This window comes from Pelophylax lessonae (assembly GCF_965119305.1).
Source record: "Pelophylax lessonae genome assembly, chromosome: 11".
NCBI classification, from domain to species: domain Eukaryota; kingdom Metazoa; phylum Chordata; class Amphibia; order Anura; family Ranidae; genus Pelophylax; species Pelophylax lessonae.
The window spans coordinates 29,269,856-29,414,034 of NC_138778.1; the positions used below are offsets into that span (position 1 = coordinate 29,269,856).

The following is a 144,179-nucleotide window of genomic DNA, read 5'->3' on the forward strand; positions in this document are numbered from 1 at the left end:
TAAAAAATTTTGATTTTTACATTTTTTTGGGGGGGAATTTCATATAAAAAATGTGAAAAATATTGTTTTTTGCAAAATTGACGCTCTTTTTTTGTTTATAGCGCATGATCAAAAAATCGCACAGGTAATCAAATACCACCAAAAGAAAGCTCCTGTTTGTGGGAAAAAAAGGACGTCAAATTTGTTTAGGTACAGCGTCGCACGACCGTGCAATTGTCCGTTAAAGTCACGCAGTGCCGAATCGCAAAATAGGCCCTGGTCAGGAAGGGGGTAAAATCTTCCGGGGCTTAAGTGGTTAAAGAGCCAATTTCTTTTCATCATGAAAAAACAAAAATTTTTTTTTTTTTTTTTTTTTCTTTGTGTAGATGTGTGATCTGAGGTCTTTTTGACCCCAGATCTCACATTAAAGAGGTCCTGTCATGCTTGTTTCTATTACAAGTGATGTTTACATCCCTTGTAATAGTTATTCCTAAGTGATCAAAAAACTTTTTATTTTTTTAAGAAAAGTATAAAAAAAAGATAAAATAAAAATTAAAGCGCTCCGTCCCCATTAGCTCGCACACAGAAGTGAATGCACAAGTCGCGCCCACATATGTAAACAGTGTTAAAACCACACATGTGGTTTTAACACACATTCCAAAGTCCGCTGTTACATCAGGGTCTCCAAAGTCCCCCTGGTTGTGGGTACGCCGTAGGCGGCTGCCTAGTTCGCCTAGTGGTAGCATCAGCCCTGACTACAGGCTGCCTGAAAAAAACTACAGGAGGGGGCGGAGACAAGACCAGTTACCCTGCACAAGGCGAGAGAGCTGCAGTGACCGGTCTTAATTACAGGAAGCTCTCGCACAGGGATTACTGCGGATCTAGAAGAAAATTTTCAATATGTCATCTGCATTTGGGTTTTATCTTAAATTTAAGTAAAAATAAAAAAAAAAAATGCTATATATGCCTTTTCACATCTTTATATGAGAATTTTTATTTTTTTTTATTTTTCTATTTCTGCCAGGCTTGGCTTTCAGAGGTGCATGAATTTGCTCACAAGGATGTGGTGGTCATGCTGCTCGGCAACAAGGTATTTGTAACTTCCTGAACTGCTACGCTTCTCCGAATTGAGACACCCACTAGATGGTTTTGCATACGACGTGCAAATTATCTGTATCACTGTGCATCGGGTGCAGTAAGTTGTATGTGCAGATGACGCCGCCAAACAGTTGCTGCAGCTGCACGAATACAGATGTCCTGCTGTAGCCAGTTGCAGAAATGGAGCTCTGCTTTTGAGTTATTTCGTATACATTCACTAAAATTTGCACAACAATTATATTCCTTATTTTTTTATACTTTTCATTCTCTGCTAATTTTCTGATTGTTTAAAAAAAATGTATTTTCACACATTGAAAAGGATTATTTATTTTTTAATTTCAGATTCAGAATTTTACTTTCCTTTTCCCTCTCCTATTTAGTGTTTTTGCTTGTCTTTTAAAACCTATATTTTAAAACCAAAAACAAAAAAATGTAATATATTGCAGCTTAGGCAGAGCTCTGTTCTGTAGTATATAGTATATTGGCGCAAGTAGAGGTCTCAGAGTGGGCTAGTCCTGGGAACCCAGGGGGAAAAAGTTCAGGGGGTCCCAAGTTCAGGGGCTAGCTGTCCACTGTAGCAGCTGCCGGCGGGAGAGACAGAAGTGATCTCTGGGGGGGAGACAAGAGGAAAGAAGCGCAGCGCCTTCTAAGTGCAGCAAGACATTTAATATAGAGTAAAGCAAGTAGTACACTCACATTACACAGGTGAATAAGAGGCACATCAGCAAGAATAGTCAGTCATCTGGGGCATCACTGGAGCGTGTCCTGGTGGTGGAGGCAGGGGGTCCCGGTGAGAGAGGCAGGGGGGTTCCTCCGCATGCGATGGGGCGGCCTCGGTGGTATCAGGCCTGAAGAAGGAGTGCATGCTTCACAAACGCGTCGCCGTAAGCGTCCCGCATCACCGCCAGGAGTGACGTCAGGACCCACGAGTGCCGGCGTTCCACCAGCTGACGGGGACCCCAGGGACACCACCGAGGCCGCCCCATCGCATGCGGAGGAACCCCCCTGCCTCCACCACCAGGACCGGCTCCAGTGATGCCCCAGATGACTGACTATTCTTGCTGATGTGCCTCTTATTCACCTGTGTAATGTGAGTGTACTACTTGCTTTACTCTACATTAAATGTCTTGCTGCAGTTAGAAGACGTAGAGCTCTGTTCTGTGTCTCTGCTTGCCAATCAGTGGGTGCCAGCGGACATCCATTGGCCGCCACCTGCTGATTGGCTTGTGCTGTGTCCTTAGATGTTGTGGCTTCATTAATTTTCTTTTAAGCACTTTTTTTTTTTTTTCCCTATTTTGGCCTGAAGATTCTGTCAATAATTGACAAACAAACAATATTGGCGCAAGTGAGGGTTCAATGTGTTAACCCAAAAGTCTCTATAGGGCCACAATCAATGGTAATGGACAAGGGAAGTTTAAAAAGTCCATAGGAGTCCATCCATAATGAATGCTCACTGTAGTGGTAGGTGGTGTAAGAGTGAGAAGTGACTCTGGAGATGAACAAGGAGAAAGAAAGACACAAGCACCTTCTAAGTGCAGCATGTAAGAAAACTTTAATTGAGCACAGTAAAATAGCTACTCACAAAGGTAGCTATATAAAGGGCATGTAGCGCTGTATAAATGGTCATCGACCTCACAGTGCTGGGGGTCCCTAGTGGTGGTGTTCATGTAGTTCCATTGGCCAGGGGCTGCCTCGGCTTCCGCTACTCCCCACGCAATGAAAGGCAAAGTCCCGCTTTCGGGCTGGCCGTGACGTCACTTCCGGGTTGTGATGTTTAGACGTAAGGCGACACGTTTTCGGAGCATGTTCTCCTTCATTCCCTGCAATGCCTAAAGGAGCTCCAATCAGAGCCAGGAAACGTGATGCTGTCATCGCCATAGACCACGCCCTACATGTTTCGTCATACGTGACGTCTTCTGGGGGTTGGTCTAGACTTATACAGATTAGACAAAATCTTGTAGACAGAATTGTCTCGCAGCACAGACTCTAGATCCCCCACCTGCAATGTTGTGCAATGCCAAACTGAGAATTCTATGCATGGCGAAGCTGCAGATAACGAAAAACAAGTGAGAGTTAGGCAATTTAGATTTGGTTTTCAAAGCCTCAAACTGCTGGCGCTTGCCATTCTCAACAATATCTCCCACCGCACATTACCTTATTTAATTTGATTTTAACCTTTCACTGGATTTAAAAAAAAATATATATAAAAGTTTTTATACACTGTAATAGTTTCTTCTAACACTATGCCTTTTTCTCTGTGCACAGTGAGAGCTGCGGTCAGTAGGTTTATTTGTAACCAAACCTCACTATAATCACTATGATTAGCTCTTGTAATATCACATGATCAGAAACCATACGAATTGGTACCTGATCATGAGACCAACATCAGATCTAGTTTTCAGCTGGGATGTTAAGTAACATTTGCCTAGCAAGACTGTCTGTTTGAGAATGTGAAAGCCCGCCTCCAAGAAAACTACCGTAATTGCAGGGATTTTTCTGTCCCTAGATGCCCTCTGTCATTTAGTTTGAATGACACCTGGTGTGATTTAAAGTGGCTGTAAACCCTTACATATATACCCAGTGAAGTGACTGGCCTCAGGTGATGAAACCTATCGTCCTACATAAGTTGTACCTGTCCATCTACAGCCCTTCAAGGTTCCGAATTCATACAGCTTGCATGAATTTGCAGACTCTGGGTCGGTAGCTGAAGTTACACACCGCAGGGCTCAGTGTGGAGAGTTCTGAGAGCTGATTGGAGGAAAGCGATAAACCCCTCTTTACACAGTAACAGGGCTGAGGCTGCCAATCGCCTACTGTTCTCCCTCCCCTGTCACCTTTTCTCTTGGTGTCACGAAAACTTGTAAGAAGTGGCTCAGGCAGTTAAGCTCAATGAAGCAGCAGTCAGAAATGATACTTGGTGCTCTGGATTGAGACAAGTACTCACTATAGAAGGATATGCTTTGTTCATATTTCATGTCAGATTTACAACCACTTAAACCCAGAAAAAATGAGGACATCCTTCGGCGTATGAGGCATGTACACACTTCCTGAGAGGGCATCATTGATTTCTAGGTCTTGGAGATGATCTGTAAAGTAGGAGGACCTTGCATGTCACATGATCAGCACAAAGGTAAGTATTACACAAATATATACACACACAGGGGGCCTCCAAAGAGGAATGGAAAGCACTTGGTGATTGGGGAAGGGCAAGGGGCGTTGGATGGGCAGGATGAATACGGCAGAAGTGGGGCTTATTATATGCACATTGTGGCCATCAAGATGTTAGCTGACCGTTTCTTTTAGAGCAGGGATCCTCAAACGACGGCCCTCCAGCTGTTGCTGAACTACACATCCCATGAGGCATTGTAAAACTCTGACATGACTAGGCATGATGGAATCGTAGTTCCTGGACAGCTGGGGGGCAAAAGTTTGAAGACCCCTGCTTTAGAGCATGGGTGCTCAACCTGTGGCCCTCCAGCTGTTGCGGAACTAAAAGTCCCATGAGACATTGCAAGGCTGAGGCATGATGGGACTTGTAGTTCAGCAACATCTGGAGGCCCACAGGTTGAACACCCATGCTTTAGAGTCTTTGTAATGCTACAGATGCTACAGGCTTTTGTAACCTCTCGTTTCCAGAATGACATGACTGATAGAAGAGCTATCCGAACAGAAGAAGGAGAATCCCTGGCAAAGGTTAGGCATCACGTTCAGGACAGTAAGATTTCCTAATAGTTTCTGTCACCTAATCTAAAAATGTGTTTTTTTTTTTTTTTTTTTGTTCCCCCCCCCCCCCCCCCCCCATTTGGTTTATTCTAATCGTTTTTTGTTTTTTTTTTTGTTTTAATCTGCAGGAATATGGAATTCCCTTCATGGAGACTAGCGCTAAAACTGGTATAAATGTGGAACTGGCTTTTATGGCAGTAGCAAGGTAAGCAGTTTGGTACTGCCAAATGATAAGTCTGTTCATTTTAAAGGATCTCTCAACCCAAAACTCATTGGTGAGCTCTGGCGAGATCCTGGCTCCTCCTATCCTTACATGAACATGACAGATGGGAGGGGTAGAAACCATGCAGAGGTCTCACTGCTGGCAGGTTTAGGGTTCACAGACTCTTTAGTCACATAGCAATCGTAAAGGATTGCTTGGATCATTTTATTTGGTGTGATTTTACTTTTACTGTGGACATTTTAAACTTTTCCATTTTCTGATGAATGTGGCCACTACCCACTGTAGACCAAGTTGTAGACTTTTACATTCACTTTTGAATGTGGAATCCATATTTAAATTGGTCAAAACTTCTTTTTTTTTCTTCCAGTTTTGTAGAGTTGAAAAGAGTTGGAAACATCTGTTCTTGAATATAAAAAGTTTGAGCTTCTTCCATGTTAGAACAGTGAAAGATGTGTTAACGTACATCCCAGGTAAAGACAAACCTATTTACAGACCCAAGACTTCCATTCCCCCCCCCCCCCCATAAAAGCTTTGTTAAAGCGGAGTTCCGGGCACAAAATCTACCTAATCGATTTTGTGGCCATCCGCTTGCTATGCTTCACCTGAAAAGGAATTGGATAGTTAGGGTTATTTTTTTTTTTTTTTTTACTTACCTCGTAATTGTAGAAAGAAATACTCACCTTTTTTCACTTCCTCCCTCTGTGGCCGCGGCCCGCACCGTCACTTCCGGTTTGCAATGATTCCTGGGAGCTGAACGTCATCGCTCCCAGGAATCAATGCGACGGCACCGGCCCCGCTCGTCACTTCCGGTGCGACGCCGCATTCCCTGCTAAACAGCTTCTGGGCATGCCCAGAAGCTGTGGAGGAATGCGGCGCCGCACCGGAAGTGACGAGAGGGGCCGGTGAAGGCGCATTCTGGGAGAAGAAGACGCAGAAGAGGATCGCGCTGGCTTCAGCTGCCCACAACAGAGATGGCAACGCTGTGGAAGAAAGTGAGTATTTCTTCTTGCAGGTAAGTGCGAACCGGGACAGATCAGAGACTAGCCATTGTGGAATGTACTAGCCCTGACTGTCCCGGGGGTATGTTCATTGAAAAAATGTTTCTGTGTCCAGAACTCCGCTTAAAGAACACAGATACAATGTCCAGTCAAAGCTTTTCCAATATAGTAATTGTACATATAAATGGAAAAACATAGGAGTAATTGCCTGTTTGGAACACAGAGGCAGGAGACCATGTCGGCAATAGAAATAAACAAAATGAAGAAACTCAACAATTGGGTATGTCCAAGGTAGGAGAATAGTAAGATGCTTGTCCCTGACCATCAAAGAAAATACTGGAAAAATATGTTCCGAGAGTTATGCTAATTCCAATGTGTTACCTCACCAAGGGCCTTGATAACATGTGAAGGCCTCACCAAAAAATAAAAGATAATTTCAATAGGCACAATCTAGACATGCAGAACAAATTGGGGAGGAGGGGGGAGAACTTTTAAAAAAAAAAACGAAAGAACAAGGGGACAACTGAAGGGGAAGGATGCCCTGTCCCATCTAAACCATGGGCTCATACATAGGGCTGCAAATTGGAATCTACTAGAAATAGTGACATTAGGACCAGGCCTTTTTTTCTCAGAAAAAAGGTGCAGGATCTCAACCATGACCCCACCCAAACTGGTCAGAATTTCACTAACAGTGGGAGGGTCTGGGAGGGTCTTAAAGGGGCATCAAATACCAGGAGTGCCATTATGTACAGAGTGTAGAATTCGGAGGGGTTACACACAGAGTGCAGAGTTTAGAGGTGTGCTATGTGCAGAGTTTGGGAGTGTGCTATGTATACAGTGCAGAGTTCAGGGGTGTGCTATGTATACAGTGCAGAGTTCAGGGGTGTGCTATGTATACAGTGCAGAGTTCAGGGGTGTGCTATGTATACAGTGCAGAGTTCAGGGGTGTGCTATGTATACAGTGCAGAGTTCAGGGGTGTGCTATGTATACAGTGCAGAGTTCAGGGGTGCGCTACACACAGTGCAGAGTTCAGCTTTCTTCCACAGCTGCTTAGCTCTGCATCCCCCATTCACATCTCACTTTTACCTCTCTTCTTCTCTAGTACCTCCCCTCACACTGTAGATGGCTTCGCCTATATCACTTACACAGAGATCATCCAGTGGGGGTGTCGGCATCCGCACTGCACCCCAGGCACCGGCATCTCCTTTGTCCCCATTCTGCACTTGGAAAACACAGAAAGCCAGACCTCTGTGTTTACAAGTGATAGTGATGAGCAGGGAGCAGCGGGCCTAATGCCAAAGATGGTGGAAAGTTCCAGTTGAAAAAAAGCCCCTGATTAGGACAAAACTGAATCGCCTATAACTAAGCAAGTACCACATTTCTGCACTGCAAGATACAGGAAAAGACACATTTTTATCTAGGAATGAATTTGGTGTTTTATACGACACCTCTGCTGATGTTGGATTTATTAACTGTAATCTAGTACTGGGTGAACACCACGCCACCGCCACTTTTAAATGTGCACCATGGTATTCTCCACCCTGCCAACACAAATCTATCCTGGAGGTGGTTCTTTGGCATAATGTCACCTTCTGGAACCCTATTTAGTTTCTGGCCACTCACTGTGGCCCATAAGACTGTGGCCCATAAGACTGTATCTCAAGTCTTGCTCCTCTTAGCCCCTTTACCCCTTCAAGGACCAGACCTACGTCCATGCTGCTGATCATCCATTGGCACATTGGTGGCCATACATTGCCAAGATCTATTAGGTTACATACCTGCCCACGAACCACCCAGGAAGGCCAGAGAGAAAGTTAGGCTACGTCAACTCCAGAGCTAACTGAAGGGGAATTGCGTGAACTTACTTGACCCGCTCAGTTGCAATTTTTTGGTGTTATAATTAGCCATTTAGTGACGTATCTTCTGGTTTGTCCGTGCTATTTGAATACCTCTCCTTTCTATGCTTAGTAAAATTTCCTGCCAGCTGTGCTGTTGACATTGATACTGAGCAATGTTACACAAATGCAGGAAATAATGGGAAAGCGTAAGATAACGAAACCAGACTGTAGAGTGAGGTTCAAGATCAGACCCAGTTCTCAAGCAAGAGGTGTCAGCCATAAAGGTCATTGTATATCATTGTTTGAAACGAGACCTGTCTGTGGCCAGGTTTGCTTACACCTTAGGCCCACTAGTTTCTGTTCCCCCTGTCCTACCAATAAAGAGCCTCTAACCGTGGAACCTGTTGCCCTATTCTGCCAGCAGCTTGGTTCTAGCTGTACAGACTCAGTCAGCAGCTTAAAGAGGAACTAAACTGCATCTGAGCACCAAAAATTAAAAACGCTATTTAATTTATTGTTTATACGCAAATCAAACTCATCCATTCATATCCCCATGTTTTAGTTTGCAGAGATATCACTTTGCAAATCACCCCTCTAGCATTTTTGGTCGTGGCCATCTTGATTAAGGGCAGATTCATGTAGCACTTATTTCCTGGAATCAATCTGTCCTTAGCTCAAGCATGCAGGCAGGAGGGTGTGCTTAGCTGAGAAAACCCCTCCTGAAGACTCCTGGAGTTTGACATAATTTGCCGAGGCATTGAAACCAGGAAGTAACTGAAGTAATGTACAAAAAAAGTTTAAAATAGGAAAGTATATTTGCCCATCTATTTACTAATGCTAGCATTATAAGGATTACAAATAGTCAGTCTTGATAGAGTGAAGTTCCACTTTAATGTGTAGGTGGCTAGGTGCCCACTCCCCTTGGCAACCTTGCCCCTCTAGGCTGTGGCTTCTGATATCTATGCATAAGTCTTTCTATCTTTTGCATTACAATCAAGCCTATTCTGGAAAACCACCTCCAGACAAAGTAAATTGTAATTGGTTGTTGCTGGTCGAAACAGGTGCTTCTTATTTCAGACACCGCGGCCTACTGCATTTGACATTTCCACTGGACAGGTTAATACAATTCTGCATATAAAAGTTTCTATGGTCAAATGTTTGTTGACACTTGACCATCAAACCTACCAAATGGCCAAAAATGTGTGGACATCTCTCCAAAATGGCTGAGCTCAGGTGATTCCAATGATGGGTACTGTTAATGCTGCAACATACGAAAACATGTAAGACCAATGGGTGCTTCTAACTTTGAGGCAACAGTTTGGAGAAGGCTCTTTACTGTTCCAGCATGACTGTGCCGATGTGCAACAAAGCGAGCTTCATAAAAAAATGGGGGTTGATTCACTAAAGGCAAATATAATGTACACTGCAATGCAAGTGAGGGTAAGCTCAGCTGTTTTCTATCATCTAATCATGTACAAGAAAAAAGGTTTTCCTTTTTTTTTCCTTGCATGTGGTTGGGTGGTGTTTGCAAAATTAAGCCTAATGCCTCGTACACACGTAACGATTATCGGCCGACCGATCGGCCGTCTTTTGTCCAGTGTTGTTGTGTTGGTTGAAATGTGCTCTAGACTGCACACGAATTTTCTCGGCCAACAAAAACCAACTTCAGAAGTGATGTCATGTGCTGGTTTACTTTCCGTGTGTTTTTCTTCTCTGAGCATGCCCAGTCTTGCTCATCTGATTTTTCTCTGCCGAAATATGTACTGACTGACGGAAAATCGGCCGTTCTGTTGACGGCCAACAAAAATTTTATAACATGCACACCAGATTTTGTTCGGCCGAAATGTCGGAGTCGGTTGTTGAAAGCATCATATTAACAAGCCGAAAATCGGCCGATCGGACGTTGGCCGAAAATTCACGGCCAACTATCGATGCGTGTGTACGAGGCATAACATCCTTTACCAAGCTCTGGAGCAACTGCACTTGCAGTGCATAGTAGATTTGCCTTTATTAAATCAACCCCATGGCTGGAGTCTGGTGTGGAGGAACTCAAGTGGCCTGTGCAGAGCCCTGACCCTAACACCCTTGTATGAATTGGAAGGCCAATTTTAACATAGATGTTCTCATCCACCAACAGTACCTGACCTCACAATTATCCTTTTGCTTGAATAGACACATATTCCCACAGATGCTCTCCAAAATATGGTGGAAAGTCTTCCGGTAAGAGTCGAGGCTTTATAGCCAACAATGTGTGGGGTGGTGGAGGACGGGGAAACTTCATATTGGTAATCCTGATTTTGAAATGAATGTCTAACAATAGTTGTCCACCAATATATGCCATGTAGTATAAGCTTACTTAGGAAATTAGGTTCACTAGAGTTTCCCATTTTGGTTCTGCACAGGGAGCTGAAGCACAGATCCGGTCAGCAGGATGAGCCCAAATTCCAGATTCATGAGTACATTGAATCACAGAAGAAGAAAAGCAACTGTTGTGGATTGTTCTGATTGTTTGGGATATTGTTAAAGCTCGTCATCCTTGGGAAAATCCATGTTGGAGTTGTTTCTGTTCCCAAAAGCAGGATCCACCTTCAGTCATAGGTGGAAGAAACTGATTATTTCAAACTGCCAATGCTTGGCGGATGTCAGTGGTGGCCCCACTATGTGGATTTTACTCAGGACTTTTAAGAACCTCCTTGCCAGTTATATCTATTATGATTTGGTTTGAAAAAAATGTGATGTATTTTATGTGATGTAGGATCCATAGATTAAAGGGTCAGTCCATGCATCACTGACATTTCAGTTCTGGAGAGATGCTAGAAGGCTGAATCTCCTACAGTCCTTTTCTTATCTTTCAGGGACTCCAGCTATACTTCTGATTTTCCGGCTGCAACAATCTGTTGCTGCCATTAGCAGTATTGCTCTCCCTGTTTAATGTTTATTAGTTTCATATAATTCTGCCCATCGACATTTGCCCATAACTGAAATAAGTGTTGAATAGATTGATTCCTTTACCTGTTTTTTGTACCTGCTGATGTGGATGAAAGTCTGGGTGTTTGTAAAGCCTCGTACACACGCAACGATTGTTGGCCCGTGAATTTTCGGCCAACGTCCGATCGTCCGATTTTCGGCTTGTTAGTATGATGCTTCCGACAACCGAACAAAATCTGGTGTGCATGCTATAAAATTTTTGTTGGCCGTCAACACAACGGCCGATTTTCCGTCAGTCAGTACAGATTTCGGCAGACAAAAATCTGATGAGCAAGACTGGGCATGCTCAGAGAAGAAAAAAAACACGAAAAGTAAACCAGAACATGACATCACTTCTGGAGTTGGTTTTTGTTGGCTGATAAAATTTGTGTGCAGTCTAAATCACATTTCAGCCAACACAACAACACTGGACAAAAGACGGCCGATCGGTCGGGCCGATAATCGTTGCGTGTGTACGAGGCTTTAGGTAGTAAAGTATTGGATCAACTTCTGCTGTTAGAATAAAAATTTTCTGAGCTGGGTTGGAAATATTGTGCACATCATCCCATACAGCTTGGTGGGATGGAACTGTGCACATGGTGAAATATTTTAACAGTTTGGTCACTGGCTAATGGCCAAGTTAACTTATCAGGTGCTAGCTATTAGGACCTAAGACATCGGGCTTGCATTCATGCCAGAACTGCTTCCCCCCTATACAAGTCAATGGGTATGTAAAGAAGCTTGACGCAGGTTGACACTGCCTATCACACTGCTTTTTCATTTTAATCTGTGGCCTTGCAAAAAATAAAAATTGCTTATTGGGCAGCTGTATGAAGGATTGCTATAGGTCCCCTGCAGTGCCTCTTCCACCATCTCCTTGTAGGACCCAGCAATGTCATATTTTTCTTCCTCTCCTTCCAGTTCTTGGAAACTTTTTGCTGGAGAGTTGGTGACATCACATTACCAGGCAACAAATAGAAAACATTAGTAAATGAGGACTTGCACATGAATGCCGGTCCTCCAATGTTCACTACTGTTTATGGGATTTGCAAACACGTCAGTAACTGCAGTGAAAAGCTGCCAAGTCTTGTGAGAACGAGATGGAGACCAAGATGACCCATGACGCAGCCTATGGAGACCAAGATGACCCATGACGCAGCCTATGGAGACCAAGATGACCCATGACGCAGCTTATGGAGACCAAGATGACCCATGACGCAGCCTATGGAGACCAAGATGACCCATGACGCAGCCTATGGAGACCAAGATGACCCATGACGCAGCCTATGGAGACCAAGATGACCCATGACGCAGCCTATGGAGACCAAGATGACCCATGACGCAGCCTATGGAGACCAAGATGACCCATGACGCAGCCTATGGAGACCAAGATGACCCATGATGCAGCCTATGGAGACCAAGATGACCCATGATGAAGCCTAGGTCAAGCCAAGGAGAGTTGGGTCTGAGAATACCCAGTGACGGGTGCAGAGTTCAAATTTTATTTTAGGTTTTTGTTGCACACTTATGTATGGTTGTGACAAGACCAAATATAATTTTATGTGCAAGGTCTATGGTAAAGTAAGCCTGTCACAAGAGAAACATGGAAGCATTGCTGGCCTATTCTTATACAAATACTAGCTCCTTGGCTGTCAAGCTAACCCTCTTGCTTTAATACTCTGAGCAACAAACTGGAACAAGTATGCAGATGAGTCTTCCTGATTTGGCATCCTTTCAGGTCTTTAACTGTGGGGTTGGCATAATAGCCAGGCACCCAGCTTTTTCAGAAGGTAGCAATGGCAGCCCCCGTAGTTACCTTTATAACATGTTCACTTTAGGATTCTAGACATTTGTAGAGTTCTTTCTTTCTTTCTTTCTTTCTTTCTTTCTTTCTTTCTTTCTTTCTTTCTTTCTTTCTTTCTTTCTTTCTTTCTTTCTTTCTTTCTTTCTTTCTTTCTTTCTTTCTTTCTTTCTTTCTTTCTTTCTTTCTTTCTTTCTTTCTTTCTTTCTTTCTTTCTTCCTTCTTTTTATTTTTATTTTTTTTGTGGGGTCTTCCAAATCTGCCAGAAAGTCTAGTAACTATAAAGGAAATAGTCTACTGACTATAAAGGAAATCTTCAAGAGAAAATTGACTGGTGTTCCTTAGGAAAACACTGGCCAGATTCCGATTTTGAAAATAAGGGTTTTACTTGTTTTGTTGTTTTTTTTTTTTTTTTAGGTATAGGTGGACAGTTTATTTATGAGAGATCGGAAAACATGGACCAAAATATGGGAAAATAGTTACATAGGTGAGACTGGAGGTGTATGAACGCTTATTTTATCACCAAACATGTGGTTTACTGCTTGCTAGAAGAACCTTCTAATGCCAGCTTGTGGACAGGGAGTTGAATACAGGGCTGTCAGCTATTCACAATCACAAATGGTAATGATAGCCATATGCGCCTTGAATTTAGACCGATTCTTGAGTAATCAGGCCAATTGTTGAGGTGCAGGTGGCCTTATTGGCACTACTTAGCTTACCAAGTCAACTGAAAAATTGACTTCGCCAGATGGAAGATTTGCCGAACAGTGACTGCATCCCATCAGATTCAGTGACTGTGTGGGTATTCTGACAGCCACGGGTGCAGCAGTATTTGGCAGGGAAGTTTCCTCCATCCATGTTTAGTGTGGATGGAGGAATCCATTGAATTTTCTCCCTTTCAGCCCACGGCCTCCATAGTGCACTTTATCAGGCGCTTGCAGGCCTGTGAAACAACCTGTGCCAAAAAAATAACTTAACAAAGTTTTATTTGTGTGTGTGTGTGCGTTTGCCCTTTTCTAATATACCCTTTGGTTTTGTATAATGGTAATATGCTGCACAACAGTGCTTTGTTTACATTTGAAGTGATCCTTTTCTGTACTTTTCTGGTTTCACCCCGCACATCTGGGAGTTATTGGAGATGTTCCTACACTGAGCGATCTTCCAAGAACTATTATAGCCTTGTATTGCACACAGATTCTATATTGTGTGGGAAGCTAATATGAGTACAGCGAAAAAAAAGTCAGAAAAATTACCTATTTAAAAAAAGATGAGCAGTGATATGTAGTATGTTCCTGATGCCAATCGGAACACAATGATTGGCATGGGTTAAGACTCTGCTCTTTGCCTTAAAAGCCACAGGATGTGTTTTTCATTGATGTTTTTTGCTTTATTTTCAATAAAAAGGACGAAAAATAAACTTGATTTGCTTAACTTTATTTTTAAAGGTATTTTATTAGTCTTTAAATAAAGAACAATCCTCCAAAACAGTGTACATAGCATCTGGTCTGAGGTACCATTTAACAATAATAAAGACACAATCGTGTGTGTGTGTATATGTGTGTATGTATGTATGTATGTATGTGTATATATATGTATGTATGTGTGTATGTGTATATATATAATATATATAATGTGTGTATGTATGTGTGTGTATATATATATATATATATATATATATATATATATATATATATATATATATATATATATATATATATTATAATGTGTGTGTATATATAATCTCACAAAAAGGGAGTACATCCCTCACATTTTTGTAAATATTTTATTATATCTTTTCATGTGAAAACAATAAGGCTCGGTTCACACTAAGGCGGCACGACTCCTTACTACTTCGGGGGCGACTTGTGCATTCCCATGCACCACGACTTCGGAGCGACTTGCGTGGACTTCACATAACGGAAGTCTATGCAAGTCGCTCCGAGGTCGCCCTGAAGTAGTACAGGACTCTTTTTCTAAGTCGGAGCGACTTGAGTCTCTCCTATTAGAGCGGGTCCTGTAGCGGTCAATGGACCGCGAGGGAGCGCAACTTGTCAGGCTGACAAGTCGCGCTAGTGTGGACCGGCTCTAAAGAAATGACACCACTTTGCTACAATGTAAAGTAGTGAGTGTACAGCTTGTATAACAGTGCAAATATGCTGTCCCCTCAAAATACCTCAACACACAGCCATTACAACATAGGCAACAAAAGTGAGTACACCCCTAAGTTAAAATGTTCGAATTGGACCCAAACTGTCTATATTTTATGTGGCCAGTAATATTTTTTAGCACTGCCTTAACCCTCTTGGGCATGGAGTTCACCAGAGCTTCACAGGTTGCCACTGGAGTCCTCTTCCACTCCTCCATGATGACCCCACGGAGCTGGTGGATGTTAGAGACCTTGCGCGCCTCCAACCCAATGACAGGGGTTAGCCTGTCAGTGCTCAGACCATACGCCACACACTGCATCAAATTGGTCTGCATGGCTGTCGTCCCAGAGGGCAGCCTCTTCTAAAAATGATGCACAAGAAACCCTGCAAACAGTTTGCTGAAGACAAGCAGACTAAGGACATGGATTATTGGAACCATGTCCTGTGGTCTGATGAGACCAAGATAAACGTATTTTGGTTCAGATGGTGTCAAGCGTGTGTGGCGGCAACCAGGTGAGGAGTACAAAGACAAGTCTGTCTTGCCTACAGTCAAGCACGGTGGTGGGAGTGTCATGGTCTGGGGCTGCATGAGTGCTGCCAGCACTGAGGAGCTACAGTTCATTGAGGGAACCATGAATGCCAACATGTACTGTGACATACTGAAGCAGAGCATGATCCCCTCCCTTTGGAGACTGGGCCGCAGGGCAGTATTCCAACATAACCCCAACACACATCTCCAAGACAACCACTGCCTTGCTACAGAAGCTGAGGGTAAAGGTGATGGACTGACCAAGCATGTCTCCAGATCTAAACCCTATTGGGCATCCTCAAATGGAAGGGGGAGGAGCACAAGGTCTCTAACATCCACCAGCTCTGTGATATCATCATGGAGGAGTGGAAGAGGACTCCAGTGGCAACCTGTGAAGCTCTGGTGAACTTTATGCCCAAGAGGGTTAAGGCAGTGCTGGAAAATAACGGTGATTGTACAAAATATTGACACTTTGGGCCCAATTTGCACAATTTTTCTTAGGGTGTACTCACTTTTGTTGCCAGCGGTTTAGACATTAATGGCTGTGTTGAGTTTTTTTTTGAGAGGACAGCAAATTTACACTGTTATACAAGTTGTACACTCACTACTTTACATTGTAGCAAAGTGTCATTTCTTCAGTGTTGTCACATGAAAAGATATAATAAAATATTTACAAAAATGTGAGGAGTGCACTGACTTGTGAGATACTGTAGGTATATCAGTTTGCTACTGATTTTTCACCTTTATCATATGGATAGTGGCACTTGTGACTGGGCCCTGGAGTTCTGCCACTGAAGGGGGGCCCGCCCACCCGTCCGTTCTGCCGTGCAGGGCAGGCTGAGCTTAGCAGCACCATATCACTAGAGCATGGACTGCCGCCTATCCTCTCCAAAGAGAGAGAGAAGCCAATCTATGTATGGAAGCGGAGGTGGACACTGACAGTCAGCTGACACCAATAGAGTGAAAGGGGGAGGAGCTCTCCCGTCTGCAAGGAGACCCCGTGACACATCCCTGGAGGCACATGAAAACTGAGGGGGAATTGACTTGATGACCAAGTAAGTGAAAAACATCCAAATGTCAGTGCAACTGATCCCATCCTCCACCACCTCTGTCTCTTACTGATCACATCTCATCCAACCCCCCCCCCCCCCAGATCTAATACCCATCATCTCTACAACAGAGGTGATGGGGGATAGAGGTGGGGGGGGGGGAGGTGGCAGCCCCCTCACCACCACTGCCACGAATCCCACTCCCCTCACTGCCACTGGTGCGACCCCCCCCCCCTCACCACCAACGCTGCCACTAATCCAACCCCCCTCACTAGTGCCACCCCCCTCACAACCGCTGCTACTAATCCCAGCCCCCCACTACCAATGATACCACCACTGCCACTAATTACCCCCCTCACTATCACCACCACTGCCACTAATCCCACTGCCACTGGTGCCACCCCCCTCACCACTGCCACTAATCCTACCCCCTTCACCACTGCAACTAATCACCCCTCTCACCACCACCACTGCTGCCACATCACCCCTCTCACCACCACCACTGCGGCCACTAATCCCACTCCCTTCACCACAACCACCGCTGCCACTAATTACCCCCCCCCCACCACTGCTGCCACTAATCCCACTCCCTTCACCACCACCACCACTACTGATCCTACCCTCTTCACCACCACCACTGCTGCCACTGTACCCACCCCTTTTTCCCCACTACCATTGCCACTCATCCCAACACCACTGCTACTCATTTCATCCTACCTCTCCTGCCACTGTTCCTACCCCCCCTCACCGCCACCACCGCTGTCACTCGCCACCCCTCCTCACCACCACCACCGCTGCAACTGGTCACCCCTCCTCACCACTGCCACTGATCCCACCCCCTTCACCACCATCACCACTGCTGCCACTCATCCCACCCCCCCACCACCACTCATCCAATTCCATCCCCCCATCACTACCACCACAGCTGCGATTCATTCAAACCCCATGCTCCAGGGGGTCCATGCCTCACCCCTGTACACCTGGATAGGAGGGGCAGCATATAGAGGATCCAATCCCCTCTCCGCTGCAGGAATTCCTCCTATATGCCGCCCCTTCTATCCAGGTGTAATGGGGTGACGCATGGGGCTGGGTCGCCCCGGGGGGTCAGGGGGGCCCTTCATGATTTTTTGCATCGGGGGCCCTGAAGGTTTTAGTTATGCCTCTGGGTAGTATACAAAGATATTAAAAAGGAATAATACCTAGTGACCAATTTAGAATGATCTGTATCATACATTAAAGCTTCCAAGACTGAGGGCTGAAGTTGGACGCCCTGCAGCCAAAACTGGGCTGCCACTGTGTGCCTTATTTGTAGATAGGAGAAAAATGAGGTGTTGGGGACACCAAGTTCAGCCCTCAGGGTCGAAAATGATTTAAAGATCGCAGAGGAAAACAGCTGGTGAGCATACGTGAGTCCAACACAAAATCCCAGCGTTGCACGGCAGGTAGCTGAGCAAGCTCAGCCAAACCCTCATTAAACCACAAGGGGGCATTCAATGAAGTGCTTGACATTTCTTAATAGCAGCTATAGGCACCAAGATCTGGTACTTCTAAAGGTAGATGTTCAGATAGAGTGAAGAAGTGCATTTCTAATAGACTTTTATGACCTTTCTCTTACTTCTGTCCCAATGACTTACAAAGGATCTACTCCTCCTGTGATATTTGTGACACGAAGGTGCCATTCAGACCTGTGCATAGCACTGACGCACGCTAAAGCGCATGTTACTGTATTGCACAGCCAATAAATATAACAATAGAAGCTGATGGCTCCTTAGTGCTATGCATTGTGATCCACTACATTAAAAAAAAGGGGTTTTCCCACTTCTATGTGAAAAAGAAGCCCCACCACCTTTTTTTTTTTTTTTTTTTTAAATCGATAAAAGGGTGACCCTATCTATTAATTTACCAGCCTGGGACACAAGGCATACAGACTGGTATCAACATGGCAGGAAGGCAATGCAGCCCCTCCTCAGTAAGGAGAGAGGGGTCCCCCAAAATTAGTATCTGTCTTCAAGCATCAATGCTGTAGAGTGGCAGCCTCCTTATTCTATTCACTACCTAGATAAGGGGGGAACTCCTTTGCCATCTACCTACCCCTCGTGTACTGCTTATATAGAGAACTTTTGGAGTTGTATGCTGTTCATGGTGTGTGGGTAAGAAAAGAAGTGTATCTAAACCTAAAAACAAGAGTGTAATACATTGCGACTGTCTAGTCCTTAGATGCAGTGGCTTTTTTCTTTTTTTGTCATCTGTTGAACCTGCCAATAATACACTTCCTGTCCTAGAGTGACAATGCTTACTGTACTAGTGTTGTCCTCCCAGATAACATATATGCAAATTGGATGCGCTTTAGATTGTATCCAATTTGCATGACGTGAATGTGACCGGCTCTCAATGGAGCCGGTTCACACATCTGGGGTGGCCGTGGTTCGATTTAAAAAAGGGTCCTGTGCGATTTTGGGTCCAGTTCAGGTGCCAATTCAGGTATAAATTTGCCCCTGGATCGCACCTGAACCCGTGAACAGGAATGCATGGGACCCCGGCTTGCAAACTGTAGCCGCTCATATGTGGACCCGGCCTCAGTGTTAGGACTACAGAACACCTTTCCCTCTCCCCTTCTCTGTAAGGCCCCTTTCACATAGGGTAGAATATGATTGGATCAGCAGGGGATCTGTCCACGTCTCCGAGCAGAGTGGGCCGATTACAGATCAGTTAATGCAGAATAGACACTGACCAAGCCCCCTCTGATCTATGGACCCTCCATTCACCCCTAAGGACGATCCACTCTGCCTTTTTGTTTTTTTTTCTTTTTAGTGGACTGGATCCGATTGGAGGTGGTTAGTTGTAAACGGACACAAGTCAGTTTATATCTGCTTGTCCATAGGGTTGAATGGAGTGTGTATACACAGATACGCTAAACACCAAGAACAAAGTCCAGCATTAGCAGCGCTAATATTAAGTAACGATGGGATCTGAACAGTAATAAAATATCAGTCCCATATTAATAGTGTTAAAGTCCATAACACCAGGTGAACCATAAACGGTGGTTAGATAAAATGGGAGAGTGAGTCTGGCTGGAAAAGGACTTGAATGAAGACCATCACCACACCCCATGGAATCCCACTCCCTATGGTAGAAAACTCACCGCAACCAGTGTTCTATAATCTAGTCCTAGAAAGGAGGTGATTTTGTAGTCCAAAAAGAATGGTGGAAAGGCTGATAACATTGAGAATTCAGTGCACAGGAAGTTATAAGGAAAAAGAAATAGATGGTTATCTGATAAAGTAGATTTTGAACCATGACAGTATTCCTAATTCTGCTGTTCCATGCCATATGACGTGCTATTATAAATATTCCTTTCAGAGTTCCATCTTCTGTTATGATGGGTTGTAAATCTTTGATTATCTTTCTTATCCCTTCTAGTCCTGGATTATATGTGGTGACTAGAGGTACACGGTTATTTATTTTTTTTCTCTTTTGTATTGGACAAAAAAAAGTTGTTGGAATTGAATACCATATCTGCCAATATGCGGTGGGGGTGGGGGTGCTTATTGAATGAGGTGAAACTCTGCTGCGCGTCATTTGTACAAGCAAAAATGCTGTGTTTTTTATATATATATATATATATCTATATATATATATATATATATCCTGTTTCCCCCAAAATAAGCCCTACCCCGAAAATAAGACCTAGCTTGATTTTCAGGGATGGCTGCATTATAAGCCCTACCCTGAAAATTAGCCCTAGTTAAAGTCTTTGTAAAAACATGTAATCGATTTTGTAAAAAGATTATATAATGTGCAGTGTGTCTCTTTTTGTATTGTGGAAAATACCTTATTTATAGCACCGCTGGATGCTCACGTGACCTAATGGAGAGCTTCTCCTCTCCTTCCGGGTGACGTTAGGGACCCCTCCCTCTGCAGTGCTCAGAACAGGGCTGTCGGCCTCTCCCTCTGCAGTGCTCAGAGAAAGGCTGATGGCCTCTCCCTCTGCAGTATTTGGAGTGGGGAAGAAGAGCTCCGGCGTGTCACGTGAGCGCCCAGCGACGCTGTCAATAAGGTATTTTCTACAATAAAGTTACAAGAGGAGACACACCGCACATTATACAATCTTTTTACAAAATTGATTACATCATTTTACAATGACTTTAACTAAGGTTTATAAATAAGACATCCCCTGAAAATAAGCCCTAGCATGTTTTTTTAACTAAATTAATATAAAACCCGGTCTTATTTTCGGGGAAACACGGTATCTCTCTCTCTCTCTCTATATCTATCTATCTATATATAGATAGATAGATAGATAGATAGATAGATAGATAGATAGATAGATAGATAGATAGATAGATAGATAGATCGATCTATCTCTATTATCTATATCTATATATATTATATATCTAGTCGTTGGATCTGATTGGGTATTCTTTGCAAAGTGACATTTCACCACATTCCCCAACCTCTGTAAGGTAACCTAATTTGCCTGTAGTAAATCAACCTAACCTCCAGGCAAACCGAACAAGAATGCCTTCTTCTAGAAGCTGTTAGAAGCAGCTTGGGATCTGTGTTATAGATCTATTTTAACTTTACAGATCATCAAACAAGAGAAAGAAGACATGATATCCGGTTTCCTGAACTACAAAGGATCTTCTGACTACACTTCACATCCTCCTCATCCCATTTCTCCTACAGTCCCCATCCTGAATTCTCCTATAAATGCCTTTGGCTTCAGACCTACAACATTCAAAGTGGCCACACACAGGTGCCAAAGTTCAAAGTCTTGGATTCGTTCCTGGCAGTTGAAGAGTTTGAAAAGTTCATAAAATCCGTGCACAGAAAAAAAAAATGGAATATTGAGATTGTATTTTTTGATAATCAGCCCTTTAGCTGTTTTATTTCATTGAAGCCTCGTACACACGCACCGATTGTTGGCCGTGAATTTTCGGCTAACGTCCGATCGGCCGATTGTCGGCTTGTTAGTACAGGCATACCCCGTTTTAAGTACACTCACTTTACATACACTCGCGAGTACGGACACAGCCTGGTCAGCTTGGCATGGCACTACTCCCGGTTTTTAACTTTGGTGTCTATGGGAAATCTTGGTCAGTTTGACATGGCACTGCTCCCAAACCATAAGTGACAGGGATACCAAATGTAGGGAGCACCGAGAGGGGACCCAGGACTACAACATATCCTATTTGTGGCCAGCCAGCTTGCCAAGGTAATCTACCATGTCATAGTCCTGGATCCCCTTAACATGCTCCCCAAGCTTGGTGTCCTTGTCAGCAGTGCCATGTCAAGCAGACCAAGATTTCCTATGGATCTAGTGTATTTACATGCATTGAGAAATGAAAAAATGTATTGCTTCACTTTAAGTACATTTTCGTTTTACATACATGCCCTGGTCCCATTGTGTACTTAAAAGTGGGGTATGCCTGTATAATGCTTCCGACAACCGCCTGCGACTTTTCGGCTGAACAAAATCTGGTGTGCATGCTATAAAATTTTTGTTGGCCGTCAACAGAACGGCCGATTGTTCGTCAGTCAGTACAGATTTCGGCAGACAAAAATCAGATGAGCAAGACTGGGCATGCTCAGAGATGAAAAAACACACGGAAAGTTAACCATCACATGACATCACTTCTGAAGTTGGTTGTTGTTGGCCGAAAAAATTTGTGCGCAGTCTAGAGCACATTTCAACCAACACAACAACACTGGACAAAAGACGGCCGATCGGTCGGCCAACAATCGGTGCGTGTGTATGAGGCTTTAGGGTCTTCTTATTTGTGACCCTTTGCTTGTTCGGTTCGTTTTGTGCTACACCACTCCTGTTTTCTCCCCTTCAATATAGTTCTTGTTTTCATGACGCTGCTACAGTGAATAAGATCTTCATTCATGCCTCAGTGAGTACAATAGCCATAACCATCTGTGTTGTGTAACAATAAAAAGAAATAGATGGTTATCTGATAAAGTAGATTTTGAACCATTACATTATTCCTAATTCTGCTGTTCCATGCCATATGACGTGCTATTATAAAAACCAGGACTGCCAAAGGATCAGTTCTCAGGTCCTTGCTGTTCTCCTTGGTTTCTTTTCCTGTATCATTTTGTTTATGGTCTCCTTACGTGTGACATAATCTGTATTGTGTACTTGCATTACGTTTTTATAAATTTTTTCTTTGAATAAAATTTAACTTTTATATATGGTATTTGTCAATTCAGTCCATGAGGGGGCAACAAGGCCTATGGCCTTTCTTTTTTTCTATGAATTTATTTTTGGACATGACAAATCCTTATTTATCCCTTTGATCTGAACTCCAGCCTCTTGTCCTGCATCTCTGGAGGTCAGCAGGAGAAACCAAGGAGACTTTGGGGGAACCAAGAGATCAAAACTCCCAGAGTTCCACAAAAAATAGTTTGGTTTCCAGCAGTCTTCAGAAGACCATTTCTCATGAACAGATCGGAGGTCAACGACATGGGAAAATATTGCCAACCTTCTTGTTCACATAGGAACATTTTGAAGTGCTTTTGTAGAAGAGCTTCTCAACATGAGGATTCCCGTTGTATCCTACATTACCTGTTCACACCTGAGTGTTGTTTTACTTAGGGCCGGTGCTACCAGTAAGGCGACCTAGGCAGCTGCCTAGGGCGCAACTTAGAAGGGGGCGCCGGCGGAGCCTGCCAATCAGGAAGCGGGTCCTGAGACCCGTTTCCCAATTGGCCAAAGGAGAAGGCATCCTATTGGTGGAGGAGGAGGGAGGAGACGGCCGCTGAGAGGGGACATGGAGGAGACTGAGGGGGAAGCCATTGCTGCCTGTGAGACCGTAGGAACAAGGTAAGTGAACTGGCACCCGGGGGGTGGGGATATGGTGTGGACTGGACTCTGGAGTGATGGGGGGGTCCGTGGCCAGGTCCAACTGCTGCCCCCCCCCCCCCAAGCAATAGAGCACCAGCCGCCACTGGTTTTTAACCCCTTCAGCAACTTGGGATGGGGGGTGGGAGAGCATATGGGGGGCAGCAATTTTTATTTTGCCTAGGGCGGCAAAAATCCATGCACCAGCCCTGGGTTACTTGAAGCTTGTGCTTTGAAGCTCAAAAAGTACATGAGCTTCTATGGGCCAGATTTTCAAATTTTGGTCCCTTTAGACTTTAATAGGAGTGCCTAAAAATGCCCAAAATTGTGCCATTTCTTGCCTCTCCTACTCCTAGTACCTAGCTTTCCATTGACCAAAATAAAAACACTCAAGCCTGAAGACAGAAAAATGCATTCACTGATGCAAGTAAAAAAAAAAAAATAAAAAAAAATAGTCCAAAATGCTTTAAGAAGCTCAAGTGTGAACCATAAATTTAACCACTTCTGGCCCGGAAGGATTTGCCCCCTTAATGACCAGGCCATATTTTGAGATTCGGCACTGCATTACTTTAACCACTTTACCACCGGATTTTTTTTTTTTTTGCTGCTTTACGTCTAGGCCACTTTTTGCAACTTGGCACTGCGCGACTTTAACTGACAATTGCGCGGACATGCAACGCTGTACCCAAACAAAATTGACGTCCTTTTTTTCCCCACAAACAGAGCTTCCTTTTGGTGTTATTTGATCACCTGTGCGATTTTTATTTTTTGCGATATTAATAAAAAAAATTGCAAAAATTTTGCGAAACAATTTACATTTTCTACTTTGACAGTTAAAAAATATCCAATATATTCAATTTTTGTCATATATTTAGGCCAAAATGTATTTAGCTACATGTCTTTGACAAAAAAAATTCTCAATGAGCGTATTTTTAACCGCTTTAAGACCGGAAAATTTTACCCCATTCCTGACCAGGCCATATTTTGCGATTCGACACTGCGTTAATTTAACGGACAATTGTCCTGTTGTGCGACGCTTTACCCAAATGAAATTTATGACCTTTTTTTCCCCACAAATAGAGCTTTCTTTTGGTGGTATTTGATCACCTGTAAGTATTTTATTTTTTGCGCTATAAACAAAAAAAGAGCAACAATTCTGAACAAAAAAAAAAAACAAATTTTCACATCCTACTATATAACATTCCCAAAAAAAAAAAAAAAAAAATCCAAATTTTTTAAGATTTTAGGCCAATTTGTTTTCTGCTACATATTTTTGGTAAAAAAAAAAAATCACAATAAGTGTATTATGATTGGTTTGCGCAAAAGTTATCGCGTCTACTAACTACGGGAAAGATTTATGTCATTTTTATTGTTTTTTGTTTTTTTTTACTAGTAATGGCGGACGATCTGGGATTTTTTGTGGGACTGTGACATTGCGGCGGACAGATCGGACCCCTGACTGACATTTTTGACACTTTTGGGGGACCAGTGACATTACTACAGTAATTAGTGCTAAAAATATCCACTGTTACTGTAATAATGACACTGGCAGGCAAGGGGTTAACAGTGTGGGTAAAATTGCGGCGGGCGGTTGGCAAGTGGTTAAAGACACATAGCAAGCAAAATAATTTATGGAAAGAAAAAATGCTGCAAGCGTGCATGAAAAGTATTCAATTTTTTCTGTGATATTACCTGCAATTCTTGAAATGCCTCTTTAACGGTATGTGCTGCCTTAAGAAATGTTATTTATATGACAGAGTCTTCCTTAATAATCCCAATTTATATGACAGGGTTGCTGTAATCACATTCCCTGAGGTTCATATGACCACTAGAGGGAGAATGGATTTTATATAACCTACAATAATCCAAATACAGAACAGCAGGGAAGTAGTAATGTGAAAGTCACATCAAATATTCCTTTTAGGTAAACGTTAAAATAGTAACTAAAGCTGGTTACACATTATACAATATTTCATTAGATTTATCGAAACTGTATAATATGAGGTCAAACCTAAACAGTTTCAAATTGCATGCAATCAGGTGGACCCTTGTACTACATACACTATATTACCAAAAGTATTGGGACGCCTGCCTTTACACGCACATGAACTTTAATGGCTTCCCAGTCTTAGTCCGTAGGGTTCAACATTGAGTTGGCCCATCCTTTACAGCTATAACAGCTTCAACTCTTCTGGGAAGGCTGTCCACAAGGTTTAGGAGTGTGTCTATGGGAATATTTGACCATTCTTCCAGAAGCGCATTTGTGAGGTCAGGCACTGATGTTGGAGAGAAAGCCTAGCTGGCAATCTCCACTCTGATTCATCCCAAAGGTGTTCTGTTGGGTTGAGGTCAGGCCAGTCAAGTTCCTTCGCCCCCAAACTCGCTCATCCGTGTCTTTATGGACCTTACTTTGTGCACAAATAATTTGGTGGAGGGGGGATTATGGTGTGGGGTTGTTTTTCAGGGGTTGGGCTTGGCTCTTTAGTTCCTGTGAAGGGAACTCTTAAGGGGTCAGCATGCCTAGACATTTTGGACAATTTCATGCTCCTAGCTTTGTGGGAACAGTTTGGGGATGGCCCCTTCCTGTTCCAAATGACTGCTCATCAGTGCACAAAGCAAGGTCCATAGAGACATGGATGAGTGAGTTTGGGGTGGAGGAACTTGACTGGCCTGCACAGAGTCCTGGCCTCAACCCGATAGAACACCTTTGGGATGAATTCGTACGGAGACTGCGAGCTTCTCATCCAACATCAATGCCTGACCTCACAAATGCGCTTCTGGAAGAATGGTCAAACATTTCCATAGACACACTGCTAAACCTTGTGGACAGCCTTCCCAGAAGAGTTGAAGCTGTTAGAGCTGCAAAGGGTGGGCCAACTCAATATGGAACCCTACAAACTAAGACTGGGATGCCATTAAAGTTCATGTGAGTATAAAGGCAGGCGTCCCAATACTTTTGGCAATATAGTGTATGTTGCTTCTGGGTTCTTACTAGGTAGGGGAAATCAGTGCAATCAAGACCTCCCTTTTTTTTTTTTTCTTTGCTCATTTTTATTTTTGATAGTGTGGTTGAAGGTAAATCTAAAGGAAATTGAACAAAATAAAAATTGTATAATGTGGAGCCAGCTATAGATTGCTAAAAAACGCACAATAGTTTCCATTTAAATGGTGAGTAATCCTAAGGTAAAATTATCCTTCAAAAAAACACATCCACTAAAATATTTCAGAAAACACTTTGAAAAATCACTGCTGCTGGGGTGCCCCTGCCTCTATGGTCAGGCTGGTGTGGAAGAACTGTGTATGTGGGCCCTCCTGAACCTGGAAAGAAAAAAAAATCTTTGGGGCTATAGGAACATCCATTGTTACAGCTCTGTGCAAAGTGTGCACCTATTAGGTCAAGAGCTTACACACTAAATGGATGTTTGGATATTTCATTTAGTCTCCATCATTGAATTCTGAGACCAGAAAAAAAAAAATTAAAAACAGATTAATATTTATCAATGCTTTATTTTTTATATCGTGACAGAAGTTGATATTTTTTCCATTAAACATGACCTTGCATTTAAATCACAAAACAAGCTGCCTATGAATAATATAATAATATTAATTATAGTATTAATAATATAATATGAAATACAAAGCCCACAGGGCACTTTGTGAATTGGGCCTTATTTATTGAATTTATTTGTATTTGTATATTTGTGTATATATATATATATATATATATATATATATATATATATATATATATATAAAATCAATTTTGAGTATTTTATACTTACACAGAGCACTTTAATTGGAATTATTTATGAACTTTACATACATTTTTCCCTGCACTGGATTTTTTTTGGAGCACTTTGTGATTTGGGCTTGATTTATTTGAATATACATGACTTTGACTATTTTATACTCACACGAAATACTATAATTTAATTTATTTTTGAACTTTATATTTTATATATATTTTAGCACTAACATTTTCTGGATACTAGATTTATTGATGTTTTTTTTTTTTTTTTGTTCACATACATAGCACCACAGAGTAATCTTGAATTACTGTGATTTAGCAGGTGTTGTTCATTTAGATCAGTGTTTCTCCACCTTTTTTTCAGTCAAGGCACCATTTAAAAATTATGGCCAGTCTCGAGGCGCCCTTTAAAAAAATTATGGACAGTTTAAATTGGGCTTGATTTATTGAATTTATTTGTATATATATATATCATTTTGAGTATTTTATACTTACACGGAGCACTTTAATTGGAATTCTTTATGAACTTTATATAATTTTTTCCCTGCACTGGATTTTTTTTTGGAGCACTTTGTGATTTGGGCTTGATTTATTTGAATATACATGAATTTGACTATTTTATACTCACACTAAATACTTTAATTCAATTTATTTTTGAACTTTTATATTTTATATATATTTTAGCACTAACATTTTCTGGATACTAGATTTATTGATGTTTTTTTTTGTTCACATACATAGCACCACAGAGTAATCTTGAATTACTGTGATTTAGCAGGTGTTGTTCATTTAGATCAGTGTTTCTCAACCTTTTTTTCAGTCAAGGCACCATTTAAAAATTATGGACAGTCTGAAGGCACCCCATTCTAAAATGTAAAAGCTATTCTAATTGTTTTATATAATACAGCAACATCCACAAGTCCAAGTAGGACACCCAACGTTAGAGGTGATTTATTCTTCCAAAGCAAATTCTTCCAAAGCAAAGTACTGTCCCTATAAGGCCTGCTGTAAGATGACTTCTTGGGCCTCCTCTGATTACCAGCAGACAGTCACTTAGGGTACAGTTCACACATACATCCTTACTCCCGATGGCTCGTCACACAATAAGCAGTTCAGGGTGTTGTTTTTTAGTGTTTATTTTGGAACTTGGATGGGAGAAGGGAATAGTGGGATACTCCAACTGTAACTATTCTCATTGGATAAGGACAACTCTCACTTGGCCTCCCCAGGCTGCTTGTGGAAGCAGTCACACTGCTTTGACCATACTGCCACATGTATAGAAAGGGTTAAGTCTCCTTGCTCTTTCTCTCCAGCAATAGACTTGGTGAACTACATTCTCTTCAGGACACTCAATAGCACCCCTTTTACTGACACCCGTCCACTGACTCTTCTAGCTGCAGTGATTGCCCCCCCCCCCACAGGTCAGGCCCCTTGACACTGATCTCTACTCATTGTATTGCAGAATCACATCCTCCAGTGTCTCCCCCTTTCAGTCAGCTTCACAGGACCTCCAGGTTCAGTTCCTCTCTAGGCCCTCAGGTTGGCTAACTGAGGCCTCACGACCCCTCTACAGAGGAGGAGGCAGCTGCCCCCCTCCCTCCGGGACTCCAGCCGAAAGACCCCAAGAACATGTGCTCCTGGCTTTTATACAGTATCCCAGCATGCAACAAGGTACTTTCCTCTGCCAAATCACCAGGGCTGTATTAAACGCCTGTGCACTCATCTGTCAGGTTTCCTCCCACTGTCCAATATGCCTCCTTATTGGACCAGTGTGAAACACTCTGCAGACAGAACGAGTTGCACCTGAGAACCATGAGTAGACCTCACTAGCAGATCCTGCTCTCTGATAGGCAGAGAACAATATAGATTTACCTGCAGTCCTTCTGATAAGCAGACAGGACCCGAAACTATACTTTCTCTCTAGCACCTTCCTAGGAGGGTGCTACTCCTATAAATAATGCCATTATATAAGAATGTTTCTACTTGTGATCGACCGATATCGTTTTTTTTTTTTTTTTGCCGATACCGATATTTTGGTCATAGCATATCAGTATGGGCCAATATTTTCGTACATTTTTTTTTTTTTTTTTCACAGGTACTCTTATGGAGGGATCTGGGGGTCTAAAAGACCCCAAACTCCTCCTCTGCACTTAAAAGCATTCAAAACGCCAAGTTTGGCTGTTTTGAATGCTGTCATTTTTTTAAATTTGGCCCCGAGTACCCGGAAGTGATGTCATGACATCACTTCCGGGTCTTTACATGGAGACCCGATCAGAGCCAAATGCGGCTTTGATGGGGTCTTCTCTTCGGCGGTCATGCAGGCTGGTTGCCCGGGTCTCCTGGTGGGACGGGAGACCCAGGTGAGCCGCGGGAGGTGGCAGGGGGGGGGGTGTTCGTCCGGGTGGGCGTCCCCTCCCGTTCCTTGTAATGACAGCCGAGCGCCTTCTCACCTGCATTGGTTGTCAGTACAAGACAGCCAACCAATGGCTATGGATGCCGGTTCTGGGGTGATGCCTCTAGCTGCAGGAATCACTCCGGTACAAGCACTTTCCCGAAATATCGGCAATATCGGTAACCTCAGGGGCCCATTCTGATATATCGGGGAAAGTGCAGATCGGCCCCTGATATATCAGCTTTGCCGATAATCGGTTGATCCCTAGTTTCCACCCAGTTAAGGAAGGAGTTAAACCTTACAATCACATTTGGATATACGGTAAAACTGTATTTATTGTATACTTGCATGGTTATGAAAAAGTGGATTATGTTATGTATTCTAAGCAGCTTTAGGCCACATTCTCAGAGTATTATGTGCTACACTGAATGTTGAAACTAATGAATGCTTCAAAATACAAGCCCCCTGGTGATATATGCCTCTTGTTCTGGAAGGAGATGCCAACTTTCCTGTATTTGATATGTAAATATCTACTTCCAGTTCCAAAGTTGGGGTTTTCACACACACACCCTGCCTCCCTTAAAGTATTACTAAACCCACAACAGTAAAATCAGTCTGTATATGCTGTAAAGCATGCTTGTTATACTCACTGTGGAACCTAAGGGGTTAATCCTCTGCATTGTGTAAAAAGGCTTTTTGATCCCGTCTTCTCTGATTCTCTCCTTCCTTTACTGTCCACAAACCATCTCCTGATAGAACAGAGCATTAGGGGCAAGCTGCACATGCTCAGTTTGGTGTGTATTGCTAGAGAGTTTATTTTTTATTTTTGGGAGGGTGCATGTGATCAGCACAGAGCCAATCGGCACTGTCCAGACAGAGGGTCAGCGGTCATGCAGCCTCATAGGACAATGAGGGAAAAATGAAAACTCCTCCTACAAGCTTTAACCAGACACTGATAGATGTCTAAAGACTGCTATATACTGCTGATGAGAAAAGATATTTAGCAGCTTATAGTTACTAAAATAATTTCATTTCCATGTTCTTTGTACTGTGGGAGAGCAGATTTAGTGACTGCAGGCTCCTGGGTTTATGAACACTTTAGGTGGGCCTGAAGGTAGCCCAACCCTCCTTAAAGCCACAATGGATGCCAAGCACATAGAACAATGGCAGCAAATGCGTCCAGTGTGTCACCAGTATACATCATATGTCTTACATGCGTTGACCTTCCATGTGCTCCTTGCTGTGAAAGCCAGTTATAGGTGGGGGCAGGGGCCATTTTGTTTGTTATTGATGTATACTGGTGAGTGGACATACTGGATGCCTTTGCTGCCCTTGTGCTATGTGCTGGGCGCCCATTGTGCCCCTGTGCCTTTAAGGAGGGTTGGGCTACCTCCAGGCCTACCTTAGAATAGATGTGCCCCCACTGTGGAGACTCTCATAGATTTACAAGAGTTAGGACTGCAGGTAATACAGGGTGCCGTGAAGTGGCCCTGCAGTTTACGCATGCGTTCGTAAATGTGTGCTAACTAAACCCCCTGTTTTTAACACATACTGTTAGATTCTGTTAATTTGGTTGGTAAGCAGACTGGTTGATGAGTTGAGCTGGGAATTTTTCTGGTTTTTGTCTTGCACTTTTCAAGGGTGCCCTGACTGAAAAAGGTTGAGAAACACTGCATTAGTCTGATCAGTGTGTAGGTAGGTGTAGTTTGGCCTCCCAAGTTTAAAACATATCTCCTGCGCTCAAGTGGTGTATGATGGGGGAATAGAATATGTATAGGTGCTCAATGGTCTTTTGTTGGTATCACTTGTGGTCTTGCTGCCCTCTCAGGACCAAGGGTATCCAAAACACACTAAAAGACAACAATAAGAGAAAGGCAGCACCTTTCTGGCTCTGAGGAAGAGGGTTCGAAATGCGTCAGCCTAGCCTTAGCAGATCCATGCAGACATCTGCATGATATCCAGCACCGTGCAGTGCCTTGGCTACCTTGGAGATCTTGTGTTGATCATGTTTACATGTGTGCTATCTACAATTGTTTTGTGAGTATAATATACATTTTTTTTAAACATTTTTGTAAACCTTTTTAGTGGTAATGCACTAGGTCGGTGCGTCCTTCTCTTATTGTTGTCTTGTAGTTTGGCCTCCCTGCATAGGTGGCGCTGTCTGGCATTCGCCATGCAGAGAGTAGCAGAGGGCAAGGGGAACCCATGTTCTTCTAAGACCTCTGTAGGCATCACTGAGGGGGTAGCTGTCTGATTGTACGCTGCTGCCCTGGTTGACCTCTGTGGCCACCTTAAGGGTAGGAAATGCTAATAAATGGCACTCTCCCCTTTGTGTTGCTGCGCATGTGCAAAGTGGTTAGGTCAGTGATGGTAACCCACTGGCAAGCAGGGGAGGACTGGGTCAGGGAGCAGGGGGGCAATTGCCCCCTGGGCCGCTCTAATGTCCTGTAAAAAGGCTGCACCCCTTTTGCCACAGTCATGCCTAAAGGATTCCTGGTGGAGAAAAGTAAAAAGTCCCCGCCACTGACGTACTGAGTGCAGATTGAAGACAAGGACAGAGTGCAGGCCTCTCTCCCCAACATGGATGGTGTAAACTGTCTGAACAGAGGCTGGTTCCATGCCCCACTGGAGACTCTCCTCCCCTGGTCAGCCCCAACTGAGCTGTCCCAGCTCCCCCCAACTGCCCCCTGCTGGCCAGGTTGGGAACCCGGATTCAGCCGGTGAGTAGAGAGTACTTGGAGCAGGCCCTCAGCCTGGAATGGGGGTCAGGAGGAGGACGGGAAGAGGGAGACTGGGAGGGGGGCCGAGTAGCTGCACCATGGGCCTCTGGTTTGTACTTGCCCCCTGGGCCGAAAGTTGCCAGTCAGCCCCTGCTGGCAAGGGACAGTGTGTCTAGTGCAGGGAGATATTCCGTTGGTGGAGGGACAGTGTAGGGTCTGCTCTCCTGTGTCATCAGCTAGGAACCTCCCCACCTTCAGGTGCCTTATTGCCATACTGCTGTCCAGCCACCTCCTCTGTTTGCATTATTAGTATTTCGGCAGAGTTGTATAAAGTACTCGAAACCCATACTTGAGTAAAAGTACAAGTGCTCGATCAAAAAGTGACTTGAGTAGAAGTGGAAGTGCTCGATCAAAAAGTGACTTAAGTAGAAGTGGAAGTGCTCGATCAAAAAGTGACTTGAGTAGAAGTACTAAAGTATTCAACTTTTTTTGTACTTAAGTATTGCAAGTAGTTTTGCTACTCAAGTATTGAAAGTAAAAGTACCAGTAGTTTTTTTAAAAAAATTTGCTACTCAAGTACTGAAAGTAAAAGTACAAGTACTGTGTTATGTAGTTATTAAAGAAAGAAGTCAAAAGTTTATTAAAGTTAAAGTTATTAAAGTTAGTTATTAAAGAAAGAAGTCAAAAGTGCACATGACATTATACACATTTTTTTGAGCTTCATGAAACCTGCCATCTACTGTTCTGGCAGTGGTAATTTTTATAATTGTAACGAGTAACTATGCAGCACAAAAAAAAAAATATCGGAGTAGAAGTATTGAAATCATTGAAAAAATTTAGTGAAGTAAAAGTGGAAGTAGGAGAAAAAAATTCTACTCTAGGAAAGTACAGATACCGCATTTCGGTACTTAAGTACAGTAGTGAAGTAGTTCTACTTAGATACTATACATCTCTGTATTTCGGGAATCCTCTGCAACTCCTTGTAAGTGCTGCTCTGCCAGTGTGGCTTTGTTACATTACAGGGACTCTTACCACCTTGTCAAAGCTTTTCTGCTAAACATACGTTACCCCATTATCTGCTCTCTGTGTGCCTTCACTCCTCTCTGGGCACCTCACTCACAAGAGGGTTTTGAACAAGCCCAATAATTCTAATACAATGTACCTGGGATCGTTGGTGCAGGAGAAGAAGGTGGCATCCACCACCGAAATCCACAGCAAGACTGACCAGGCAACAATAACATTCACCTTGCATAAATGGTGCCTCTGGAAAAATGCTAACGTCTCCATCAAGACCAAAATTCACCTCTTCAGAATGCTGATCCTACCAACTCCCTGTAATGATCAGAAATGTGGACAAACCTGAAATGTGCTCAAACCTGAAATCATTTTTCTGAGTAGTTAAGGAAAGTGGAAAAATAGCATTGAACCTGTAAAGTTTTCTTATTGGTATTGCTAACCGTCCGGTTTATCCAGACAAAAAAATATTTTTCTCCCTATACCCAAGGCCTTTTGTAACCCTTGTCATGCCGGCCCTCCGTTTAGTGTCTTCTGGTTTTACTCTGGGCCTCTCTTTCTCACTGAAATAAATGCATTGTGATATCACTTGCTGATTGTTTATGTAGCCCAATAAATATTACAACACAATTGATGTAATCATTTTTTCTGCTCCAAGCTTCAATAAAAAAACAACTGAAAGAAAACAATAGCTGGACTGTGTACATGCACTGGTGTGCATTGAAACACATAGGTGCTGGTCCCCGCTAGAATTGCCCAATGGGAGGGTGCGGCCAAGAGGGAACGTCATATCCCGTATAAAAATCCAGATTTTGCTGCGCTAATTTAAGATCGCCCGACGTATGTTTCGTCATACGTTAGTGACGTCCCTGACGACGTCACTAACGTATGACGACATGTACGTCGGGCGTAGCCCCTGGTGGACGGACGCATGCGCAATCGGGAAGAACGGCGGCCATCTTTCGGGTTAGAAACTAGCACCACGCCGGCTTAAGCACACTGAGACGCTGCTGCCACTCTGAATTTGTGTAAGCCTCCTTTTTTTATCTCTAATAAATTACTTATGAAGCATAATACGCTATGAGGATGTCCCTTTATGTCTTCGAGATAACTAAGATTGGCAGGTGACATATCAGGTTCCAGTGAGAAGGAAGAAGATTGTGTTCCAGATCCTCAGTTTATTATCTGCTGTTTTGCCTCTTAAGACCCATCCAGGTCTATTGGTCTGGTAAGGGCATATCAGATTTTTTCCGGAGGTGGATTCACTTTTTACTTCTCCTCACTATCAAGCTCGCTGGTGTGTTGCTTTAGTTAGTTTTTGATGGACTGTTCATACTGTCTTTTACTATTAGCGCTACACCCCCACCCCTATTGTCATATCACGTATGGTGGAGGTGCCTGAAAGCTTGTAGATTCTTGATCCGTGTCTACAATTTTAATTATTCACTCAAAGGAACAAGCACTCCTTGGATACCCTGTTTTTGGAGCCCCGAGACTCACCCAACGCCTAATTTCTTTCATTCTTATAGAAGACAGAATAACGTTTGCAAGATCTTGGAAATCCCCGATGCTATCTTTTGACCTCTTAAAGAACAAATTGTCCTAGATAATGGTAAATGAGCGCCTCTCTGCCATCCTGCAGGACAAATTTCCCTGATTCAAAAAAACTTGGGACCCCTGGATAACCTATCTGACGGGGACAGCCTCGTCCGATCTGAGGCTAACCACTTAGTGCCCCAGGAGAGGCTCGCTGTCTCGTTTCCCTTTCTTCATCCCTTTCTCCTTTCTTTTCTTCCTGCTTTCCTCTTTTTCCTACTTATTAAGCCTTTTTGTAGTTTGGGGAGTCATGTGGGACCACTGGTCAACTGCCATTGGTCCCACTCCCCGTTTGCGGGCTGTGTATTCAAAACACAAAGACTAGCTACCATGATGGATTCATGGCTGAGGTGACCCCTCATCTTAGATGAGAGCGCCCCCCCCCCCAGTCATGCTGTTCCTTTTCAGAGGATGCATCTTCTGTTCTTCGGAATTATAGTCATAGACCAAACTTGTGTTATACCGGTCCCGTGACCAATGATGTATGTCACTAATGTTATCATGTACTGGTGCTCTTCTATACCAGGGGTCTAAAACTGGTGACCCTCAAGCTGTTGCAGAACTACAATTCCCATGAGGCATTGCAAGGCTGACAGCTACAAGCATGACTCCCATAGGCAGAGGCATGAGGAGACTTGTACTCCCGCAACAGCTGGAGGGCCGCCAGTTTGAGACCCCTGTTCTATACTGTATTGTATGGTTTTATATCTGTATGGTTTACAACCTTAATAAAAACGATTGGAAAAGAAACACATAGGTGCTCGTTCCTGCCAAAGTGTTATAATATATTATGATGCATTTTTCAGGCAAAATTTGCAAGTATCCTATAAACATTCAAATAAACCATGCATATCACAAAACTCACAATGTGCAGATAAGATAAATCTTACATGAAATGTAATAAAAAAATGTTAAATAAACAATATAAAGTCACAATTTTCGAAGTGAAACTTCAAAGAGCTTCCTGAAGAAGACCAATCAGGTTGAAATGCGTAGGAGCTTTGGTCATGTGAGTGTGACGCAACTTTTGCTGACGTCATTACAGGCAGTGACCTGCAGCCAACTTCTGGTATCGGAATGAGCGATGGCCATCATCGCCTTCACACACACGTTGCTGTAAATACCAGATGCCGGGTTATAGGGGATGGCAGCAAGTGAGTGCAATTCTGAATACGTCATTCTTATTAATAAACATTCCAGAACGGTTTTACGCTATAAACCTCTTTCCCTGTCACCCTTCCCTTTAAAGCGATATTGTCAAAGTATAGCAGGCAAACAGCTGTGGAACACAAGTGGTAAAAATCAACTAGGGGACAGCCCCATAAGTGCTATTGACCATACTAGAGATAGTTGTTTAGATTGATATGGTGAGTGTGAGTCCATGTAGGGCACAAAAAAGCACTGTGGAGTGGAGCACCTTGTTATGTCCACAGTGCTGTTTTTAATGTTGGGCAAACATTTTCTTGGGCCCCACACCATGCAATTTCTCTCTCCACCTCTAAAACATTCAAGAAATGGCAGATAATCTCAAAATCAGTTTACTGCAGCAGATCAGGCAGCGACTGCAATTAGTTGTCAGAGGTTACAGCTTATCATTACCGCTCACAGACTGGTTGCTAGAGGTTACAGCACACATTACGGCTCACTGATTGGTTGCTAGAGATTACAGCACACATTACGGCTCACTGATTGGTTGCTAGAGGTTACAGCACACATTATGGCTCACTGATTGGTTGCTAGAGGTAACGGCACATAATTTCCATGTGTTCTCTCTGTCCAAGATGTGCACCTCAGTGTCCTCAGTATGTCCCTGTCTTGACCTGTTCTTGGGCAATCAGCATCTACACCTTCCTTGGTAATAGTATTACGGTGTCTGTGCTACCTCTGTGGATATAAAGAACTGAAGAACTGGCTCGGAGAAGCTATGAAATGTTTTCAACATTACAGCACAAATCCAGTTAAATGTGACCAACTATTACTAGATATACCATGATCTGGATAAATGAGAATCTTCACAAGGTATACTTTTTGGCAAAAGTCATATATTCATCATGAGTGTACCTTTTCCAGTATCAGTGGCTCTGCAGATGTCATATTCTAAGGCAGGGCTTCTCAACCAGGGTTGATCTATTTACAGTGGCGGAACTACCAGGGTCTCAAAGATCGCACTTGCGACCCAGCCCTGGTGTTCTGTCACCGTTGGAGGGGGGGGGGGGGTAGCTCAGTGTTGCATAAGCAGGCATTTTCCTGGATAATATGGATAAATGAAAATCTTCACATAGCGGATAAAAGGTATACTTTCTGGCAAAAGTCATATATTCATCATGAGTGTACCTTTTCCAGTATCAGTGGCCCTGCAGATGTCATATTCTAAGGCAGGGCTTCTCAACCAAGGTTGATCTATTTACCGTGGCGGAACTACCAGGGTCTCAAAGGTCGCACCTGCGACCCCGCCCTTGTGTTCTGCAACCGTTGGGGGGGGGGGGGGGGGGTAACACAGTGTTGCCAAAGCAGGCACTTTTCTCCTATCAGTGCTCCTAAAAAAACCTCCTTGTTCCTGGCAACACTTTAGAAGGAAAAAAAAACTTCTCTGCGACTGTGACTCCAACTCTGAACTGCGCATTCCGAGTTTTGGAGTCATCTGATTAGAGAGCTGCCAAGCTCAGGCTCGGATCAGGCAATGGGGTGTGGCTTAATTTCACATGCTCCGCCGCACGAGTAGGGACCTGTGCTCATGAGTTCTCTGATTAGCTGCCTTTGGAACTGCCCATGTGCAATTTCAAGTCGCAGGGAAAGATTTTTTTTCTAAATTTTTTTTACCACCAGCCGCTTGCGTCCAGGCCAGAAGGTGTGTAAAAGGGAGTACTAACCTTGGGGGCACTCTGGAGGAGAAGGACGACATAAGGGGACACTAAATTAGAGGGCACTCTGGAGGAGCAGGACATAAGAGGGGACTAACTTTGGGGGCACTCTGGAGGAGAAAGGGGGTCATAAGGGGGCACTCTCACTTTAGTACTCGCATTACTAAGGGGCACTTTGCAGAATGTAAGGAGGCACTCTAGAGATGAAAGAGGGAATTCTGGAGGTACTATGTTATTATCTCCAGAGTGCCCCTTTATATCCTCCAGAGTGCCCCCTTAGTACAGTATTTGTAAGAGGGCACTCTGGAGGAGCAGGACATAAGGGGGGACTAACTTTGGGGGCACTCTGGAGGAGAAAGGGGGTCATAAGGGGCACTCTAACTTTAGTACTCACATTACTAAGGGGCACTTTGCAGAATGTAAGGAGGCACTCTAGAGATGAAAGAGGGAATTCTGGAGGTACTATGTTATTATCTCCAGAGTGCCCCTTTATATCCTCCAGAGTGCCCCCTTAGTACAGTATTTGTAAGGGGGCACTCTGGAGCACTAAGGGGGGCACTCCAGAGGAGGATGTAAGGGGCACTCTGGAGGCATTGGAAAGGATGTAAGGGGGCATTCTGGAGGTAAAAACTTAATATCTCCAAAGTGCCCCCTTACATTCCCCAGAGTGCCTTCTTCCTGCAAAGTGCCCCTTACTAACATGGAACTATGGTGTGCAGTGTATATTGCAGGCTCATATTCTGTACAATCCCCCTTTAGCACTGGTCATGCCCACTGTTCGCCGCAGCACACGTTTCCCAGGGTGCCCCATGTCTTTTGTAATCATGCTCACATTTTGTCATGCTGTTTTGACTGGGGGTGGGGGGGGGGGGCTTCACTGGGGCCCTGAAGGTTCTAGTTATGGCTGTGTCTTTTTAGCTATCTGTAAGGAAGTATTTCTTCCAATAACCACAAGTGAAAGGACAATTCTTCCCCTCTGACCAGTGCTTTAAGTTGGCCGGTATGCACTGGTACCGCCACTTCCAAATATGGCTCTTGAGCATACCGCCACCTCTCTGTGCGCCTTAGCATACCAGTACGCTCATTTTGGACATCTGCGCCCTCAATTGCCCCCCCCCCAAGAATATTTCCCACTCCAGAGCCAGACCAGTCACCACCAGTGAGTCCCCCTGCTCCGGAGTCCCAGCCCAGGCCAGGGGGGGGGGGGTGCTCTGTGGGGACACTGATGTGAAAATTTATAGGCTATAATAGAGTACCGGCACCTCTTTTGGGCCACTTAAAGCACTGCCTCTGACCATCACACTAATGTATCATGAGCTGTAGATAGGGTAATTTTTAGCAAGAGTTCCCTGGGATCCGAAAGTTATTTTAAGGGTTCCTCTGTGTCGAGAAGTTTGAGAAAAGCTGCTCTAAGGTGTTCAGTAAATTATTTTAACATAGTGAACTATTAAAACCATGCAGATGGTTATTTGAGTTATTTAAATTATCTAGGTCATTTATGGCCCGTAGTTCTGGATCCTTCTGCATTCGGCACAGCACGGTGTCTATGCTCCCTCCCAGCATTCCATGGATACCTTAAGCTTCTCATTAATCCGAGGAGCAAAGTCCCACTGCTGATTCCACTAATTACTCACTAATATAAACAGCAGCCCTTCTGTTAGTTCCTTGTCTCTTCATTCCTAAGTGATGAGACAGCTCTTTGTCCTCTGCCCGACTTTTGTCCATTTGCATTATAATGTCCATACTTCCCAACCTTCCGAGATGGGAAAATGCTTATAGCGCCATCATTTTATGCACAGGACATCTCCCTTGCAATAATCATGCTATAATTTTTCAGATCAGTTTTTGTACTCTGCAGTGGTCACCATCACTTAAGTCAAGAGACAATGGGGTGGATTGACTAAAGGAAAATAGACTGTGCACTTTACAAGTGCAGATGCACCTCTGCAAGTGCAGTTGCTTCAAAGCTTAGTAAATGAGGTAAAGCTTCACTTTATAAAGAATGCTTGCACATGATTCGAATATCATGGTCAGTGGAACTTTCCCTCATTTACAAAGCACTGGAGCCACGGGCTGACTACCAACTTTCGGCCCAGGGGGCCAGTACAAAACAGAGGCCCATGGTGCAGCGTCTCTGTCCTCCTCTCAGTCTCCCTCTTCCTTGCCTTCTTCTGACCCTCATTCCAGGCTGAAGCTCCGCTCTAGGTACTCTCTACTCACTGGCCGAATATGGGTTCCCAACCTGGCTACCAGTGGGGGGGGGGGGGGGGTTGGGGGGAGCTGGGACAGCTTGGTTGGGGGGGTTGCCAGGGGAGGGGAGTCTCCAGTGTGACATAGAACTGGCCTCTGCTCAAACACGATTTACACCATCCATGCTGGGGGGGGGGGGGGGTGCTGCGCTCTGTCCTTGTCTTCATCCAGCTCTCAGTAGGTCAGCGGTGGGGACTTTTTACTTCTCGTCAAGGGGAATCCTTTAGGCGTTACTGTGGCAGAAGCTGTGCAGCCTTTTTACGGGGCATCAGAGTGGCCCGGGGGGCAATTGCCCCCCTGCCCCCTGGCCCAGTCCTCCCCTGACTGGAGTAATTGCACTTGCAGAGGTGCAACTGCACTTGCAAAGTGCACAGTCTATAGTAAATCTACCGCTATGGGTTCCATCTGGACCTTTTCACAAGTATGACAAAATATTAAAGTGCATTCAAAGCCAATTTTTTCTTTTTTTTTGTATAGGGTAAGCAGGGGTTAGAACCTCTTTTTTTATTTCAATCTGTGTCACTATTGGGGAGGTTTACTTCTCTGTTTGCTCTGGTGACCATTGTCACCAGCACTAAAAGTAGGGTATTTGTTTCAGGGACAACTGTCTAAAAGAGGATCTCTCCTATTTTGGAGATGTCTTTTCTAACTTCTAGATGAACTGGAAGAAAAAAGGAAAAGGAATTTAACCCTCCTCCCCTTGTTAATTTAGCTTCTAACCCCTCTCACTCTTTTCACTGGTTTATGCCCAGTGAATCCACCGTTGTCCTGCTGTGAACCAAAAAAATGTTTCTTCTTTTTGCAACCTGAAAGAGAAACACATAATCAGCTAGTATGCATTGCATACTAGCTCATTATGAAATACTTACCTTAGAACGAGCCCCCGCCGTGCCGTCCGCTTACCTGTATGACAGACGACATGTCCAGTCGCCCGTCTTCCGGGATCGCGGCATCTGGCCATCTGATTGGTTTAAATAAAAAATTAACAATTGCCCCCCAGGGCAGTACCCGGGTCCCCATACACTTATGGCAATAACTTGCATATAAGCCTTTAAAATTAGGACTTTTATTTCTTTATCTCTTTATTAGAGTTTGCATGTTCGCTAGAACTTTTTCCCCGTTCGAGATGTTTTTGTGCGAATTGAACAGGGTGGTGTTCGCCCCATCCCTAGTCCAGAGGCGTACCTAGAACCTTTAGGGTCCTGGTGCAAGAATAAACATAAAGCCCCCCCCCCCCTGCAGTGGCAGAATGGCAGGGTCCTGTTGTAGGTGCAACCTTTGCAACCCTGGAAGTTCCACCACTGGAGTCAGTAGTTTTTCGCTTTTGTTATTTCTAACAGCAGCCCTGTCACTTGAGCCGGCTGGGTCTTCTGGGTTCTGCAACCGGACCCCTGCCAGATCTGTCCTCCTAAAGCTACTATCATTAATCTGATGCCTCCTGAGATATCTGTTGCAGATATCCAAAGAAGCAGCTGGTATAGAAAAAGCACCCTTCTTGCCTAGGTTAGAACAATGGCAGGTGGTGAGCCATAGCAAAAAATAATTTTGAAAAAGGGGACTAAACATAAAAAAAAGACATTTAAGGTTGCAGAGGGAAATGGGAAGGTTGCAGACATGTAAAGTGTTTTTTAGGAGTAGAGGTCTGCTTTAAACACTTTAGCCCTGGAAGGTTTTACCCCCTTAATGACCAGGCCATTTTTTGCGATTCGGCACTGCGTTACTAAAAATTGTGCGGCCGTGCGATGCTGTACCCAAATACAATTGATGTCCTTTTTTTCCCTCAAATAGAGCTTTCTTTTGGTGGTATTTGATCACCTTTGGCGGTTTTTAGATTTTGCGCTAAAAACAAAAAAAGAGCGACAATTTTGAAAAAAAAAACACAATATTTTTTACTTTCTGCTATAAAACATTCCCAATAAAAAAATTTAAAAAATCAAATTTTTTTTATCAGTTTAAGCCAATTTGTATTCTGCTACATATATTCGGTAAAAATATTGATCACCTTTGGCGGTTTTTAGATTTTGCGCCATAAACAAAAAAAGAGCGACAATTTTGAAAAAAAAAAACACAATATTTTTTACTTTCTGCTATAAAACATTCCCAATAAAAAAATTTAAAAAATCAAATTTTTTTTATCAGTTTAAGCCAATTTGTATTCTGCTACATATATTCGGTAAAAAAAAAAAAATCACAAAAAGTGTATTTTAATTGGTTTGAACAAAAGTTATAGCGTTTACAAACTACGGGATAGATTTTTGAACATTTTTATATTAGTATTGGCGGCGATGTGCGATTGTTAGCAGGACTGCGACATTGCGGCGGACAGATCGGACCCCTAACTGACATTTTTGCCACTTTTTGGGGACCAGTGACATTAATACATTAATCAGTGCTAATTATTATGCACTGTTACTGTACAAATGACACTGGCAGGGAAGGGGTTAACACTGGGTGTGATCAAAGGGGTTAACGTATGCCTAAATATGCTTACTGACTGTGTGGGGAAGGGCTCTGTGACAGTCACAGAGAGATCGGGGTTGTAGTTTAGCTGAAACTCCTGATCTCTCTCTACCTTTGTGACAGAAGACCCGCCTACTTTGTTTACATAAGCAGGCGGGTGTTCTGTCAGTTTCTCTAATAAATGCGGGAGGCCAGCGGCGATTGCCGCCGCTCTTCCCCCGGCCCACCTCCCGACGTGTGTAATTACAGCAGAAGCGTGGCTCCAGTGGCGCGCGCGCTGCCAAGATCACGTGCACTAAATCACGTAGATCTACGTGATTTTGCGCAACCAAGCCCCCCTGCCGAAGTATATCTGCGGTGGGTGGTCGGAAACTGGTTAGAAAACAAGTTTAAGTTTTTTGAAAAATTCCCCCAGCTCCCCTCCCTAAACCCTCTCAATAAATTCCAGTGTGCCACCAAACCCCCCTGTGACAGACCCAACGAGGACAGGGGCTTTTGGGTGCCTCCGTCAGGATATAGCTTCCTCCAGTCTGGACCCAGGAACCAGGTATTATAGCTGAATATTGCACCCAAGATACTAGACGACACTAGATTAGGTGCATACTGGAACTAGAACTGACTTTATTGTAAACTCTCACACAGAATATATACCTTGCAAGATCAGAGTTTGGTCACATTACCCTAACGATACAAACTGTAAACAGGAATTTAATTAACATAGCTAAGGAACAGCCAAAATAGACATAATGCTAATCCACATCTAGCAACTAATTGCTGACAGCAATCTAATTAACATCAACTGACTAACTACTAGTCACCTAAACAAAACTAGGGGCCCAGACCGTTCGGCACCTAGCCCACAACCCTGGATATACAAAGTACATTACAGATTATCACAAGCATAAACGCATGACTATCCCACAATGGTTCGATAACAAGGTAAAGTGGACACAATATTATTTAAAAAATCTCCAAGAAATGAGCAGACAGACAGAAACAATAAGTGACTCGATTAACAATGGGAATGCACTCCTAAGATGCCCACAATGGGAAAGACATACTTAATAATAAACACGTAACACTATAATAGACTATAGCAGGGAGACCCCAGCCCAGCCCAGACTGTCTGGTACCAGTATTCAAGAAGACCCAGGCTGTCCCAAATCTCATTAACCAGCTTTCTTTTCACATGCATCTGCTCAATGAATTTCAAGTTGGCAGAGACCATCATGGCTTCCTTGAGTGTTCAATGTAATAATGTACTCTTGCATTAAATAACAGGACATCTTCCTAAATTCTTGTAGCTCCCTCAACTGCCAGAGCCCATAGTCAGTAAACAAGAGGTTACCCTGCAGACCCCTCCAAAAGCCCTTGTCCTGGTTGGGTCTGTCCCAATCTGTTTAAGGTCTTATGTGTGTCTTTGCCCCACTGTGTGCCTCCTAGGTGTGAATTCACATTGTTAATTGAGTCACCTATTGTTTCTGTCTGTCTGCTCAGCTCTTGGAGATGTGATTAATCAGTTGCTGCCCGCGCAATAGCCGAATGACGGCTCCAACACAGGCTTAGATTGCCGGGTGGGCGTCTAGTGACGTCTTCATGGGAACCCACTTCCCACATGCCCACTCAGGGCACTCATCAAGAAGAATCTGTGATGGCCGTCTCCCATGGACACAGCCAATTACAGATTGTGGTAAATGGCCAACAGCGGCGATTTACTACGTGATCGCTATGTCCACTAACATAAACAAGCAGAAAGTTGGGGGAGCAAACCCTGAACATGTATATCTAAAGCCGGTGCAGCTATGGACCAAGCGAAATGTATATTAAAAAAGAAAAGCTCACACATGCAAAAGAAATGACTATCAAATATGGAGTAATATAGTAATTTTGTTTGATCCTCTGTGCCCCATTGGGGAGATTTCCCTTCACTTCCTGTCCCATAGTCAAAACAGGAAGTGAAAGTAAATCCCTGGTTGTCACTAGAACAAGTGTTCGTATTGGAAGATTTCCCCGTTTAATCTGGTGACAACCCAAAACATGTGATCTTCCTTCATGTTCTCGGTAATATTGGTCACCAGGACAAATAGAGAGGGTAAATCTCCCTAACGGGGACACAAACAGCAATAAAAACCTGGCAGTTGTTCTAACCCTTCTCCACTCCATCCAAAACCAACAAGAAAATGTGTTTTTAGTTATATTTTAACCACTTCAGCCCCGGGAAGGTGTTACCCCCTTAATGACCAGGCCATTTTTTGCGATTCGGCACTGCGTTACTTTAACGAAAAATTGTGTAATCGTGCGACATTACTAATAAAAAAATAAATAAATAAATAAAAAGTACATAAATCTATCCTGTAGTTTGTAAATGCTATAACTTTTGCGCAAACCAATTAAAATACGCTTTTTGGGATTTTTTTTTACCAAAAATATGTAGCAAAATTCAAATTGGCCTAAACTGATAAAAAAATTTAATTTTTAAAATTTTTTTATTGGGAATGTTTTATAGCAGAAATATGGCGTTTTTTTCAAAATTGTCGCTCTTTTTTTGTTTATAGCGCAAAATCTAAAAACCGCAGAGGTGATCAACTACCACCAAAAGAAAGCTCTATTTCTGGGGAAAAAAGGACATCAATTTTATCCGGGTACAGCTTCGCACGACCACGCAATTATCCGTTAAAGTAACACAGTGCCGAATCGCAAAAAATGGCCTGGTCATTAAGGGGGTAAAACCTTCCGGGCCTGAAGTGGTTAAGTGATAATGCAGAATCACGCACACTCATAAAGGAGCAGCTAGCAATGCATAGAACCAACACCTTTCTAAGGCCCCTTTCACACGGGCGCTCCGTATGTCCGTATATCACCCCATCCGTTTGCGGGTGATATACGGATATAATGTATGTCAATGGGATTGCGGATGTCAGTGGATGACCATCCGCTGACATCCGATTTGCGTCCTTTCAGTTCTGTTCCATTTTTTGGAACGGAACAGAACCCTATTTTTCTTCCATTTAAAAAACGGAAAAGACGCAAAATCGGATGTCAGCGGTGTCATCCGCTGACATCCGCAATCCCCATAGACATACATTATGTCCGTATATCATCCGCAAATAGATGGGATGATATGCGAACATACGGAGCGGATGACACAAGTGTCATCCGTGTCCGTGAAAAAAAAAAAAAAAAGTGGCGGAGCAGAGAAAAAAAACGGAGCGGCCGTGTGAAAGAGGCCTAAATGAAAAATAAATAAAAATTGCAGCGCTAAATAAATAAATAAATGAATATCTAGGCTTGGCAATGATCTCACCATACTTGCTCAAGAAGTTCATAAAACTCCAAAAGTCCAAAGGTATAAATATCTCACAACTGTCCAATGAAAGATTCTCAGATATAACTTTATAGCCCTACAGGTAGGTGCTAGGTAAATGTATAGTGGGCCTTGTCTGCCTAACAGCAGGGCTGGGATTTGTTAGCTAGGGTGTCAGGGCTTCCAGGTGTGCCTGCTGAGGGGAGAAGTATCCCCACTGGCTCCTGTGAGAGGCTTCTCATAGGGCAGTGTTGGAAGCCCAATCAGGGGACACATCCCAGCTTGTAACTACCCCAGAAGGCAGATTATGCTGCAAAGGATTCTGGGACAGGGCTGTCTTTAAGGCAGGGCAAAAGGGGAAGCTGCCCCGGGCCCAGTCATTGTTGCAGGGCCCAAAGTAGCTGCCCTTTGAGCCCGCACTGCCAGCAAATACTTGATAAGTGGATTTGGGAGGGCCCAAGAACACGTTTGCCCAGGGTCAAATCGATATTAAAGATGGCCCTGTTCTGGGAGTGGGTATAAGTTTGGGGGAAGTGCGTGGCACAGTGTCTTTGGCGGGAGCAGAGTCCCAGGAAGGAGAGTGCGGCTGTCTCTCCTCCTGTCTGAGGAAGCTGATGTCTCGGGGTGTCGCCTGAGTGTCCAGAAAGTGCTGAGTTGAGTTGAGGGGATCCGGTGTGCCGAGAACCTGCAGAGAGAGAGGGGTCCAGTCCCAGGAAAGCCTACACAGGTCGTGAGTACTGAGGATTGCCCCTGGGGGTCTGCCTAGAGTCAGAGGGGACCACTCCGGAAGAGGTTCGGGGATCCAGTGTCAGCTAGCTGCAACGGGGGTACCTAGGTTGAGGACCCTGAAGCTACAGAGGGAGTACATAGTCAGTGGACCCTGAAGAGTTCAAGGACAAAGGGGGCACCTGCAGTTGGGCCCTGAATTGTACAGAGCGTGCCAGTTAAAGTTACAGCCATACAGAGTTCTACTATATACTACCTCAAGCCAGGCAAGGCGGAGGAAAGTATTCAGTGACTTTTGCAGTACAACAGTGTCAGGAGTTCTACAGTTCTCAGTCCTGGATCTTCTGGACTATAAGTCGAGGATTCAGCACTTCCTTTGTTCTACAGAGTGTTCTCAGTGTTAGTGAGCATTGGCTGGCGTCAAGGAAGCGCCAACGGGCATTTTCCAGAAGTAAAGTCCCAAATGTAATTAGTTGGAGCCTAAAGGAGTATCCCACTCATTCCCTTCTCCCATCCCCTTTATTCCAATAAAAACCACCAACAAAGATGCCAGAGTTGTTGCTGCTTCAGTTGTCACACCCAGGGTCACAGGTCACATGGGCTGGAGAGATTACTGGTACAAATGGCAGACCCACATCAGGCCACAGGCCTGGAAAACCTGCTACATAACGTTTCGATGTAACATGTAAATGAAATAGAAGGGGCCCCCTTGATGATGAACATTAGTTAGAAACGCGTTGGGCATGGTTGCCATTCTCAGTTGCACCGCTGTAAATTATACAGTGGAGTGACATGTGTGAGTAACCATGTTTTATGTCTTTTACTGAACTCAATAAATGGGATTCTACTTTTAACTTTAACCACCGGTGTTTCTCTCACTTGATGTATATGAGAGTTCCATCTTTGGAGGTCCTGACTGTGGAAGATGATGGTGTGATGGCGGGAGATACAAACCACCTGAAATGCTTATTTGGATTATTGCTCTGGTGAGTTTGAATTGCATGTGGGGAAGAAGGAAGAGAGCACTTGGTGTTTGTTTAACCTCTTGCCCATCGCCCACTGTAGTATTACTGCGGCAGGGCGGCTCGGCTGGTCAAATTCACGTGATTTCATGCACAAGGTCTTGGCGGCGCGCGGGAGGAATGGCGCCGGCCTCCCGCAATCGTCAGATAAACTGACAGAAGACCCGCCTGCTTATGTAAACAAAGCAGGCGGATCTTCTGTCAGACAGGCAGGGAGAGATCAGGAGTTTTAACTAAGCTACAACCGATCTCTCTGTGCCTGTCACAGAACCCCCCCCCCCACAGTCAGTAAGCATATTTAGGCATACATTAACCCCTTTGATCACCCCCAGTGTTAACCCCTTCCCTGCCAGTATCATTTATACAGTAACCGTGCATATTATTTAGCATTGATTACTGTATAAATGTCACTGGTCCCCAAAAAGTGTCAAAAATGTCAGTTAGGGGTCCGATCTGTCCGCTTCAATGTCGCAGTCCCGCTAAAAAACGCTGATCGCCGCCATTACTAATAAAAAAATAAATAAATAAAAAATCCAAAAGTCTATCCCGCAGTTTGTAAACGCTATAACTTTTGTGCAAACCAATTAATATACGCTTTTTGAGATTTCTTATACCAAAAATATGTAGCAGAATACAAATTGGCCTAAACTGATAAAAAAAGCACATTTTTAAAAAATTTTTATTGGGAATGTCTTATAGCAGAAAGTACAAAATATGGCGTTTTTTTTCAAAATTGTCGCTCTTTTTTTGTTTATAGCACAAAATCTAAAAAACGCAAAGGTGATCAAATACCACCAAAAGAATCTAGAGCTCTATTTGTGGGAAAAAAATTAGCAACAATTGTATTTGGGTACAGCGTCGCATGACCACGCAATTGTCCGTTAAAGTAACGCTGTGCCGAATCGCAAAAAATGGCCTGGTCATTAAGGGGGTAAAACCTTCTGGAGCTGAAGTGGTTAAACTTCCATCACTGGTGTGACCCACCCCCTCTTCATTGACCTGCTAATCACAGTATTACACTATGTTGGACCTTCTATTTTATTTACATGTTACATCGGAACGTTATATCTGAGAATCCTTCATTGGACATCGTGAGATATTTATACCTTTGGACTTTTGGACTTCTTGAGCAAGTAGGGTGAGATCATTGCCCAGCCTAGATATTCATTTATTTATTTTTTAGTGCTGCAATTTTTATTTATTTTTCAGCTTTTAGTTTAACCTTAGGAGGGCGTCATATGAGGTCCTTAGGTTGAAGTGGAGATATCGGAATGATGGGTGCAGCTGCAGGCAGTGGCGGCTGGTGCTCAAAATTTTTAGGGGGGCGCAAACAGAAAAATGTAATAGGCATTGATTTGCGGCAAAAAACGCTGTAAAAAATTGCGTGACTTTGAGGTCGCAAAAGTGTGAAAGGGCCTTCAGTAAATAAGGTATAGCGTGCCCCCTTTCAATGCAGAGTGACCAGCGTGCCCCCTTTCAATGCAGAGTGACCAGCGTGCCCCCTTTCAATGCAGAGAGACCAGCGTGCCCCCTTTCAATGCAGAGAGACCAGCGTGTCCCCTTTCAATGCAGAGAGACCAGCATGCCCCCTTTCAATGCACAGTGACCAGCATGCCCCCTACAAAACAGTGACCAGCGTGCCCCCTTCAATGCAGTGACCAGCATACATGCCCCCTTTCAATGCAGTGACCAGCGTACATGCCCCCTTTCAATGCAGAGACCAGCGTACATGCCCCCTTTCAATGCAGTGACCAGCATACATGCCCCCTTTCAATGCATTGACCAGCATACATGCCCCCTTTCAATGCATTGACCAGCGTACATGCCCCCTTTCAATGCAGTGACCAGCGTACATGCCCCTTTCAATGCAGTGACCAGCGTACATGCCCCCTTTCAATGCAGTGACCAGCGTACATGCCCCCTTTCAATGCAGTGACCAGCGTGCATGCCCCCTTTCAATGGAGTGACCAGCATACATGCCCCCTTTCAATGCAGTGACCAGCGTGCGTGCCCCCTTCAATGCAGTATGCCCCCCCCCAAGACCAGTGCACTTACCTGGAGCCCTGGAGCAGCCGCGGCGGCGCCTTCTCCTCAGTTCCGGCGGCGGCGCCTTCTCCTCAGTGTCCCGGCGGCAGCTTCTCTTCAATCCCCCGGCGTCTCCTCGAGTCCTCCCGCTCCCGCCTCTTTCTTGGCTAATGGCATGGGGTTTCCCTTGCGGCCAATCAGGGAGCGCGTATCGGACCCGCTCCCTGATTGTCCAGGAGGAGGATCCGTGTGACAATAGCGAATTTTCATTCGCTATTGTCAGACAATGGGTGGGCTTGGGGCACTGCTCTGTGCCCCGGGTTCAACCTTTTGCTGCAGCCTATTAGAGCCTCTGGCTCTAATCAGGTGATGCCAAAAAAAAAAAAGCCCCATTGAACTCCAAGCGCCCAGCGCCCCTGCATGCAGATTAGGGGGCTGGACGCATGGATAGGGGGGGGCCACTGGCTGCAAGCATTATTCAGATATCGTTTTTTTTCAGCCTGGGATTCCCAATGGCGGTTTACCATGGACTATGACAATGGACTATGGATGGTTACCAGCCTTTTCTATGACCCTCGGAGGCCACAAGCGATGTCATGACGTCACTTCCAGCACCAACAGATGTAAACACTGCCATTCACTGAGATCATTTTCTTTTTTTATCTCAGGCTTTCCAGCATAGAGGGGAGATGTGAGGTCTTATAGCCTCTCTGATCTCTCCATAAAGAGGACCTGTCATGCCCTATTCCTATTACAAGGGACGTATACATTACTTGTATTAGGAATAAAAGTGATTAAATAAATGTAAAGAGAAAGTGTAAAAAAAAATAAATAAATAAATAAAATAATCAAAACATTTTTTTAAAGCGCCCCCATCCCCTCATGCTCGCCGCACAACCGAACGCAAACGTAGGTTGCACAAGCATATGTAAACGGTGTTCTAACCACACATTTGAGGAAACGCTGCGAACGTTAAAGCGAGAGCAATAATTCTAGTGCAAGACCTCCACTGTAACTCTAAACTGGTAGCCTGTGAAACATTTTAAAGCATCGCCTATGGAAACTTTTAACCACTTCTGGACCGGAAAGGTTTTACCCCCCTAATGACCAGGCCATTTTTTGCAATTCGGCACTGGGTTAATAGACATTAGCGTGGTTGTGCAACGCTGTACACAAATAAAATTAATGTCCTTTTTTCCCCCAAAAAATAGAGCTTTCTTTTGGTGGTATTTGATCACCTGTGTGATTTTTATTTTTTGCGCTATAAACAAAAAAAGAGCGACAATTCTGAAAAAAAAAACAATATTTTTAACATTCTGCTATATTACATTCCCCCCCCCCCCCCCAAAAAAAAATGTAAAAATCTAATTTCTTTGTCATTTTAGGCCAATTTGTTTTCTGCTACATATTTTTGGTACAAAAAATCCCAATAAGCGTATTTTGATTGGTTTGCACAAAAGTTATCGCATCTACAAACTAGGGGAAAGATTTATGTCATTTTTTTTTTTTCTAATGGCGGCGATCTGCGATTTTTAGCGGGGACTGCGACATTGCGGCGGGCAGATTGGAAACCTAACTGACACTTTTAACACTTTTGGGGGGAGCAGTGACATTACTACAGTAATCAGTGCTAAAAATATGTACTGTTACTCTAATAATGCCATTGGCAGGGAAGGGGTTAACTCAGGGGCGATCACAGGATTAAATGTGAGCCTAGGGCAGGGATGCTCAAACTACGGCTCTCCTGCTGTTGCGGAACTACACATCCCATGAGGCATTGTAAAACTCTGACATTCACAGACATGACTAGGCATGATGGGAATTGTAGTTCCTGAACAACTGGAGGGCCATAGTTTGAAGACCTCTGGCCTAGGGGGTGTTTTCTAACTGTATAGGGGATGGGCTTGGTAAATCAACACAGAGACCTGTGTTGCTAAATAGGAGGATCACAGGCGCTCTGTGTTCATTCCGTAGAGAACAACAGTCTGCTGTGTTTACAACAACTGACCGTTGTTCTCTTACCACGGGGAGTGATTGCGGGTGCCCGGCGGCAATTGCGCCCGCTGCCCCCATGGATCGGCTTTCCCACTGCCTAATGGGGGTGCGCGTGCACCCCCAGGAGCGCTCTTGCGAACCAACATACTTATACGTCAATTCACGCACCCGAGCCAGCTTGCCGCAGTATATCTGCGGCGGGCGGTCAGCTAGTAGTTAAGTTTCAAAGCTTGACGCCATTCCAGGAGTGTGCGCAATTTTAAATCATGACATGTTAGGTATCTACTTACTTGGCGCAACATTATCTTTCACGTTATATAATTAACTGGGCCAACTTTTTTAACTTTACCCACTTTATGACTGGAAGATTTTACCCCCTTCCCGACCGGGCCCTATTTTGCGATTCGGCACTGCGTTACTTTAACGGACAATTGCACGGTCGTGCGACACTGTATCCAAACAAAATGTATGTCCTTTTTTTCCCACAAATAGAGCTTTCTTTTGGTGGTATTTGATCCCCTGTGCGATTTTTAATTTTTCCGCTATAAACAAAAAATAGCGACAGTTTTGAAAAAAAACAAAAAGTAAAAAATATTTTTCACATTCCGCTATATAATATTCCCCAAAAAAATGTAAAAAATCAACATTTGTTAACATTTTAGGCCAATTTGTTTTCTGCTACATATTTTTCGGTAAAAAAAAATCAGAATAAGCGTATTTTGATTGGTTTGAGCAAAAGTTATCGCGTCTACAAACTACGGGAAATATTTATGTAATTTTTATTGTTTATTTTTGGCGGCGATCTGCGATTTTTAGAGTGACTGCGACATTGCGGCGGACAGATCGGACACCTAACTGACATTTTTGACACTTTTGGGGGGACCAGTGACATTACTACAGTAATCAGTGCTATAACTATGCACTGTTACTTAATGACACTGGCAGGGAAGGGGTTAACCCTACAGGTGATCAAAGAGTTAAATGTATTCCTCATGCTTAGGGCTCTTTCACACGGTCCGCCTCCGTAGGCGGATCCGTGCTGCTCAGCGGGGATCGATCCGCGATCCCCGCTGAGCCGGCGGATGACAGCTCCGTCTCCGCTTGCAGTGCGGAGAGGGAGGTGTCACAGCCCCCTCTGCTCTCTATGGGGAATCGGATGAGAGCGGACCGCCTGTCCGCTCTCATCCGATCCCATCCCCAGGACGGATGGAAAATAGGGTTTCCATCCATCCGGACAGGATCGGATGCGGATGGCAGCAGGTGTCAGCGGACATGTCTCCGCTGGCATCCGCTGCTCCATAGGGCTGAATGGGGCATCCGATCAGATCCGCCTAAAAAACTGACAGGCGGATCTGATCGGACCGCCCGTGGGAAAGAGCCCTAACTGACGTGTGTGGGGGAGGGGGGGTTCTGTGACACAGAGATTGCAGGTTCAGCTATGCTGAATCCGGTGATCTCCTCCTGTCTGTCACAGAGAAGATCCGCCTGCTTTGTTTACATAAGCAGGCGGATCTTCTCACACTTTCCCCGATGATCGGGGAAGGGAGGCGGCGATTGCCAACTCTTCTGCTCCGGCCCGACTCCCACTGTGTCTAAACAGAGCGGGAGCGAGCCTCTGGCGGCGCACACACACCGCCGAGACCACTAGGAGACCAGGGGAGCCGACCTGCCGCAGTAGTATCACTGTGAGCGGTCGGCAAGTGGTTAATTCATGAAAATATTTTTTTTTCCCAAGAAAAAATGGCAACAACCACCATTTTATTCCCAAGGATCCCTGCTAAAAATAGATTTATAATGTTTGGGGGTTCTGAGTAGTTTTTACATGTGAGTGACAGAATAGTCCTGGGCTGGAAATGGTTAACCACTTGCCGACCAGTCACGTTGACTGTACTGCGGCAAAGTGGCTCGTTCCCGTCCAGCGACGTAGACCTACGTCGCTGGACTCCTCCCCTCGTGGGCGCCGCGCGCGCGCCGCCAGAGGCTTGCTCCCGCTGTATTCAGTTACAGTGGGAGTCGGGCCAGAGGAGGAGAGGCAGTGATCACCGCTGCTCTTCCCCGATCATTGGGGAATCGAGTGAGGAGATCCGCCCGCTTGTGTAAACACAAGCTAAGTGACAGGCAGGGTCAGATTGCAGGGTTCAGCATTGCTGAACCTGCGATCTGTCCCTGTGTCACTCAGTCACCCCCCCCCCCCACACATCAGTAAGCACCAGGCATACATTAACCCCTTGATCACCAATAAAAAGGAACCCCTTCCCTGCCAGTGTCAGTTTTACAGTAACAGTGCATATGTATAGCACTGATTACTGTAGTAATGTCACTGGTACCCCCAAAAGTGTCAAAAATGTCAGTCAAGAGTCCGATCTGTCCGCCACAATGTCGCAGTCCCACAAAAAAAAAAAAAATCGCAGATCGCCGCCATTACTCGTTAAAAAAAAAACACCAAAAATGAGAGAAATATTTCCCTTAGTTAGTAAACGCAATAACTTTTGTGCAAACCAATCAAAATACACTTATTGCGATTTTTTTTTACCAAAAATATGTAGCAGAAAACAAATTGGCCTAAAATGATAAAAAAAATTTTGATTTTTACATTTTTTTTTGGGGGGGGTTTCATATAAAAAAAATGTGAAAAATATTGTTATTTTTTCAAAATTGTCGCTCTTTTTTTTGTTTATAGCGCAAAAAGTAAAAATGGCACAGGTGATCAAATACCACCAAAAGAAAGCTCTATTTGTGGGAAAAAAAGGACGTAAATTTCGTTTGGGTATGGCGTTGCACGACCGCGCAATTGTCAGTTAAAGTCGCACAGTGCCGAATCGCAAAAAGTGGCCTGGACGTAGGACAGCAAAATCCTCCGGTGGTAAAGTGGTTAAAATTGAAGTTGCCATCAGCAATGACAGGTCCCCTTTATTGGGACCTGAACACAAGACAGCCAAAGGGCCCTATGATGACATTTCTCCGGGGCCCTTTTGGAGGCGCTGTGCCTTTAAGGAAAAGATTACAATAAGAACTCCGCAACAATGTTGCCAAAAAAACTTTCTCTGCGGGTCACGTGTCCTCTCCGGGTCATGTGAATCACTTGTTGCAGCGGACAGAGTGGGTGCGCCTCGCCTTATTTGCATGGCCGCCTCCTTCCTGCCCTCTCCCGTCCAATGGCAGCCCGCCATTTCCCCTGGGGCCGTCCTTTGATTGGCGGGTGGCGGTGCCAGTCTCCGCTGTGCTCTCTCCTCCGTTATAAGTGACGTTGTGCGGGTTGTGTGCAGACACTCTGCTGGGAGGGATGGCACCGGAGCGGCTGTGTGTTCTGGAGAAGGGCTCCTCGGGCTACGGCTTCCACCTGCACAGCGAGAAGAACCGGCCCGGGCAGTATGTGAAGTTGGTGGAGCCCGGCTCGGCCGCTGAGAAAGCGGGGCTCAGAGCGGGGGACCGGCTGATCCGGGTGTGCGGGGAGGATGTCAGAGAACTGGGGCACCAGCAGGTGGTCAGCAAGATCCGGGCGGCCACGGAGCAACTCACCCTGGAGGTGCAGGGACCCGAGGAAGAGGCGGAAGAAACTTCCCAGGTATTCCCTCCACAAAGATGAAAGTCCACCTAAAACTATTACTACTGTTCTAGGTGGGGGGACAGGTTCAGCCCACCCTGGGAAGGTGGGTTTCGGGGGGATGGGTTCAGCCCACCCTGGGAAGATGGGTTCTGGGGGGACAGGTTCAGCCCACTCTGGGAAGACGGGTTCTGGGGGGGGGGGGAAGGTTCTGCCCACCCGGGGAAGATGGGTTCTGGGGGGGCGACAGGTTCAGCCCACCCTGGGAAGATGGGTTCTGGGGGGACAGGTTCAGCCCACTCTGGGAAGATGGGTTCTGGGGGGACAGGTTCAGCCCACTCTGGGAAGATGGGTTCTGGGGGGACAGGTTCAGCCCACTCTGGGAAGATGGGTTCTGGGGGGGGGGGGGAAAGGTTCAGCCCACCCTGGGAAGACTGGTTCTGGGGGGCGACAGGTTCAGCCCACCCTGGGAAGACTGGTTCCGGTGGGGTGGGTGACAGATTCAGCCCACCCTGGGAAGACTGGTTTGGGGGGGGGGGGTGTGGCACAGGTTCAGCCCACCCTGGGAAGACTGGTTCTGGGGGGAAAGGTTCTCCCCAACCGGGGAAGATGGGTTCTGGGGGGACAGGTTCAGCCCACTCTGGGAAGATGGGTTCTGGGGGGACAGGTTCAGCCCACCCTGGGAACACTGGTTCTGGGGGGGGGGGGGACAGGTTCAGCCCACCCTTGGGAGACTGGTTTTGGGTGGTTTCAGGGGGGTGGGGGACAGGTTCAGCCCACCCTTGGGAGACTGGTTTCGGGGGGGGGGGGCAGGTTCAGCTCACCCTTGGAAGACTGGTTCTGGGGGGGGGGGGCAGGTTCAGCCCACTCTGGGAAGACTGGTTCTGGGGGGGAAGGGGGGAGAGGTTCTGCCCACCCTGGGAAAACGGGTTTTGGGGGGGATGGGCTCTGCCCGCCCACCCACCCTGGGAAGACAGGTTCTGTCCACTGTAGGAAGCCAGGTTCTGGGGTGCAAGGTTTTGTCCTCCCAGGGAAGGCAGCTTCTACTCCTTCCTGAACATTGCTTGCACCTGAATCCCTGATCATAGGCATGGGAGGATCCTGAATATACTGCCATGGCAGATGTATGACATGAGACCTCCTTGAAATGAAGTCCAGTAGGTGTAGTTGGGATCTCCACTACTGGAGTTCCCCAGAGAAGGCGTATGATTGGTTGTTGAAGTGTGGAGCCCACCAGAAATTGGTAATATTTTTTTTGGTAGACTGGGGTGGTGATGAGTGCAGTGAATGGGGATGAACAAAGTTTTCAGAATTGATACAAAGTCTCCGGATGTGTCAGACTTCTGTAACGTGAAGTTGCTTCAAACAGGGATGTAAGATTTAGAATTGAGGATCTGAGTTGTCTGCTAGGAGTTTCAGAAGCCAGAATGTTTCCATTGACAGTGGGAATGGTTTTAGGTTATTGGATGGCAGCCCTGACTTCTGGGAATTGGCTGGCACTGCAAGGTTTCTCAGCTGATTCCCGGATCTGATCCCGAGCTTTGATCTTCTGTATTTTCTAGATCAGCCATTCTCAACCAGGTTTCCTTCAGAAATGAGCAATTTCAATCTCATGATAAATAACCGTCACCCTGAATGCAAAGGCCATTTTTTTTCCACTGAACCAACCCCCCCCCCCCCACCCAACGTAAGGGGCATTCTTCCCAAGGACCATGAATGTAAAGGGCTTTCTTCCCAACCAAGGACCACGAATGTGGAGGGCACTCTTCTCACTGACCGCCCCCCCATGTAAGATGCAGTCATTCTTTCTTCCCACTTTCACTACCCCCCTCCATGTGATGGGCCTTTTTCTGACACCCCCTCCCCCCAATGCGTAGGGCTTTCCTCTGGCCAACCCCCCCCCCCCCCTCTGTGTGAGGGGCATTCTTCCCACTGACCACAAATGTGACAAGCATTCTTCCATTGACTCTCCCTTCCATGCAAAATGCATACTACCCACTGACCCCCCCCTCCCCCCAATGTAAGGGTCATTCTTCCCACTTCCACCCCCCTCCCCTTAATGTGAGGAGCGTTCTTCCCACTGACCTGGGAATGCTTCTCACATTGGGGGGGGGTTCAGTGGGAAGAGTATCCCTTACGTTATAGGGGGGGGGGTTAGTGGAAGAACATTACCTCCCCCCCCCTCCATGTGATTATCAGTCTTTCCAATTGCACCCCCCCCCCCCCCATGTGATGGGTTTTCTTCTCACTGACCACCAATGGGACAGGCATTCTCTCCACTGCCCCCCATCCCCAAATATAAGGGGTATTCTTCCCTTATTGCCCCCCCCCCTGACTCCCAATGTAAAGGGCATTCTTCCCACTGATCCTTTCAAGGGTTCCTCTGTTTAATAGGTTGAGACAGGCTTAACTAGACTTTTGGGAACACCTTGACCTGTGTGGGGTTTTTTTTAAATCCTGGAGTTCCGCTTTAACAGTGAGTTGTAGTTTGTGATTTATATTGCTGCTGTAGTTTCCACCTTTTTTGGAGGTGAACGATAACCAATTGTTATCGACATGAAGCAGCGCAAACACTGAGTGCGTTACAAGTCTTTCGAAAATTAGATTTGTGATTCCATACAAAATACCAGATTTTTCTAGAAAAAATGGCATTAGGTTTGCTGGAATAAGTCGTTCGGCTGACGTGGCCCTTTCTCACCTCTATTCCATGTATCAGGTAATCATCACTCAGGTCTGCTTTTATCAGCAGAATTTAGTGAGTAAAATAAGAGGGTGTATCTGCCTGGCAGGGACATGCAGAGGAATGGAAACCCCTCCCCCAAACTCTATCCAAAATGAAAAAAAAAGTTGGCTTTAGCCCTGAAATCTGAGTTCTGAGACGAGCAAATTTTTTATTTTAATACCTTCATCTTGTGTATTCCCACTTGATACTTGGGTGTATTTCATCAAGAGCTGTGCAGCAATCCTGTGTGAGGCTCTACTTCCTGTAGTAAAGACCAATCCCTGCTGCGCTCTCCTTGTGGAGGATGGCTGGTCTGGTCTCTGCCCCCTCCTGTGGTTTTCTGTAGGCATCCTGTAGTGCAGGGATCCTAAAACTACGGCCCTCCAACTGTTGCAGAACTACACATCCCATGAGGCATTGTAAAACTCTGACATTCACAGACAGGACTTTGGGAATTGTAGTTCATGAACTGGAGGGCCATAGTTTCAAGACCCCTGCTGTAGTGGGTGAGGACTGTTTGATCCCTCCCACAGCTCTGCTTTATCTCTACTTGTGCAGGGTTAGTGGTCTTGTTGCTGCCCTATCCTATGATTTTTACAGGCAGCCTGTAATGGCTGGCCCTGCTAGGTCCTTCCACAGCTATGCTTCCTGTGCAGGCTATGAACAGCACAGTGATGTCACTGCTTTACAGGGTAATACCAACGATTGCAAAAGAATACTGAAACAGGGGGAGCCACTACCATCAAAGTGTAGACTTTTATTAAACCCATAATGGTAAAAAATATATATGCACTGTGACTATCTGCAGAGTTTTTCAGGGAAGCACCTGGAAGGGGCTTTATACCATGTACAGAGTTCACCAGGGAAGTGGTCAAGTATAGTCGAGTTGCACCTGGAGGTGGCTATAAACCATGTGCAGAGCTCACCAGAGAAGCAGCCAAGTATTGAAGAGTAGCACCTAGAAGCGGCTATATACCATATACAGAGTTCACCAGGGAAGCGGCTATATACCATATACAGAGTTCACCAGGGAAGCGGCTATATACCATATACAGAGTTCACCAGGGAAGCGGCTATATACCATATACAGAGTTCGCCAGGGAAGCGGCTATATACCATATACAGAGTTCGCCAGGGAAGCGGCTATATACCATATACAGAGTTCGCCAGGGAAGCGGCTATATACCATATACAGAGTTCGCCAGGGAAGCGGCTATATACCATATACAGAGTTCGCCAGGGAAGCGGCTATATACCATATACAGAGTTCGCCAGGGAAGCGGCTATATACCATATACAGAGTTCGCCAGGGAAGCGGCTATATACCATATACAGAGTTCGCCAGGGAAGCGGCTATATACCATATACAGAGTTCGCCAGGGAAGCGGCTATATACCATATACAGAGTTCGCCAGGGAAGCGGCTATATACCATATACAGAGTTCGCCAGGGAAGCGGCTATATACCATATACAGAGTTCGCCAGGGAAGCGGCTATATACCATATACAGAGTTCGCCAGGGAAGCGGCTATATACCATATACAGAGTTCGCCAGGGAAGCGGCTATATACCATATACAGAGTTCGCCAGGGAAGCGGCTATATACCATATACAGAGTTCGCCAGGGAAGCGGCTATATACCATATACAGAGTTCGCCAGGGAAGCGGCTATATACCATATACAGAGTTCGCCAGGGAAGCGGCTATATACCATATACAGAGTTCGCCAGGGAAGCGGCTATATACCATATACAGAGTTCGCCAGGGAAGCGGCTATATACCATATACAGAGTTCGCCAGGGAAGCGGCTATATACCATATACAGAGTTCGCCAGGGAAGCGGCTATATACCATATACAGAGTTCGCCAGGGAAGCGGCTATATACCATATACAGAGTTCACCAGGGAAGCGGCTATATACCATATACAGAGTTCACCAGGGAAGCGGCTATATACCATATACAGAGTTCGCCAGGGAAGCAGCCAAGCATTGCAGAGTAGCACCTGGAATTTGCTATAGAACATGATCAGAGTTCTGCAGGGAAGCCGTCGAGTATAGCTGAGTGGCACCTGGAAGTGGCTATACACCATGTGCAGAGTTCACCAAGGAAGCAGCCAATTATTGCAGAGTAGCACTTAGTAAGTGGCGATATACCATATACAGAGTTCACCAGGGAAATGGCCGAGTATTGGCGAGTAGTACCTGGAAGCGGCTATATACCATATACAGACTTCACCAGGGAAGTGGCCGAGTATTGGCGAGTAGTACCTGGAAGCGGCTATATACCATATACAGACTTCACCAGGGAAGTGGCCGAGTATTGGCGAGTAGTACCTGGAAGCGGCTATATACCATATACAGAGTTCACCAGGGAAGTGGCCGAGTATTGGCGAGTAGTACCTGGAAGCGGCTATATACCATATACAGAGTTCACCAGGGAAGTGGCCGAGTATTGGCGAGTAGTACCTGGAAGCGGCTATATACCATATACAGAGTTCACCAGGCAATGCAGAATGTTTTGCAGTAAGTGACAGGGTGTGTGAATGCTAAGGGAGCCAGTGTGGAGCACACCGCCGAACCGGAAGTGCAGTGTCTGACATAGTGGCAGAATGTCGCCTGTTGCAGTAGGTGTGGCTACGAGTTTCAAGGCTTCTGCACGCCCCTTTCTAAAGCTTCTTGAGAAGCCCCGAAAAAATGGGTTCCTTAAATGAATGTCTATGGTTTGATATTTGAGTTATTTTATCTAATGGTAGCCCCTAAAACTTGGCCTGTTAGGGTTACTTGAGGACAGAGGTTGGGAATCGCTGGTGGCAGTAATTGGTTTTTCTGCAAATTGGATTTTACAGATCACTAGGTGTCATGGTGGATAGAAATTGAGTGTATGTACAGTACAGACCAAAAGTTTGGACACACCTTCTCATTCAAAGAGTTTTTTTCTTTATTTTCATGACTGAGAATTGTAGATTCACATGAAAACAATTAACACATGTGGAATTATATACATAACAAAAAAGTGTGAAACAACTGAAAATGTCATATTCTAGGTTCTTCAAAGTAGCCACCCTTTGCTTTGATTACTGCTTTGCACACTCTTGGCATTCTCTTGATGAGCTTCGAGAGGTGAAGTCACCTGAAATGGTCTTCCAGCAGTCTTGAAGGAGTTCCCAGAGATTCTTAGCACTTGTTGGCCCTTTTGCCTTCACTCTGCGGTCCAGCTCACCCCAAACCATCTGGATTGGGTTCAGGTCCGGTGACTGTGGAGGCCGGGTCATCTAGTGCAGCACCCCATCACTCTCCTTCTTGGTCAAATAGCCCTTACACAGCCTGGAGGTGTGTTTGGGGTCATTGTCCTGTTGAAAAATAAATGATGGTCCAACTAAACGCAAACCGGATGGAATAGCATGCCGCTGCAAGATGCTGTGGTAGACATGCCTTCAATTTTGAATAAATCCTCAACGGTGTCACCAGCAAAGCACCCCCACACCATCACACCTCCTCCTCCATGCTTCACGGTGGGAACCAGGCATGTAGAGTCCATCCGTTCACCTTTTCTGCGTCACACACAGACATGGTGGTTGGAACCAAAGATCGGGTGTGTAACGTTCCCTTCCACTCCATGTAATGACAGCCGAGCGGCTTCTCAGCCGCATCGGTTCATTACAAGACAGCCGACCATCGACTATGGATGCCGGTACCGGGGTGATGCCTCTAGCTGCAGGTATCACTTCAGTACAAGCACTTTCCCGAAATATCGGTAACCTCAGGGGCCCATTCTGATAGATCGGGGAAAGTGCAGATCGGCCGTCGATATATCGGTCGATCCCGAATATCATTTATTTTCAAAAATGCTTTTGGAGTAAAAATCTATCTAGTCTTTTAAGATGCATTACTAATTGAGTTTATTCAGCATGAAGTGGAGCTTAGTTGTATAACATGAGGCTGTATTCTGCAAAATGTAAATTTTTGGTAAACTCATTCAGTGAATCCAAGCTCTGGAAGCTGAGATGACACGCATTGCTTTGATGCATTCACACAATTTCACACTAACTGCCAGCAAGAAGGAGTCCTTGTGTTTAAAGAGCAGCTGTCATTTCAGATCCATCATGGTAGCGCCTGTTAGCGGGCATCTGCTCCTGCCACATCCCTCACCTTGTGTCACTACCACATCACCAGCCGTCCCATTAAAGTGAATGGACTGTAGGTGAGAACATTGGGAGGAGCTGCAGGACATTTGCGACTTGTAATGCGATTAGGGACTGCAAAATCGCTTGATAAGTCGTTCTCCATTATTTCCAATGAGTACCATTCATATCTGTGCAACTTGAAATCGCACCAACTTCAAAGTAGTCCCTGCACTACTTTGGCACGCTTTTGATGTGTTTTGAGGTCCAAAGACATTCAAGCCCAGTCAAACTCACAGTAAAATCATGTGAATTGAAGTCGCTTAAGTGTGAAAGGGGCCTTAAATCGATTTCATTTAAAGCAAATCCACCCTGCCAGGTGTGCTTGCCATGTGACCATGTTCAGACTTGTCTATTGGCTGCTTGGGCAGGGAGAGCTATGTTGTGGTCTTTAGCAGTGAAGATGTCCCTTTTTAGGTCAGTTCAGCCAGTTCTGAGATTTAGAGTCCTAGGCAGCAACAGCTGGTTGTACTCCTTCTCTAATGCAGTGCAATGTAATCTGATCACCTCCTGCTCTGTCTGTGACTGGACCGTTTAGGAGCAGTGGAAGAATGATGGCCTCATCCTTCTGATCTATTCTCCAATCTTAAGCTCGTTGGGTAATTTGCATACAGGTGAGGTTACTTGATTGGCCCCTTTCACTGCCACACCACCTTCAAGTCTGCTAGAACGGGAATCCAAACCAACTGACCTAAAACCATATTTGGGTACTAGGAGTTTTACTTAGTGAATTATTTCTTATTTCAACCATGGCAAAAGTACTGTATACAGTATACTGGCTGGATGCTGCACCCCCTGGCATGATGTACTGCTTCTTGTACAAGGGGCCTTAGCAGTCAGGCAAACTGCCAACAAATGGAATAAACGTAAGCTGTGACCAGGCTGTGCATGCCTGCACTAACTTTGCAAAGAAGACTTGGCTGAAAATTTCCCACCATTGCAAACAACTGTTCTTCTGATTTGTTTGCCAGCTTTGTGTTGCAATTGTTGGCAGTCATTGTCTGTTTGCTAAGGTGCCAAATGATATTCCTTAGAAAGACCTTTCCCTCTGTGCTCAGAGGTCCTTGTTGTGGCTCTGTAGTGAGAAGTGATGCATGCTGGGACTTGTAGCTTCACAGCATTGGGATAGACGGGTTACAGAAGACTGTTTACCCACTTCTGGACCGGAAGGATTTTACCCGTTAATGACCAGGCCATATTGTGCGATTTTGCACTGCGTTACTTTAACGGACAATTGTGCGGTCGTGCGACGCCGTACCTAAATAAAACTGTTCCCCCCCCCCCCCCCCACAAATTTGGTGGTATTTGATCCCCTCTGCAATTTTTTATTTTTTGCGCTATAAACTAGCGACAATTCTGAAAAATTTTTCACTTTCTGCTATAGAACGTTCCCCTAAAAAAAATATCAAAATTTTATTTTAGGCCAATTTTCTGCTACATATTTTTGGTTAAAAAAAAAATCACAATAGCTTTTTTTGATTGGTTTGCGCAAAAGTTATCGCGTCTACGAAGTATGGGAAATATTTGTCATTTTTATTTATTTTTTTTACTAGTAATGGCGGCGATCTTTTAAGAGAAAAAAAAAAAAAATAAATAAAAAAATGAAGAAACAAAATTAAACCTGCGCTACACAACGTGAAAATTATTAATATAAGTGAGGTAATGAGCAGCTGCTGCAGGCTCTAAGAAAATTCTTAGGAAAATGTGATAAAAACGAATTTATGCAGCGCTAGCTTCAATAAAGTGATAAGTGCTGTGATATATAAACAATATCCTAATAAAGTGCATAAAAGGATCATATACGCTAAGTGCTAAAAAATATGCAATATCCAATAAATTATAAAGTGCATGTATACACATAAGTGGTTAGATATACTCCAAAAGAATGTTCAATGCTTGAAACAAAAAGTCCTTAAAGTGATCCAATTAAGGTGCCAAAAAATATTCAAGTGCTTGCAAAGTGACAAGGTGCCCCTCAAGGTTCCCCACTCACCAGATTGCAGATAAATTAAGACCTTCAAGATTATTGCACATTGCCCAAGATCTTTAAGGACCAGAACTTCTCCTGTGTAGCCTTCACACTTGTTGGGTCAGCTTCCGCCTCCACCGTTAAACAAAAGAATGGCCATACATGGTGAAGTACGTTTAAAACAATTTTATTCCCAATAAGGTATTCAGATGGGTACTCACAAGCATGTAAAAAGATAAAGCATGTACAAGGAACTCGTGCGGCGCCGCTCTCGGCGTGCATTCCACACACAGGAAGTTCCTGACCGGAAGTGGCGTTCGTTTTGGTCCGCAACCGGAAGTGCGTCAGTTGAGGTCCATAAAGATATGGATGAGCGAGTTTGGGGTGGAGGAACTTGACTGGCCTGCAGAGTCCTGACCTCAATCCGATGAATTAGAGTGGAGACTGCGAGCCAGGCCTTCTCCTCCACATCAGTCCCTGACCTCACAAATGCACTTCGGGAAGAATGGTCAAACATTCCCATAGACACACTCCTAAACCTTGTGGGCAGCCTTCCCAAAAGAGTTGACGCTGTTATAGCTGCAAGGGTGGGCCAACTCCATATTGAACCCTACAGACTAAGACTGGGATGCCATTAAAGTTCATGTGCGTGTAAAGGCAGGTGTCCCGATACTTTTGACAATATAGGGTCTATGAAGTACAGGGTTGCGACAAACTATTTACTACTGGCAGGGGTGCTTACAGTGATCAATTTTATTAAAACCTTTTATCCCAAAGAGGAAAAAAAAAGCTGTAACTGATTTTTAGGCTCCATTCACACCTGGGCGTTTGAGTGTTTTTCAGCTCCAAAAACGCTCAAACGTTCCAAAACCCCATTCGTTTAAATGGCCCCTGTTCACATCTGAGCGTTTTGCAAAACTCCTGTAGCTGAAAAAAGAACATGAGCTTCTTTTTGGGCTGATTACCAGCGTTTTTGATAGATGTCAATGCCTGCCTCCAAAAAAGCCTGAAAAAATTGCCGTAAAACGCTACGCTCAAGTGTGTATGCAGCCTTAAAGTTTGAGCTGGAGTTCAGCTTCAATTTGTTAGTGTATCTTAATATTTTAGTACATTGAACACCCTCCCCCCCCCCAGACTGACAATGCTGCTTTCCATAGGTGCCCCCTGTGCTCCTTCATCCAGAGTGGGGGGGCCCTCTAATACAGGAGGGGTTACTGGCCAAATCAGGCGAAAACAGGGGGAGCCTTAAAAACAAAACGAATGCAGCCACTGCATCGAGTGAGTGGTAAGCTGCAAAAAAGACCTTTTTGGTTTTGGGATTAATACCACTTTAAGTCTCGGCATTAGGAAGATTAAAAAAAAGAGAATAAAATCCTTTAAAATATTAAACCCTTCGTTTTTAAGCACTTTCACCCGCTGACGTGATCTTAAGCCTGCCGTACACTGTGCATACACAGAATCCGCATGGGGGGGGGGGGGGGGGGTTCAGTGAAGTCATCCCTACTGGGAGAAGACCAATGATTCCTCTGTCAGTGTGGATGGGGGATTTGTGCGACTTTCCTTCCTGCAACCCGTGGTTGCAGGAAAGCAATTTGCGTGTATGGCTGGCCTAAGCTATTACATCAGCGGCTGGAAGGGCTATAGCAGCCACTGGCAATCATTGCAAGAGAATCCGGCAGGCTGGTTATACCCAAGTTGATTAATCAATCAACTTAGTACAATCGCCTTAGTACATTCAGCCTGCCCATGGACGGGTCGAACCGTGTATGGCCGGCCTTTACCTTCAATCCGTGCCTATATTAGTTTTAGCTGCCGCCATGATGGCTGTCCCACATTTCCTGTTTCAAGGTGGCTCCTTTCTTACAGCATACTATAGAGCACCCCAGATGTTTTGGAACTATATTTCCCATGATGCTCAACTACACTGCAGAGTGCATGAGCATCATGGGAAATGTAGTTTCAAAACATCTGGGGTGCCAAGGTTCTCCATCACTGCTATAGAGCCACCCCTTACATGCAGAGACTAGAGGTGTGTATCAATAGAAATGCAGCCCCATAGGTTAGGGTGGCAAGAGTCTCCCCTGCTCCTTCCTTTCTGCAAGCCAGCAAACTCACTCCAGATTACACTGTCCACTGTTGCCGCTTCCCTGTGAAGCGGCAGCAAGGCTTGGGGAAGCGACAGAGCAGGAGGTTGGCAGCATTTAAAGTTATGAATTGCGAGGTTTGGGGTATGACTTTTATCATATAGCTTACTGAGGAGTACGTTTTGTACATTCACGGCACTCCCTGGATTCTGGCCCGGGCATTGGCAGCCTCTTGGGATAGTGTGATAAATGACTACACCCAGAGTCCACCTTGCGCTAAGTAACAAATTGCATATATTCAACAAAATTGTTAATAATCAGTGACGGCTGGTGCTCCCATGGGTCGGGGGGGGGGGGGGGCAGATGGACCACAGCAGGCCCCCCGTTCACTCACCCGTTCACTCACCCTATCTGGACATGTGCTTCAGCTTCTTCCCCCCTCAGTCTTCTTGGTCTCCTCCCTCCTCCTCCTTGCCCAATGGCATGGCTTCTCCTTTCGGCCAATCTGGAAACCGGTCTGAGGACCCGCTCCTGATTAGCCAGGAGGAGGATCCGTGTGACAATAGTGAATTTTCATTCGCTATTGTCACATAACTGGGGGGGGCTCGGGGCGCAGTGCTCTGTGCCCCAAGCCCACTTTTTTGTTTAGCCTATTAGAGCCTCTGGCTCTGATCGCATGCTTAAAAAAGAAAAAAGCCCCATTGAACTCCATGCGTCCGGCGCCCTGCATGTAGATTAGGGGGCGGCGGCGCGCCCACCAATGCACCAGCCGCCACTGTTAATAATACTGCCGCTGCTGCTCATCACTCAGTGAAAAAACGTGCAACAAAAAACACAACTCTAAAGACAGTGCATACCCTTAACTTGTGTGACCTAAAAATTATTTTTCAATATAGAATTGTATATACCAGTGATGGCCAACCTTGGCACCCCCAAGATGAACTCTACAGTGTTGAGTATCATAGGAAATGTAGTTCCAAAACATCTGGGGTGCCAAGGTTCACCATCACTGGTATATACAAATAGTCCACGTGAAATAAGGCACATTGTTTGGATAAGTGAAATACAATAAAGTCCCAGGGCTAAAAAAAATTATGGCTATGAAATTGAACACCTAAATAAATCGCATAAGCAAGTGTCCAGTGCAGACATAAAAACATGGCTGTGAAAACACCCACTGGGGCGAAACGCGTAGACGTAATTCCGGTCTTTACAGCAACGTACTACGTCACTTCCGGAGTGGTGGAACACAAGTGGAAGCGTGCTGGGATGCACGCCGCTTGTTACTGCAGGGATTGAGATACCGGCACGGTACGATCGTTTCATCTACTTCTAGGAGAATATTGATGAGCCCATGAATATTTATGATATTGTAAGTGTACATCTAAGTTTTATTTCTTCAATAAACCTGTTTGGAACGTATTACACTATCTGGGCTCTTTCTGCTTGTCTTCCTATATCGAGGAGAGGATAACTTAACCACTTAAGCCCCGGAAGATTTTACCCCCTTCCTGACCAAGGCCTATTTTGCGATTCGGCACTGCGTGACTTTAACAGACAATTGCGCGGTCGTGCGACGCTGTACCTAAAGGAAATGAACGTCCTTTTTATCCCACAAATAGAGCTTTCTTTTGGTGGTATTTGATCACCAGTGCGATCTTTACTTTTTGCGCTATAAACAAAAAAAAGCATAAATTTTGAAAAAAATAACTATTTTTCACATTTTTTTTTATATGAAATTCCCCCCAAAAAATGTAAAAAATCAAAATTTTTTTTAACGTAGGCCAATTTTGTTTTCTGCTACATATGTTTGGTAAAAAAAAATCGCAATAAGCATATTCTGATTGTTTTGCGCAAAAGTTATTGCGTTTACTAAGGGAACGATTTCTGTACTTTTCGTTTTTTAACGAGTAATGGCGGCGATCTGTTTTTTTTTTTTTTTTTTTTTGCGGGACTGCAACATTGCGGCAGACAGATCGGACCCCTGACTGACACTTTTGGGGGTACCAGTGACATTACTACAGTAATCAGTGCTATACATATGCGCTGTTACTGTAAAAATGACACTGGCAGGGAAGGGGTTAACTTTATTGGAGATGCAGGGGTTAAATGTGTCCCTAGGGGCGTGATTCTAACTGTACAGGGATGTGGCTTTTCATGTAACCACAGATATACGATCCTACATAGCAGGACCGTATGATCTCTGCAGTTACACCAGGGAGAATGACAGGCGGCTTTGTTTACATCAGCCGCCTGCCTTTCTCCCTCTGCAGCGGACGATCGCGGGTGGCTGGCGGACATCGGGTCTGCCGGTCACACGCGTCGACATGTTGGGGAATGAGCGGGGGCGGGAGCACGCCTCCAGCGGCGCGCGCTTGCCCCCTAGAGGCTCACAGGCTAGCGATGTAGTCCTACGTCACTTTGCCTGTGAGGGGCTGACCGCCGCAGTAAATATACTGTGGGCGGACGGCAAGTGGTTAAAGGGGGGGGGGGGCCCCATCCATACTTGCCAGTACCAAGCTTTCTAGACCCCCTAAGCCAGCGGTCTTCAAACTATGGCCCACCAGTTGTTTGAGAACTACAATTCCCATCATGCCTAGTCATGTCTGTGAATGTCAGTTTTACAATGCCTCATGGGATGTGTAATTCCACAACAGCTGGAGGGCCGTAGTTTGAGGATCTCTGACCTAAGCCATACGGCCTAGGGGTCCACGCCTCCTGGTAAGTGGATTCACTTTGGGGGGGAGCCTCTTGGGATACTGATACCATGCATCTCAGAAGGCTTGGGGTACTAGCTTGTATGCCATCGGGGGGCTGTCACTTCCTGGTCAAAGATGACATGACCAATAGGAGTGCATACATGCATGGTTTTATTTTTTCCCTGCACAAACCAACACCAGCCCTCCTGGTTGTTTTTCCCCTTTCCTTTTAAGCATTTTGCTATTGGAAGCAGTGTGCGTCACATTTGGCTTTCCGGGTGGATAACCTTTTGTGTAAGCTGCATTTAATGACTTTGCCTCCACTTTAATACTGGCCGCCTTCCTATCTGCTGCAGTTAGCTTCTGTATTGCTTTGCATGCTGTTTTTAATAAATGTATATTTGCTAGGCTATAAAGCATTTTTAATGGTTTTGGCTTACCACCGAGCAGCCCACAGCTTCCTGCATGAAGATTTTTTTATAACGTCATGTGACCGGAGTGCAGGAGACAGCCAAGTGATCAGATCTGTAGAGTAAAATGTTCTGCTATCTGAAATTCAATAGACATTAATGGTATCCGTTATTGATGGGTTTCTAATTTTGTCCTTTTATTTGACAGGTTGATAAAGCGCCAGCAACATCTGTCAATGACCAGGTATGTGACCGATCTTCATTGCGTCAGCCCCGGGGTGTCCATGTAGACCTGACTTCTCTGTATCTTTTGCTTTTGAAAAGTAATTATGTTTTATGATGTAATGGAAGAATGACTCAAGAACAGTAAATGCAGCTTAAATGAGAAGTGAAAGGGTCATAACCCCAATACAGCCTAGAACAGTCATGTGTCACGGGATCACAAATGATAACTAATCTGCTGTGCCGAGCTTGTGTTGCATTTCACATTTTGGAGGACTGTTCCAGGCATATATGAATGACCTGAAATAAGGCTTAAAAATTTTGCTTTGGATCTAGGAACCAGAGGAGCCAGAGTTTTTTTTTTTCTTTTTTTTTCCTTCTTCCCCCTAAGAAGGCTTCCCGGTAGAACATGCAGCATTTTAACCCTTTTGCTGCCAGAGCCAGTTTTGCATATATATATATATATATATATATATATATATATATATATATAATATATTTTCACTTTTATTTATATATTTTTTCACTTTTATTTATATATATATATTTTTTCACTTTTATTTATATTTATATATTTTTTCACTTTTATTTATATTTATATATTTTTTCACTTTTATTTATATTTATATATTTTTTCACTTTTATTTATATTTATATATTTTTCACTTTTATTTATATTTATATATATATATATAATTTTTTTTTTTGTAGTGAAAAAATTGTGTGTATAAAATTTTTTTTTTTTTTTCACCAAAAAAATCTATAGGTGTAAAAGTTTACCCCCCCAAAAAAAAAAAACATTGTTTTCGGAAAGCAGACACCCAACAGAATCCAATGGTGGTAGTTCCAGTCTTGTCGCACAATATTACTGCAAAGGTTCAACATTTCAGTATTAACAGTTCATTTTAGGGGGCACATACGCAATAAATTACCCAGTTTTGTTTTTTTGGGTCAAATATATGAAAGTCGAGGTTGCACCAAGTCAATAGATACCCAACATGTCAAATCTTAAATTTGCATGTGCCAGTGAAATGGTGAAGGACTTCAGTACCCTGTATTTTTCCATAGGCGACGCTTTAAAAGCCCTCTATAGGTCATCAGTTTAGCGTTATGAAGGTCTGGTACTAGAGTTATTGGTCTCATTCTGGTGTGCGTGGCAATATGTAACCGGTGTATAGCAATCAATGTTATCAGGTGTAAAATCCCTGATGTGTGCATTTACTTTGGATGTGCATACATTTGGAGTTGCTTCAACTTTTTGGGTATACACCTATCACGACTCAGCAGGAGCCGTCTGATTTTTTTTGGAACATGTACCCATTTCTGTTAAACAGAATCAAGTCCTGCTGGAATACCACCATAATTTGGTGCTTGCCGCCAATATCACAATTCCCCCCATGCACTAGAGCAGGGATTCCCAAACTACGGCCCTCCAGTTGATCATGAACTACAATTCCCATCATGCCTAGTCATGTATGTGAATGTCAGAGTTTTACAATGTCTCATGGGATGTGTAGTTCTGCAACAGCTGCAGGGCCGTTGTTTGGGAATCCCTGCACTAGAGGAAGATTGTTCTACTAGTGAAGGGACACTTCAATAATGTGAAACTATGAAAACGCCCTTGGGCTCCGTTCCCATTAGTCTGACCCGCGTGGGTTGGCTGTCCCATTCTATCCAATTAGCTGCCCTACACGCAACACAGGTAAGTCATTGCGTGGAAACGTGTGTTGCCGATGTGTGGCGGTGCCATTAAGAATTGCAGCCCTGTGGGACTGATAAAGAGCAGTGCCTGTTTTGCCTGCTGATTGGAAACATAGTTTTTTTTTTTTTAACTAGGCATTAGTGTGCCTTCAAATTCACAGAACCATCTCCTTATAAAGAAATGTTCTAATTTATCTGCATAGGCCCCTTCACACTTCACGACCTGAAAGTCGCACCACGTTGCCGCGACTTAAAGCAATGCCTGTGTAATCTTGAGGTCTATGGACCTCAAGTCACGTCAAAGTTGGACCAAAGTAGTGCAGGGACTGCTTTTGAAATCACACAGATATGAATGTTACTCATTGGAAATCATGGGGTAAGACTTGTCATTCGACTTTGCACTCCCAAGCTGCAGGACAAGTTGCACAAGTGTGTAATGCTTTGTACACACGCAACGATTATCGGCCGACCGATCGGCCAACTTTTGTCCAGTGTTGTTGTGTTGGTTGAAATGTGCTCTAGACTTCACACGAATTTTCTCGGCTCACAAAAACCAACTGCAGAAGGGATGTCATGTGCTGGTTGACTTTCCGTGTGTTTTTTCTTCTCTGAGCATGCCTAGTCTTGCTCATCAGATTTTTGTCTGCCAGAATCTGTACTGACTGACGGAAAATCGGCCGTTGTGTTGACAGCCAACAAATTTTATAGCCTGCACACCAGATTTTATTCGGCCGAAGAGTCGGTTGTCGAAAGCATCATACTAACAAGCCGAAAATCGGCCGATTGGACGTTGGCCAAAAATTCACGGCCAACTATCGATGCGTGTGTACGAGGCATAAGACTCTGGACAGAACATTTCCACACTGATACATTGTATACTTGCTTTACACAGAGTGGCGTCTGCAGGGATTTGGTGATCAGACCCCTGTCCGCTCTATGGGAGGCTTGCACCAAATCAACACCATTTGCCATGTGAGAACATAGGAGCGTTGCGGTGGGGGATTTTTTTTGTCTGCGCATGGAATGGCATTGTAGGTCACTGCAGCACAATTTCCCTACTGTTCGGAGACTTGAATAGAGTAACTTTGTATACTCTCAAAAAAAAAAACAAAAAAAAACTGTACACCACTGAAGTGGTGCATAATACCACCCAGCAATATGGACACCAGCCCATGAGCTAAAATGTAACTTTTTTTTTTTTTTTGCCTCAAAAAATCAGTTGCTGCATAGTGGTAGACCTTCTTCCAAAAGGACATACGGATAATCCAGAAGATCGACATTCACAAGCACCTAGCATAAGGCTCTGTTCATGTGGTTTGTGGGCTTTTTTTTTTTTTTGTTCTTTGCTACAGTTAGCATTTTCAAATCTGAACAACAAATTGGCTAAGAAAAAGCATAAATAATGCAAAACCGCATGTGCGAAAAATGAACCGCAGAAATGGATCAATAGCAAACTGCATAGGTGTGAACCGAGCCTGACCTATTTATACAGGATATCCAAAATGAAAAGGACCTATAATTCCCCCCCCCCCCCCCCCCCGGGGCATTTTATATTGGCATATAATGCTGCAACTGCGATCCAAGTGTTTGTCTCATGGCAGCAGAGCGGTCTTATTTCCTGAATGGGCGGGTTTGACAGATGGGTTTTTGCACATAATTGCCCCATGGTTCTAATCTAAAACCATTTGCTCACTGAAGTGGATTATGGACTGTTAACAGTGCTAAAAGTTAATGATTTTACCAGCTGGTATTAATGTGTGTGTGTGAAATGTGCCTGAAAAGCTGCTTAAAGCCAAAATGCATGTAAAGCTGAAACTTGAGGGGGAAAAAATTGGGACCCTTGGTCATGTTTAATAGGAAGTCAGTAGAGATCCCCAAAAGTCCTCCCGTTTGGAAGATCTTCCCTCACCTCTTGTTTCAATGACAACTGTAATATTTTGGTATTCCCGGTTACTTGCTGTCCATGTGACAGTGGTCACCAAGACAAATGGTCAGTCTACCCAGCAGGGACACAGACCGCAGTAAGCACCTAATGGGTTGGAACCCATTATTCTGATAAACCTAAAAAAATGTTTTTGCATGGTTCCTCTAATTTAGTGGGGGTGCTGGTGAGTCTTCACCTGATGTAGAATGGTGGGAGGGTGTTTTTCCTCCTGGGGTTTATTCTGGCCAGGATTGTCCCCGGTTGAAGGCAAGGCTCTCCCTAAATCCCCTTTCACACCTGTGACCTGAAAGTTGCACGAATTTGCCGCGACTTGATGCAATGCCTGTGTAATCTTGAGGTCTTTGGACCTCAAGTCGGATCAAAGTCAGGCCAGTAGTGCAGGGACAACGTTGAAGTCAGTGTCTTAAAGGCTCACACATATGAACAGTACTCATCGGAAATCATGGGATTAGACTTGTCATGCAACTTTGCAGTTGCAGGACAAGTTTTACATGTGTGAAGGTGTCTAAGTGCTAATGCCCTCCTGACTTGGCTATGGCTGCAAATGTCTGGCCTGGGGCGTGCAAGGAGTGTTCCTTTTTTTTTTTTTCTGCCTAGTCAGGAGTATTTGGTTACTTGCTGGGATCTCAGAAGATCTCACAGGAAAAAAAAAAATTGCCAGGACCAATCAACTGCTGGACTGGGTGACGGGCTAGATAATCTAGATCCAGTGTTAACCCCAGTCTGGGGTAGCGCTTGTAGACCTCAGCTCCGTGCTAGGTCAGCCGCGACATAGCCCCACTGGCCGGGGACTGGCCCACAAATTAAACGCGAGGTCACATACGACCAGGTCTCAGCCTGAGTCGCAGCATTCCTCCTGGCCGACAGGCCTCCCCCCCCCCCCCCCCCCATTTCGATGGAGAGGGGTTCTGTCTAGAGCAGTGCCCACCCAGTTCCTGGTATGGTGAGTAGCTTCCCCCCCCCGGAGGGTTTTGGCGTGGATGTGGGCCACTCCTTGGGACGTTCGGACCCCTGGCTTCCCCCTCCTTCCCGTCAAACTCCCCATCCTACCCCCCGGTCCACTTATGCTGGGGCTGCATGGGTGGTCAGGTTCACCTTCTGGGGTTGTAGGACACTACACTGGTGCTGGGGGGGTGCACCGCCAACGACCCGACTATCGACTGTGCGGGGGGGGGGGGGGGGAACTAGGGATCCCTCCTGGAAGCCTTGTGGTGCCGCACAGGGCCGCCACTTTGTTGTAGCCAGTTTCTATGCAAGGCTGCCATGTTTGAGTAGTCCAGGGGCCATTTTGAGGTGGTTTGCCATTGAAAATGGCAGTGGCTATGATAGTGGAGCCCTGTGGACAGCGATTTTGGCTGTGGGAGCCCCTCGTGCTGACTCCTGGATCTTTTAATTCCTGATCACTTTAATTCCTGATCACTGGATGTGCAGTGCCGATTATCCTGGTGCCTGGGTGGCGACTCTCTGGTGTTCTCTCCCTCTCTGCTGAGGATCGCTTGGTGCTTTTGTACCTGGTGATCGAGTGCTGCTGCCAGCGCAGTGGGCGGTTGTCCCTTGCAGTTAGCTTTTTTTTTTTTTTGTGGGGTCCCCCTGGTGACTCATAGAGTTTTTGGAGCACATCTCCCCAACTGATCCCCTCTGAACCTGCCGGGCCCTCCAGGTCTCAACCATCCATAGAATCACTGACGGCGGTCATGAAGTCCTTTGTGTCCCGGATGGAGGTGGCCTTTGGGCGACTGGCTGCAAAAAGCGCCTTCCCCTGCCTCATCTGTCTCATCAAATCCAGAATCTGATTCGGCCGACGTGGGTAACCCTGCTTGGTCTGCAACCACGCACCCGGAATCTGATGGCGAGGATGATTCCCACACATCTGCAACCTCACTTGTAAAGGCGCTGGTGGATGCCCTGATGTATATCTGCGTGAGACCTTAAAGATGGACGCAGTTGCGACAGAGGTGCAGGTTCCCTTTAGCACTCAAGCCTTCCAGAGCGCAAAGGTGTTTCCTTTCCTTGCCTATGAACAACAAAATTGTCGCTAAAGAGTGGGGACGACCAAAGCGTCCCCCCCCTTAGGGTCCATAAGCGAGTTTTTTCTTTTCTAGATCTCACCCTATATTAGAGTCCCTAATTAAAAAAGTGGACTGTTCAATCTGGAAACCGAAGGGGCCACCACTGGTGAACAAGGCAGCCATGATTCCGGTTGGCCTTTAAGGATCTGGCTGACAGGAAGGCGGAGGCTGTGGCCTGCAATATGTACTCTGGCTAGTTCGGCACTGAGGCCGGTATTCACCATTGCCCTGGTGTCGTAAACTCTGATAGTGGGCTAAGCTTTCATGCTGTAACCTGAAGGGAGAACAGCTCACCCCCGCCTTTGCTGAGCTGGTGGTCCAGCTGGTCCAGGGGCTGCAGTATATCGGTGATGCCTCTTTGGCTATGGCTCCCTTATGGGCTCAGCTCTCCGTTTTTAGGCAGTGGCCCTTTTGGTGTCTTTTGGCTCAAATGCTGGTCTGTGGACCAGACTTCTAGAGCGGGCTCCCTCAGCATGAAGGTGTGCCCTCACCCGTATCTGTATTGGGGTGGGAGAGGGCTTCGCTGGTTTCCAGACCCATGGACGACTTTGGCACAAGACAAGGGGGTCCACTAAGTCATTCGGACTGGCTACAAGATCTAGTTTTGCTCTTGTCCCCCAGCAAGGTTCTTTCCTTTAAACTTGCACCTGATCGCTTACAGGGTCTCTTTGGGGCGGTACAAGATGTGTTACTTCAAGGGGTGATTGTCCCCGGTTTCTGACTTCGAAAAATTTTCCGTGTTTTTACTCAAACCGGTTTACAGTTCCCTGGAAGGCAGGCAAGGTGCGTCCAATCCTGGACCTCAAGGTGCTGGCCTTCAGTCGTCATAGTGGCTCCGGACTGGCCTCACTTGGCTTGGTACGCCGATCTGGTTGCTGATGTTCCTTGGAAGCTTCCTCTTAGGCTCCGTTCACATCTAGGCGTTTTTGGGGAGTTTTTCTGCTCTAGGATCAGCTCTCAAAACGCCCAACAAGACAAATCCTATTCATTTCAATGGCCCCTGTTCACATCTGGGCGTTTTGACGCTGTTTACAAAACGCCCAACGCTCAAAAAAGTACATGAACTTCTTTTTGGGCAGATTACAGGCGTTTTCCATTGGTATCTATTCAATCAAAAAACGCCTGAAAATCGCGGTAAAAAACGCGCGAAAAACGCTACGCTCAGGTGTGAATGTAGCCTTAGGGAGGATCTGCTGTCCCAAGGACCAATCTTAAATCCTGCTTTAGTTACTGGCTTTGACGGTTTAGCGGTTTGAATGCCGGGTGCTGAAAGATAGAGGTTTATCTGAGTTGGTGATTTCCAATGCTGTTAAAAGCTAGGAAATCTACTTCTAGGATGATCTACCATCGTACGTGGAAGATGTACATTGCGTGGTGAGTCTCGAGGTTGTCTCGCTTCTTCTCGTGGCTCAGATCTTGACTTTCCTTCAACGGGGGTTGAACAGAAATTAGCCTTCAGTACCGTAAAGGCCAGGTGTTGGCTTTGGCAGTCTTCTTCCAATGACCCTTAGCCACACCCCCTGGTGCGTACCTTTTTTCATCAGGGTGTCTGACATTTTGGTTCCTCCAGTGCGGTCTCCGTTGCTGCCTTGGGGCCTCAATGTGGTGCTTTCAGTCCTCCAGAAGCCTCCCTTAGAGAATCTTCAGGAGATTCCCTTGCACTGTCTCAAAAGGTAGCTTTTTTTTTTTTGGGTGGCTATTACCTCTGCGCAGGGTGTCTGAACTGGCGTTGTTATCCTGTTGACCTTACCCGGTGATTCAGAGATGAGCTGGTTCTTAGCCCCTGTCCGTTGAGCCTTCCAAAGGTTGTCTGTCTCTCCATTTTAAGACATTTTGTCTACCCTGTGTCCCAGGCCTAAATATCCGCTGGAAATTGCTTTTGGCTGTGGCTCGGGCAATAAGGGTGTACCTGGCAGCTACTGAGTCTTTCTTGTGACTATTTGTGCTCACGGATGACCTCGGAAAGGGTTGTCCGCTTCCTCTGCGACTATTTCCAAATGGATCAGACGATGATTCAGGCCTGTTCAATCAAGGATCAGGTTCCTCCTTTCCCTGTTAAGGCGCACTTGGGCGCTTAGTGCCTCCTGGGCTTCTGTCAGGCATCAGTAAAGCAGGTTTGCAAGGCGGCCACCTGGTCCTTGGTGCACACTTTCACAAATATTTTGGGCTCCAGTTTTGGTAAGCTTCTCTTTAGCCTTGAATTTTTTGGCTTTTCCCACCCCCCCATGTTTAACACTGCTTTGGGACGTCCCGATGGTTATGAAGATCAGGAGCTGTCCGTCAATGATCAAAAGAGAAAATGGGATTTTTGACTTGCATAAAATCCATTTCTCTGATGTTTGACAGACACAGCCCCCACCCCTCTGTGAGTTGTAATTATTCTGACTCTGCTTGTACCTATAGCAGGGAGAGGGAAGTATACATCCTGGAACTGCCTGTAGGTGTAGACAGATTCTTTTAACGCCTAGTATCCTACTCTTGTAGGGGGCAGTATAACCCAATAGTTATGAAGATCAGGAGCGGTCTATTAATGAACATCAGAAATTGATTTTACAGTAAGCTTGCTTTTTTTTTTTCCCCTTTATTTACGACTCATGCGCAAATGCCCATTGACATTGTGCAGAACAAAAATGTGAGAGTACGTTTTCATTCATGGGCGGAAAATTGCATGAACCCATACACGTAAAAATGCGCACAAAAATCTGAAACGGTAGATGCTCAAACAAGATATCGTGTGCAAGAGGCCTTACTTATGCTTAGTAAAGACTATTTTTATTTTTTTGTGAACATCAAACTTTTTTTTTTTTTTTTTTTTTTTGTGTGGGGGAAAAAAAAATTACAGCTACAAATCAGAAAATCTTTGGAGTACTAAACAACCCCCCACATAAAGGAGAGGGACCATGTATGTAAAAACCAGTCTGCATGTCTCCTCTGATGTTTCGATAGCTATTCGGTGTAAATGAGGAGCGGTCTTTTTGTATTCTGTTTCTGCTTATTAATGCTCACCACCTTCCCATCAACCTGTCAGCCCTCGGCACTTCCTCTTGTTGCTGCCAAATAGCTAATAAACTTTTCAACCCCCCCCTCCTCCCTTCCTGTTCTGTGTACTGACCAGACTTTTAATAGTCCAAAGCCGGCCATACACTAGTAGTTTCATTTTGAAATGTTGTGGTTTAAGCACTTTTCTGTTCGCGCTTTTTTTTTTATTCTCTAAGTGGGGTCCAATGGAAGTTCACTTTCAACCGCGGTGATGGGACAATTAGAAGGAACAGGATGAGAAATTTGTTCATTTGTGACAAATTTAGCAGTGTGTGTTTTTTTTTTTTTTTTTTTTTTTTTGGGGAAAAGTCGAATTCATTCCAAAAATCAAATGTTACTGCGAAAAACGTTTTTATGTATTCAGGGAGACCTTCGTCAACTCGTCAAATTTGCGGAGCATTTTCATACGAATGTTTGCTCAAAAGTCCACTAATGTATTGCCGGCTTTAGTTCACCTTTTTAGGAAAGTAGACTATACGCAGTTTTGGGAACCCTGTGTGTTCCGAGTCCACGCTAATGTGTTAATGCCAGACCTTCCTGGCAAAAAAAATAAAAATAAAAAATGAGTATTCTGTTCTATATAGTAAGCGTGGTTACACACACACACACATATATATATATATATATATATATTACTCACCAGCCACTTTTTAGGTACACCTGTTCAAATGCTTAGTAATACAAATTGATGTTTAGTAATACAAATTGATGATCAGGTAATTACATGGCAGCAACTCAATGTGTTTGGGCATCTAGACATGGTGAAGATGACTTTAAGTTCAAATTGAGCATCAGAATGGGAAAGAAAGGGGATTTAAGGTACTTTGTACTTGGCATGGTTGTTGGTACCAGACGGGCTGGTCTGAGTATTTCATCCTAATCCTATGACTAAGCTTGGGGGGTCTGAGTCTAGCTTTGAGCTGCAACATTCAGATGGTAGGGTCAGAATTCGGCATAAACATGAAAGCATGGATCCATCCTGACTTGTATCAACGGTTCAGGCTCGTGGTGTAATGGTGTGTGGGATATTTTCTTGGCACACTTTGGGCCCCTTGGTGCCAATTGATCATTCAAACCCCACAGCCTACCTGAGTATTATTGCTGACCATGTCCATCCCTTTATGACTACAGTGTACCCATCTTCTGATGGCTCCTTGCAGCAGGATAATGCACCATGTCACAAAGCTCCAATCTCACCACTGGTTTCTGGAACATGACAATGAGTTCACTGTAGGTCAGTGGCATCCAGGCACCAGATCTCAATCCAGTAGAACACCTTTGGAATGTGGCTGGGGCTACAATGAACGATTATTTTCATAATCGATTAATTGGCCGCGTTTTTTTTTTTTTTTTTTTACTTGCCTGATCCTCCTGCCCTCAGTGCCCCAATGGCATGCTGCAAAGTATAGTGAGTGCCCCTATAGCAAGGTAATAAAACTTCTATCTTTAGAACCACTCACTTCCTGCCCAGGACTACATGTCCCATGAGGCATTGCTCCTCACACATTACTTGTATAGACGGTGTACTGAGCTGTATGTGGGCTGCACTGTATTTCCTGATATGTAAACGCACTGTGTATGCAGGCCAACTAATCGATTATGAAACTGGTTGACAACCATTTCCGTAATCTTAGTTGTCGATTTAGTTGTTGTGGAACGGGAGATTGGCATCATGGATGTGCAGCTGACAAATCTGCAGCAACTGCGTGATGCTATCATGTCACTATGGATCAAAATCTGAGAAATGTTTCCAACACCTTGTTGAATCTATGCCACGAAGAATTAAGGGAGTCCAACCTGGTACTAGCAGAAGGGTGATCGTACTATACAAGAATACATATTAGGGGTAGACCGATCTAGTGTTTTGGGTTTTTTTTTTCTCAGGGCCGATATTCTGTACATTTTTTTAAAGGTTTGAAAAAAAATGTAACACCATTTCTACACCAATCTGGTATAAACTGAATTTTTTATTTAAAATTTTTAAAACCTTAAGTAAACTGGGAACCCGGCCACCCAGATGCAGCTTGTCACTACTTCGGGGCAGCCTCTGCCCAGCAGCATCCGAGCGGGTAAACTTCCACATGCAGACAGGCAGTGAGATAATGTAACTATCTTCGCTCGCCCGTGGCTGCAGCTCTGTCAGGAGCAGCCTTTGCGGCCCTGCTGTAGGGGCGGAACAGCGGTGGTGAGAGGCGGGCAGTGAGAGCTGATGTCCTTGCTCTGCTGCCTACCACACTGCTGACAGAGCAGATTTCGCAGCCCAGCTGCAGATGTGACACAGCCTGGCACTGAGCTGCAGCCCCCCCACCGCTTAAAAATGGTATCCAGGGGAGCAGATTTGTAGAGACTGCAGCGAGCAGGTCTGACCAATACCAGTAAGCTTCTGACCAATACCTATTTTTTTTTTTTTTGTATATCGGCCCTAATAGGCTGCTCCCATAACTGGTAAACCCCCTAATACAAGTAGGGCACAGTTGGTAGACAAGTCGTATGGAAATGGGAAGATATAGGAGATATACAAGTGGGAACCATAGAAGTAAATCCCATTATCCCTATATACCCATATCCCACTGGCCAGCTAATGCAGGCATGGTAAATACTGAGACTGCAATATACAATCCGTAAGAAAATGCTATGGTATCCTCAAAGGAAGAATGAGTGCGTCCAAAGGCCGATCACATCCATCAGCAAGCCTTTATGCCACAGGGAATTGAAGGTCTGGAATCCAGGGGTTCCAAACTCTCTCAAAATATCATGGATGTATGTTTCAAGATGCTGACCAGCTTCTCAAAGTGGAACTTCCCCATAACTTGATAAAATATAATGTTCTTCAGCAGGGAACATACATTCCTCATTTAGTTATTATGCTACCAACATCGGTGTGTGCTGTAGATTGCCTCCAGCATTGCTCCTGTTTCTTCTTGCTGGAGGCTGCCATTTTGCTAAAGCCCAGAGCCCCTGAACAGGAAATCCATAAAGCGGATTTGGTTACACACATTCCTGGAATGTTGAAAATGCAAACTGTCACATTTGCTTGTGTCCTAAACCATTAAATGGCTGGTGTCCTAACTGGTCATGTGCAGCATCATGGCAGTTGCAGATCAAACAGAAGCAGCTTTCTTGGCTGTAAAGGATAGGCGGGTTTAGTTTTGCTTTAAGGCTGTCAGATCGGCCTCTACAGATTCATCAGTGCCAAAAAAAAAAAAAAAAAAAAAAAACCAAGCATGTGCAGAGCAGGATAAGAGTATTACCTTTTTCCTAAACAGTATAGACACTTAAATGTTTTGCATAACTATACCTGCAAAATGGGCCAGTCTGAAGTCATCTAGCAGGACTTAGTTTTATGACTAAAGTGGCACATTAAAGCATGATTCACATCAAGTTAAGTTTCATAACTGCCCGGTTTCCAACTGTGCTTATCCAGGCAGTTATGGCAATTTTTTGCAGCAAAAACATAAAAAAAAATATCAAGGTTTGAACTTTTTTTCTAAAGTCAAAGCAACTTCATTAGTGCTTATTAAGACGACTCTCATTGACTAACATAGGATTTTACAAGTCACTCGACTTTGGGGTCTCACAAGTTGGATCCCAAGTCGTGGCAGTGTGAACCGAGCCTAAAGCCCGCTTCTTGAGGAGCGACATTCCCGATACCCTCATGTCCTAAGGGATCATTTCATCCTGTCCACCTCTTTCAATTTCCTCCCCTAAATCCTGATCCCAGGCAAGCATATAAGGTAATTTTGTAGGTGTGTGAAATAGTTTATACAGATCCAAGATGCCTCTCTGCAAAAACCTCTCAATTTCATGAACTGTTCATGTAGGAATATCATTAGTGGTTCACTGTAACTTAACGCATATATATGTATAAAAATTCTGCTGTAAGTGAGTCTTCAAATATATTCTGAGTAGATGACCTCAAACAAAACAAGTGTGCCTATCAGCCAGAACTCCCATTCTGCATCAACAGCTCAAAGCATTGAGTCTACTGGAATAGTATGGCAGCCAGTATAAAGCCTCATGCAGACAAAGCTCTTCTAAATGCCTTTCCCATGGCAGGAGAAAAGCGCTGAGGCACGCTTGCATGTGTTCAGGCACATTAAGCTTTTAGGCATTAATTTAATTGGCCAGAATATTTTATTCTGGCTATTGGAATGAATGCTCAAGCAATAAACGCCTAGCATTTAGGCACATTTACCCATGATGGGTGCATTGGGTGTGTTTTTTGGCAGAAAGAAAAAAAAAACAAATCTTCCCTCTCCTGAACGTGATTTTAGGGAGTTCAGGTGTGTGTGGATAGAATACATTTATTTAATGATGGCACCTTTTTGATAGGGGAGGGCACAGACCTACCTTGAGCCCCAGTAATCATTCAGCAGGGAAGGCTCAAAAGTATTTGTGTAGTTTTAGGATACAAAATTGTTAGAGGTTTTAATGGCTTTTCCATTAGACGCTTTGGAAATTATTTATTGGGGGGGGGGGGGGGTGTACAACCGCTTTAAAATGTTTGGGGGATTAGGTAATTTTCTAGCAAAAAAGTTACATGTAAACTAAGTGCCAAAAAAGGCCTGGTATTCAAGTGGTTAAGCCAGCTGCCTAATGACCCCTGCATCAACTGTGTACTGAGGGGGGAAGCACATTTTAAATTCCAGTCGCCCCTTTTTGTATAAAGGCCTATACACACAATAAGAAAATCAAGTAAAATTTGGTCTGAATGAACTGTTGCTTTTTGGATCCGTATGGTGCTTTCGACAGCCGACTACGAATTTTCGTACGACCAAAGCTGAATATCGTATGTCAACATGGTGTCTGCTATTCGTTTTAATTAGCAAAGTTTCTGAGAATACATTAGCCTTGCTTACAATTTTTGAAGAATACGTGATAGAAAAATTCAACACCTTACATCACTTTTGAAATTGGTTTGTCGTACGAGAATTTTTGTATAAAGGTAACCTTCACTCTTGCAACCAAAAACGGGTGGAAATTTGTCCGATAATCTGATCGGGTGTACGAGACTTTAGGCTCTATTCACACTTGTAGGATTCCAAAGTTGCGTTGACTTTGGGAGTGCAATTTTGGATGGGTGCAACTTGGATACGACTGACCAATAAAGATGGACAACTGTTGCATTGCATATAACATTCACGTACGACTTTCATGCAACTGTTGGTTAACATTGAAGTCTGACCCTTAAGTTGCATGAGTTGGACCTAAGTAGTGCATAAACTACTTTGAAGTTGCTGCAACTTGAAGTGGCACATATATGGTTCATTGGAAAACATGGGGAAACAACTTGTAATGTGACTTTGATGGAGTCTAATCCCATTGTACAGGTGGCTTCAGATGCCTTTTTATCAAAGTCTGATCTGGTGGGACCATTGATGAGCAGTCTTAAGCTCGATACACACTATACTGTTTTTCTTCCCCCCCCCCTTCAAGTGTCCCTCAATTTACCATTGTCACATCTGACGGTGGGTGTCTCCAGGGAGTTACCGGAAGCTGGTTACGGGTGTGAGGGGGGGGGGGGGTGTCGTATAAAAAGCCGCGTGGGCGGAGCTGGACAGTTTCAGGCAGGTACTACTTGGTCCTGGAAGAATTTCAAACTCCATGGTGGTCAGGATGTCTAAGGCTGAGTGATCCTTTGAATCATCCACTGCGCTGTTTGGCCATTATTGAAACAGTAGGCCCATAACTTTTGGTAAGAGTCAGTGTGTGGTGGAGGTAGAGGATTGGGCTCACCATTGCATGCTGCTTACACCTAGGTGGAGAATCCCTTTTACTATGTCTTTGTTTTATCCATGCTGGATTAAGAACTAGTTGTAAACAGCGCTGCTTGCATGGTTTTTATATTGTTATGACCAGTATCTTAAACTAGCAGCTGTTGCATTTATTTGGGAGCGCAGAGTTTGATATATTATTGCTGTTCTTTTATATTAGTCTGTACATTTGATGTGTCCTCTACCTTGGTATCGGTGTAGGCTCCCAACCAAGGTCAACTAACCTTTCTAAGAAAACTTAAGCAAAGTCAAAGTGATAAAGGCATTCTGCTCCTGCTAGGGGACTTTAACCTAGTAGTAGACCCAAAAATAGACAGCACACCTCCAACTTCTAAACACAGGGCAACTCTACACAATATTCTACATAATGAATGAATCCCTATATGATGTCCTGGAGATGTTTACACCCAGGTGAGAAGGACTACACCACCTTTTCAAACCCTCATAGATCATACTCCAGAATAGATCCATTGCTTGCAGACCTCCCCTCATGGATAAAGTTGCTAAAATGCAAATCGGAAATATTACATGGTCTGACCGTGCCCCACTTATAATGGAGATCAAAGAACATAGTGATTTTTTTTTTTCCCACACTCCTGTGGCGAAACAATACATTACTATTTTATTCAACCAACCGAGGAAAATACCAAAAAATTTAGAGGCTTCGTTTCACTTTAACAATACTCCAGAATCCCAGGCGACCATAGTATGGTGTACACATAAAGCCTACATTGAGGCCTCCTTATTACAAATGGCCTCAATAGAAAAAAGTTGGCAACCAAAACCCTTCTAGATAAAATGAAGCACCTCAAATCCCAAAACAGTCACCCCCCCCCTCAATAATGGAACTACAAAAATGTACAATGGACCTTCAACTCCTAGTATTCGATCATGAAAAATATATTTAAAACGTGCAAAAATGTCTCACTATCTCCATAATAAAGCTGGACAATTTCTAGCCTGACAGATACAAGCACAGCAAGCTAAATCCAAAATCTCCTAACTGATAAATCCTATAACAGGAGAAAAAAATCACCCTAAAGAAATTGCTAATTTCTTCAAGGATTACTACAAAGCCCTATATAATTTAAAACTAGACTCGTCTACCCCCCCCCCCCCCCCCCCGGTCATCTGAAGAAGGTAGAACTAATTTTCCAAATTAAATTACACTCCCTACTATTGACTCCAACACTGGAGGGATTAACCCCCCCCCCCCCCCCATTCACATCTGCAGAGATGAGAAAAGGTATACAGGCACTACTTTAAACAAATTGCCTGGTGCTGATGGTCTTTCAGCAGAATATTCGATCCTTCCAGGGTATACTTGTGCCTTACCTAAAATCTTCAACGAGGCCACATCCTCTGGTGTGCTTCCTCCAGAAATGCTCAAAGCATTATTACGGACTCTGCCTGAACAAGGTAAAGAATTAAATACCCCGCAATTTCAAACCAATCTCACTGCTAAATTTAGACTTCACTTTTGCATCAATTTTTATCGCCAACAGGATTGATAACATCACCCCAGATTTAATCTCCCAGACCCAGTGGGGTTTGTAAAGGGAAGGCAAGCCCTGGATGCTACCTGTAGAATCCTAAATCTAGGTCCAAGCATAAACTCCCCTATGGTTTTTCTAGGGTTTTCCTAGCAGATGCAGGAAGCCTTCGATAGGGTCTACTGGGGCTACCTTCAGGCTACATATTGGATTTGGTGGTTTCATCCTGTCGGCTATCTTAGCCCTATACACCAAACCCTCTGCACAAATGTATACCTCCTGCGGTCCTATCTGACACATTTGAGATCATGAATGGCACTAGACAGGGATGCCCTCTCTCCCCACTCATCATCTTTGATCATGGAACCCTTTGCGGAATCCATCAGGTCCACATCTATTTCAGACATTCAGATTGATGGAAAATCCCACCATAGTTTTTTCTTGCTGATTGATGTGATATTCACATGGGGGGGGGGGGGGAAACGCCCTGACTAGCCCTGACTAGCATAGATAAGGTAATAGAATTTTTTGGAGCTATCTCCTACTATAAAATTAACATAATAAAATGTCAGGTATTCACATTGAATATTGACTATGGTAGACGTTCCAAACTTAAAGCGCTTTTCCAGCCTCCCCTCTCCCCCCTCCAAAAATTAAAGTCAGCAGCTACACATACTGTAACTGCTGACTCTTAATATAGGACACTTACCTGTCCTGGAGTCCAGCGATTGTCTGCACCGCAGCCAATGTTTCCATCGGCTGTCGAGTGCTGCCGCCACCATTACCGGTGAGGGGAACCCGACAGTGAAGCCTTGCGGCTTCACGGGCGGGTCCCTAAGGCACATGCGCAAAGCGTGCTGTGCAATCGGTTTGGTGAGGAGGGGGCCAACTTTGAGGCACTGTCTCCTAGAAGTGGGGAAGGGTACCCCCCCCCCCCTGAAAGGTGCCAAACGTGGCACCGGAGGGGGCGAGATGGTAAATGAGTGGAAGTTCCACTTTTGGGTGGAACTCCTTTAAGAAAATATTTTTTGGAACTGGAATTCGGGCCAAATTCAGTACCTAGGAATTCAGTTAACTGCAGGAGTTAACTAGCTGTATGAAGCCAATTAAACGTTTACTCCAAAAGTTCATACTGAACTCTCTCCTTAGCAAACCGAAAAGATCATGTCTAGGTCGTATAGCAACTTTTAAAAATGGTCATTCTGCCTAAAATTCTATATCTGTTCAGAATCGTACTGATTTCTCTCCTAACACTTTTTCAAGAAACTTGACACCACCCTTGGAACCTTCATTTGGAAAGGTGCAAAACCGAGGATATCGTTTTGGATACTTTCTAAACCCAAATCTAATGGGGGGAGGGGTAGGCAGTCGTACCATTAATTAAAGATTACTGTGATGCAGCACTTTTAGATCCATTTTAAAGCATGGATTACTTCACCACAGGATAAACAATGGGTGTTTCTGGAACAAGATATGACTGGGGTAGGGATCTACAGGCCTTGGTCGCTACAGCTAGTACTAAGAAACCCATCGTTTTTGGAGGAACTTCCCTCCTAATGCAAAACAAATGTATATCAATCTGTCTATAGTATCCAACTTCAAACCTTTTATCAAGCCAGAGTTTGACTGATAGTCAGTATTGGTTATTTTAAAGGCTATTTGTCTCTAGCTGAATTCCCCCCATGAAGAATGGCTGTGATGCCTACAAGCTGTATCAAATGAAACCTTTAATCCGTTCTCTAACATCTAAGGAAATCTCTGTAGACAAAGCATGGGGTCTGTACCACAGGGATCAACCTCAAAAAGGGAGAATATCCAAATTCTCTTCCCTCTCCTAACCCCACGGTCACAATGAATACACTCATTGGCATTAATAAAGTGGGAACAGGAACTGGGGCATACATACTCCGAGCAGACCTGGAGTCAGGCCTTAAACCATAGCCCTAAAGCCTCTCATTGTGTATTCCATTGGTAAAATACATTTATAATTGTGTATAGATGGTACCTGACACCAGTTTGGTTATAAAAGATGGATCGGATTCCTAACTCATCTAGACTGTTGGAGAGGTTGTGGCCAATCGGGGAACTTGTTACTCAATATGGATTTACATTGCCATAGAATGTATCTGGAATTCTGTATTCAAATTATTTGCTTCTACTACAGGATGCATTATTCCAAAAATTTAGACCGTTTATTCGGCTGGTTGAAAGTAGTAAATGGAAACCCCCTGGCTTCTTTGACCAGCATTAGCCCTATTAGGCCTTACAATTGATATTACCAAAACCATTTAGGATCGTGATCCTTTATATTCTGGTTGGAGCATGATTGACTATTCTGAACCAGTGGAAAAGAGACCTGGCACCTAGAATTGCAGAGGCCATCTCGGGTTCATATACCATGCTCCTATGAACACTCCTATGCATTAATACAGGACAGAAATTGCTTTCATGTACACGTGGGAAACCTGGTTGTCAGTTTATCATTTACCCAACATATATTGACATTCTAAACGTCAAGAAGGATCAGGGATTACATACTTTCATAGCGCATTGCAAGTAAGGACTCATTGTTACTTTATATTTGTAGTGAGGGAGGTTTGTTCATGACCTCCATTGTTCCTCCTAAAGCTTGTTACACGAGATGCCAAGGTTAGCATTGGTATTGTATACTGCATGAGCAGACGAATCTACCAAACTTTGAATTTTAGAGAACTGTCCTAATACACCGGTGTAATCTTTGTAACGTTTGCTCTTATTATGGTATGTCGAATTTATGTACTTCTAAAAACTTTAAAGCGGTAGTATCCTGCTTTTTGACACTTTTACCTACAGGTAAGCCTATAATAAGGCTTACCTGTAGGTACAATTTAATGTCTCCTAAACCGGCACGGTTTAGGAGATATTTGCAGTGCATGCAGCCGCTCACGCGAGCGGCGCATGCGCTCTGAAGGTCCGGGGGGATCTTCAGTTTTCCTTGCCGGTAGCTTGCCGGAAAATCACTCCCGCGCGCATGCGTGGGAGTGACGTCATTGCTGATCCGGCCAATCACAGCGCCGGAGCCGCCGAACCCGGAAGACGCCGAGGGATCATGGCAGTGCCCGCAGCGATGTCCGGGGGTCCGTGTCGGGGCTTCGTTCTAAGGTAAGTAATACATAATGATGCATACTAGCTCATGCCTTTGTCTTGCAGGTTTTTTTTTTTTTTTTGTTTTCGGGTTTACAACCGCTTTAAGTGTATCTGTCTAAACGTAATAAAAAAAAAAAAAAAAAAAAACCTGTTATATTTACCACCTCTGTGTAGTTGGTTTTGCACAGAGCAGCCCAGATCCTCCTCTGCTCGGGTCCCTCTTTGCCGCTCCTGGGCCCTCCCTCCTGCGGAGTGCCCCCACAGCAAGCTGCTTGCTATGGGGGCATCGCGCTGCAGCTTTGTGTGCTCCCTCTCTCCTTTGTCTCACTAAATATGATCGCTGCGGTAGCCAATGGTGCCCACTGTGTCTCACCCAATGAGGAGACGAAACATCGCTGGGCAGGATGGGGCTTAGGATTATTAAGATGAAAAACCTTCTGCCCCCCCCCCCCCCCCCCAGACTGTCAGTGCTGCTGTGCCTCCTGTTTCTTTCTTCCAGAGTTGCATCTCACTAATACAGGAGGCATGTTGCTGGACAAATCAGAAGGGGTGGGGGGGGGGGCTACAAAAAACGAATGCAGCCACCACATGTAATTGGTAAGCTGCAATATATTACATTTTTGATTTTTAATAAGATAGCTAGATACATGTAACCTAGACAGAAGTTACCAATACCTGTAAAATACGTTTTTGTATCCCAATGGATCAGATTCAGCCCCGGATTGGACAATAGGAGTTTGCAGTAGAGAAGTACAGAGTTCTTGGTTGGGGAAATGAGGAACCATGATAAGTGTACAGGCTGTATAAGGCGCCGGTGGTTCGGTGTATACAAGAAGTTTCCGCACTGTTGCAAAGTTGACACTGATCTGGCATTGATACATTTATTCTATCTGCTTCTCCATTCTATTCAGAGCTCATTGTTGGTCTTTGTTTGCTATTACTCACACACAGTGCAAGAACAAGAGTGCAGATGTGTCCGGCATGCCTCGGCTTGTAGAGGATGGCATAGAAGTGGCAGTCTCTGTATCCTGTGCATGGAAGTGTTCCAGCTGGAGTATGGAGGTGGTTTAACCTTTTGCTGTCACCGACCGAGGTACAGCTGCCTGATTTTAACTTCCACCCCCCCCAAAAAAAGTTTGTCCCAATACTCATCCCTTATCTGATAGGGAAGGAAGACCAGCGAATGTATGTTCGTTGAACTCCCTACCTAGTAGAGCTGCACGATTAATCGTATGAAAATCGCGATCTCGATTCACCCCCCCTGACGATCTAAGGCCCCATGCACACGGGACGTTTTTAACGCTGCTGTAAGCAGCGTCAGGCGTTTTCTTTTTGCAGCCTAAAAACGCCTCTCCATGTTGTTCTATGGCCTCATGCACACTCAGACGTTTTTGAGCTGTAAGTGGCTTAGGCGTTTTTAGGCTGCAACAAGAACCCACCACCTGCGCGTTCTGAGGACCAGCGTTACAGCGTTAAAAACGCCTGACGCTGCTAAAAGCTGAATAACTTTGCTATAACGTTGCTTAACGTGCGTTAAGCCACGTTATACGTTTTTTTTTCTTCCATTCAAAATCAATGGTTCCCTATGGGAGCCTATTGATTTGAATGGAGGTCGCACCGCAACACCGCAAGTCGGATCCGACTTGCGGGGTGACTTGCGCTGTGGGAATCTTGAGGGGGAACTCCACGCCAAAATGTGAAAAAAAACGGCGTGGGGTCCCCCCCCAAGGTTCCAAACCAGGCCCTTCGGGTCTGTTATGGAATTTGAGGGTAGCCCCATGCCGAAAAAACGGCGTGGGGTCCCCCCCAAAATCCATACCAGACCCTTATCCGAGCATGCAGCCTGGCAGGCCAGGAAAGGGGAGGGGACGAGCGAGCGGCCCCACCCCCCCTGGACCACACCAGGCCACATGCCCTCAACATGGGGGGGTGTTGGTGCTTTGGGGCAGGGGGAGCTCTGCACCCCCCACCTCAAAGCACCTTGCCCCCATGTTGATGAGGACAAGGGCCTCATCCCCACAACCCTGGCCGGTGGTTGTGGGGGTCTGCGGGCAGGGGGCTCATCGGAATCTGGAAGCACCCTTTAACAAGGGGGCCCCCCAGATCCCGGACCCCCTCCCTATGTGAATGGGTATGGGGTACACTGTACCCCTACCCATTCACCCCATAAAAGGCAGTGTATGGAAATAACGACAAGAGACGTTTTGGAAAGTTTATTAAAAATCTTCATCCGACTCTTCTTGTCTTCTCCTCTCCGGGGTCTTCTCCGGGGTCTTCTGCTCTTTTGCTGTCCGCCCTTCTTGTCTTCTCCTCTCCGGGGTCTTCTGCTCTTTTGCTGTCCCCCTCTTCTTGTGTTCTTCTCTCCGGGGTCTTCTGCTGTCCCCTCTTCTGCTGTCCTCTCTTCTTTTCTTCTCCTCTCCGGTCTTCTGCTCTTTTGCTGTCGGCTGTCGGCTGTCTTCTTCCTCCGGTCCTCCTCCTCCGACGTCTCCGCTGATTATGCCTATCTCCGGTCTCTTCAGCTTATTATATAGCCATTAGGGGCGTGGCCCCGATGACGTCATCGGGAGGCCCCGCCCCCTCATGTCACAGATGACGTCATATGTGACATGAGGGGGCGGGGCCTCCCGATGACGTCATCGGGGCCACGCCCCTAATGGCTATATAATAAGCTGAAGAGACCGGAGATAGGCATAATCAGCGGAGACGTCAGAGGAGAAGGATCGGAGGAAGAAGACAGCCGACAGCCGACAGCCGACAGCAAAAGAGCAGAAGACCGGAGAGGAGAAGAAAAGAAGAGAGGACAGCAGAAGAGGGGACAGCAGAAGACCCCGGAGAGAAGAACACAAGAAGAGGGGGACAGCAAAAGAGCAGAAGACCCCGGAGAGGAGAAGACAAGAAGGGCGGACAGCAAAAGAGCAGAAGACCCCGGAGAAGACCCCGGAGAGGAGAAGACAAGAAGAGTCGGATGAAGATTTTTAATAAACTTTCCAAAACGTCTCTTGTCGTTATTTCCATACACTGCCTTTTATGGGGTGAATGGGTAGGGGTACAGTGTACCCCATACCCATTCACATAGGGAGGGGGTCCGGGATCTGGGGGCCCCCTTGTTAAAGGGTGCTTCCAGATTCCGATGAGCCCCCTGCCCGCAGACCCCCACAACCAACGGCCAGGGTTGTGGGGATGAGGCCCTTGTCCTCATCAACATGGGGGCAAGGTGCTTTGAGGTGGGGGGTGCAGAGCTCCCCCTGCCCCAAAGCACCAACACCCCCCCATGTTGAGGGCATGTGGCCTGGTGTGGTCCAGGGGGGGTGGGGCCGCTCGCTCGTCCCCTCCCCTTTCCTGGCCTGCCAGGCTGCATGCTCGGATAAGGGTCTGGTATGGATTTTGGGGGGGACCCCACGCCGTTTTTTCGGCATGGGGCTACCCTCAAATTCCATAACAGACCCGAAGGGCCTGGTTTGGAACCTTGGGGGGGGGACCCCACGCCGTTTTTTTCACATTTTGGCGTGGAGTTCCCCCTCAAGATTCCCACAGCGCACGTCACCCCGCAAGTCGGATCCGACTTGCGGTGTTGCGGTGCGACCTCCATTCAAATCAATAGGCTCCCATAGGGAACCATTGATTTTGAATGGAAGAAAAAAAAACGCTGCTAAAAGCAACGTGGCAAAACGTGCAATAACGCCAATGGAAAAAGCTACTGAAAGCACGTTTTTACAGCTGCTTTTTCCGGCGTCAGAACTAACTTTGACGTACGTTTTTTCTAACGCCCCGTGTGCATGGGGCCTAAACCTGACATATTCTCGATTCTTTGCATAGCTGAGGGAGCAGAGAAAACAGCTGTGGAAAACTCCCAGTAACTATAAACAAAATGATTACATTGTATCTTTCCTCCCACAAACGCCTATCAGCAGTCTCCCAGTAACTATAAACAAAAATTATTACATTGTATCTTTTCCTTCCCTCTGCCAGGGAGAAAGGAAGTTTAACCTCTTAAAGACTAGACCTTTTTATGACACTTGTTGCTTGCAAGTTTAAAATCCTTCTTTTTTTTGCTAGAAAAGTACTTAGAACCCCCAAACATTTTATATATTTTTTTAGCAGAGACCCTACAGAATAAAATGGCGATTGTTGTAATATTTTATGTCACACTGTATTTGCGCAGCAGTCTTTCAAACGCAATTAATAAACTTTAATGAATAAAAAAAAAAAACGTAACAGTAAAGTTATCCCAATTTTTTTTGTTACACAGAGAATCGTGAGAGAATCGTGATCTTTATTCCAAGCTAAAAAATCGTGATTCTCATTTTGGCCAGAATCGTGCAGCTCTACTACCTAGTAACCCGGAAGCGATGTGTATTGCGTCACTTCTCAGTTATGCTGTAGCTCTCCAGCTGCCGTGTCCAGGGAAGAAGCTAAGGGAGACTCCTTTAGCTTCAGGGGAGGTCTAAAGACCCCCCCCCCCCACTTTTCTCATTAGAGAACCCGTGTGTGTGTGTGTGTGTGTTAGTACCTTGGCTTGCGAGCATAATTTGTTCCGAAAACCTGCTTGTAATCCAAAGCTCTCTTGTATCCAAGCAAATTTCCCAATAAGAAATAAAAAATTGTTGTGGAACAAATCATCTAAAATTTCTAAGTCCTTCAGTTTATAGTCCATCTAAAAAGATTATAGCAATGTGATAGGTTGTGTAACCATAAAATGTTCATCCACAAATGGAGCCTCCACAAGGGATTAGAAGGAAAATCCAGCAGGAGCCACAGAGTATAAAAGAGAAGAGACTCCACTGAGGCCCCGTTCACATTGCCGCGATCCGACTTGGGGGGGGCGACCTCCGAGGTCGCGGTGCGAGCAGCGCGCCGCGACATCGGAGCGGCCGCGACGGACTTCATAACATTGAAGTCTATTGTGGTCGCCCCAAAGAAGCTCCGGACCCTTTTTCTAAGTCGGAGCAACTTGTGTCGCTCCTATTAGAACGGGTCCGCAGCTTCCCTATGGAAGGCGACCTGTGAGGCGACCAGGTCGCCTTAGTGTGAACGGGGACTAAGTGTAGCAAAATGTCTACATTTAATGAAGGTTCAACATTTAGCAACTCACATGGTTGATTAAAAGAGGCACATCTAAGTATGCAGGCATCTGGGGTAAAGCTGTCCACATAGACCGTCCTCCGCACCGCCGGCTCTCACCGCCGTCGGTCTGATTCAGAACACACAGCAGGATGACTGAGGCATGTAAACTGACGACGGTATTGGGGATCAGCAGCCACGATTACCGTTGTCAGCACATAGGTAGACACAGGAACAGGCAGGATCAACCAGGTATTTTACAGCATAGAATGGGACAGATTACACTGCTTAGGCACTATGCCATTTATCATTCTTTAAAGAAACCAGCCCCCCCCCCCTTTGTTTATTTTTTTAATCGTGCAGCTCTAGCTGTATTCCAATAGCAGCAAGAGCTGCTGCACCTCTAAAAAGCAACCCATTCTTAGGCTGCTTTTCAGAGACATTTGACAGTGAGGAGGCCATATGTTAAGTGGTGATAAACCTTCATCCTTGTATATATTTAAAAAAAAAAAAACGCATGTCTATACCTGCCTGCTCTGTGCAATGGTTATGCATAGAGCAGCCCCGATCCCATTCTGGGGCCCCCCCGCCATCATGCCAGGCCCCTTTTTCCTCGGGTGCCCAGTGGAAAACTGCATTCCCCGGGGGCACCCATGCAGGCTTGCTCCTGAGTCCTACTGCTGCATCCATTGACACAGTGGGACTCGGGCCTGTCCCCCACTCCCCTGTCACAGGATTGGATTGACAGCAGCGGGAGCCAATGGCTTTAGATTGCATTAAGGTGAGAAAACTTGAGGCTTTAGAACAGGGGTGTCAGACTCCATTTCATCATGGGCCGCAACGGCATTATGGTTGCCCTCAAAGGGCCGGTTATATCTGTAAGATTAGATTTCCAGAGCACCCCACATCCCCCCCTTACATGAGATGTCAAGAGTCACCCACCCTTCCCTACAAAACAATGCACCCCCTTAATTAACTTATGCTACTACCAGGAAGAAGATGCGGGTGGATCTGGGAAGAAGTTCAAGGTTTGGAGGAGGACCGGGGGGGGGGGGGCTGGAGTCAGCTTGCAGAGTCTGCTGAATTCAAGACCAGGAGAGGCAGAGGGAAGGTGGTGTTGTGGCTGCACAGAGGTGCAGGATCTGTAGCAGGAGTTCTGCCCTCCTCTCTGCTGCAGACTGCTGAGAAGGGGTGAGAACATGATCTGGAAAAGTAGTTCTGTCCTCTCTGCTGCAACCTGAGATCCTGAGATGAGGTGGGGGCAGAGACAAGGGGGGGCGCCACAGCTGCAGGAGATGTGCAAGGGCCACATGAAATGGCCTAGGGGGCTGCATTCGGCCTGCTGGCCTTGTGTTTGACGCATGTTTTTTAGAACATCGGTGCTCAACCTGTGGCCCTCCAGCTGTTGGGGAACTACAAATCCCATCATGCAGCTTTGGAAGGCACACTTGTAAATGTCAGTGGCTTGCAATGCCTCATGGGATTTGTAGCTTCAACAGCCGGAGGGCCACAGGTTGAGCACCCATTGCTTTCAAGTTTAGAACGAAAGTCAGTTAATTTGTAGGCAATCTGCAGTCAAAATGGGGAAATTCAGCTTTGAGATGTGTACTTGGATAAAATACGAACAGCACTGGGCAGGATGAATGTGCTCCGTTTTTAATCCAGGCTTTGCCAGTGTACCAGTCCACCCTTTTTTTTTTTTCTCGTGGTTTTTTTTTTTTAGATCGCCTGCTTGTGAGATAGGAGAGGAGTTTGCTAACACGCCCTCCCTGCGGTCTCTCATAGCTAGAGATTAAAAGGAAAGGTGGTTTCTATAAATTTTTCATGGCCACCAATCAGATTCCAGCTTGCTGTGAAAGTTTTAACCACTTGACCTATGGAAGATTTACCATCACTTCTCCATGACCATTTTTTGCAATACAGCACGGCTTTACTTTAACTGACAATTGCATAGTCATGCAATTGCAATTTTTTATTTGATCACCTCTGTGCTTTTACTTTCTGCTATTAACAGACTGATTATTTTGTGGGGGGGGGGGATGGGGGAGAGACTTTCTGCTATAAACCGATCTAATAAAAAAAATTGAAGGAAAATCAAATTCATTCATCAGTTTAGGTGTGTATGTTCAAACGTTTATTGAATGGTTTGTGCAACAAAATATAGCGTCTCCAAACTAGAAGATATATTTATGGAATTTATTTTTTTTTTAAATACTAGTAATGGCGGCGATCAGACTTATAGCTGGACTATGATATTACGGTGGACAATCGGACACGGATGCTTTTTGGGAACCAGTAACCCTAATACAGTGATAAAAATATGCACGGTCACTGTACTAATGACACTGGCTGGGAAGGGGCTAACATCAGGGGCGATCAGTGCCTAGCCAGTGTTTGTGTACTGTGTGAGGTGCTTTACTATTTATTCCCTGCTTTGCAGGAACACCAAATCCATCCCTTCCCTCCAGTCAGAATGGCAATCTGCCTTGTTTACATGGGCAGATTAGTTCTGTCTGCCTAGTGATCGTTGAGTCCCCTTCACCTGCTGAACGGCTTCAGCTGTGTAATCACCTCTACCCAGAAGTATGTGTGTGGGCATTTTTTGCAAGTCGGCATTGTGTTACTTTTAACGGAAAATTGTGCGGTCGTGCGACACTGTACCCAATTTTTTTTTTTTGCACTACAAACAAGAGCGACAATTCGGAAAACTTATTTTTCGCATTCTGCTATATAACATCCCCCCCCCCCCCCCCCCCAAAAAAATAAATTTTCATTTTTTTTTTTTTTTTTTAGACCAATTTTGTATTCTGCTACATATTTGGTGGTAAAAAAAAAAAAAAATTTGCAATAAGTGTATTTTGATTGGTTTGCGCAAAAGTTATCGCATCTACTAACTAGGGGAAAGATTTATATTTGTCATTTTTAGATATTTGTTTTACTAGTAATGGTGGTCTGCGAACTTTTTTTTTTTTTTTTTGACTGTGACACTGCGGCAGACAGATCGGACCCCCTAACTGACCTTTTTGACAGTTTTGGGGGAACCAGTGACCTTACTACAGTAATCGGTGCTAAAAATATGCCCTGTTACTGTAGTAATGTTACTGGCAGGGAAGGGGTTAACCTAGGGGTCATCAAAGGGTTAAATGTGAGCCTAGGGGAGTGTTTTCTAACTCTGGGGGGGGGGCTTCTGAAATGACCATAGAGACCTGTGATCCTATAGAGAAAGATCACAGGCACTCTGATGATTTCAGAGAACGGTCAGCTGTGTTTACAACAACATACCGTCCTCTCAGCAGGGAGCCATCGCGGTTGGCCCCGTGCTTCGGCATCCCCACAGCATAATGAGGGCAGGAGCTCACCCCCCAGCACCAAGCCCACGACCGACGTAGGGCTACTTTGGTTCGCGCAGGTGGGCCGGTCTGCTGCAGTAAATGTTCCGGAACCTATCTCCTATAGCTGCAAAGGGTGGGCCAACTCAATATTAAACCCTACGGACTAAGACTGGGATGCCATTACAGTTCATGTAAAAGGCAGGCGTCCCAATACTTTTGACAATATCATGTATATAAATGTCCTGGTGTTCAAGGGGTGAAGCAAGCTGACAGAACTCTGGGATTTGAGTGCTTTAGTCATACAGGATTCATATCAGTGTAGCAGAAGTTCAGAGGGCAGTAAATCTACACCAAGACAGCTGAACAAATGCTTCCTGGGCTGCCCATAGATGGTTCCTTTTTTTTGCTCAACCAGTGGGCTGAACAACGAAAAAGCGAAGATTCCTCCATCCACACAAACAAGGTGGACTGAGGAATCCCTGGCCAAATTTTGATAATCTACAACAGGGATCCTCAAACTACGGCCCTCTAGCTGTTTCTGTAGCGGAACTACACATCCCATGAGGCTTTGTAAAACTCTGACTTTCACAGACATGACTAGGCATGATGGGAATTGTAGTTCCTGAAAAACTGGAGGGCCATAGTTGAAGACCCCTGATCTACAGCTTTAGGCCTAATGTACGCTGCTGCTGATAAACGTTTAGGAGCAGTTGGGCTTTTTTTTTTTTTCAGCAGCCCCTGAACTCTCCGGTTATCTTGTCTGTAAGGCTTCATGTACACGGGACTTTAAGAGCCCATGCAGACGGGTGACACGCCTTGCTGGGGCGATCTGTGAGGTCGCGGTGCACAGTGTGCACCACGACCTCGGCACGACATGCATGGACTTCATATAATTGAAGTCAATGCAAGTCGCCCCAAAGTAGTACAGGACCCTTTTTCTAAGTTGGGAGCAACTTGTGTCGCTCCTATTAGAATGGGTCCTGTGCTAATCAATGGCGAGCGACCCACCGACCAAGTCGCGTTAGTGTGAATGGACCCTAAAAGTCCCTTTTGAATGCTGGAATTTTTAGGAAGTTTAAAACGTCAGTTTTGCACCCGCGTTTAGCGGGCGTTTGCATTTAGAACCGTTCCTAGAGGTAAAAAAAAAATCATTCCCCTTTTAAAATGGAAAAACACGAGCTCTAAACGCGAGTCATGTTCGGTCGCGTTTTTGCGTTTGAAATGCTGGGAAACACACGTTCGAACGCAAATAATTGCTTTCCAAAAAACGTCCCTGAACTCAACTGCCTGCAAATGACTAAACGACTCAGTGTACATGGACAGATAAGATAAAATGTAGGTGGGTTCAGGGACTTCTTGGGAAAAATGCCCAACTGCTCCTAAATGGCCATTTACAACGTCCCGTGTACATGGAGCCTCGGTGTACACTGAGACGTTTATAGTTTTAAAAAAAAAAAAAAAATGCCAATTCAACTGCCTCTAAAGCAAAAAATGCATTCAGACAGAAGTTTATTGCCATTTGAAATGCCAAATTCTTGTTGTTGTGTGCAAACACAGTAACTCATCGTTTATAAGCATTTAGTTTATAGGTGTGTTCAAAGGGGTACATTTCTGACCATTTTACAGTGTAAATACTCGTTTAAATGCGGCATGGAAATGCAGTAAAATGGACAATTTTAACCACCGGTTACTAGCTGTGAAGTTCCAGTGTTCATGTACACGGGACCTTTTGATAACCTCTCCTGAAGTCTTACTGTACACTATTACCTGACATAATCCTGACTGACTGAAGACCTATACTGGAAAGTTTAGTGTTTTTTTTTTTTCTACATTTTGTGCCCTTGGATTCACAAGTCAGTGGACGGTCCATGTGCTAACACGGTCTAATTTATATAAAGATGCACTTGTCCATCTTAAGACACAAACCTAAACCCTTGGGTTTTCTGAGCATTCAAAAACAAACCTTTATTACAGCTTACCAATCCTTAGATCCCAAAGATCCTAAAAGACCCCAAACCCCTCCACTGCCCTTCAAAGTATTCAAAAAGCCAAAATCGGCACATTTTTTTTAATACGGTCACTTTTTAAAAATCGGCGCCATTGGCAGCCAAGTGAACTGGAAGTGACGTCGCTTCCAGGTTACTTAATCGGAGACCCAATCGAAGCCCAAAACTGCTTCTAAATGTCCCCTCCCGCTCACTGTTAGAACGGCTGAGCGGCTGCTGAGCCGCATCGGTTATTATTGGAAAGCTGACCACCGGCTCTAAAAAAATAGGTACTGGGGTGATGCCTCTAGTTGCCAGCATCACCCCTGTACAACTACTTCAAGCTGATGTACAGGTATGTTGGCTTGTGAGAAGTGGTTGAACGTGTGGAATTGGACTTTCAAGGCAGTGCAGGACAATAATTCTACATGAGATTACTTTTTATTACCATACATCCTTTAAAAAGTAGTGCCAAAAAGGTTTGAATAATTTTGATAAAATATGCACAAAATAGATTAATGCATAGTGAAAACCACCACACATCGCATCTTCAATAGAGAAAATATGTCTATCTTCTGTCAATTGGCCTCCCAACACGTTTCGACACCTAGAGAATGGAGTGCTGGGATAATTTGATTCCTACATGAGAAAGTAGGATGAGTGTATTTCCAAAAAAACCCAAGATGTAAACTTGGTATGGCACAAAGGATGCCCAAACTTCCGCCTCAGAAGAATTCTCCCACAAAAAAGTGATGCGGTCAGAATTCCACCTGGTATTCCTGAACAATATAGACCCACACATCTAGAATGGCGATGGTACACCCATGTTCATTCAACAGAAACCTATAATGGTCAGACCCCTGGGAAGCTTGCTTATGTCACTCAGAAGGATCCAAGGCAAAAACCTAAAACCCCTAAAGGGATTTTCAAGGTTTTCAAGGTCTCCAAAAATTTCCATGTCAACCAGTACACCAGGGGTTTTGGAAATGCACTCCTCCTTTGTCATGTTAAAAACTGTAATTATCCTATCTCTCTATTCCAGGGGTCTCCAAACTTTCTAAAAGGGCCAGTTACCTGTCCTTCAAACTTTAGGGGGGCCGGACTGTGGCCATTGGGAGTAGAAATTGTACTGGCATCAGTGGGAGTAAACCGTGCAGCTTTGGCATTAGGGTGAGGGATAGTGTCCCATTTGTTGGTGTCAGTTGGACAAATAGTCCTCTGTTAGTAACAGCAATTATGCCCCTTTGTTGGGGTCCATGAATAGTGTATTGCATCAGTGGAAAGAAAGTGCCCCAAGGGCTGGATAAAGCCAAGCAAAGGGCTGCAGTTTGGAGACCCCCCTGCTCTAGTCAAACCCCCTGAGGAAGACTTCTACTCGGGAGTTTAAACGCGTTGGGGCTAATTGACATAAGATGGACATATTTCGAAGATGCAATGTGTGGTAGTTTTCAATACACCTTATCTGTTTTATGTGTACTTGTGTTTATCCAAATTATCCCTGACGAGAAGTGCGGGAAACTGCACGTGATTTGGACAGGAATCGCACCACATTCCTGTACAAATTATACAATTTTTTTTTTTTCCTATGTGATTTGAACCCATTCATTTTTGTATGGGCTCAAACCACACCACAAAGGTATTTCAGAGATCTGAGCATTTTCACGAGTACTCGTGAAAATACTCGGTATTGACACAATCCTAATAATAAAAATATATTTTCTTTTATGTAGGAGTGGTAATATGTGTTGCCTTGAAAGTCCCATTCCACGTGGTGTTCACATTTAAACTATTGGATGTGGTACCTTCAGTGGCTTTTGGTTTAATAGAGGCAAGGATTGATTTGGTTGGTGGTGCGCAGACGCAATGTTCCACTTTAAAGCGGAGTTCCGGGCAGAAAATCATGCATTTTACATTTTATGGCATCCGCTTCCTTATCCTATCCTTCCGTGAGCCAGAATTGGATATTCCCGGGGTTTTTTTCTTTTTTTTCAGAGGATAATATACTCTCCTTTACATCCACTTCCTCCTTCCGCGGCCCGCGCCGTCACTTCCTGTCCCGCAATGCGTCCTGGGATCTTACTCGTCGCTCCCAGGATGCAATTGGCAGTGACGTAGGCGGCCGGCTGCTCCTCTCATCGTGTTATTTCCAAACAGGAAATAATGCGATGATGGGCATCCCTATACTATGCCGATTGCATAGTACTGGGCATGCGCGAGATTTCGCACTGGATTCACCGGCCTCCGCCCCCTACAACCAGGAAGCAGGGCACATATTTTCCCACAGCGGACTCGGCGAACCAGCACAAAGATGGCGGCGCTCTGCTTAAAAAAAGATTTTATGCTTGCAGAAATATTATTCCACTGTATAAAAAAGGATTAGCGGATATATAGAGGTCGGAGGGTCAGTGTTTGGGGGACATAAAAAAAAAAAAAAATTCTGTGGCCGGAACTCCGCTTTAAGTATCCCTGAGAGGTAAGTATGTACTTTTGTTATAACATAATAGTGGAGATTTAATTTCTTATAAATGCCCATTCATGACTGGATCTGTTTAAGTTTTTAATCTCCGCCTGTGCTGAGGCTTAGCATTTGTAACTGGATAATTAGGCCTTCTTTATTTGTGAATGGAAGATGCCAGGCATTGCTGCCAATCAGGGTAGGGTCACCGAGCAGCTTCCAGTGACGGCAAGACCACAGTATGCTCACTGGTTGCAGTATCCTGGGGGGGGGAGAAGTCAGGGCTATTATATTGTGATAGGACCACAAATCTAACCTGCCGTCTGTAGCCTTAACCCGTCACCCCTTTGTTTCTCCTCAGAAGGAATACCGCCCCAGGCTTTGCACCATGAAGAAGGGACCGAATGGATATGGATTTAACCTCCACAGTGACAAAAATCACCCAGGGCAGTACATCCGGGCTGTGGATCCTGATTCACCCGCCGAGCAGGCTGGACTTTTGCCAAAGGATCGCATCATTGAGGTATGCTCCTCTACTTGGATAAGGTTACCAGGCAACAAGTATTCACTGGGATAAAAACAGGTGACGCCTATCCTGATAGAGAAAGGTGGATAAGATAGGAGCCTGGTCAGTCATTTGGTAGAACTTAACCAAGCAGCATTTCCACCTGACAGCACTTTCTCTGGTTATTTTCCTGCAGGTGAACGGTGAAAGCATGGTGGGCAAACAGCACGGAGATGTGGTGGGTGCCATCAAGGCCGGGGGCGAGGAGACAACGCTGTTGGTGGTGGATCCTGAGGCAGACCAATACTTCCAGGAATGTCATGTGACCCCGGGGCGACAACACCTGTCAGGTTGGTAAAATTGGATTGTGAGATGCTAACAGCATGCTTCCCCCTCCTCTACAATCTACTTAGCTGGATTATAGGGATTCAGTGTACCGGATTCACATCTCTGTTGCGTACATGGGGGGGAGGTGAGCAAGATTTCTGCACTTTGCTCCACTAACAATCTGCTCGGATCTTTTCTTCTAAAATGTATTTACTTGAGACAAATGGATTTTTTTTTTTTTATTGAAATATTCAAAAGCAACAAACAAGAGTCACATATGGGAACATTAGTAAGTGCAGTATGACCGAAACATAACTGACTGCAGGTCAGTGAGAAAAGCATTACTTAGACGATCAACATTTCAAAAGGAGAAACAGTGAAAGGAGGACTTGCGTAATCACTTAAGCGTGTAGACCGACAAAGTGCGGTCACCGTGCACATCAGCACAGGCACAGAGTTGTGGGTCAGAACATCCACATAAAGATGGGCATCGAGGTATATATGCCTCAGTATGCAGTGCTTGAGGTAAATACACAGAAACGTTTCTCACCGGGAAAACGATATGATGGGTAGAATGAAGTTATATAATGTATGTCATGGGGGGGGGGGGGAATGGTGGGGACGGGGGGGGCAAAGTGGCAGGAAATAAGACAACAGTTAAGCGGGACAGAAAAAAGGGAGGAGAGCATGAAGGGTTCCGGGTGGATCCCGTGCGGTCTTCCGAGTTCGCAGTGTTCAAGGTTCAGGCAGCATCCTGTAGTGCCCTGCCTTCCTCCGAAAGGATGAACATATTCCAACATCCCCAAGTCGCCGAGTATTGTTCCCTCCTGCCCTGCGCGGTCATCACCAGGTCCTCAGACAAATGATTTTATCAATGGTGGTTTTCCCTCAACACAAGAGCACATTGTCCAGCACTTGTTCATAATTTTTGGAAAATGTTATTTTCTGCTTTTTTATAGCAACCTGCTATATGGCCAAAAAGTATGTGAATCCTCTTCCAAATGGTTGAGTTCAGGTGTTTCCAGGGAAGAGTACTGTTATCGCTACAACTAGGGATGCACCGAATAATCGGCGGCCGAACATTATTCGGCCGAAAATAGGGAAAATGGCACTTTCGGTGTTCGGCCGAATAAATCAAAAGGCCGAATAATTTAAGCCGAACAATGTCTCTCACCTCATTGCGGCTCGCGGTCCTCTATTATGTCCTCTGCAGTAACCCTCTGATATGTATGCATTCTCTGTAGCTTCCGCCCTGACCGCGGCTCGCGGCTCCCTTCCCGCTGGTGTCCTGTCCGGCCGCGTAGGGGGGTGTGACGTCACGCGCGCGTCCCGCCCCCTGCTCCTGACTGGCGGCTCCTTCACACTTGGTCCACGCCCCGCCCCCCCTGTTCGCGGCATTTGGCTCTGGCTGCAGTTATAGAGGTATGTGATGTGCAGCTGAGCACATTTGGGAGAGAAGAATACAGTTGCTGGCAGCTGCACAAGCATTAGTGTGCAGACTGCCATATGTTGTTGCCACAGTGCCCTATAAAGTGCCCCTTGACATAAAATGTGGCCATCAGCGTGCCCCTTATTTTATGCTAAGGGACATGCTGATGAGCATATTTTATGTTAAGGGGCACTCTGATGGGCATATTTCATTTTAAGGGGCACGCTAATGGGCATATTTTATGTTAAGAGCAATGCTGATTTAAATGTTTTGTTTTGCCCATCAGAGTGCCCCCTGACATAAAATGTGCCCATCAGAGTGCCCCCTAACATAAAATGTGCCCATCAGAGTGCCCCCTAACATAAAATGAGCCCATCAGCGTGCCCCTTATTTTATGCTAAGGGACATGCTGATGAGCATATTTTATGTTAAGGGGCACTCTGATGAGCATATTTTATGTTAAGGGGCACTCTGATGAGCATATTTTATGTTAAGGGGCACTCTGATGGGCATATTTTATGTTAAGGGGCACGCTAATGGGCATATTTTATGTTAAAAAATGCGAAACACCGCGTTCGGTATTCGGCCTTCGGCCAAGCATTTTATTATTATTCGGCTTCGGCCAAGAATTTCATTTCGGTGCATCCCTAGCTACAACTATACGATTGTTCGCTGCCTAACTACACAAGTGAACAGTTTGGGGAAAGTCCATTTTCTGTTTTTGGCATGACTGCACAAAGCCACCTCCCATATAGACCTCATTTGATGAGTTTGGTGTGGAGGAAATCAAGTGGCTTGCAAACAGTACCTGACCTCAACCCTACTGAACGGCTCTTGGAAGAATTGGTATGCCAATAGCGAGCCAGGACTTCTCATCCAATATCTGTACCGGATCTCACAAATGTTCGTTTGGCATTTGCGCACACATGGCCACACACCCCAAAATCTTGCAGAAAGCCTTCCCAGAAGAGTGGAAACTGTTATGGCCACAATGGGGTGGGAAGAGTAACCACTCCATGAAAATGCCCTTCATTTTGGAATGCTTCAGTTTATATAGCTATGATGGGTGTCCACAAAAGTTTGGCCATAGTCAATTTAAATGTTACTCTTCTAAATCCTTAAATGTGTCTAGACCTTTGACTTTCTGCTGTAGAGTAATGTTCACGCTCTATCATACAGATGGTAAATATTGGGTTTTCCAAGTGAGAGTACCAGTAAATGCTCTACAAACTTATGCTGGCCATACACGCACAGAATTTCAGCCGTTTGTGCAGACTGAACAATTCGTCGGTCAAAAGCGAATTGGCCACTAACTTGCAGAATAAACTCTTTTTTTACATACCGTATTTTCCGGCGTATAAGACGACCCCCCTAATTTTCATCTACCGGTAATACTTATACTTAGGTTACCTTGAAAATATTATACTCAGCGTATAAGACGACCCCCCATTTTTGGGGGATTTTTTTGAGGTTCAAAAGTAGTCTTATACGCCAGAAAATACAGTAGTTTTCATGATTCTAAACTTTTACATAATCGTTTTCATGATCATAATCGTTCGATAACATGCACAATATGAGTCAGAATATTTTCGTTTCAATTTTACCATACACGTAAACTTTCGTAGAAACGATAAGTTTTCACTATGGATCCAACGGCATTACCTGGGCACACGATCAAAATCGTCGGTTAACTTGTGTTCACTAACGGCCTAATTTTCGAACGATCTTTCCTAAAACAGCTGGAATTCTGTGCGTGTATGGCCAGCATAAGTTAAAGTGGAAGTTCAGCTAAACCTCTTCCCAGCCCCATTCTAATCCTGTAGAGAAAGATCGCTATATACACCTATTCTGAAGCCGTTCCTGTCGGCCCAGGCTGAGCTGTCGGCAGAGGCTTCTGTGTAGAGCAGAGGAAGCTGACAAGGGATGCCCCATAGCAAGTCTATGGGTGATGTCCTCTCCTATTTATTTCCCAGCCGTTTTCCCTACACAAAAGCCACTGCTGGAGACGAAGCGGGTTTAGGATAGGTAAGTATAGCGATCTTTTCTTTACAAGGTTAGATAGTTTAGGCTTAGAATGGGGCTGCGAATAGGTTTCACATTTGGGTTTGGCTAAACTTCCATTTTAATGGGGGGGAATGTACCTTGCATTGATGATCAGTGTGAAGAATGCCCCTTTATAGTTAAAAGGCCATTGGTATCATGCCACTAGTTCTTCCAAGTGTGGCTCCAGAACAGTGCAGACCCCATCAAATGGGGTATTAATCGGGTACAGCTCAAGGAACACCCAGCAACCTCTGGAACTTGAGGGTTTTATGGAACCTTGATTGAGAATAGCTGGTGTATATAGTGATCAATTTGTATGACTTTGCAAATCTTTATAATTTATATACTATCTTAATTTACTATTATAGCTTCTGTCACTGCAGATGGTCAGATTAGATTGTAACAAAAGCCAAAGATACTTTGTCGTGTTATTTTTTTTTTTTCTCCTATGGACTGTACAGGGAATTGTGCAGTGTTAAAACTGGGGGCAGTGGAGCATTTTTGCGTTCTATAGAGAACGCAACTACCTTCACAAGAGTATTTCTGCTGTTTGACCGCTTTGATAAAAAATCATCTGGATCTCTATTCCTGCTAGAAGAGAATTTTATTTAAACTGGTGCTGGACAGACTTTATTATTTTCATGGGTTGTTTCTTTGCTGTAGACAAGTGGTTTGTTGTAGCCTTTGCTGGGCATGCAATATTGCAGGTTGCAGCCAGTTTAAATCCATAGTGCTTTATTACCCCCCCCCATCTATATGAAGTTGTCGCCCAAGAGGCAGCAAAAGCAAGGTCTATACTCGAAATGACTGAAAAGAGTCTTTGTTGCCCTCAATCGCCTATGTATCATCTTTGAGCAGTCGTTAACTGCTAAGGCATGTAGCTCAAGTTTGAAACCAACTTGTAAGTTGTGTTTTTTTTTTTTTTTTTTTTTTTTTTTTTTTTTTGTCGTTTGTGACACTGACCCTAGCCAAATGCAAAACTAGTGGAAAAAAAAGTCAGAAAAGAGGAGTAGGGGGAAAGTCAGTGGGCCTCCACCTGTAAAACCAAAAACCATTCTGTTTTGGGAGTCGCCTCATTGTTGCCCATCTAGTGCACCTGTTAATTTTATTAACACCAAAGCAGCTGAAACTGATACAACCCCCTCTGCTACTTGAGATCCATATCCCAGGAGTTTAGTTGACTTGATGCTATACTCTGTTAAAGTGTTCCTTTAATTTTTTTGAGCAGTGTATTTTCCTGTGGTTGGATTTCCACTCTGTAGTCCTAATTTCTGCTTACCCCTACTGCTTTGCATAGCATCGGATTTGTTACTTCTCTGAATAAATGATCCATTCATTCAGTTTAATAAATTAGTCAATTCACATCCTTTAAACCTTTTTGATCATAGAGGACTGATGCCTTGCTATGTTGGCTCATGACACCATATATGTGTACACATACAAAACTCTCCCAAGCTATACTGCTGTATGAACAATGTAAGAGTAGAGTAGCAGTTCCCAGGCTGAGAAGTCCACCATAAATGTATCCAACAGAAAGCTGGCCACATGGTGCTTCAACAAACTTTTATTGGTGCACAACGGCTTTGAGTGTCCATATCTGCTAATGCGTTTCGGCCACAGCCCTCATAGCATACAAAGAAAAGAATAAAAACAAATATACGCTAATGGGCTGTTGTGCACTAATAAGTTAAAGCACAGAGGTGGTCAGCTTTCTGTTGGATAACCATAAAGGTGTATATTGCATTTTGTTATGGGTTTATACTTCTGCTATTAATGCAATAAAATGCACTATATAGGGACACCTGCCTTAACAGACATGGCATCCCAGCCTTCGTCCATAGGGTTCAATATTGAGTTGGCCCACCCTTTGCAGCTATAACAGCTTCAACTCTTCTGGAAAGGCTGTCCACAAGGTTTGGGAGTAGCTATGGGAGGGTTTGACCTTTCTTCCAAAAGTGCATTTGTGAGGTCAGGCATTGATTTTAGTTTGAGAAGGCCTGGCTCGCAGTCATCGCTGTAATTCATCCCAAAGGTGTTCTGTTGACTTGAGGTCAGGACTCTGTGCAGGCCAGTCAAGTTCCCTAACCCCAAATGTGCACATTCATGCCTTTATGGACCTTGCTTTGTGCACTAGTCCAAATCCGTTTGGTGGGAGAAGGGGGTTATTGTGAGGTTGTTCTTTAGGGGTTGGGCCTGGCCCTTTAGTTCCAGTGAAGGCAACTCTTAAGGCGTCAACATACCAAGACCTTTTGGCCAGTTTCATGTTCCCAACTTTGAGGGAATAGTTTCAGGATGGCCTCTTCCTATTCCAACATGACTGCGCACCAGTGCACAAAGCAAGGTCCATAGAGACATGGATGAGCGAGTTTGGGGTGGAGGAATTTGGCCTGGCCTGCAGTGTCCTGACCTCAACCCAATAGAAAATCTTTGTGATAATTGGAGTGGAGACTGCGAGCCAGGTCTTCTTCTCATCCAACATCAGTGCCTGACCTCACAAATGCACTTCTAAAAGAATGGGCAAACATTCCCATGCACACACTCCTAAACCTTGTGGACAGCCTTCCCAGAAGAGTTGAAGCTGTTAATCGCTGCAAAGGGTGTGCCAACACAATATTGAACCCTACGGACAAAGACTGGGATGCCATTCAAGTTCATGTGCATGTAAAGGCAGGCGTCCCAATACTTCTGACAATATAGTGTCTATTAGAAGAAAATACATTTTTAAAGGAGACCTTGGACAGTGGTAGCATTCGGCGTGGGAAATGAGGACGTGAAAGACAGCTGAAGTTCATACAGATACAACCTCATGATTCTACTCTAGCAGTTTCTCATCCTTTTTCAGTCAAGGCACCCTTGGTTTCATTTTTTTTTTAAGTTTAGAATGGGGTGCCTCAAGAATGTAAAAAAAATAAAGAAAGTTTGGAACAACTTGGCAACATCCACGGGTTTTTAGAATACTCAACATTACAGGTGATGTGTTCTTACAAGGGAAACACACCTTTGCACACTGGCACTGACAAGCATTCCAGTAATTCTCTCCCTCACTCAGTTAATGTGCTTAAAGCGGAGTTCCACCCTAAAATTAAACTTGCCTCCATCTTCTCGCTCCGGGTCACCTGAAAAACAAATGGATAATCGCAATTTTTTTTTTTTTACTTACCTGGTTTAGAAGAAAATATACTTGCCTTCCTCTTCCTCCCCTCGGCGGCCACGGCGAGTCGTCACTTCCTGGCTTTGCACTGATTCCTGGGAGCTGAACGTCATCGCTGCCAGGAATCAATGCGCCTGCACCAGCCCAGACGTCAGTTCCGGTGCAGGCGCCGTCATACCTTGCTAAACCGCTTTTGGGCATGCCCAGAAGCTGTGCAGGGATGACGCTGCCGCACCGGAAGTGACGGTGGGGCCGGTGCAGTGCATCGTGGGACCGAAGAAGACGGAAGAGGACACAGAAGAGGATCGCGCTGGCTTCAAGCTGCCCACACCTGAGATGGCAGCGCTGGAGAATACATTTTCAAGGTAAGCATTTCTTCTTGCAGGTAAGTGCAACCCGGGACAGATCAGATGCTAGCCATTGTGGAATGCACTAGCCCTGACTGTCCCAGGGGTATTTTTATTAAAAAAAAATGTCCCAGTGTGGAACTCCGCTTTAAAAGGTTGAGAAGGGGAAAACCTCTGCCTAACTTGGAAATATCCATATTGGATTACACTGAATCATTATCCAAACTTGTTTTGAGTGGCTGTTTTAGGCCTTGCATGGATAAATCTTGAAATGGCATGTTCCATTACATACCCCTTCTCTGAAGAGTGTCCCTGAAACCAGGTCTGAAAGGGTGTATTGAGCTGCAAGTCTACTCCTTTTCATGATCTTGGACTCTCTCCCCAGGGATGTGAATACTGGGTGGTAAGCGGCCAAGAAGACTGTAGATGCCGAATGTTTTTGTTTTCTTTTGTTCACATGGCAACTCCTAAACTTTTTGTCTAGATAGCCAGACGGTGAACTTAGCAGTCGTGTCTCCTAATGGTCATCTAGTGAACACCGTTTGCAATCTGAATGCTTTAGCACGAAAGATCTTCCTGTATGGTTTCATTATTTTTATAGTTCTAGCGTTGGAAGAGAGGGGGGAGGGTTGACCGTACGTTCATTTTGCTGCTTTCTGGGTTGCTATAGGGACGGACAGTAATCCTCTTGCTAATTCTTTTCAGGCTAAATACTCTCCTACTTCACTTAACAGGATCAGTTTTATGTACGCAACACGGCTATACTGTGACTTTGTTTTTACACTGTATATTTACATACAAGTGATGCTTTCAGTTTTTACCGGTTACAGCTCCTGGGTTGATATAAAGTTATTGATGTACGGCAGGGTCGTAGTGTCTGGGGCTGATTCTTTAAATCTTCTAGAATGAAGAGTGTGTTTGAGTGATCGCATCAAACTAAAATCCACTGGTCTTGTTCCAGTGGGCAGTGACCGTCTCCTATACACCTTATGAAGGCAATGGTCAGCAATTACCCCCCTAATTTTTTAGGTTGTCCGCACGTAATTACGATTTTACATGTGTACATGAATTATCAATAACCCCGCATGTGTAGATAGATCTGTCTCAGGTATTTGAAGAACTTTTCCAAAAAAATAAATACTCCCTAAAAGGTGCAAAAATACCCCTTGCATATATATATGTATGTATATATGTATGTGTGTATATATGTATGTGTGTATATATGTATGTGTGTATGTATGTATGTATGTATGTATGTGTGTGTATATATATATATATATATATATATATATATATATATATATATATATATATATATATATATATATATATATATATATATATATATATATATATATATATATATATATATATATATAATGCGCACTTGCATACCACTGGATAAAAAGTTATTTTCCCAAATTGCAGAGCAGAATTAGTAACTACTTTTTTAGGCTCCATGTACACGGGACATTGTTAAAAGTCCCTTTGAATGCTGGAATTTTTAGGACGTTTGAAACGTCCGTTCGGTTGCGTTTGTACCCGCGTTTAGCGGCGTTTGCGTTTAGAAGCGTTCCTAGAGGTCAAAAAAATTATTCCGCTTTAAAATGGAAAAACCGGAACGCTAAACGCGGGTCATCACGTTCAGATACGTTTGAAACGCCGGGAAACACACATTCGAACGCAAATAATTGCGTTCTAAAAACAGTCCCTGAACGCAACTGCCTGCAAATGACTGTAAACGACCTGGTGTACATGGACAGATAAGATAAAATGTAGATGGGTTCAGGGGCTTCTGAAAAAAAACGCCCAACTGCTCCTAAACGGCCATTTCCAGCGTCCCGTGTACATGGAGCCTTATGCCCTGTACACACTATCAGATTATCTGAAGACTTTTGTCTGCAGACTTAACAAAACCATATGAGGTCAAACCTAAACACTTTCAATTTGTATGCAATCCGGCAGGCCCTTGCACTACATAGAAAAGGTAAATCTGAAGACAAAAGTCTTCAGATAATCTGATAGTGTGTACAGGGCATTAGATTGCAATGCAGCATTTAAAATCCTAAGCCGTCAATGAATGGCTTCCTTGCTCGTTATGGTTCTAGGTACATGGAATTATGTAATCCTAACACTATAGTAGTGGTCTCCTAACTGCAGCCGTTTGCTTGCCTTTTTTATCCGGCCCTTGGGGCACTTTTCCTTCCACTGATACTAGATGCTCCTGCTGATGCCCAACAATGGGGCACTCTCGCTGACACCCCCCTAAAGTCTGAAGGACCAAAAACTGGCTTTTCAAATTTAGCCCTTCTGTAGCTGTTCACTTACGGTATTGCACTCCAAGAAGGGGTCCGAAAGCCACTGGCTGGGAGTTTGCACCTGATAGGCGTTTTTTTTTTATTTTTTTTTTTTTATTTATTTAGGTTGGCCAAACATGGATCGAGTGTCAGCTGATTCAGCAGGGAGGTCCAATTTTGATCTACGGAAAGGCACGCTGGTTTTACAAAATTTGTTCTACTGACTTCTATACATCCAGCTTGATGGGTTTTTCCTGGCCAATCTGTGCCACAACAACCTATAGGTTATAGCGAGCCGCACTGATCAGTGTATTCTGATGGCGAGGAAGTGTCCATCCTCTCAGAATACAATAACTCAATGCGATTAATGCCAATTTGAATGAGGATCTGGTCCCGTCCCACCCCGTTTTTTTAAACTCCACCGGTTGAACAAGAAAACATAATTGCTCTATAGTTTTCTTGCTGTGTTCTAAACATTCTAACATGCTTCTGAATGTAGATGTATGTAAGCTTTCAGAATACTAAAATGTTTTTTTTTTTTTTTTTTTTTAAGGTCCTCTGCCAGATAAAGTGGTTAATGGAAGTCTAGAAAAGGTAAGGTCTCCTAATGGCCTGTTTATTTTTTTGTTTACTTTTTTAAGTATTGTTTTATAGGATACTTTTTATATGGTCTTCTGCTTGACAGGAGAACAAGCCGGAGTACCTGGAGAATGATAGTCCCCGGGACTCGCTTGTATCTAATCCAGAGTCAGCACCAGAAGAAAACCCACCTTTACCGGAGGCGCAGAAGGTACATCTGTATATTCCATAGTAAATACCCATTAATATAAATCTGAACTCCAGGCAGATAGAAAAGACACAAATTAATTTTAGCTCCGACTTGATTACTGCATATACATAAATATGAGTTTTTTGGGTTGTTTTTTTAATTTATTCGTTTCTTTGCTGTGCAAGTACCTGAATGTGTACAAGTACCTGAGTCTTTACAGCAGAGCTCAGACTGACAATTTACTGTAAAGCAGAGCTGGTTATGGTAATAGGTAATGGGGTTCCTTTAAAGCCTGGGGACAGGGGAGCACAGTGACTATAAACTATGTGGGAAAGTTGAAGTAATTTGCCTGGAGTTGGGTTTGAAATTATGAATTTTGATTGGTAGTGGGACTGAGTGTTGTGGACTATTATTGGGCAAGATTCCATGTTTCATTGTTCTGAATGTAAATCCTTTCTGGTTTTAGGATCTTCAGGATTCCGTCCCAGCACCTGCCTCGAACCCCGTCCCAAGCATTGAAACGCTTGACCTTAATTTGTCCCTGGCAGCAGCCAAGGAGCGAGCCCACCAGAAGCGATCACAGAAAAAGGCACCCACCATGGACTGGAACAAACGAAAAGAAGTTTTTAGCAGCCTGTGAGAAGACCAAGGGATTGATGCGGACCCCATGGCTGTACCTTGAAATTTTCCTGTGATAAAAATCAACAGTCATACCCTGCAATCCCGCATTTCCTGTTCTTGTGTTGCCAGCAAATGTTCTACCAGTTCTGTGGGGTAATTGCCAGCCAGTTGGTACAGTTATTTATTCTTGTTAGCCTGTGAATCCGTCCATTGCTATCCAGGATTTTCGATAGCGTTGGTGCCCATGTGGGACCATACAGCAATAACGCTCCAAGCCGTCTTACATGGGGCAGGTGTCTCTTTGAAAACCAGGGGATGGAGCCAGATGCTTTGCCTGTGTACAGCATACAAAATATGTTTCTGTTCCATTTCAGAGACTTTTAAGGTCCTGTTGAATTTCCATTTGCAGATTTTTGACAATGTTTCTAATGAAGAGTTTTCTAATATTTTGTGAAAAAAGATGTTTAACCAGATATTTTGCTATATAGCTCAATACAGATTTCTTTACTTTTAAAGTGCCTTGTTACTTGTGTGCTTGATTTTTTGCGAAGGTTATATGTTTTGATATGGTAGGGACTAAACAGATTAACCACTTGCAATCTTTTTCATTTTCACACATGATAAAAATCGGTATTCCTTGAATTTACTTGGAACAATCAAACATATATTTACCGAAAGCAGAGACCCTGGAGAAAAAATTGGTGGCTGTTGCAAATTTTTTATACTGTGATATTTATGCAGCTATTATCCAAATGCGCATTTTTAGTAAAAAAAAATGCAGCAAAATAACTTTTAGTGCACACGACTGAATACTCAATATTTTGGTAAAATATGAAGTTGTGTTGGGTAAATGTCAAAATTGCACACACCTATGAAATGGTGACCAGCTTACTGTTCATGTGATCCAACGTTGCTGTGTAAGAGCACAGCTAACAGCAGGACTATTTAGTCAAGGTGTGGGTATAGACTGTGACCCTAATATACTGAAAGGGAAGAGCATGTTCACATTTGAATTGCATTTCCAGTTTTCTTAGTGAATGAGGTAAACAAGATAATATCATCTAGCGAGGATAACCCTGTAATGCACAAAGTAAAGAGGAAGAAAAAATGTAATACATGTTTGGATGATTGTCAATTCAGTTGTTAAGCCAGAATTCACTTTGAGAGTGAACATGCTGTGGTTAGTAAATCAACCCTAAAGCTACGAGCCAGGCCTTAAGAGTTACTTGCCACCAGTTGCCCCACCCAATCTCTACCCTGCCCCACCCCTAAACATGCACTCATGAAGTTGAAACTGTTAAATGTTGAAGGTGCCTCTTTTCTGCTTTTTGCAAAAGCCGCTTGCTCAGCCGGGGGTTCGCTATTTCGTATGGGAAAATTTGGGGGGGGTTGGGGAGGAGACACACCACATACACCCCCCCTCTAGTCCATTTTCATCTGATCCAGCAGATGGATGGAAAATAGGACCACCATCTGTCTGGATTTTGCAGGCAGGATCAGAACAGATAGCGGTGGGTAGCAGCAGACATGTCACTGCTGACACCTGCCGCTCCATAGGGGACAATGCAAGGTCCGATCAGGTCCGCCTGAAAAACTGACACGTGGACCTGAACGGACAGCCCATGTGAAAGGGACTTTATGCTGAAAAAGTAGCAAAAATATAAACCACTACTTTAACAATATTAACATAAGGCGTCATTAGTGGCCATCAGTGCTGCCTTATCATATTTGACAGCGACTGGTGTCCTCTGAGCAGAGGCGTACCAAGGGTCTCCGGCGCCCTTGGCGAGGAGCTGTATCGGCGCCCGCCTAGAGGGGGGGTTGGAGAGGGAGGGTACACATGCACACTGCTCAAAGTGTTCCTTTTTAAATTTTTTTTAAAACTCATCAGAGCGCAATGGGGAACAATATCATGCCTGATATCTATACTGGGCAATGTGTTAGGAAGGAAAGGATACCACATCGTTTGAATTCAGCCCTCTGTAGTTTGATAACTCATTTCCATCAGACACCCCAAAAATCAAAATTTAAAAAAATCAGAAGGCTATTGCAAATAAAAGGACATAAATTTTGTTTGGGTACAGCGTCGCACGACCGCGCAATTGTCCTTTAAAGTAAAGCAGTGCCGAATCGCAAAATAAGGCCTAGTCAGGAAGGGGTCAAATCCTTCCGGGGCTGAAGTGGTTAATGTTGATGTAAATCAGGGGTGGGGAACCTGCGGCCCCCCAAAGTCTTCTGATCTGGCCCCCTGTGCTAGGGTGACCAGACATCCCACGTTTTTGGGGACAGTCCCCGGACTGAGGACAAATGGGCGCCCAGGGCCAGCCCTACCATTGGGCTGCCTCTGGAGGGGAAGGGGAGGGCAAGCTCCTCCTGATTACACAAAGAACAGGGTTCTTCTGCTTACCCGGTGGGGAGGCTGTCCTACAAAGTCTCACCTCATGGATCGGCTCCTACCTATGATAGACAGCACAGTGGTGATGTCTACCATAGGAGCTGGTCTTCGTATTACGGCTTCCCCACTGGGTAAGCAGAAGAACCGGGAGGCGCTCCAATCCCCATGCACTAGTCACTCTGCATTAAGGGGTATTGGTCACTGCATTAAGAGGGTACTAAGAGCCAGTAATACCCACAGCAGTACCAGCCAGCAGTACCCACAACAGTATCCGCCTGAGCCAGCAGTATCCACAGTACAGTACCAGCCTGAGCGAGCAGTATCCACAGTACAGTACTAGCCTGAGCCAGCAGTACCAACCAGCTATACCCACTTCTTTTCAAAACTTACCACCACAAAGAGTCGACTGTGCTCCAGACTGACCGATGCAAACCTGGAATACCAGTTGCCCGTAGCAACATCATCAATACCAGCTAACATCACACACACCTCACCAAATAGGAGCAGTTGCAGCCATCACATTAGGGGTGAATTAATTACACGTTTGACCAAATATAACAGGCACATTTTTAAGTTGATAATGTTGTACGTCCCCGAATGATTTTATAAATACCCAAGTGGCCCTTGGCAGGAAAAGGTTCCCCACCCCTTGTGTAAATGGTCTGTGGGTAGGTGGTTTCTACACTCCAGAGGATCTCCAGTCTCCTGGACTTGTAGTGTAATGAGAATTAAAATTGAAGCGCCACACCAAAAGGCGGGCCAGATAAAACTTTATTCCTCTAAAAGTTGGGTAACATCCAAAAAAGTATCCGGCGTGTTTCGAGGGTTTGAGCACCCCCTTCCATCAGGGCTTCACTAGTAACCATTTTAACAAGCCAGAAGTGAACTGGACCATACAATGTTTTTTCTCCAGTGTGAGCTACATGCACAGACCCCATCAGCAGCTTGATTTGTACTCCTAACTTTTAATGTCGGTTCACACTATAGCGATTACAGATATCGCATGTGATTCGGAGTGCACTGCTCCTAAAATCACATGTGATGTCTGTGCGGTGCGAATTCAGCCATACAGATTGTATGGCTGAATTTGCATCTGAATCGCATTGATCTCACACAGGACTTTTTTTTTTTTTGGTCCGAATGGATCGCATGGTGGTTCACACCAGTGCGATCCGATTTATGTGCCAACTGTCAGTTGGCACTGCGATATGCGATCTGATCTGGGGGTGTGGTTAACTTTGAATTGACACCCCCAGTGATTCGCATATGGCAGTGTGAACTGCTTGTGATGCGGGAACACGCAGTAGATTTGCAGTGTTCCCGCATCGCAATAGTGTAAACCGGCACTCAATGGAAAAAAAGTTGTATCTGGACCTCTTAGCAGTGGTGTGGCACTTCAATTTCAATTCTCAATGAATGGGTGAAGACCGCTTTAGGCAGCTATCTCCTGCCACCTGCTTACAGTGATGCATGCGCACAGACCTAATATCCTAAACTCAGTGTGCATTTGGGAGATTACGCCTGCGCGCATGCGGCACATATAGCAACTGCCCCGAATGCCCTGGTGCTGTGTACCGCTGCTCATAGACATGAATGGGTGAAGGCAGCTGTACACGGCACTATAATAACCTGGGCTTCAAAAATATGCAGGGTGTTTATGCAGCATGGGGAATGCACTCATGTGCATAAAGCCTTAATAGTTCTGCATAAAGTTTGCCGTTACTACAAATGCTTAAAACATGCCCAATGGATATTGAAGCATATTCTGAGGTTTCAGAAATGACAATTGCCAAATCTGGCCAGTTTTTCCTGTCTGTGGGTTCCTGCAAACACTGCCAGGGTGCTACATTGGTTGTAAAGCATGTGCCTCTTGTCTTTGTCCCCCCTTTAACCTCTAACGACCGCCCACCGCAGTTTTAATGCGGCAGGCTGGCCCTCCTGCGCGAACCGACGTAGCTGTACGTCGGTAGCGTGCCTGCAGCTAGGGGGCGACGCCCCCACTCGGCAGCGGGAACTCCCATTGCTGCCGGCCACCTGCGATCGCTCCCCGCTGAGCGAGAAGGACGGTCAGCTGTTGTAAACACAGCTGACCGTTCTTCTCCCTGGAATGATCAGAGTGCCTGTGATCCTTCTATATAGGATCACAGGTCTCGGTGATCATTTCACAAGCCCAACCCCCATACAGTTAGAATTACTCCCTGAGGCTTACATTTAACCCTCTGATCACCCACAGTGTTAACCCCTTCCATGCCAGTGTCATTATTACAGTAACAGTGCATATTTTTAGCACTGATTACTGTAGTAATGTCACTGGTCCCCCCCAAAGTGTCATAAATGTCAGTTAGCGGTTCGATCTGTCTGTCACAGTCCCACTTAAAATCGCAGATCCCCGCGCAAACCAATGAAAATACGCTTATTGCGATTTTCTTTTTCCCGCCCCCCCCCCAAAAAATATGTAGCAAAAAACAAATTAGTCTAAAATGTTAAGTATTTGATTTTTTACAATTTTTTTTTTTTTTTTTTGGGAGTTTTATATAGCAGAATGTGAAAAATACATATATATATTTTTTTCAGAATGATCGCTATTTTTTTGTTTATAGCATAAAAAATAAAAATCGCACAGGTGATCAAATGCCACCAAAAAGCTCTATTTCTGGGAAAAAAAACGACATCAATATTATTTAGGTACAACATCGCACGACAACGCAATTGTCTGTTAAACTAACGCAGTGTCGAAACGCAAAAAATGGCCTGGTCATTAAGGGGGCAAATCCTTCCTGTCCAGAAGTGGTTAATCAGCAAACAGAGCTGTATCTCCATTCTCAAATCACACAAACCTTTGAACAAGGCTTACACCTATAAAGAAGTATGGAGTCACCGCTCTCTGCTCTGCCCCCCCCCCCCTTCACTGGAACGCAGGGCTGTGGAGGGGGCTCAGGTTTTCAGTGGCTTGCTGAGCCGGGTGCTGTTCCAGGCATGTGGACAGATCCTGACCATATGGTTGTGATCATTCCCAAGCTTGGACAGGCTCTGTGACATCAGCCGATGGCGGGCTTCAGCCCACTTTCTGCTGAAAATGGGTCACAGGAGTGCAAAACGATCTGCACTCCTGTGATTCACAGGGGAAAGCCAGTCAAACGAGGATTGCTCCAAAGACTTTGTTTTTTGCACTGACCGTAATCCGATTATTCTTTTTCATGTCCAACCTTGATCTTAAATCTAAGGATATCATGCATTTAGGCATTTATCACTAAGGCTCCTTTCACACACTCCGTCCGATGGACGGATTCAGTTTTTCCCCGCCGATCCCCCGCTGAGCAGCAGGAGGACAGCTGTGTGCGGAGACACAGCTGTCAGTTCCCCATGCATCTCTATGGGGGAAATCGGGTGAGAACGGACCGTCGGTCCGTTCTCACCCGATCCCATCCGATCCGCTGGACGGATGGAAAATAGGGTTTCCATCCGTCCAGATATGACGGATCGGATCGGGTGTCAGCGGCCATGAGATGCATGGGGGGACCGTTCAGATCCGCCAAAAAAAAGGACAGGCGGATCTGAACGGTCCGCCTGTGTGAAAGGGGCCTAAGGCCTGGTTCACACCTATGCAGTTTTCTTTTGATCCGTTTTTTGCAGTGCCTTTTGAATTTTTGCACGTTTTTCCCACTTTTTTTTATACTCTGCATTTTTCTTTTTCTTTTTTATGCTTTTTGCCTAATTTGTTGAGCAGATCAAAAAAATGCAGTCACGCAAGAAGCACACTACATATTTTTCTGCAGCTTCTCCATTGAAGTTTATTGAACCAAAAATTTACCTTTTGCATTTTAAAAAGTCCATTAACCCTTTGCAAAAACGCAGCTGTAAAAAAGCATAGATGTGAACTTGGAAACCATGTTAAATAGACTGTAGGGCGCTTCTGCAAACAGCACTAAAAAAAATGCATAGGAGTGAACCTGGCCTAACCCTTGGAGTAGAGGGATCGGTTGGCAGTGGCCTATGTACAGGACAGCCTTTACTAACATCTGATGTAACCTGCAGTTATTACTAATATTTGTACAGCGGGTGGAAGTGCCAACTGTTTACACTTAGCTCCAGAATTACATGTTCCCTCTTAATGTTCAGTATTGATATGCTTGCCAGTTATCTAAATCCTTTGCTTACAACTTTTGTTTAAAGCTTAACTCCAGTCCAAAAAAAAAAAACTTTTATTCACATATTCCTCGGCCACAAAGGATATAAATCGAATTTGTGTGCACCAAATGCCTTTACAAACCCGGCTCTAACATTTTTTATTTTTTATTTTTTTTTTTAATTCTTTATTTAACAAGAAAGTGTTCAGCACCCCATATCCAAATGTGCAACAGTAAGAACACAATACAGTAAATGATCAAGCAGAAAAAAAACGTGATGCAGCATACCAAAAACGATTGTGCACAAGAGTTATAATATACACTGATAAAATATATGGAACTAGTTGAGAGCGGAACACAGCATTTTTACTTTAAAAAGAAAGCGGGAAGAGATCAGGGATATTTAGAGCAGGTGGAAACAGGGAAGAAGCTAAGGAGGGGCGGTAAAAAAAAAAGCGGGGGGGCAGCGGCGAAGCAGGGAGGGTAGTTGCTACTCCGGCATGTGCAGAACCAAATGTGGAGCTGGTAACCGTGACTCCCTATAGCAGTCCAAATGTGGAACTGGGAGCCGTAACCCCCTAGAGCAGTCCAAATGTGGAACTGGGAGCCGTGACCCCCTAGAGCAGTCCAAATGTGGAGCTGGGAGCCGTGACCCCCTAGAGCAGTCCAAATGTGGAGCTGGTAGCCGTGACTCCCTATAGCAGTCCAAATGTGGCGCTCGGAGCCGTGACCCCCTAGAGCAGTCCAAATGTGGAGCTGGGAGCCGTGACCCCCTAGAGCAGTCCAAATGTGGAGCTGGGAGCCGTGACTCCCTAGAATAGTCCAAATGTGGAGCTGGGAGCCGTGACTCCCTAGAGCAGTCCAGATGTGGAGCTGGAAGCCGTAGAACTGGATATTACTTTTAAAGTGGCTGTAAACCCCCACATATACCCCGTGAAGTGAACATCCTCAGATGATACACCGAGATTAAACAAATCCTCCTACATAAGTTTTACTTCTATATCTACTGTCTTCAGCTTTCTATATTCTTTAGAGAGTGCACATCATGTTACAAATTTTTCTTCCTGTTTCAGCAGTGGGAGGAGAATCTAGCCATACACTTTGTGTGAGATAATTGGAGGAAAGGCACACACCCTCTTCTACATAGGCAAAGGAATGAAAGAACTTGCAGAGCTGTGAATAGACCAATAAGCTCTCTGCTTATGTCTCTTAAGTTCCCTCCCTGACAACAAATTTCCAGCTGCTTTTATCTCCTGTGTCGGAGAGATTGTGAGAAGTTATTATGCTGATAGCAGGAACGGAGTAGCAGAAAGACACGGGATTTAGGGCTTTGGCGAGAGATAAGTAAACACTACATATATATGTGCCCAGGCCAGATTTCATGAATGGGGTTTACAACCACTTTAAATGTAATTATGACCTGAGCAGGGAGCAGAGCTGTGGGAAGGACCCAGTAGGCCCCTCCCACTACAAGCTACCTGTAGAAAACTACGGAAGGGGTGGAGACAAGACCAGTCACCCTGCACAGGGAAAAAGATCCCGCAGTGACCAGTCTTTATTAAAGGAAGCTCCTGCACAGAGGTAAAGTTTCACACTGCAAAAAGGCTCAGAGGAAGATATATCAATTAAAAGGTACCACATCCCAATAATGGCATATAGACAGACAAAAAGGGGTATGGGGCGGGATTTTGCTGTCTTACGTCCAGGCCACTTTTTGTGATTTAACTGACAATTTTGCGGTCGTGCGACGCCGTACCCAAACAAAATTTACGTCCTTTTTTTCCCACAAACAGAGCTTTCTTTTGGTGGTATTTAATCACCTGTGCGATTTTTACTTTTTGTGCTATAAACAAAAAAATAGCGTAAATTTTGACAAAATAACTATTTTTCAAATTTTTTTTATATGAAATTCCCCCCCAAAAAAATGTAAAAATCAAAATTTTAAAAAATTTTTGGCCAATTTGTTTTCTGCTACCTATGTTTGGTAAAAAAAAAAATCACAATAAGCGTATTTTGATTGGTTTGCGCAAAAGTTATTGCGTTTACTAACTAAGGGAAAGATTTCTGTAAATTTTGTTTTTAAACGAGTAATGGCGGCGATCTGCGATTTTTTTTTTTTTTTTTTTTTTTGCGGGACTGCGACATTGCGGCGGACAGATTCGACCCTTGACTGACATTTTTGACACTTTTGGGGGTACCAGTGACATTACTACAGTAATCAGTGCTATAAATATGCACTGTTACTGTAAAAATGACACTGGCAGGGAAGGGGTTAATTTTATTGGAGAGGGAGGGGTTAATGTATGCCTGGTGCTTACTGACGTGTGTGGGGGGAGGTGACTGAGTGACACAGGGACAGATCGCAGGTTCAGCTATGCTGAACCCTGCAATGTGACCCTGTCTGTCACTTAGGAGATCCGCCCGCTTTGTTTCCCCGATGATCACCGCACCTCCCCTGGCCCGACTCCCGCTGTGACTGAATACAGCGGGAGCGAGCCTCCGGCGGCGCGTGCGCGCCGCCCACATGGGGAAGGAGTCCAGCGACGTAGATCTACGTCGCTGGACGGGAATGAGCCACTTTGCCGCAGTACGGTCAACGTGACCGGTCGGCAAATGGTTAAAGGTACCATCTATGACCAATATTCAACAAAGTTCTAGAAATAACCATCATAGTTTTTCTATAAAAGCATATAATTTTTTTATCAAATTAACAAAGAAAAAGAAAACAAAAGCAAGCACCATACATTAAACATTGGGGACATACAACAGTCCGGATATAAAAACACAAGTTAGCAAAGCTATAACATAACGATGATTGTAGCAGACCATAGGGAGGTATCAGAAGACCAGAACAACCTGGTAATTCTGGGCTGATTTCCTCGGAGTCATTACCCACTACCCGACATGTTTCACGGGATGTTCCGCTTCCTCAAGGGTATATGGGTGTGCAATCTCAATCAAAGTTTCACACTGGATTACTGCACAGATCTGGAAAATGCACAAAGCACACCAAGATCAAAATAAAAATACAATTTTTTAGTATTTAGACAATATTTGTTATCTCTCTATCTTTTTTTGGTCATCAGGAGGCCGGCTGTCTCTTCAGGGTCCTAGCATTAGATTATACACCTGATGCACAGTGGATTATACATGTGATGGAATCCAAGACATGAGCATCCCAGGAGGTTTAGGGCAGGGAGGGGACATCATTCTGGCCTAGGTGAAAATGCTTGATGGCTGGCCTGACAAGGCGCAGATGTGTGAAACATGTTGCCATAGTGATGGGACCATCTCGATTTGGCTTGCCCTCCACCGCCTGCCCGCTCCGCAGGTTGATGTCTGGCTTCCTGGCACGGTGATGGACGTCATCACCGGCTGCCTTTCTACACCAGCTTCATCCACGTACCCAGGACACCTGATCACTCCCTCCCTTCGGCCTTTGCCCATTCCGCTGATCGGTTATCCTAGGGACATCCAGTGGCTGCTCTGTCCAGAGTTCCGTATCGGACTTTGCTACCCCACCGACATCCATGGACACCTCCATCAGTGTGACAGGGGAGCAGATGCAGCCCCAGTGAGCAGGAGTGTTCATCCAGGCGGCAAGTAAATAGGTTTTTAACTGTTTCAAATTGATGATTTTAGCTTCTCATACCCTTGTATGTTGGAATTAAAGACTGCAGCGTTTAATGACAATACTGTGGTGCCTTTCTTTGAACTGTATTAATTGCTCTCTGGATTGTTGAATAGTGAATTCTATGACTTTTCACCGACAAGTCGGACCTCCAGTGCTCTTCTGTTCTGTGTTACTGTAGGTAAAAGAAAAAAAAAGGCCATGCTCCGCTGAAAGAAAGGGCCCCTCCACTTTTAAGAAAAAAAATTTGTGCAATTAGCTGAATGGGGGAGAGGGGGATCCAGATAAACAGAGCACAAAAAAAAAAAAAAAGTAATTTTTTGCTTTAAATTTGTACTGAACTAATAAACTGAAAGTTGTTTTTATGTCTGCACCCTGTCGTTAGCAGTAAAGACTTGACGGGATTAGCATTTTTTTTTTAAAGAAGCAAATTTTCTTCAATTTTCTGCGAGGTTGTTTTGAAAAACACTCCTGTCTTTTGGGATTAAAGTGCAGCCTTTCACGTAAAGGACAACAAAACGCATGTGGCGGCAACGGCAAGGAAAATTGATTACACAGCTGCAATCCTTTGTTCCGTAAGATTATAGAGTCTTTGCGGCTTGGCCTTTAAAGTCTAACTTCCTAGTGAGGAATTAATGCAACCTTTGGAATTTGCGTATGTTTGACTTTTACCGTTGTTAATAAATTGACCCGAGTTTGTTCCATTTTTTGAGCTGCTGGAGTTTCGAAAAAGATATAGAGATATTTTATCAGAAGCTTGATCTACTATATGTGTCACCACCTCAGCTGTTACATTATTGGTTTTGATGTTTTCTTGTAAATTGCTATTACTATGGGGAAGTTGAACAAATCACTTGTCTGGTCAAGGACATAGGATGTTCCAAATCAATTCTGAGATTTTCCCAGGTTAGCCAAGGCTGTCTTAAGGGCCGTACACACTTGAGGAAAATCGGACGAAATATCCTCCGATTTTTCTCTCTCTTGCTCAGCGTTCATTACCGTTTCTAGTTGACAGTGCATAAATGTTCACGAAATTTCTCGTCCGATTTTTCTTTTTTTGGCACATTTGTTCCCAGACTTCCGGGTTGTCAGCAACTTCAGATCATGCGCGGTCTTTCGTATCCGATTTTTCACGGACGTACTGCATACACATTAAACGAAAATTGGTCATCTGGGGACGGACGATAAAAATTTTGGTGTTTGTCCCTCCGTTTTTTTTTGTTGAAAATGTCGGCATCGGCTGCTGAAAGTTGTGTACACACTAGGCGAAAATCGTACGATTTTACCTCGAATAGGAATTTTCGGCAGATTTTCTACTAGTGTGTACCCCACTTTATTAGCATCATGGGCCGCTGGGCAATTACGCTTGGGTCTCTACCAGCCAGCCCCAATTTACCCACATACTCTCAAGAATTAAAGTATGAATAGTTGATAGAGTTAAACATATATTTTATTAGCACTTTTAATAAAAAAAATAAATAAAAAAAATATTTTTTTTAATCCCTTCTTTCCCGCGATAAAGCCAAATGACGCTTACAGTGCTGGCTTACTTTGCCAGGAGGGCGTCTATTGACGTCCTCCCATGATTGCGCTTCCTGCATGCCGTGCTCTGTGATCACCAAGTCCTTCAGATTCAGCTGATCACATATCGGTGACTAATCAACACAAAGGGCACAGTACATGGGCTGGATCATGAGAGCACAGTACAGGACTTGGGACACAGCCACCCCGGGAAAGCTTAGTAAAAAAAGCAGGCCTATCCCAGCAAATCCGGGACAGTTGTCAAGTATGATGTAATGCAAGATTATCATTGGGCTCCTGGGGGCCCATGCATTAGGACAGCCCTAAGGTCAGCTAGGAGGCACAAGTTCTACTATTGTATGCGGTCAATTTTCCAGTGACATCAAATAGATGGGGGCATTTCTTCACTGACCAACAATGTAAGGGGGGGGCCTTTCTCTAATGGCCACCATTTTAAAGAAGCACTACACTGACCACCAATGTAAGGAAACACTTCACTAACCACCAATGTAATTGGACACCACACTGCACACCAATGTAAGTGGGCACTACACTGACCACCAAGGTAAGTGGGCACTGCATGGACCACCCATTTAAGTGGGCACTGCACTGACTACCAATGTAAGGAGTCACTACACTGACCACCAATGTAAAGGGGTGCTATACTGACCACCAATGTAAGAAAGCACTACACTGACTACCAATATAAGTGGGTACTGCGCTGACCACCAATGTAAGGAGTCACTACACTGACCACTGATATAAGTGGGCACTACACTGACGACCAATGTAAAGGGGTGCTATACTGACCAATGTAAGAAAGCATTACACAGACTACCAATATAAGTGGGTACTATGCTGACCACCAGTGTAAGGAGTCACCACACTGACCACCGATATAAGTGAGCACTACACTGACCACAAATGTAAAGGGGTGCTATACTGACCACCAATGTAAGAAAGCACTAAACTGACTACCAATATAAGTGGGTACTGCACTGACCACCAATGTAAGGGAGTGCTATACTGACCACTAATGTTATTGGACACTACACTGATCACCAATACAAGTTGGTATTACAGTGACCACCAATGTAAGGAGTCACTACGCTGACCACCATTGTCATTGGAAAACTATGCTGACCAGCAATGTAAGGGGCACTAAACTGACCACTAATGAAAGGGATAATTTCTCCACTAACCACCAATGTATATGGGAAATTACATTGATCACTAATGTAAGAGGCACTACACCGATTACCAACATAATGAGAAATTACACTGGCAACCAATGTAAGGGGGAACTACAATGACCACTTATATACAGCGAAAGTATTCGGCCCCCTTGAACTTTTCGACCTTTTGCCACATTTCAGGCTTCAAACATAAAGATATAAAACTGAAGCCACACCCAGTCAGTTACTGGATCCTTGATTGAGGATCCTGGGGAAGTTACAACTGTACACCAAAACTTGACTTTGGTGGCGAATGGTAAGAACCCCAGTTGGCTTCTTTTTTACAATGAGGAGATTTCCCTTTACTTCCTGTAACAGAGAAACAACAGGAAGTGGTAGAAAATCTCTTTTAAGCACAATTCCCTGTTTAACAGTTATAAATAGAACAGGTGTCCCCATTGGAAGCTTTTCCCTCTATTCCCCTTCTGGTGACAACTGTAAGACGGGCCATACACTAGTAGATTTTCTTACAAAAAAAAACCTTGTCAGTGCATTTGATAATGCTGTTAGAAAATGAACAGTTGTCATTAAAAAACATGGGATGTGACTTGTTATGCGTCTTTAGTGACCAAAGTCACATGACAAGTCGCACAAGTGTGACTGAAGCCTTAGACTTTAGGGTTCCGATCACTTTCTCCCTCGAGGATAATGGTCACCTGGACAGAGAGGATATATCTCCCCAATAGGGGCACAGCAATAAAAGCTTCTCCCCAGTCCAGAACTAAGAAAAAAATATTTTTCTTTAGATATACAAAACCGCAGAGGTGATCAAATACCACTAAAAGAAAGCTCTATTTGTGGGAAAACATCAATTTTATTTGGGTACAGCGTTGCACAACCGCGCAATTGTCCGTTAAGGTAACGCAGTGCCAAATCACAAAAAGGCCTGGTCAATAAGGGGGCAAATCCTTCTGGTCCAGAACTGGTTAAGATTGGCGTCTGAGACTCTGGAATGGGTCATATGCTATTATAGTGGAGTCTATTTTGGACAGGGACTTATGCAACCTAATTGATGCCCGCACACCTTTGTATACCTACCCTTATCCCAAATACCCCTTATATTTGTGTGAACAAAATGATAAAAATTTAGTTTGGGTACAGCGTTGCATGACTGCGCAATTGTTATTCAAAGTACGACAGCACTGACAGCTGAAAATTGGTCTGGGAAGGGGGTAAAGTGTCCGGTATTAAAGTTCCATGTATAGTAAAAAGCTGAGATTATTTTATTTCCTTTCTTATTTAAAGAGGAAGTAAACTCCCCTTGTTTGTTTGTACCTATAGGTAAGCCCAGGGCTTTTTTTTCACAGAGAATAGGTGCAGGAACTCCCCCTTCTAAGTTACTTTTTGTCTCCGCCCCCTACCCACCTCCGAGCACTAACCCTTGGTCCCACCCCTACCCACCTCCGAACACTGACCCTTGGTTCCACCCCTACCCACCTCCGAACACTGACCCTTGGTTCCACCCCTACCCACCTCCGAACACTAACCCTTGGTTCCACCCCTACCCACCTCTGAGCACTGACCCTTGGTTCCACCCCTACCCGCCTCTGAGCACTAACCCTTGGTTCCACCCCTACCCACCTCCGAACACTGACCCTTGGTTCCACCCCTACCCACCTCCGAGCACTGACCCTTGGTTCCACCTCTACCCACCTCCGAACACTAACCCTTGGTTTCACCCCTACCCACCTCCGAACACTGACCCTTGGTTCCACCCCTACCCACCTCCGAACACTGACCCTTGGTTCCACCCCTACCCACCTCCGAACAATGACCCTTGGTTCCACCCCTACCCACCTCTGAACACTAACCCTTGGTTCCACCCCTACCCACCTCCGAGCACTGACCCTTGGTTCCACCCCTATCCACCTCCGAACACTGACCCTTGGTTCCACCCCTACCCACCTCCGAACACTGACCCTTAGTTCCACCCCTACCCACCTCCGAGCACTGACCCTTGGTTCTACCCCTACCCACCTCCGAACACTGACCCTTGGTTCCACTCCTACCCACCTCCAAACACTGACCCTTGGTTTCACCCCTACCCACCTCCGAGCACTGACCCTTGGTTCCACCTCTACCCACCTCCGAACACTAACCCTTGGTTCCACCCCTACCCACCTCCGAACACTGACCCTTGGTTCCACCCCTACCCACCTCCGAGCACTGACCCTTGGTTCCACCCCTACCCACCTCCGAACACTAACCCTTGGTTCCACCCCTACCCACCTCCGAACACTAACCCTTGGTTCCACCCCTACCCACCTCCGAACACTGACCCTTGGTTCCAAGTATAATTTTGTATTGGAATGTATGGAATTAGGTTATGATAACAAAAAAAGCAATAAGATAGACCCCCACAGCATGCAGCAACATACCCCCCCCCCCCAGCAGCAGCAACAAAATATCTCCCAGCAGCCAGAATCAATAGACTCTCTAGCAGCCAGCAACAGTAGCCCCCTCCCTAAACAGTAGATCCCGCCCAGCAACAATTAACCCTCAGTATCAAAAGATCCTCCACCAGCAACAATAGTTTGGCATGCAAAAATAGATCCCCTCCAGCAACAATAGATCCCCCAGCAACAAGCATCAGTAGACCCTCCAGCACCCCCTGCGTTCCCCCACGTTCCCGCTGAAATAAAGCCCTGGGTAAGCCTATAATAAGGCTTACCTATAGGTACTGTAAATATCTCCTAAACTTGCACCGATTAGGAGATATATTTACTGTAAACTGCACTGATTACGTCATCGGCGCATAAGCTCTGAAGAAACGGCCGCTCGGATTGTGCCGTGACTGGTGGTTACTGAGCGCATTCTGCTCTGGCCAATCACAGCGCCGGATCTATACTAGCTCATTATGCCTTTGTGTTACAAGTTTTTTTTTTTTTTTTTTTTACGGGGGTTTACAACCTCTTTAGTGGCAGTTTATTAGCTTCCGCTATCGGCCAGTTTAGGTAAGAAAGGGCACGCATTTAATATGTACTGTATGGGCCACAGACAAAAAGAAACTAAAACAAAGCTTTCCTTTTATATCAAAAATTGCTTACACATTCATAAATAATTAATACTATGAACCAATAAACTATTGCTAACAGGTTTTAAAGACACTTAAATTCATTTGGTCAAAGTTCACAGAGAACTGCCATGAAACTCTTTGTGTTCGGCGATATCAGTCATTCCAGATAACTTTTTTGACAGGTTAATTGTACCGCTGATCAAGTTTACGTCAAGAATGTGAACATTTTTTCTCTCTTTAAAGAGCTATTTAGACTGCCTTGTTTTCCAACAATATAAATGACCTATACAGCGGGACTGATTTACTAAAGGAATAGTAGTATATTCTCTTAGCCATCAAATATTGCAGAAAGTTTGGAGTTAAGGGATACTCTCTATTGGCTTACTTAAGTTATTAAAGTGACACATTAACCACTTAAGCCCCGGAAGATTTTACCCCCTTCCTGACCAGGGCCTATTTTGCGATTCGGCACTGCGTGATTTTAACGGACAATTGCGCGGTCGTGCGACGCTGTACCTAAACAAATTTGACGTCCTTTTTTTTTCCCACAAACAGAGCTTTCTTTTGGTGGTATTTGATCACCTGTGCGATTTTTTTGATCATGCGCTATAAACAGAAAAAGAGCGACAATTTTGCAAAAATAACAATATTTTTCAAATTTTTTTATATGAAATTCCCCCCCAAAAAAATTTAAAAATCTAAATTTTTTAACATTTTTGGCCAATTTGTTTTCTGCTACATATGTTTGGTAAAAAAAATCACAATAAGCGTATTTTGATTGGTTTGCGCAAAAGTTATTGCGTTTACTAACTAAGGGAAAGATTTTTGTCATTTTTGTTGTTTTTTTTTTTTTTAACGAGTAATGGCGGTGATCTGCGTTTTTTTTTTGCGGGACTGCGACATTGCGGCGGACAGATCGGACCCTTGACTGACATTTTTGACACTTTTGGGGGTACCAGTGACATTACTACAGTAATCAGTGCTATACATATGCACTGTTACTGTAAAAATGACACTGGCAGGGAAGGGGTTAACTTTATTGGGGAAGGAGGGGTTAAGTGTGTCCCTAGGGGCGTGTTTCTAACTGTGATTGGACATGGCTACTGGTGTAAGAACAGAGATCAACGGTCACACATAGTAGAACCGTATGATCTCCATTTTTACACAGGGGAGAATGACAGGCGGCTTTGTTTACATTAGCCGCCTGCCTTTCTCCCTTCACGGCGGACGATTGCGAGTGACCGGCGGACAAGCGCGGACTCGTTAGGGAACGAGCCGGGGCGGGAGCGTGCCTTCGGGGGCGCGCGCTTGCCCGCTATTGGCTCACAGGTTAGTGATGTGCCGATATGTCACTTTGCCTGGCCGGGGCTGACCGCAGCAGTATATGTACTTGCGGCGGTCGGCAAGCGGTTAATTTTTTTTTTCATAAAACAGATAATATTAATATAAAACTCCTCCTCTGCATTATCTCTGAAAATGTCCCCCAGCAATGTTTTATATTCCCCCTAAATCTTTTGAGTCTTGTAGGAGTCCTCTACTAAATTGAGCTATTTAGTCTTGTAGGACTCCCCTCTACTAAATGGAGCTATGGAGTCCTGTAAGAGCCCCCTCCACTATATGAAGCTGTTGAGTCTTGTAAGAGGCCCCGCTACTACATGAAGTTATGGAGTCCTGCAGAAATCCTCTCTACTAAATGAAGCTATGGGATCCTGTAGGTGTCCTCTCTACTATATGAAGTTATGGAGTTCTGTAGGAGTCACCACTACTACATCGAACTATGGAGTCCTGTAGGAATCCCCTCTATTATATGGAGCTATGAAGTCTCAAAGCAGTTCCCCCTACTAAATTGAGCTTTGGAGTCTCCTCTACTATTTGGAGCTATGGACTCCTGTAGGAATCCCCTTTATTATATGGAGCTATAGCTATGAAATCTCATAGGAGTTCCCCATACTAAATAGAGCTTTGGAGTCCACTCTACTATTTGAAGCTATGGAGTGCTGTAGGAGTCCCCTCTACTACATGGAGCTATGGGGGTCCTGTAGGATTCCCCTCTACTAAATGAAGCTAGGGAGTCCCATAGGAGTCCCCTCTACTACATAGAGCTATGAAGACCCGTAGGAGTCCTCTTTACTACATAGAGCTATGGAGTCCTGTAGGCATCCCCTCTACTACATTGAGTTATGGAGTCCCTTCTACTATATTGCGCTATGAAATCCCTTAGGATTCCACAATACTACATGGAGATATGGAGTCCTGTAGGAGTCCCCTCGACTACATGGAGCTTGGGGTCCTGTAAAAGTCCCCTCTACTAAATGAAACTATGCAGTCCTGTAGGAGTCCCCTCTACTACATGGAGCTATGGAGGTCCATAGGTGTCCTCTCTACTACATGGCACTATGGAGACCCGTAAGAGTACCCTATACTACATGGAGCTATGGAGTCTCATAGGAATCCCCTCTACTACATGGAGCTATGGCGTCCCCATAGAAACCCACTCTACTACATGTAGCTTAAGAGTCCTGTGGAAGTGCCCTCTACTACATGGAGCCCAGGAGTCCTGTAGGAGCCTCCTCTACTACATGGAGCTCAAGAGTCCTGTAGGAGCCTCCTCTACTACATGGAGCTATGAAGGCCTCTGGGAGCCTCCTCTACTACATGGAGCTATGGAGTCCTGTAGGAGCCTCCTCTACTACATGGAGCTATGGAGTCCTGTAGGACCCTTCTCTACTACATGGAGCTATGGAGTCCTGTAGGAGCCTCTTCTACTACATGGAGCTATGGAGTCCTGTAGGAGCCTCCTCTACTACATGGAGCTATGGATTCCTGTAGGAGCCTCCTCTACTACATGGAGCTATGGAGTCCTGTAGGAGCCTCCTCTACTACATGGAGCTATGGAGTCCTGTAGGAGCCTCCTCTACTACATGGAGCTATGGAGTCCTGTAGGAGCCTCCTCTACTACATGGAGCTATGGAGTCCTGTAGGACCCTTCTCTACTACATGGAGCTATGGAGTCCTGTAGGAGCCTCCTCTACTACATGGAGCTATGGAGTCCTGTAGGACCCTTCTCTACTACATGGAGTTATGGAGTCCTGTAGGATGCCTGCTCTGTACTAAAACTGTACATGCAGCATTCTGAATGCCACACACACACAAGCGGCATGTGAGGGTCCGGGACACAGAGCATCAGAGTGCAATAACAGTACCAGAATAAAATCAGATGATACACAACTTAATGGGACAATTACTTTTTACCAAGTTCTACTTCTCCAGTCACCAGATTCAATAAATACAGCACTGGACTGTCTCCCAGTTTCCATATTCCTTTTATGGCCCCATGCAGCCAATTTTATTCTTTCTGTCATTCTTCTTGTGTGATAAAAAATGATTATAGTAGATTTAAACATTTCATATAAGCTTTAACAATTTAATTTCAGAAGTTGTTTTCATTCATTTTAATTAAATATACTATTTTCATTAAAGTAATGCCTGGTGATCATGCCATAAGTCAGGTATGTTCAGACTCTTCCTTTTATGGGGTGACAACTGTCTCCCAATTGTGCTCCTGGGATGCCTCCCTGTCACATGTGTACCTGGAGGAGACTACAAACTACCATACTGACTAGTGATCGACCGATATCGATTTTTCGTTGCCAATACCGATACCAATATTTTGGCCAATGCATATCGGTATCTGCTGATATTGGCTGGTATTTTTGTACATTAATTTTTTTTATTTATTTATTTTTTTTTTTTTTTTTGACAGGTACTTTTGTGGAGGAATCTGGAGGTCTAAAAGACCCCAAACCCCTCCTCTGCACTTAAAAGCATTCAAAACGCCAAGTTTGGCTGTTTTGAATGCTGTCATTTTTTTAAATCTGGCGCCAGACATTACCCGGAAGTGATGCCATGACATCACTTACGAGTTTTTGCATGGAGACCCGATCAGAGCCGAATGCGGCTTTGATCGGGTCTTTGGCGGCCATGCAGGCTGGTTGCCTGCAAAAAAAAAAAACTAATAAAAACGACTCTCTCGTAGTTAATAGACGCAATATTATTTGCGTAAACCAATCAAAATACACTTATTGCAATTTTTTTTTTTTTTTACAAAAAATATGTAGCAGAAAACAAATTGGCCTAAAATGTTAAAAATTTTAGATTTTTTAATTTTTCTTTTGAGAATGTCCTATAGCAGAATGTGAAAAATATATATATATTTTTTTTTTTTCAAAATTGTCGCTATTTTTTTGTTTATAGCGCAAAAAATAAAAATCACAAAGGTGATCAAATACCACCAAAAGAAAGCTCTATTTGTGGGGAAAAAAAGGACGTAAATTTTGTTTGGGTACAGTATCGCACGACCGCGTAATTGTCCATTAAAGTAACGCAGTGCCGAATCGCAAAATAGGGCCTGGTCATTAAGGGGGCAAATCCTTCCGGTCTTAAAGTTGTTAAAGGGCCCATTTTTTTTTTTTTTTTTTAAGCAAATGTAAAATTCCTTTTTTTTTTTTTTTTTTTTTTTGCTTTTAAGTGTAAATGTGAGATCTAAGGTCTTTTTGACCCCAGATCCTACAATAAAGAGAACCTGCAATGCTTGTTTCTAATAGAAGGAATGTTTACATTCCTTGTAATGGGAATAAGGCCCCGTTCACATAGGGGCGACGCTACTTCACACCGCGACCTCCGAGGTCGCGGTGCAAGCAGCGCGCCGCGACCTCGGAGCGGCCGCCACGGACTTCATAACATTGAAGTCTATGGCGGTCGCCTCCTGGTCACCCCAAAGAAGCTCCGGACCCTTTTTCTAAGACGGAGCGACTTGTGTCACTCCTATTAGAACGGGTCCGCAGCTTCCCTATGGGAGGCGACCTACGGCGACCTGTGAGGCGACCAGGTCGCCTCACAGGTCGCCTTAGTGTGAACCGGGACTAAAAGTGATAAAAAATAAATAAATAAAGGGACAGTGTAAATAAAAAGTAAAATAAATATGAAAAAAAATATTTACCCTGTCCCTCCGAGCTCGCGCACAGAAGCTAACGCATATGCAAGTCACACCCACATATCTAAACAATATTCAAACCACACATATGCAATATTGCCGCGATCGTTAGAGCGAGAGCAATAATTCTAGTACAAGACCTCCTTTGTAATTCTAAACAGCTAACCTGTAAACATTTTCAAAGCTTGGATATGTTTAAGTACCGAAGTTTGTCATCATTCCACGAGCGTTTGCAATTTTAATGCATGACATGCTATGTATCAATTTACTTGGCATAACATCAGCTTTCACATTATACAAAAGAATTGGGCTAACTTTACTGTTTTCTTTTTTTTTTAAGTGTATTTTTTAAAAAAAATTGCATTTGTAAGACCGCTACGCAAATACGGTGTGGCATAAAGTATTGCAATGATCTCCATTTTATTCTCTATAGTCTCTGCTAAAATATGTATATATATATATATAATGTTTGGAGGTTCTAAGTAATTTTCTAGCAAAAAAACTGATTTTAACTTGTAAACAACAAATGTCAGAAATAGATCTGGATCTTAGGTGGTTAAATCTTCCACTCTAATAAAGACAGTGTCATAGCAATAACCCCCTCCAAATGATGTTTCTGAAAGGAAGAGAACTATCACTATGGAGTTGTGAAAGTATTTCTCCACCATCCAAGAATCACTGGCAAGAATACTGTTGGCCCTAGCTTCAATGGTGTCTCTTTGTTCATCTTCATTATCTGCTGAGACAGCAGTATGGAGTTATTAGAGTGGAAGATTGAACTTAGTTAACCTGTAAAAAAAAAATTTTTTGCCCACATTTAAGTGTGTGAGAGTTCTATAGTACGACCTCATGTCGGCATGACTATAGTAACAATGTCCTCCATGCTCTTCCAAAATGTTGGCACCACTCCAGTTTATCTTTAACCATGCTGCTTGCATCCCCCAGCTCTCTTCTTGCTTCTTTCTGTCAGTCTTTCCATTGACTGTAAATTACTAAAAAATCCAGTTTAAGCTAATGACTAGTTAAGAAAGTTCACTATACTTTCCCCCGTGTTACTCTCCATATACCATTTCAAGATCAACCTCCTTCCTTCTCTGCTTCTTTATTCTAGCCATGACTTCACTTTCTGCATTAAGGATTTCTCAAGTTTCTCTCCTCTTTTCTGGTTTTAAAGGCATCTGATTTTGAAGGATGAACTGGTTACAGAGCCAGCATCATAAGAAGAAAATAAACCTTTCCTATAAATCGGATTACAATGCCAATATAGTAATCAAATTATTTAATCTGAAAGGTTTCTAGCAATTATTCAGAGTTTAAATATTAAAATCCGAATATGACCATTGATGGGATAACGATATAAATAGCGTCCGTAAACAGGAAGTGATGTCTTTGAAAACGCCGTGGTGTACGGCGAAACGCGTTGACGTATTTCCGGTTACGGACAGGACGGACCGTCACTTCCGGTCAAGAACTTCCTGCTCGTGGAACGCACGCCGAGCGCTGCGAACACGAGACACTCTGTACATGCTTTTAATGATCTTTCGTTTATCCATATACTTACTTACATCGGAAGGCTTATGGATAAATTCCTGTAAGATCCTGGCGTTAAAGGGCTAATGTGCAATCTGATCTCAAGGCTTCTAAATATTGGCAATTTGGTGAGTGGGGAACCGAGAGGGGCACCTTATCACTTTGAAGCACCTTATATATATTTCAGCACTTAAGCACCTTACTTTGGATCACGAATAAGGACTATTTTTCCTATTTACAGCATTTTGATGGACTTTTTTATTAGCTTTTAGCACCTGAGCACCTTAATCTGATCACTTATAGAACTTCACATATGCATTTTAGATGTTTGATGAATTGAGTATTTATTATTTATTTCACAAGTTCATTGTCACTAATGCTAGCGCTGCTTAAATTTGTTTTTTAATAAGAAGAAAATAGATGGCAATGCCTTTCTGAAAAAAAGTATGTGCCTCTACATCAAGGCCATCTTTAGGGCGGGGCAAAAGGAGCAGCTGCCCTGGACCCAGTTATCGTTTTAGGGCCCAAAGCAGCAGCCCCTTGAGCCTGTGCCAGTGATGAAACTACCCCACTCTTCCAGAGTCCAGAGTTAATAGCAGACAAATTCCTGAGGCCTGAGGAGACAATCCCATCACTTCATCCACAGTACATGGCGTCTGGTTCTTGTCTCCCGAGCGACGGGAGATGACAGGTCCTCTCGTCTCTTGTTTTTAGAATGTTAGAAAAGAGTCATGATTTCATGCTTGAGAAGTTTGGCAGGATTGGTTTGCCACTGCTCAGGAGGCGAGAAGGCTGTGCTGGGCTGTCCAGGGTTGCTCAAGCGGTGGATCAGTTCCTCTGCCTGGGCCGGGGGAGTCTCTTCCATGTCTCTACCAAGATAGAGCACAACAACGGCCGGGGTAATCAGTTACAGACAGACTGTCTGGGGCGGGGGGAAGTTGAGTTAAGGGGAATTCCTGCACTGCCAGCCTCATCAATGGGGCTCCACCTAGCACAGAGAGTGACCATAGAGGTCCTGGCGATCGGGGGGGGGGGGCTGCACGGGGGGCTATTGGAATTAGAGGGCTTTGGGTGGTATCTCTATGAAGAGTGGAGTGACATTTGGGGGTTAAAGAGAGTAAAGGGGGCTTTATGGGAGGTGCTATGGAGAGCTGAGTGGCATCTGGGGTTGGGCTATGGAGAGGGAGCTTTGTGTGCAGGGCTATTGAGAATAAGGGGGGGAATTGTGGGCAGGGCTAGGAAGAGTACAGGGGTTATGGACAGGGCTATGAAGAGTACAGAGGGGTTGGGGGCAGGGCTGTGGAGAGCTGGTTGGGGTTATGAAGTGAAGTGATGGGTGAGCGGTAATTATGTGCAGTAACATAATAATGCACAGTAACTTCTAGCAACCAATCAGTGAGCAGTGATGATGTGCAGTAACCGCTAGCAACCAATTAGTGAGCGGTAAGGATGTGCAGTAACTTCCAGAAACCAAACCAGTGAGCGGTAAGGATGTGCAGTAACCTCTACCAACCAATCAGCAAGCAAAAATGATGTGCTGTAACCTCTAGGAACTAATCAGTGAGCCATAATGTGTGCTGTTACCTCTAGCAATCAGTCAGTGAGCGATAATGATATGCTGTTACCTCTGGCAACCAATCACAATCGCTACCTGATCTACTGCGCTAAAATGATTTTGAGTTTAACTGCTATTTATTGCATGGGGGGGGGGGTCAAGAAAATGTTTGCCCGGGGTCCAATCAATGTTAGACGGTCCTGCTCCATCCTCGCTTCGGCAGGACATATACTAAAGAAGACAGTCCTGCTCCACCTACATATCCTTCGTATAGCTTTTGTTGTTTTTACTGATCTAATAAAAGTGCCCACATGTTCAGCTGAACTCCAAAAACTATAAAGATTTTCTATGTAATAGGAAACATCTAGAAACATTGGGCCTAAAGAGTTCCCTGAAAGATTTACCTTTTGACTGGATTTAATCCTGAAAAATAGAAGTGCGCTCCCTGGTATGTGAGCATGCCTAGGCACTTCTGTGCCTACAGCCCCAAAGCTGTATATCTGCAGAGTGATATCTATGGCATTGCTGCCTCTGACTTTTAGTCTCAAGAGGTTTGGAGTGAGATTTGGTAATCTGTCTACCGTGCCAATCACTGTTCTCCTTGCTGGAGGCTCCGGCAAGAGGAAGCAAAGCCCTGCCTCTATCATGATGACCACAGCCACACAGAAAGACAATGCATGGTAAGTCTGTAATAAAATATCAGCTCCAGGGAGACCACAGGCATTGCTGATAACTAGTCTTTGCCACCCGTCTGCCTTTTTTTGGGTAGAGCTTCCTAAGCTCAGTTACTCTTGAAAGCTACAATTCCCCTCCCCCTCTGGTCTGTGCCTGGAGCCAGCTCTCCATGGGGTATAAACATGGATGAACACCAGTGACCCTAATGCCTATAATGTTTCCATTCTGTAAGGTATACCATTGTAGTTTGATGCCCCTTTCACACCCGCGGACCGATCCATAGCCCTACCCTCTATGGAGCAGCAGATGTAAATGGACATGTGTCCATTTACACTGACCGACATCTGATCTTTTCTGCTAAAAACAGACAAATGGGGATCTGTTCCCCATAAATCTGGTTGATTGGACGACAGGTAGTCAGTTCACATCGGACTGCCCATAGGAATGCGAGCTGTGTCTGTGTCCGCTCTGCATAAGGGGACACAAACCTGTCATCCGCCTTCTCAGCGGGGACCAGCAGAGAGATCCCCGCTGAGCAGGTGGATCCGCTGGGGGAGTCCGCCAGTGTGAACGAGCCCTAAGAGCTAACATTTCAAGATTCCTGGAAAGCTCATTTGCTAATCAGCTTGTTGTCTTCTGTGTGCCAGGAGAACCTTGAATCCCTGCCAGATCACCAGGCAATAGGGGCACCTCAGCAGCTTGACTTATTTTTGGGCTAGTTGAGGGCGGGGCTTAGCTCGGGAGTCACAGAAAAAGTCAGTGGCACATTGCCAGGAACAGGGGTGGTGGGATTGCATTTGAATCCTAATTTAAGCCCAATTTTTTTTTTAATTTCTGGATATAATTTGGAAGGTTAAATCTTCTGTCCGAATAAAAATGGGCCATCAAGTCCTTTATTTTGAAGTAGCCTGGTTTTTAACTCCAGGTGATCTCTTTGGCCTGCAAAGGCACTTCATTCTAAATTTTAGGGAAATTATTCTGTTTGCACAAAATGTATGGCCAGTTTTTTCAACAGGATTAAGTGTGGCTGTGACTAATACATGGCTGTACTTAGCATTAGGCACACTAAGGACAGCAACAGATGGTTATTACTGACGTTCCATGCCTGGATATATTTTTTTTATTTCAAGAAAAGAGTTTTATTGGAATGTCACCAAATCTTACAATAATACAGTGGCACTACATAGGTTACACTCAGAATAACAAACCAACAAATCAAATTTGAATGTGAGGGTACAAGAAAAGTGCTACTCACTAATACAAGTCCTATCTATTACATATCAGTATATGAGCTACCATAAATTCACAGAACAGAAGAAGAAAAGACCTAAATTTGCATGGGCCTGCCCCAGGGTGGCCAACCAATTTCCCCACATCTTCTCATATTTAGAGGGACATTATCTATGTTAATTATTTAATTTTTCATAATGTAGGGTCACCCCAATCTGTTCCAGCCACTTGGTCGGAGGTGCTGGGGAAGTTCAATGCAGTAGAATAAGCATACGAGCCTTGAAAAGAGCTCTAGAGGCTGCTTCTCTAGCATACATATCTGGGATCACTGCATCAAGCATACCCAGTGTTAACACAGCGTTAAGGTTCCAGGGGAATAGTAATTTGGAATGCCTTATTATTGGTTTGAACCACAAAATCTCAGTAGCGGTGGAGTTTTGGACATCTCCATAACAGATGGATTAGGTCCCCTGTGTCCCTGGTACACCAGGCACAAAGTGAATCTGGGCATAATCCCATAGAGTGTGGGGGTTCAATGTTCTCTCAGTAAGATGTAGCTGGGATAGTCTTGCGAAACATTCAAAGAGCAATTACGTACTGATTCGAGGGCCTCCTCCCACTGGTCTCCTAGTATCTCTCCCACATCGCCTACCCATCTCTCACACGCAGAGCTGGGAAAAGTCTCCAAATATTCCCCCAGGAGCATAGCATAGCAAGTAGAAGTAAAGCCTTTTGTGAAGTTGGACTGTTGCATGAGGTTAAAGACTGGGGTTGGGGACAGTGCCAAGGGAGTGGCGATGGGGTCCTCTTGTGCCCCATCATACGCTAACCTGTACCTGGGGGGATGGGAAAGGGAGTTATTCGCAGACGATGGCGCCTCGATGTATCTGCGCCATCTTGCTCTGTGGCACAGATACATCAATGATGTGCTCATCGTCTGGACTGGAAGTGTGGCCCAGCTGTATTCCTTTATGGAATACATCTCACATAATAACTACAACTTGAAATTTACTCTCCAGCATGACACTCACAGTGTTCAATTTTTGGATACACGGATTCATATTAGTGAAAATGGAACACTGCACACCTCGTTGTATCGCAAGGCTACTGCTGGGAACACGATACTTCATTCTAGCAGTGGGGATTCAAGTCCACTGGTACAAAGTATCCCGTATTCCCAATATCTCAGAATTTGACGTAATTGTGCACTGGACAGTGATTTCAGACGGGAGGCCAAAATGTTACAAACACGACTATTGGCCCGTGGCTACAGTAGAAAAAATCTTAAAAAGGCCTAAAACAGAGCCATAGCCCAATCTAGGGATGATCTTATTTTTGGTACAAAAAACAAAAGACCCAGTAACACTACCAAAATCATCACAAAATATAATTTTCATCACCAACTTATTAGCAATGTACTTGGCAGAAACTGGCACTTTCTCACTGATGATGTCACTGTGTCCAAGTACATCCGTCAATCACCTGAGATAGTGTTTAGAAGAGCACCATCACTTAGAGATAAGTTAGTCCATAGTCACTATCAGGGACATGAAGAAACTTTGGAAGGTGCGACTGGTGGGTTTGGCACCTATCGGTGCGGTAGTTGTGCTCAATGCCCCTGGGTACGGGAAGGATCTTCCCTTCCCCTTCCTCGGGGGGGGGGGGTACTCTCAGACCCCATTTTCATGCCACCTGCTGCACGGTGGGGGTGGTATATCTGGCCAGCTGTATTTGCGGCTCTTTTTACGTCGGTAAGACAAAGAGAGTTTTCTCTCGCCGCATACAGGCCATCTCCACTATATTGATGCTGGCTTGCTGTACACCCCCATCTGTAAGCATGTTGGCTTAAATCACAGTTATGACCCCTACATGATTCAATTTTCAGTGTTGGAGGCAGTCAAGCCCAATCCTAGAGGGGGTAACTTCGACAACACTATCCTCAAACGTGAATCGGAGTGGATCTATTGGTTACAAGCCACACGACCCCCTGGCATTAACACGGCCTTATCTTTTAAACCTTTTTTGGAATAATATTTAATGGCTGATTGGATGGTTAGTTGTTCCATCCTTTCCCTTCCCCTCCTTCCCTTTCCCCCCTTGTTTGTTTGTCCCCAGGTACAAGTTTTCGTGTATATTGTGTATTATTTAATATTTAAGTTTGGAATTATATATGTATTTTTGATATATTCTGTAACATTCATTATTATAATTGGTTTCTGTATAAAAGTCACATTGTTTAGGTAATTAACTACTTTTTATGTAAAACATCTTGCTGATTGGGAGACTGAATGAGCCCTATCATGGCCTTAGGATTCTCTGCTTTGACCCTTATCTTGGTGAACACTCGGGCGCCAAGCTGGGGAAGGGGGAGTGTTACCACCTTATCTTCCCTTTGTCCCCCCGTGTCTGCTTCGCGGACTTGATTGCGGCTGGGTGTCTAGCTTGCGACCGCCTCTGTGCGGGTCAGGCTGGTTGTCGGTCGCAAAATGGCGCCTGCACCGGAAGTGACATATAGAGGCCGTTACTGACCGTGTCACTTCCGGTGGGACCGGCCTATTTATAAGCCCGCGATTGAGTGGAAAGCCGCGCTTGGCTTCCTCTACATGGCGGATCGCAGACAGGTTACCGCATCCAGTTTTTGAAAGGCTCATGATATTTCAACAGGTGAGATTATTATAACAGTGATGGCTTCTCCATCTTTAGTCTATACAGGTATATATTTACCCCTTCTATCTGGATGCTCTCTTTGGGGTCATGGTCTTATATCTATTTGACTGCTTTCAATGCACCGATGGCCACTATGTGGGTATTTGGTGTTAGCTTTCATGACGGTTTATCCTACCCACTCTATTCTACCCCAGATGAACAAACACAAAAATGTATAAATATATATATATATATGATAAGCTGCTGACTTGGACACATATATATTCTGTGTCCTCCCTCCCTTTTGTCTTTCAACCCTACAGTTAGATGTTTTTGACATCTCATACCTGTCCTGCACACTAATACTCTAACCGTGGTGCTGGGTCCGGTCCAGTGTCCACCCTTCTCTGGGTACCCCGACCTTGCTGACCTTGTCTAGCCTCGCCGGATGAGCAGTAGCACCCCTCCTTTGTGGCCACTAGGGGACGCCATGTCTCTCTCCTTCAGCAGATGTTACTTCTTTTGGATAAAATGGTAAGATGCATATATGTAACTATATAAGCTCATATGTGGGGAGATTATGAGATTGCGATGCCTAGCAATTTTGTTTGTTGTGCATATCACTGTTTACTCTTCCCTTGAGCATTACTCACTTTGTATCTTTATTTAGAATCTTTAATGGATTACATAACTTGGTCCCTGAAGAAGCCGTTATATGAGGGAGTACACCTCGGCGAAACATGTAGGTCCTGTTATCCATCTTATTGATTCCTTCTTTTTGAATATCCAATATGTACCTTTTTGCTATCAATTTTAATGTATCCATTGCTTGCATTTCAATAAACTTAATTTTATGATTGGAGTGTCAATATATATTTATTACAACAGAACATATTACAGCCCTAAAAAATCCCATGTATTGGATGGGTTGCAGTCCATCGACTTTGGTTAGTTTTGGACTACCCCCAACCACTTTTTCTCGAATATTAAGTCTATAGGGATGTGGCTGATATATGTTCAGTAAAGTGAGCCAACAAACTCTCACCTTTTTAATATGAGGTGATCTGTGTCTTATACTATTATTCTATATTTTTTATTATATGTTTTTGAGTTGCCATATTTTATGGTTTTGCTCCTTCTGTGGTTGCTGGATAGTATGAATATCAAGCAACTTGAACCGGTGGTATACTGTTGTGTTTTTCTAGGTCCTGAGCTTTTGTGCTTTCCACCTAGCTAGGTATTGTACCGATACATTGCTGTCCCTTTGTTGGGTTCATGCAGACAAAGTTTTCAGTTGGCTAGAGGTGTGTGTGTGTGGTAGGGCGGACGATTTGTGGAATAGATGGTTCCGCCTTATCCAATACCTGATCTTTGGATTGAGGAAATTGTGTTGTCTGATGGAGCCGAGGCAGAGGAAATCGCTGTACCGGCTTTAATGTATCCATTTTGGAATATTATGTATCATTTGTGGAAGGTGTTTGCTCAATGATGAACCAAGCATTCTAGTTTTTAGGTGTTGTACTGAAAGGAGTCTGCAGTGACTTGAGTTTTTTCTGACAAATTTGGAGGGAATGTGTGTGTATGGCGATCTCACTCAGTTGGTATAGAGTGTGTAGCAATATTCCCAGGCATTGGGCCTGATGTGGGTCTGCCATTGTTATCAGTAACACTTCCAACACATTTAAGCTGAATACCCAAGTGTGAGATTGGAGACAATGACCATTCCGGCATCTTTGGTTTGTTTTGTTTATTTTTTAATGGGGATGGGAGAAGGGAATGAGCGGGATACTCCTCTGGCTCAACTAGGTTCAACTGTGACACTTTACAGAAAAATGAATGTTAGCGCTGTCTTGACGCCGGCTGAATGCCGGCCAACGCTCCCTGGCGCTTGAAAATACTGTTCTGCTGAACTGTGCTGGAACTTCGACTTTAATACTCAGATTAACTCAGAAGATCCAGGACTGTAGGGCATTTGACTCCTGACACTCTGTTTAGCTCAAAATTCCGGGGAACAGCTCCCTCCAGCCCTTCACTGACTGAGGTAGCTCCTTGTAACTGCTTGTGCTGCTGCAACCCTTAACACTGTACTCTTCAGGGCCCAACCGCTGGCGCCCCCTCTACATTTCAGGGTCCTCTCGCTAGGCACTCCCGTTGACACTTCAGGGTCCTCTCTCGGTAGGCACCCGCCCTTAACACTAGCTGGCTCCTGGATCCCTGGGACCTTCACTGGAGTGGTCTCCTCTACACTTCAGGTAGACCCTCAGGGGCAATTCACAGTACTCACGAACTTGGCATACTTTCCTGGAACTGAACCCCTCTATCTCCACTGGTCCTCGGCACACCAGATCCTCTCTGCAGCTCAGCTCTCTCTCTCTCTGGACTCTCAGGCAGCCACCCGAGACCCCCGATCCTTCTGACAGGAGGAGAGACAGCCGTACTCTCCCACCTGGGACTCTGCTTCCCACTGCGTCATGCGTTCCCCTCAAACTTATACCCACTCCCAGAATCCTCAGCGGTAGAATCTGCCTTCTGGGGTAGATACAGGCCAGAAAGAGCCACTGCTTGGGTTTCCTCCACTGCCCAATGAGAATCCTCTCATGGACACAGTGGGGAGACTTCCCTCTCAGCAGTCATACCTGGGAGACATGACAGCCCAGCTGAAAATCATGGCCCTGCTGTTAGGCAGCCAAGGCCCACTATGCTTTTACCAAGCATCTACCTTGTAAGGTGCTACATCTGTATAGTGTATATTTGCTATTAGGAGACGATAGTAAAATCTGCCCTCTCATTTGAGATTTATATAGGTGCCCCATCAAAGCATGTTTTAAAGTTTTTTTCTAATGTTTTTTGCGGCTTGATTGCCTTTTATCCTAGCCGGAACAATGTTGAGGGAATCCCTCTTTTTTCGGTTCTCTGGAGTTCCTGAGTGTATAGTCATGATTAAGCGTTGAAATGCGTTGATTTACCTTTCTATCCTTACAGTGTCATAGTGATGTAATTGCATGTTTTTA

General features: G+C 44.6%; 2 protein-coding genes across 4 annotated transcripts in view; both read left to right on the forward strand.

The window, feature by feature from the left end:
• RAB37 (RAB37, member RAS oncogene family) overlaps window positions 1-10,909 on the forward strand; it is a 113,371-nt gene extending 102,462 nt beyond the window's left edge. For all 3 annotated transcript variants that reach the window (XM_082272368.1, XM_082272370.1, XM_082272369.1), the window contains 4 exons: window positions 1,004-1,069; window positions 4,714-4,770; window positions 4,929-5,005; window positions 10,263-10,909. In XM_082272368.1, the coding sequence (XP_082128494.1) occupies window positions 1,004-1,069; window positions 4,714-4,770; window positions 4,929-5,005; window positions 10,263-10,365 (303 nt within the window). In that variant the 3' untranslated portion in view covers window positions 10,366-10,909. The remainder of the gene's footprint in view (window positions 1-1,003; window positions 1,070-4,713; window positions 4,771-4,928; window positions 5,006-10,262) is intronic.
• Window positions 10,910-54,560: 43,651 nt separating this feature from the next.
• On the forward strand, window positions 54,561-113,129 carry NHERF1 (NHERF family PDZ scaffold protein 1). Its single transcript, XM_082271313.1, has 7 exons — window positions 54,561-54,878; window positions 69,132-69,167; window positions 101,487-101,648; window positions 101,827-101,980; window positions 111,778-111,818; window positions 111,910-112,014; window positions 112,460-113,129. The coding sequence occupies exons 1-7, from the start codon at window positions 54,597-54,599 to the stop codon at window positions 112,631-112,633; spliced, it is 954 nt and encodes a 317-aa protein (XP_082127439.1). The 5' UTR covers window positions 54,561-54,596; the 3' UTR covers window positions 112,634-113,129.
• The last annotated feature ends 31,050 nt before the right edge of the window (window positions 113,130-144,179 follow it).

Coding starts and splice junctions, on each gene's coding strand:
- NHERF1 (XM_082271313.1), top strand. CDS start 54,597: ATGGCACCGGAGCGGCTGTGTGTTCTGGAGAAGGGCTCCTCGGGCTAC. Junction 69,168..101,486: donor CAACATCTGTCAATGACCAG/GTATGTGACCGA, acceptor GTTTCTCCTCAG/AAGGAATACCGCCCCAGGCT. Junction 111,819..111,909: donor TTAATGGAAGTCTAGAAAAG/GTAAGGTCTCCT, acceptor TCTGCTTGACAG/GAGAACAAGCCGGAGTACCT.